We start from the raw sequence: 120,274 nt of genomic DNA, 5'->3' as shown, positions 1-120,274 counted from the left end.
GATTGTGATTCACTTGGCATTAAAAGGAGAATTGTCTTCTATGCTCTTTTTATTAATTTTCATGGTTTGAGTCCCCGAGTCAAAAGTTAATGGTTGTCTGTAATTTATTAATCATATCTCTCCTCAATGCAGCGGCCACAATGATTCTGTTGTAGTTCCACTCTCTGATTTTCTCTTAATTGCTCTTTTTGGCCTCTTAAACCTACATTTCCTCCTTGTCCCTGAAAACCACCTCCAAATCCTCCTCCCCCATGTCTTTTACAAAAACCCCTATCACCTGCACTATTTTGACGTAAGATTTGAGCAAGAACCCAACTCTTTTCTCTCCTTCTGTTTGGTCCTTTCCAAAATTTTATTTTTATTAGGTAAAGGTAAAGGTTCCCTTCCCACATACGTGCTAGTCATTCCCGACTCTATGGGGCAGTACTCATCTCAGTTTCATAGCTGAAGAGCCAGCAGAGTCTGAAGAAGTCTCCATGGTCATATGGCCAGCATGACTAAACACCAAAGGCGCACGGAACGCTGTTACCTTCCCACCAAAGGTGGTCCCTATTTTTCTACTTGCATTTTTTACATGCTTTCGAACTGCTAGGTTGGCAGAAGCTGGGACAAGTAACGGGAGCTCACCCTGTTATGCAGCACTAGGGGTTCAAACCGCTGAACTGCCGACCTTTCGATTGACAAGCTCAGCATCTTAGCCACTGAGCCACTGCATCCCTTTATTGCCTGACATCAGTGAACCTTTATAAAGATTGACTCCAGACTGACCTTAGTAAACCTTTATAAAAAAATGAATTCTTATTCATTTTTGGGCAGTTGAGTTTTTGATCGATCTGCATACATGCAATGAAACTGATCCTTTTGAGAGGCTTCTTCTGAAATTGCATGCATGAATCAAAGAACATAACTTAAGTCTTAAATGGAATTTCTTAATAAATTGCAACCTTCAAGAATTGAATACAAAGTTGTTTAATGGACTCACAAAGTGGACGACTTTGATAAAACCATTGGGGGGTGGGGGGTGGGGAAAGGCCATCCAAAAATCTTGTGCCAGGGAATTGTAAGAAAGTAACCAATCTGCTATTACTAAGGCCAGCTGCCAAAAATCAAAATGAACGTGAAATGTAGACCAGTTGGATTCATACAACATATTAACTCATGCACTTTAGTTACTGAATTATAATAGATAGCTTCACCTATGTTATTTAAGCCTGAATCAACCAAGCTATATTAAGGCTTGGCATGATCTGAGAAGTTATCAATTCCTGTCGTGTAACAATGGCCTCAAATGGTTTGGGACCTGATCAAATGCTAGAACCCGCTACTTCAAACTGCCACTTATGACATGCTACATTGCCACCACATCACAGCTGTTTAATTGCAATTTTATTTGTGTAAACAAAATGTAAAAAATGCCTCTCACTTATTAAAACCTTAGATTTCTATAGCAATTAAAATTCTTAAATTATACAATTGAGTATTTGACTAGTAGTCAACATAAAATACATTAAAAGAATCATGCACATTATGAAAGTGGTTAATAATTACTTTAAACAGGTCAATCCATTTATTAATTTCTCTCCTTCTCTAAGACCCTTGCCACCTAAATCTTGTCCAAGGAATGCCTTTGTTGAAGACACCAGTTCTCAATATTATTAATAGTAAAGAATTAATGTTATTCTGTTTCATGGATCATTAATAGTAAAGAACTAATATATGTTATTGTGTTTTATGGCTTCCTCTGCTGAATATTCAACAGGACAATAGGGTCCTTCTACCCATGGCAGACAGGTGTATTTAGCTATATATTCCATGACTTCAAACAGAGCCTTCCTGGCCTTGTTAATTTTTTCTGGGGTCTCTTTCAGGAAGCCACTGGGAAGATCCTGGAAAGTTGTGGCAGTAGAGAGGACCGTTTGCAGCTCTTTTAAATCACACTGAGCCTGTTGGATTTTTTGTTGAAGATGTTGAGGAAGGCTCTGCATGTTAGTTAAGACATTCTGGCATACCTCCTGCATCTTCTGTGCAACATTGTAAGATGTGGCTAGAGCACGAGATTCCATCTGTTATGAAACAAACAAACAAAAAGATCTCTTAATTGAACATCATAGATGTTCATCTATGAGATTATCTGAAGGGAGGGAGTGGGTGGAGAGAGAGAGAGACAGACAGACAGACAGACAGAGGGCAACTGAATATTCTGGTTTATGCATGGAGACACAGTTGTTTATTGCTGTTCTCCTGATTTCAGCCATACAGTACATGCCAGGTGGCAGAATTCAAATGTCCCCCCTCTTTTCTTCCTCACACAATTTTGTGTATATTCTGTAAAGATCTCTGAACCAGCTCTTCATTTGAGCTTTTTCATATATCCTGAGAAACACACCAAAACTTTTAGTCTGTTGCTGGGTATAATTTTTGCATAAATACATTCCGTGTTTCCCCGAAAATAAGACCCTGTCTTATATTTTTTTGAACCCTGAAATAAGCACATGGCTTTATTGCCATGCGCTCAAAAACTCAGTTGGGCTTATTATCAAGGGATGTCTTATTTTGGGGAAAACAGAATAGTTTGTTTAATAATGTTGCAGGATCCAATCTGGATCAGTCACTGGGAGTAGAGATTTAGTCCATTTAATAATGAATAATAATTACTAAATAAATCATAACTGGCTAGGCTTACCCAGGATGGCTAGCCACAAACTATTGTCAAGGCATAATCTTCACTGAGGAACTGCCATTCCCTATTTTTTTGTATCTTCAAAAGATGAAACATTCTTATGTTGAGATACCCACCTCTGCCTGATTTGCTTCACTGCTCTGATCCTGCTTAGGTTGACCTTTGTACCATTCCTTCCACATTTGGTACATTTTTTCTTGACCTCTATGAACTTTGTAGTCCAATTCCTCCTTGGTATATTTTAGCTACAATAAAGCAAAAGAAGGAAAAGAAGAAAAAAGTCAGGCACTGCAAGCCTAGTGTTTTGTGTTTGGCACCATAAGTACAGCTTTGGCTCAAAGGCCAGAGCTATTCATTCCCTACTCATATTGTAAGAGCCGCGGTGGCGCAGTGGTTAGAATGCAGAACTGCAGGCTATTTCTGACGGCCGCTTGCAATTGCCACTTTGAATCTCACCGGCTCAAGGTTGACTCAGCCTTCCATCCTTCTGAGGTTGGTAAAATGAGGACCCAGTTTTTTGGGGCGGCAATATGCTGATTCTGAAAACTGCTTAGAGGGTTGTAAAGCACTGTGAAGTCTAAGTGCTATTGCTATTGCTATCTTCAGTTGTCCAGAAAAATATCTTAAGGAACTTCCATCAAGTTTATTCAGGAAGTATATGTAGTCCTCAATCTACTACCATTCATTGAGTGACTGTTCAAAGTTAGCGATCTACACTCAGTTGTCACACTTGCGATCACTGCAACATCCCCACAATCATGTGATTAAAATTCAGGCACCTGGCAATTGATATGTACCTATGATGGTTGCAGAACCCAGGTCATGTGTTTGCCATTTGCAACCTTTGCAGCCAGCTTCTGAGAAGCAAAGATAGTGGGGGAAGCCAGAGTTGCTTAATGATCATGAGATTCATTTAACAATTGCAGTGATTCAGTTAACAACCATGGCAAAAAAAAAAAAGATTGTAAAATCAAGTGTGATTCACTTAACAATCACCTTACTTAGCCACAGAAATTCTGGTCCCAATGGTGTTTGTAAGTTGAGGATAACACAGAGATGGAAGTACTAACAAATTCATAGAGTGGATGGTGAAACTGATTATTTTAACCAAAGAAAAGACTTTGTCTAGCTTTGTTTCTACTTGGAGACCACTTTGGACTTTTTGCTTGAAATGGAAAGGCATGAAACTTTAACTTTGCAACTTGATGATCGTTTATACTATTGGGAACTATTTATAATTATAGAAATTTTGTGTGTTTCTAATCAGAGTATGAGGCCACAGTGACATATTGTGTATATTAATCTTATAGAAAAAGAGTAAGAGGCTAATTTTGTACCTGTATCTGAAAGTGAGAAGTTACTCTGTTTTTTCTTGGTTTTTTGCACTCATAATTTTGGCTTTTTTCTGAACCATTCTTTCACTATGATTCTATGATTCTCTAATTCCTTTTGTTTACATATTATTTCTTATTGAAATTTAATAAAAATTTTTTAAAGAAAATATTTTCCTCCAACAGGCAAAAGAAAAAAGAACCAAAGTGAACAATCAGCTGGGCATTTTTTTCTTCATTATAGAACTGCCATAGCCTTTGACATTAGCATTCATAAACAACGCTCATTTTGGCCTGGGAACCTCAGAGGGCATTGCTAGTGGTCCTCTAACATGAACAAAGTAGATGTAGTGAATATTGTGTGTGTGTGTGTGGGTTATAATTGGTCAGAGGATTAAAGGAACAGATTGGAACTTCAAGTCTTGCAGATGTTTAAAGCATCCCTCTCACCCTTTAAAATCCCTCCAGTGAGATAAAATATTTAAATCTCTTCCAGGTTTGGATGTTCATTCCTCAAGCCCCATAAATGACCCCTCAAAATGGTATGATATGTCCATCCTCATTCCAGGGCCACATGGATTGCAAATTAATTTGGGGCTTGTCATCTGTCCTGGGGTCAGAGATTTACTTAGGTCTCTTAGAATTGAATTGTGCCTATTTTTCTTTACAGTAGTGAAATGCACTAAAAGAGTCTCAAGTTGGTATCTTGCAACCACATCTCTCATCATCTCCCAGACATGGCCAGATTAGAAAAGCTGGAAAACTATTTTTGGAAGAGTCCTTCAAAAGTTTCTACCAATATTCCTGCCTATTCCTAGATAGAACATTAAACTGTACTAAGGTTGTGCGAAGAGTTCCAAGCAACCAATTAAGCTGGAGTTATATTAACAAGCAATATTGAACTCATTTTCAACACTGCTTTCTAATCAAAAAGTCCCTGCCTGGATTTGCCATTGATCCTTCCAGGTGAGTATTCTGTTCCACTCACTTAAGAACAGAGCATACTTTAAGGCACTGCACTACATTGTTGCATGACTTCTTATTCAAAAGGAAGACTCTTTCTGCAATCAAAGTGCAATTCTGTAATCATAAAGATGTATTTTCTTGCTTCATAACCAAAATGGCCATGCCAAATGGAGATGATACTGTATAATTACAATCTAGCACATCTGGAAAGCATCAAATTGGGGAAGGTAGCAGAATTTTATTTATGAATGAAAAGTTTGAATTAACATGAAGTCAAAAAGGAAGAACTCATGTACAAAAAATTAGGAGATTTGCTAGAATACAAGAAAATGTGGATGTTTTTTCCTCTTAATAAAATATAGACACAACCTAATGCATTCTGAATCTGGTTAATGGATAATGTAGGTCAGTGTTTCCCAACCTTGGAAACTTTGATTTGTCTGGATTTCAACTTCTAGAATTCTTAGCAAAGGCCATACTATCTGGGAGTTAAAGTCCACACATCTTCAATGTTAAGAAAGGTTGCTGTAGGTAGATTGTTGAGCAAGAGTGGAAATGAAAGACAATGCAAAAATCCCTAAAAACAGCACAGCTGACAGACTACCTGGTTAACATATATATTGTGCAAAGCCCTTATTTTTAGTCCAAATCCAAATCCATTTAACTCAATCCACTGCTCATTAGCCTTCTATTGGACACTAATAGTAGAACAATGGTAGGACACAGAAATATTTATATCCTGCCTTTATCATTTTCGTAAATAAGTCAAGGCAGTGAACATACCCAATACTTCCTTCTATTTTCCCCACAACCATCACCCTATGAGATGGATTGGACTGAGAGTGTGTGTGGCCCAAAGTGATTCAGCCAAATGAATAGTTATTACAGTTAGGTTATTGTAACTATCATTCATCATTAGCCCAATGATGATTTTAATGAATTTTAAATCAAATATCTTTTAAGAGTTTTGCTATATATATATTACACTAGCTGGATACCCATGCTTCGTTATGAAACTATGTGATCGGGCTTGATAAATCAATACTTACAGCTTGAAAATTAATGAGTAGTTACAATCGGCCTCTCCTCTCCCCTTCTCTCCCTCAGCCTTGCCCCACAGAACCCTATCCTATCCTATCCCCCTTTTGTCCCTTGCCCCACAGAGGCCTTGCCTATCTCTTCCCTCAGGTTTTCTCCACAGAAGGCTCCCCTATCCTATCCCCTTCTCTCTCTCAGGCTTGCCGCACAGAAGCCTCTCCAATCCTAACTCCTTCTCTCCCTCAGGCTTGCCGCACAGAGGTCTCTCCTATCGTAACCCCTTCTCTCCCTCAGGTTTGCTCCACAGAAGCCTCTCCTATACTATCCCCTTCTCTCCCTCAGGCTTGCCCCACAGAAACCTCCCCTATCCTATCCCCTGGTTGCTGTTGTGAAAGTAGAACTGAAAGTGAAAGTCCTCTCTGCTTCTGTTTTGCATTTGGAACAGATTTCTTTTCAGGTGGGGGGAGGGGGAATAGAACTCCTTAGCATCAGAGGGCTGTTTGGAAAGTGAAATAGTAGTTGTTGTGTGAGCAAGGAGGAGACAGGAAGGAGCCTGGCTGTGGCTTAGCTCAAGTGTTTTGTATTAAAGCTGCTTCCTGTTGTGAAAGTAAAACTGAAAGTGAAGCTCCTCTATTCTGCTTATGTTAAGCAGAATAGAGGAGCACCTAGAAGCTAAGAGGAACATACATGGCAAATTTCAAGTTTGTAGGCTTTATGGTTCTGGAGATTTTGTGATTACGGCATGAGTGGTTTTCGCTTTTATATATATAGATGTCAGCTTCTTCAAAAACAACTCTGTGAACCTGCAAATTACTCTATAGAAAACATTCTGCCTCCAGTCCATGGCTGAATCAATATCCCTGGATCCAGCTGCTTGGGCTGTTTGCTAAAGAGACCATTCAGCATGTTATATGTTCCAACAAGGATGCTGCCTCTCACCCAAGGTCCGACTATTCACCCTTCCTTTTATTTCCCAAACATAACATGGAATGACTGAGTTTCTTACCAAGTAAAAGAGCTGTTCAAGCTGGAACAATGCTTGCTGTGCACCCAGTTTGATCTTTATCAGAGAATGTTGGTAGGCTCGACTACAGAGCTTGATTGACAAGGAACCCAGGCGCCTGTAGTAACTTGGCTCTTCTTTCTGGTTTTCAAGAGAGGCTGCTCCAGAGCGGTCCGAAAATGCAATGGCAACTAAACAAACAACAACTAGATCAAGAGAGATCCCCATTCACAATACCTGATCTAATATTATCAGTCAGTTTATTTCATAAATAACATTCCTCACAACTAAGTTTCTGAGAAATTTTAACTAGTAGCCACTAGTTAAATCCGCCTTGATTAAGCTTTGGGAAAATCTGGGCTATACTTATGTATAACTAAAAAAGACTTCAACCCCTCTCCCTCATTTTTAATACTATTTAATTGGGGAAGTGAAGGGACTATTTTAGCATATGTACTACAATTTGGTGAGGACGCACAAAAAGGGATCAGCATTGACCCAGACTCCTTTTCACTGCCCCACCCCCCAGCACTAAGCTATATTAAATTTTTAGAGTAGCATGTTGTGTGAACCCAACCTTCATGGCATGTAAAAACAAGATCCATGGCTTATAGGTTGTGTGAAACTCTTCAGTCAGATTTTGTGAAAGAGTGCAAGATGTTAAAATACAACCCCTTTGGTGGACATGCATAGGTATATATAGTACATTTGATCAATAAATAAATTGATCTGCACCAGGCTCCATATCAATCATCTGCCACATTTTAGGGCAGTGTTTCTCAACCTCAGCAACTGTTAAAATGTGTGGTCTCTAACTCCCAGAATTCTGTGGGATGCTGGCTAGGGAATTCTGGGAACTGGAGTTCACAATTGTAAAAGTTGCTGAGGTTAAGAAACACTGCTTTAGAATAGTCTTCCTAAAGTCAGAATAAAGCATTTCATTTTTGGTGACCTTACACCAGCCTGTTATGGCCTTGAACTTTTTAGAGTAGTTGAATCTACAATTCCCAACAGACCACCAATTTCTCCTGCACAAAAATACCAGCAGAAGGAAATCAGCTGGGCCTGATCTACATGGAGACTACGATTTTATTTTGGCTTTGAGGAATTGTTCTCTCTCTCCCTTTACCCCACTCTCCTTCCATAGCCATTAGTTTTTATTTATTGCTTAAAGGGGCAGAAAGATCCATGCCTTTCATTTAGGTTAGGAGAAAATGAGTCTTCAATAGTGTCCACAGCAGAGACTATTAAAAAAATAAAAATATATATAAAAAAATAGTCTCCACAGCAGAGTAGAAATAACAGATACACTTTTCATTTAATCTTCAACCTAATCTTTGCATATGTCTTAAAATCAGATGTAGCAAGGAGGGTCAGTTGGAAAGAGGAGCAATCGGAGGATAGAGGGATTTGGAAGAAATTTTATAAGACTGATAAGCCTGTACTTTTGTTTGCTAAAATGTGACCTAATTTTTAAAAAAGTAAAATTGGTTTTATTTAGGAGCATATGGATTGGATACCTTGATTTGATTCTTAGAATACTTTATCCTGCAATAAAGTACATTTATCCATGCCTCTAGCTTTCTTAGTTCGTTTTTATACAACTGACTGAGAGCACCCGGCTTCCCTTACAAATTTGGTCTTCTCCTCTGTCTATTCTATTTCCTGTCAATGCTGCAGACTGCATATCCTTTGGCACAAAGAACAATCTTTTGCTGGAGATGCAGTACAGGTAGTCCTCGACTTACAACGCTTCATTTAGTGACAGTTCAAAGTTACAATGGCACTGAAAAAAGGGACTTATGACCATTTTTACATTTACGACCATTGCAGCATCGCCATGGTCATGGTGATCAAAATTCAGATGCTTGGCAATTGATTCATATTTATGACCGTCCAGTGTCCTGGGGACATGTCATCACCTTTTGTGACCTTCTGACAAGCCAAGTCAATGGAGAAGCCAGATTCACATAACAATGTGGTGGCTAACCTAACAACTGCAATGATTCACTTAACAACGATGGCAAGAGAAAATCATAAAATAGGACAAAACTCACTTAACAACTTTCTCACTTAGCAACAGAAAGTTTGGGCTCAATTGTGGTCATAACTCGAGGACTACCTGCATAAGCAGCTTTATCCAAAATAAGATCATTCAGTTCCTCTATATTGGCTAGAATCACGCGCAATGGTCTTGGGTTAAGTCATGGATGATCAATTATGGTTTCTTGAATAAGCCACAATTGCCAGCTGATGTGGAGCTGGATATAAAAGCATATATCCTTCTGATTTAGCATACTTACTGACCAGCAGGAACTCTCTACGCAAGAGATTTTCCCTATCAGAATTAACAGCTCTCAATTTTAAGAAAAATGAGCTAGAAAATATTAGATTCTATTATTTTTAAAACTAGTCTGTTTAGCATACCTCCCAATTTTTACTTATGACATATTTTCAATATTTTATACCTTTATTAGGCCAGTATAGTGTATTCTTGGTCTACTTTTCCTAGCCAATGTCTTTTAGATGTTTTAAACTTTACTCAAAGGAAGAAGTATTAAAACAGAATGAATAAATAAATAAATAAATCCTATTAGTTAGTTGATTAACTATCTCAGCTATTGTATACATTTATTTTTGGATTTTTTTAAAAAATACCATATTTTTCGCACTATAAGATGCACTCCCCCCCACCCAAAAGTGGGTGGAAATGTCTGTGCATCTTATAGAGCGAATATTGTGGTGGGGGCAGGGGCGAGGGCTCTGTCGCTGCCTGTCACCGCTGCTGCTGCCTGTAACCAGTGCCACCGTTCGCCGCCGCTGGGGAACGCTGGCGCCTGCACCGCTGATTGGCGGTTGGATTGGCCTCTCAGAACACCGCCAATCAGCTGTTCTAGGCAGCGAGGATTGCCAATACCAGCGGAACACCACCGATCCAGCGGCAGCGCAATCTCCACCACCTATAACAACTGATCAGCAGTATTCCAGGAGGCCGATCCAACTGCCAATCTGCTGCTCAGCAGCGAAGGCTCCAGCGTTCCCCAGCAGTAGCAGCAGCTGAGCTCAGTTGACCGGTGGTGGGCGCCAACAGGGCAGAGCCCTGATGAGCCATGTGCTAGGGCTGCAATAATGTACTGGCTGACCAGGCTGTTTGCTGCAAGGACGCTAGCCAGATGAATACCAGATGGATGCTGGGAGGCAGAGATAGATTTTGTTTTCTTGTTTTCCTCATCTAAAGCTAATGAGTGTCTTATGGTCCAGTGTGTCTTATAGTGTGAAAAATACAGTAACTGTTTTAGTTTTAGAATTATATGCCATCCAGAATCACTTGGCAGAGAAAGATGGCTGTAGAAATAAAATAAGTAAATAAATTTAGGGGTCAAACGTATTAGAATGTGGATAATCAAGAGAGAGAACCACATAGTCTTACAAAATTCCTCATCCGTGATTGGCAGAAAGCGCTCTAGTAAGTCATCCGATTTGAAGATCATCTTGTCAACACTACTGGCCATCATCTGTGCCATGTTGATTTCCATCATAGTGTTTACAGCATTCCTCACTGAACACAATGTCACTTCCACGCTCTCCGCGGCAGCTTCAATGCCTATATCTAGCATGGTATCCATAATATCCTTTGCTTCAGTTAATTTGGTATAAATAGATTCAATGGCATTTGTCATGATCTGGCAGTGAAAAATCAAAAACAGAACATTTCACAGTGAAAAATGATTAAAATCAACAGAATTAAGCACTAACGCATATACCCTCCTCTAAATTTGGGTTGCAGGTCGTTCTTGCATCCAATTTGAATTTGATTTGCTACATTTGTTTTCAGTGCAGCAATTAATTTTTAAAAAACAACAACAAATATACAGGTAGTCCTCAACCTACAACCACAATTGAGCCCAAATTTCCATTAGCTAAGCAAGGCAGTTAAGTGACTTTTGCCCCATTTTACATCTTTTTCTGCCACAATTGTTAAGCAAATCTTGCAGTTGTTAAGTGAATCTGGCTTCCCCCCTGACAATGACATTGTCAGATGTCAGCTGGGAAGATTACAAATGGTGGTCACATGAGACAGACAGACAGACAGACACACACACGGATAGTGCAGCTGTCATATATACATGCCAGTTGCCAAGCTCCCAAATCATGCGACCATGGGGATGCTGCAACTGTCATTAAGTATGAAAACCACTTAAGCTATTTTTTTCGGTGCCATTGTAACTTTGAATGGTCACTAAATGAATGGTTGTTAAGCCAAGGAATATCTGTGCACAAAACCAAATTGATTAGCATGTTCTAAGAATATTGAGAAATGGGTCAGGGTAACAAATGAAACAAAGATTCCAAATAATTTATATATATATATACAAATACCCCCAAATCCTGTCAAATAGTTTATAAATCTGGAACTCAATTACTCTGTTAATAAGAGTAGTATGGTGGTACTGAACCTATGGCGTGCATGTCAAACATGACACGTTTTGTGTAACACACCAGCGTTCACCAACATCCAACAACTATTGTCAGAAACACACGCTGTTCTCATGCAATTTTCTGAGGCCTTGGAATCTGCATGAGAATGGGTGAGTGTCGTCATGCAGCCTCCAGAGGTTGCATGAGTGGGCCATGCTCTTGCACAGCCTCTTGAGGCTGTAAAAATCATGCAAGAATCAGGCAGTTTTCAGAAGTCACAGCATTTTACAAAACCTACAAAAAAAGGGGGGGAAAAAAGAACGAAGGCCTCGTGTGATCCAGAGCTGCCTCAGATAGGCCACAGGAGACTGTCAACAGAAAAATACCACCTGAAGGTAAATGGCATATGGCAGATTCTGGGGAATCACACATGATTGGACTGTATTTTTTCAAAATTAATATGTAAAAACTTGTTTCTTGTGTGTGTGTGAAACACATGGGAGTCCCTCTCTGAGGGAGATGGGCAATTCAGAAATGTGAATAAATAAAATAAAAAAGTTAACCATTTTCCAAAATTTCAACATGCCAAGCCTAAAAATTTCACCATCACTGGACTAGTACTACAATAGATCCTACTAAACATAAGAGGCTGTTTTTACATTTTTAAAAAGCACCAAGAGCATTATAAAATGCTTGCTGGAAGAGTCCTACTAGTCCAAAAATTTGGAAAGCGAAGTATTTAAAGGAGAAAACAAAATGTCCTTTTTTCTCCTACAGGAAGAAAAAGTTGGTTGGCATTTCAGCATGACCTGGCTGGTACAGCACCAGTGGTGGGTTGCCCCCGGTTCAGACCAGTTCTATAGAACCGGTAGTAAAACCAGTGGGAGGCTCCACCCACCGACTCCAACGTCATCAGGAAGCTTCTGCGCATGCGCAGCCCCATTGCAAACCGGTAGTAAAGGTAAGTAGAACCCACCCCTGTACAACACCTCCTGATAACGGCTGTGTCCAAAATCCATGCTTATGAAGCTGATCACTTACCTCTTGTACTGATTACAGGAGAGAGAGAGAATTGTGGTCTTCCAAATCTTACTGAATTACAATGCCCTGCATCCTTCACATTACCTGTCCTAAGGACGTTGGGAGTTGTAATTCCATGAAATCTAAAATGTCACATGTTGCTTACATGACTCTACACAGATTGATAATATGATATTATGGAAGGTCAAGTGATTACCTGGTCCACTGTCTGTTGCACAATAGGAAATTTGTGTTGTAGCCTGTCAAGATTCCTACACGCAAACATATTTGCAATAGAAACTGTAAATGGTAAAGATGAAAGAAAGGTTTGATTACTTAAAAGATTCCTGGTTATGTTGAACAACTGGATGTTACTTGTATTTGGGTCTATGCATACCATCTGAATGTACTTTGAAGCCAGTGATCTTTTATATTTTAAAAGCAGCTTTGTGTTTATAGCTTACTGACCACTAACTGCATTAGAAAAGTTGCATCTCTCCCTTGATTGGAAAATAGATAATTTTAAGCATTCAGCCTCCTTTTTTTGGGATTTCTCTTTCTTCATTCTTTCTCCACAACAAGCATAGGATTTCTTTTTTTTAAAATTATTATTATTATTATTATTATTATTTATTTATTTATTTATTTAAAAAATACATCAAGAAAAAGAAATAGTCAAACAAATGATCGCGACAGGAACTTTACATGATATTTACACTTTCTACGGTATGTAGACTTCAGTCAGATTTAACAAATATTAAACATAATCCTGGTTATATTTGACTTTTTGGGCATTTGTTGTTCAACCAAACATACCATTTGTCCCAACATTGGAAATATACAGAGCAAGCGTAGGATTTCTATTAAACCATGTAATTTACAGAATAAAATTCATTTGTCCTTTTAGATTTTAAAGATCTCTCCCTAAATTCTCCTAGAGTGAAGGAAATAACCTAGATCAGGCCACACCCAGTCCATGGACTGGCACTGGTCTGCAACCTGCCAGAAACTGGGCTGCACAAACAAGTGAAGCCCCATCTGTGGGGTGCAAGCAGCACACAAACCATGCCCCCTCCGGTCTGGAGAAAAATGTCTCTCCACAAAACTGGTCCCTGGTGCCCAAAAGATTGGGGGGTGCTGACCTAGATTATCTTAATATCATAGCTTATATTTAGAAAGATCATTCTTAGAAGAATAATGTCTAAAATGATGTCCTACACAGAATTGTGTTGCCTCCCTTGCTGCACTTTGCAAGACTTGATGGTTCCTCAAAAAATTTACAAAATGGAAAAACCTATTTAAATTTTTATTATTTAGAGAGTTCTCGCTTTTCATTCCATTCAGGATAAAGTAGAAGAAATGAAACACAACATGAGAAAATTTCTAGCACCCTCATTTAGAGAGCAGCCTATACACTTCATATACGTCAATTCTTCCCTAAAGAAGATATAATCTCACACCAGAACTTCAGTGAAATATCTTAAACCTAGTTCATATGCTAAGCAGTTCAAGAGAACTTTAATTCCAGAAAGTAGGGAACTCAATCTAGGAAAGGTTCTGGTTTCTCTTGGATTTTGAGTTAAATTGCAAGATATACATGAGAGGGGAGAATTTTGCTAATCAGTAATAATAGAAGATTCTCTCCCCCTCCCCCTCATTCTCAAATAATTGACCAAAATCAGAAATTACGTTGCAAACAAATATTTATTTTAACAAAGATCTGCTGCTAAGATTGCTCAATAATGATAAACAGTAAAACCAATTACTTGGCAAGCACAATTAATCAAAGAACCCATTCTTTCACACTTCCCCAAACCTGCTGCCCAAACATTTGTACAAAGAAAGGCAAAGCTGATAGGAAGGACAGTATTACCTTTGCCAGACTCACACACTAGTACCAATACATAAGCACACCTATGCCCTTCGTGGATCACTGACTAGAACCAGCACAAACACACACCCGAGACTCCTCAAGCCCATGCCAAGGACCATAGTGCCCCCTCTGAAACAACCTCTCTAAAACCTCATTTTCTCTGTAGCTACCCTCTTTGCTTTTGGGAATAAATACATCTCCTTTCCTCACAGCTTGTCTGGATTTCATTCTTTGCTTTTGTGCAACCCCAACTCGAACTGAAACCCCAAATTATTCTTTGGACAATATGCTGAGCAGTTCAAGAAAACTTTAATCCCAGATAGTAGAAAGTGGAGAACTCAATATAAGAAAAGCTCTTGTTTCTCTTGGATTTCTAGATAAATTGCAAGACATAATGCTAATTCAACCCAGTTATTTTGCTGTTCAGATATTTGTTGAAGTAGGAGTGGAAGATTCTTGAAGAAAACATGGAGGAGCAGATCAGTGGCTAGTTCCACACACATCATGGCATGGTTTACCTAATCATGGGTTACTCAATTACAGGTAGTCCTCAATTTACAACAGGTCACTTAGTGACCGTTCAAAGTTATAACATCTCTGAAAGTGACTTATGACCATTTTTCACACTTATGACCATTGCAGCATCCCCATGGTCACATGATTTACATTTGCCTACTTGACAACTGACTCACATTTATGATGGTTGCAGTGTCCTGGGGTCATGTGATTACTTTTTGCAACCTTCTGACAAGCTAACTCAATGGGGAAACCAGATTCACTTAACAATCGTGTTACTAATTTAACAACTGCAGTGAGTCACTTAACAAATGTGGCAAGAAAAATAGTAAAATGGGGCCAAAACATACTTTAAAATTTTTTCCTTAACAACATAAATTTTGGGCTCAGTTGTGATAGTAAGTTGAGGACTACCTGTACTATCGGTAGTTGATTCATACGTAGATCATATTAAAGTGTGAACAAGCAAACTATATCTTAAATTAGTGTGATGTGCCAAGCAGTCAGTACATTTGTAGTTAGTGTTGCAAGCCTGCTGGTCACAGTCTCCACATTTCAATGAATTGATTTCTAAAATATTTTGGCTGTAGAGAAGGCAAAACTAGATTAATTCCATTAGTTTAGATAAGATGGTGTGTCTTAGGTTTGAAAAATAAAATTAAGAGCTCAGGTTTGCTTCCTAGGCTTGCCCTAAGGAACCTTTGGAATCAAAACTTTTTAAGGATCCCCAGTTACTTTTGGACTAGAAATCCTCTATTCTCTACTTAATGGCTTACAGCATCTCAAAACTCATACATTGCAAAAACCAAGCCAAAAAGACAAAGAATGGCATGGCAAAGAATAATTTGGAGTGGGCCTACCAGCTATGACCAATTACTTACGTTGTGGTTCAAATATGTCGAGAAGAGGCTCTGTGCTGCTTGCAATATTCTTCACACCCGTCTCTGCCATCTCAAAGACTGCTTGGATAGTTGGATGAGACTGCTTGGCAAAATTATAGGTAGACGAAACCCACTCATAAGTAGAACTGATTAATGGCAGATCAACAAACTTTTGGATGGCACACTAAGAAATAAGATACCAGAGAGTCACCATCTTGCTGGATCCCAGAAGAGCTCTAGATTGCAGAATTGCAGTTAGATCAGTGGTGAAATCCAAATTTTTTACTACCGGTTCTGTGGGTGTGGCTTGGTGGGCATGGTGTGACTTGGTGGGCGTGGCAGAGGAAGGATACTGCAAAATCTTCATTTCCACCCCACTCCAGGGGAAGGATATTGCAAAGTCCCCATTCCCTCCCCACTCTGGGGCCAGCCAGAGGTAGTATTTGCCGGTTCTCCAAACTACTCAAAATTTCCACTACCGAACTGCTCAAAATGTCCGCTACCGGTTCTCCAGAACCTGTCAGAACCAGTTGGATTTCACCCCTAAGTTAGATCACATATTCGGGAAAGGCGCACTTATCAATGAAGCTATGATTCATACTGGTATGTAAAACTGAATAAACAGTAAACTGATACTGCTGAGATCTAGTTTGTTACTGTTTCTTTCTCACAATATTATTGCACATTATTGTGAGCTTAAAAACAGCACAATGCAAGAATGTTTTTAAGAAGCACAAAAGCTTTTCTCAGCATTTTCTTAAGTTTTTTGATAGTTTTACTGCAACTAAAATAGGAGCCTGTGGGCCTGCAGCTCTTTGAAAATAAATCCATGAAATAGATTAGAAAATCCATGCTGGATTCTATTCCTGTCACGTAGAGTTTGACCCTTAAATGCTTCTTCCAGTATTGTCCACTTACCTGATGTTCATTTACAATCCTTACAGGCATTAACTCTGCTCCAGGAGAATACATGATGACAATAATGAGAAAGAGCGGCCAGCACTACACAGAGACAAGATCCGATTCAGTCATCACACTATTATATCCAATTACATTACACACAATTTTAGCAGCTTTTACAGAAGGAAGGAAGGCCAGCTAAATAAACAAACAAACCAGTGGTGGGTTGCTCCCGGTTTGGACCGATTCTAAAGAACTGGTAGTAAAACCGGCGGGAGGCTCCACCCACTGACCCTGACGTCATCAGAAGTGATCTGCGCATGCGCAGAAGCTTCTGCACATGTGCAGAAGCAAGGCATGTGCGCGAGCGATCCCGTTGCGAAACGGTAGTAAAGGTAAGTAGAACCCACCCCTGAAACAAACCCTACCCTATACCTGCATTTAAGTAGTGTTTATTCAAAGCTTGATCTATTTACATCATAAGGACATCTGGAGATCTCAGAGCAGGCTTTAACGGTGAGGTCAAAAAGATTCCTTCTATTATAGAGAATATCTGATTTCAATAAATTTAGCTGTACTATAATGTGATTTGTTTGCTTTGGCCTGATATTTATTCTTGCACTTTTTGGCAACTAGCTAACTGTGGTTTGTAGAAATTATTCAAGATTTGATTGTTAATTTATGATTTACAAGTTAACAGTTCAGGTGTTTTTGACAAAAGCTCTCTATCATTTATGGCAGGGGTGTCCAACCTGGAAACTTTAAGACTTGTGGGCTTCAACTTCCAGAATTCCTCAGCCAGCCATGTTGACTGGGGGATTCTGGGAATTGAAGTCCACAAGTCTTAAAAGTTGCCAGGTTTGGAGACCCCTGATCTATAGAAAAGAAGAAAAAGCAGTGACACTTTTGGGACAACCTGTTTCCAAGACTACCTCCCCCTCAACAAAACAAATATTTCAACCCTGATGCTATAGTTATCAGCTTAATGTAGCATAACTTTCTTTCAAAGTAATCAGAAATAGTTGGCATTTCTGAGCATTACAGGTAGTCCTCAACTTACCACAATTGAACCCAAAATTTACGTTAAGTGAGAAATTTGTTACATGAGTTTTGCCTCATTTTACTTTTCTCGCCAATTTTGTTAAGTGAATCACTGCATTTCCCCACTGACTTTGCTTTTCAGAAGATTGCAAATGGCTCTGGGACAGTGCAACCATGATAAACGTGAGTCAGCTACACAGAACCAACTGTAAATCACGTGACCATGGGATGCTGCATCGGTCATATGTGTGTGTAGGAAGTTAGCACCCACCTCTTTCCTAGAAGAATGAAATATTTGGGGAAATATTAAAAAGGCAGAATATTATGTTTCCCTGGATGAGAAATGGAGAAGCATGTTTTAAAGACAAAGCAGCTCCCACCTTCCTGCCCCCACCCTTTTGTTAATGGGCCAGAGGCAGAAACTCAATCTTTGTCAATGGACCTCATCTGCAAGACAATGGGGCCCATCTATAGGACAGAAACTCACCACATGGCACCTGGGAAGATTTTATCAGCCAGCAGGGCTAGCTAAGACCCCCACCCCCTGGAAGTCTGACAACCAATCAGGATACTCTTTCTGGGCCCCAGGAAGTTCAAAGCCAGAGAGAGCATAAAAACCCCGGGGACTCGCTGTATCTGCCCTTTTCTGTTCAGGAACTCAAACCATGTGATCCTGTCCACCATTAAACCATCTTTCCAAGCAGTCTCCATGTTTCCAGTGTCTTTTTCCCCACTTGGAGCAGAACCCAGAAGGATATTTCTTCCAACATGTGGAAAACAGTCACTTTTTTCAGTGCCATTGTTAATTTTGAACAGTCTTTAAATAAACTGTTTTAAGTAGAAGACTAGCTGTATTCACAAATGTATGCATTTTTCATTGCAGTCCCAATCCAATTCCAATTCAAATTGGAAAGGCCTTTATGGAGGTCAGTTAATTCTCTAGCAGGGCCCTTCCTTTGCCACTGCAAACCGAGCAAAGAATTGCAGAATAGGATGATAACCAATTCGATTTAAACTGGTATTTCTGCTTTCCCTTAGGGGTGTTCTAAACAGCTCCACCCTTTCAAGTTTGTAGACCAATTATTTCTTCCATAGATGGAAACTGAAGCCTTTCTATTCCAAGGAATTTGTCATGCTGGGAATCTTTGAGGTTTGTGGACTTGCAACCCCCACCCCAGCCCAATAATCTAATCAGGAAAGGCCGGTGAAACTGGGTGTGGCTGTGCTAATTTCTTAGAACAAAAGCAATTTAGCCACAGTATTTTGGACACAGTATTTTAAGGAGAAACCAAATATTTCTGCAGAACAAGCCAAAGGGAAAAAAAAAAACCCCACCAGGACACAACCAAATATGGTCCCTTTTAAGAAACTCAATTAAACTAAGTTTTTGGGAAATACTTCTTGCCTTAAAATATAGCAAAGTTATGTTGGTTCAGGAGCTTTTTCTTGTGTGTGGCATTGTTGCAAAGTGTAACAGCCACGCTGCACCAGGCCAAGATTCTATATCTGACAAAAGTCAAATTTTAGCAAAACCTAAAACCAAGTTATAAGAACAATTAACTTTTTCCACCGATGCCCAGCATTTGGTATTCAAAAGCACCCAGAGCAATTGACTACCTCTGAATGAGGAATTTCCATTCAACTATCAAGCCTGGGAGACCAACTCTTTGCAAAAAATATATTAGTTTTGCTTTGCAGAGTCACTTAAAAAGAAAACCGAAAGACAAACTACAAACCACATTTCAGGGGGGAAAAAGCAACTCAGGTTAGCCATTTCTCCAATCATACATACCTCAAAGCCAAAGATAAAGCCACTTCCGGCCTCAGTGGTCTTATATACCATAAAACATGAAAAGGCAGAGGCGGGCTATCATTGACAGACAGTTCCGAAAAGCAATCAAAAGCTTCTTCCACTGCTGAATGGGAGATAGGGTAATTGTGTTAGGAAAGACAATGGCTGCAATCCTATACTGTATTCCTTTAACAACCCACAGTCAGGCTGACTAAGAATTATGTTAACTAGAATGCAAAACATCAAGAGGACCCGATGTTAGAAAGGGTAGCTATAGATTTTCAGTGACCATATGTCCTTTATTAGAAAGGGCAATCTTTTATTTCAAAAAACCCTGTCCTTCAGATTTTTAAAATTTAATCATTTTCTATGCCGTGCTCTTTAATTTTTCTTTGTAATGCAAAGTTATAAACTAGAAACAATGGAATGTTTGTGTCCTTATGAACCTCTTTCAGATTTGCTCCTTTTGAAGCTTATCCTTTATTTTTTTCCAAGAAAATAAGGTTAATGTATGTAAAGTACATCTGAGGACCCAGATTGTGGGGGCAATAAGCTGATTTAGTATAAATATACAAAAGTATGAAGGCTATTGCTTAACGCATTGTAAGTCGCCCTGAGTCTCCAGAGGAGGGCGGCATATAAATAAATAAAAAAAAAGTAGAAAAAATATAGCTACTACTGGTAATTTTCTTTTTTTTACTCTAGATCGTTTTGGATCACCTCTTGAAACAAATCTGGAACAATTTACCATCTGTGCAAAGGGCATCTTGTGTGTAACAATGAACATATATGCGCTTTTCACTAGAAGCCATGAGATTTATTTCCTGATTTATCTGCAGCTCTCCAGTTGTAATTCAATGGAATTGCTTTTGTACAAATAAAATAGCTCACAGACTGGTGGGTGCCTCTAGTGGGGAAAAAACTGGCAAGGAACAGAGAGAAAGTTCATATGAGGTCATTCTCTTCTGCAGTTCAATATTTTGCAGTGTGGTGTCCTGTAGTGCTATGAATTGTTTAGGTGTATAGTCTAAGACTTGAATCCATTATTGAAAAAGATGATGTGACAAATGAGTTGCGTGAAGTGGCTAATTGACTTAGCAAGAGGATGGGCCAGGCTTGCTTTTAGCCAATTCTTTAATGAGGCTTCTGAGCAAAAACAAAACAAAAACATTTTGCTGATGATAGGTTTAATTATCACAGAGTTTTCTTTTCCTTCCTTTCTTCTTGAATAAGGAGCATTCAACAGGGAAACCTTGTCTGTAGGTTGTATATTTGCCTGCCACTTCAGCATTTCTGATTGAAAAAAAAAAGTGACATTTCTGAATGTGTGCGAATTTAGAAAGGTCACCTCTTTTCAACTAGAAAACCTTTTTTTAATTATGGAAGGAGTACGTAATGCTGGGCTCTACGCTGCTCCTGAATTCTTTCTGATGGGGCCACCTGATTAGGGTGGCCAAATAATTCAAAAAAGTTCCTGCATTCTTAATACTTGTGTAGAAGCCAGAGCTGAGAAATTCTGACTTCTGAACACAGAACACAGAATCACAGGGCTAGAAGCAGGGGTGCTATTCAGCAGGTTCTGACAGGTTCTGGAGAACCGGTAGCAGAAATTTTGAGTAGTTCGGAGAACTGGCAGATACCACCTCTGGCTGGCCCCAGAGTGGGGTGGGAATACAGATTTTGCAATATCCTTCCCCTGGAGTGGGGAGGGAATGGAGATTTTGCAGTATCCTTCCCCTGCCACGCCCACCAAGCCACACCCACGGAATGGTAGTAAAAAAAAGATTGAATTCTACCACTGGCTAGAAGGGACCTTGGAGGTCTTCTATTCTAACTCTTTCTGCTCAAGGCAGGAGACCTTATATCACGGGTGTCAAACATGCGGCATCACGTTGCCATCACTTGATGTTTTGTGATGTTTTTCCCCTTCATGGAGCTGGGGTGAGCATGGTCTGTGCGTGACTCATCCAGCCCACAGGCTGCCAGTTTGACACCCCTGCCTTATACTATTCTTGTCAAATGGTTGTCCAATCTGTTTCTGAAAACCTTCAGTGATGGAGTGAGCACCCACAACTCTGGGAGCCAAGCTATTCCATTGATCAATTGTTCCCACAGTCAGAAAATGTTTCCTTTCTTCTAGACTGAATCTCAGATTTAACAAGCTTCCGCCCATTATTTCCTGTTCTGCTGAGATTCATTCAGTCATTCATTCTTCTGAAAAATTATTCACATTGCTCAAGCTCCTTTCCTGATATACGTAGTATTTGATTTATAACCAGTTGTTTAATAGCTATTCAAAGTTATAATGTACTCAAAGTTATTTACGACCCATTCACAAAGTTATAACCACTGCACTACCTCATGGTCAGGTGATTGCATTTTGGGTGCTTGGCAGCCAACTTGCATTTATGACTGGTTGCAATGGCCAATGGTCATGTGATCACATTTTGCAACACTTTTTGCCAATGGCACATTTTGCCATTTTCCAGCAAAACACCCATTGGATAAAATGGATTTGCACTTACGACCACATGTTTTGCTTAATGAGCACATGGTTTGCTTAATAATCACAGTGACTTGTTTAATGATTGTCATAAAAACAGTTGTAAAATTAAATCTGGTCAAATGGTGCCTCAATTTATGACTGCAATGACTTAACAACTAATGGTTCATATTTTAGCTGTAAACTGAGGACTACCTATAGTATTTCATTATCCTAGTAGATTTTTTGTGCCTTTGTTTGTTTCTTTAGTGTTATGCAGCTTAGCTATTTATCATTGCTGTATCTTCTATTTCTTTTCAAATTTGTTCTCTGTCTATTCTCATGGATTATATTTTACAGGAATAGTTTCTTTTGAGTGACTTCTTGATTGTCTGAAAGAAAACTCAGTTTATCTAGAGAGGAGTAAATTGGGGGAGCCTGTTTTAAGCCTTATTAAAGGTCTTGACACAGGATGCTGCTGTCAGCAAACTTCAAAGAAAATTAAATAGCCTTCTCAATGCATTTCAGCCATTTTAATTTATATCCGGTTATAATTCACAACTCCTTTGTCTAAGCAAATCCAGAATATCTACAGAACTGCCTTCTTCAATTCTAACTTGCAAATTTAAGATCATCCACTGAATTTTTTGTTCAACCCAACCAGAAAATACTTAACCATGGTCAGCCATACTTACCTGGGGTCATTTTATTATCTTTCAGATATTAAATAAAATATGTTCATTTCCCCTAATACATAATGTGATTTCATAAACAATGTTCAATGAATACTTAAGGTGTTTTCTCACTGCTGAGTTGAAGTATCCTTAGCCCATCCTTGACCTGAACTGTGTCTTGAAATTTCTTGCGTACATTGTTGTTCCCTACCAAGTCTGTGTTTTGGCTTGCTACTGTCCTGATTCTAAGTGCACAACAAAGACTAAATAAAATGGATTATTGATTTCTACATCTTTGCTGTTTACTCTTTTGTGTGCTAATGAGAAAAGTACAGTCAATCATAGCAATAATGGGAAAGATCCGACTGCAAGATTATTTTATGTAGTTTTTGATATTCTCTGAGCTTTGTTGTTTGCTTGCAGACGTTAATTACCTGACTAGGTAACATCATCAGTGCCATGAGGTTTTCTCCTAGACAGTTCCTTGATTAGGGTATTGTTTTCTACTTGAGTGTTTGGTCCATGTTAATCCTTGCTTATTTGGGTATTGGCTACTGTTGAGAATGTGTTCTCTTTTTGTTTCTTCCTTAGGTTTTTTTTTTTTTTTGTCTCTTTGGAATCATGGTTTAATTCTATTTGTCTCTTTGAAAACATGGTTTAATTCTATTGATTCTGATTTGTCTAAATGACAAGTTAGTGGGAACTACCTAGCATTTTTGGATTTAGTTTGGTCTAAGATACTCAGTTTTACGGTTGAAAGTATGGTTGGGTCTATCCATCTGCTTAAAGAAATTTCATTGTATTTTCTGCTGGTATTCATACATGCATTCTGTTAGCCTTCTGCCTGTATGTTTACATAGTGGCTATGAATAATTCTTACACTATATATTGTAGATGCTTCCTGTTTTTTTCTTCTTGGACTCCTGGGTCTTTTCATTTACTTAAGATGTTTATGGGGGGGGGGGTTAGTTTGTATGCTATGCTGATGCCATGTGGTTGTAATAGTCTGTTGGTTGTTTCTTTTTCTTTTTTTTCTTTTTTTGCAATCTTTTTTTTATTTTAAAACAAAAATAAAACATAAAAACATCATCATTCCCAACAGTTACAGACAGTATATCGATCGGTTTGCATCCTTTTGTGCTCCCTCCTCTCTTCAAAATATCACTATACATCCCAAGGATATTTTCATATATAAAAAACAATTTTCACTTGATTTATCTCAGCATCCACATATTTCATATTTATCTCCATTTTTTATTGTCCATCCATTGATAAAATAAATCCCATATCAAATAATATTGTTTATCTTCCTGCTCTCTTATTTCAGATGTTAAATTTGCTCATTTCAGCACAGTCCATCATTTTCTTAATAATTTCTTCATCAGTAGGTGTCCTTTCTCCTTTCCAATTTTTTGCAAATACAATTCTAGCTGCTGTTAAAAGATTCACAATTAAATATTGTAATTCTTTATTGTATGTCTCTGGTAAAATCCCTAATAAAAATATCTCTGGTTTAAAATCAATATGTCTCTTAGTCATTTTTTCCAACCACATGTGTATCTTGGTCCAATATCTCTTTGCATCTCCGCATGTCCACCACATGTGGTAATAGGATCCTGGAGTCTGATGACACTTCCAACACTTCTCCGATTTATTCTGGAACATTCTGGCTATCCTCATCGGGGGTAAATGCCACCTGTAAAAATCTTATACAAATTCTCCTTATATGCTGTAGACATTGTCATTTTATAATTATGAGACCACAATTTTTGCCATTTCTCTAAATCAATACCATAACCAAAATTTTTCCCCAATGCTATCATTGATTCTTTAACTTGTTCTTCTTCCAGTTTTACTTCTAACAGATATCCATACAACTTTTTAATTATATGATCATCAGAGCCCATTAAAATCTTGTCTAAATTAGTCAGAACATTTTAAAAACCTTCTTGTTTGAGATCTTCTCGATATCTAGAAAATATTTGCATATATTGGTTGTTTCTGAGATGTTCTTCATAAATAGAAGTGTTATCCTTTTCATGATTTCTGTTGTTTGTGCTCTAGTTATTATGCTCTAGAATTAATGAATCATTATGAAGTAGAAGTCAATGATAACTCTCAGATAATATTTATATTTTCCCTTTCTAAAGGATTCCTCTTCATTTTAGCAGAATGAGAATGAATATCTGGCTATATATAAATACTGAGATATTATTTTTGTTGTTTTTCTTGATCATTACCAGAAGCCATTCTCTGGAGACTGCAGGTAGTCCTCAATTTACAACAGTTCATTTAGTGACCATTCAAAGTTACAATGGGTTTGAAAAAAGTGACATATGACCATTTTTCACACTTATGACCGTTGCAGCATCCTCTTGATCACGTAATTTACATTTGGATACTTGACAACTGACTCATATTTATATGGTTGCAATGTCCTGAGGTCACGTGATCACCTTCTGTGACCTTTTGATAAGGAAGGTCAAGCTAGATTCAGTTAACAACTGTGTTATTAACTTAACAACTTCAGTGATTTACTTAACAACTTTGGCAAGAAAAGTCATAAAATGGGGCAAAACTCATTTAACAAACACTTCAGTTAACAACAGAAATTTTGGGCTCGATTGTGATTGTAATGGATTTAGCAGTTGTAACAATTTGGTTAAGAGCAGGAATTTTTGTGGTTTGGTCAATTAACACATATGGCTTTTATCTATGTTCCATTATATTCTCTCCTTAGATCTTAGAACTGTTATCTATGTCTTCTTTTCTTTTCTTTTTTAAAGCATGAACATATTAGGTAGATGAAAATAAAAACATCCCCATAGCTTTTTATTCCATCTGTACAGAAACACATGAGAATAGTACAGCATATTACACTCAAATTACATTCATTATACAAAAGATGGTGTATTTGGCCTGGTCTGATCATTCCAGTAGAAGACGGAGCTCACCTTTAAAACAATTGCAATAGGGTTCCCCCTCCCCCCCATTATTGCTTACCCAGCATTTAGTTGGGTGGGTTCTAATGAGTATATGTCTGCTTATTTTAAGATTGTTTTAGGACTTAAGATAACTTTCATTCTCTTTTGCTTTTCGATTGTATTAAGCCATTATGGCAAAAAACCCCATGTTTTTAATAGGAAATCTGGTAATTGTACTCCTACATAGCAAAACAAAAAACAAAACAAATAAAAGGAATTTAGAGCTGAAAATACAATATTTACTAAGAACAATTGAAAAAAGCTTGTGGCACTGTTGTTTCAGTTCTTACTCTCCAACCCTTTGAACAAATAACCTCTGTTGATTCAGTTCCACACTTAAGAAATGTTTTTGGACACATTTTTTGCTGTCCATCCTTTTCTATTTTTGGGGGGAGGTGAGCAAAGTAATCTATTCTGCTGCTTCCAGAATATACAGTAACAAGAATTGGGTAGAGTCTAATTCATGATGGCATTTGCCAGAATTCATAACCTTTCTGGCCTTAACATTGTTTTTCTCATCTCATCCTGCTGTGGGTGTACAGAAATAAGGTATTTAGGAAAACAATACAAATAATGAATATTTTGCAAATATTTTGCCCTATGAATGCCCCCTTGTTATTAGGTTGTTATTGCGCATTAGTGTAAACCAGGGGTGAAATCTATTTACCTGAAATCTACTGGTTCAGAAGTGCACGCCCTGCACACACATCACATGCAATTTTTGGACCCTCTGCACATGCGCAAAGCCGCCTGCGCATGTGCAGAGGGTAAAAAACAGGTTACTTCCTGGTTAAAACCAGGAAGTAACAACATCTGGGTGGGTGGGCAGAGCCTTGCGCTGCTGCCGCTACCGGTTCTCTGAACCACGCGCCACCGCCGCTACCGGTTTAGTTGAACCGGTCTGAACCGGTAGCATTTCACCTCTGCTGTCAACTCCTGGCAATTGCTTGGACTAGTCGCTGCAGTTTTTCTGGCAAGTTTTTTTTCCTAGTAGTGGTTTGCCCTGACTTGCTTTCTAAGGCAGAGGGAGAAGGACTGGCCCAAGGTCATCCAGTTGACTTCATGGCTAAAGTGGAACTGGAATTCGTGGTCCCTCAGAAGTTTTCCTCATGGGACCAATGGATAAACAGTGGGAAAAAGACGGGGAACTTTGTTTTTGTACATGAAAATAACATCAAATTGCTCAGAGTTATTAATTTAACATGGGTGGTCACATTAACCTGATTCAATAAAGTAGCTTTCAAACATTGCTTCTTTCCTTGTTTTGGATGTTTCCGTCCAAAACATCTACTGCACCTTTGCTAATAGCCTTTATACTGTTATATCTTGTGCACGTATCTTCTTTGTTTTTTTCCTTTCTATGTCCAAAATATATACTGCACCTTTACTAATCATACTTAGAAGCCTTTAGACTGTTGTATCTTGTGCACTAGTTATGGTTTTTCTTGGCTCAAGGTGCCCTGCTTATAATCACTTATTCCTTGACCAAGACTTGTTTTGATTATTGCAGTTCTACATGGGGCTGCCTTTGAGAGGCTACAATTGATCCAACATGCAGTAACTTGAGTAGTTGTGGGCAGTAGTTCATTTACTCATATAGCACATCTATTTTGAGAAGTGCACTGATTACCTGTTGTTCCTAATGCAATTCATGGTGATGATTATAACCTTTAAAGCTCTTTATGGCTCAGGATCTTAGTATCTTCAGTGCCCCATCCAATAACATCGAAGAATGGGTGATTTTAGAGTTTGTTTATTCACACATTCATAAAATTTATTTGCCTTCCAATGACTCTGGGCTGCTTACAACATAGAAACATTGAAAAAACACTAAAAGCATACATTGTAAAAACACAACAGATAAAAAAAACATTAAATAGATCAAATCAGGGACACAAGAGGGCAAAGAGGGGAGCCAGACACATGGCTGTGTATAGATGACATTATGGAATATCATCTATAGGGACCTCAGGGCATGCCTTCTAGAATGCTGCCCCCTTTCTTTGAAATAATATTCCAGAGAGATCAGTGCCCTTTGTTTCTGTTGTTTGGTAAAAAGATATAGCAATTAGCCAGTGGGTAGGGTAGAAAGCTTCCTGCTTTTCCAATCCTAGCTTTTTTTCTTTTTTTTTTTAGTTGATTATTATTACAGTTGTTATTTCAGTTTGTGTCATTTTGGCTTGACTACTGAAAGAGCTGTATGAGCTGCTCAGAATTATTTGCTAATTGGAATGGTATATAAGTTTAATAAACCTACTAAATAAAAAAGATACATTAATGGTTGGAAAAATGCAATACACGTACCTTTCAACAACACATGGTTAATGAGAACAACTGTGGGTGCATGCACATCTTTCAGTATTAGTTTTGGTTTTATGTTTGTCTAGGGAACCCAGCCCAATCAAGATTCCCTAGATATACTGGTGGTGTACTGGTGGTTAAAGATGAGTCTATTCTACGTAGACTATGTCATTTGTACAGATTAGCTGTGGGGAATATTAGGATCATAGTGAGGCTCTCTTGAGCAAAGGGAGCTCAAAACTTATTTGGCTACCTTATTCTAATCTAGAGAGTATGCTATTCATTTGGGAAGGAATAACAAAAAAACTGTGGCATCTTAATATCATGACTTATATAACAAAAAAATATCGAACTTATAGAACTTATAGCAGGTGACCCGCTCCCTGCTCCACCAGGAAGCGCGGGAGGACCCCTTGGAGGGAAGAGCCGAGGATTTTGTTCAGTATCTGCATGACAAAATCACTCAGATTCGGGTAGGTCTGGACTCTGACTGGGTAGATCCAGCAAGGGTGACGGAGGCAGGTCTTGAGACCGTTATCTGGGATGAGTTTGATCCTGTGACCCCAGATGACGTGGACAGGATTCTGGGCAGATTGAACGCGACCACATGCTTGTTGGACCCGTGTCCCTCCTGGTTAGTGCTGGCTTCCCGGGAGGTGATGCGAGGCTGGCTCCAGGGGATTATAAATGCTTCACTGGGTGAGGGTGTCTTCCCCGCTGCCCTGAAGGAGGCGGTGGTAAGGCCCCTCCTCAAGAAGCCTTCCCTGGACCCGGCAGTATTGGCTAATTATCATCCAGTCTCCAACCTTTGCTTCGTGGCGAAGGTTGTTGAGAGTGTGGTTGCGCGACAGCTTCCCCAGTACCTGGATGAAGTGTCGTATCTGGATCCGTTCCAGTCAGGTTTCAGGTCTGGGTACAGCACGGAAACGGCATTGGTCGTGTTGGTGGATGATCTCTGGAGGGCTCGGGACAGGGGTTGCTCCTCTGTCCTGGTCCTGTTAGATCTCTCAGCGGCTTTTGATACCATCGACCATGGTACCATGCTGCACCGGTTGGAAGGGTTGGGGGTGGGAGGCACCGTTTTACGGTGGTTCTCCTCCTTTCTCTCTGACCGGTCGCAGTCTGTGTTGACAGGGGGGCAGAGATTGACCCCAAGGCCCCTTATATGTGGGGTGCCGCAGGGATCGGTCCTCTTGCCCCTTTTGTTCAACATTTATGTAAAGCCGCTGGGCGAGATCATCCGTGGTTTCGGGGTGAAGTACCATCAGTACGCTGACGACACCCAGCTGTACATCTCCACCCCGGACCACCCCAACGATGCCCTTGAAGTGATGTCCCAGTGCCTGGAAGCCGTACGGATCTGGATGGGGAGAAACGGGCTCAGGCTCAACCCATCCAAGACTGAGTGGCTGTGGTTTCCGACGTCCCGATATAGTCACCTGGTGCCATCGCTGGCTATTGGGGGCGAATCATTGGCCCCCACGGAAAGGGCTTGTAACTTGGGCGTCCTCCTGGATTCACAGCTGTCTTTAGAAGAGCACTTGACGGCCATGACCGGGAGGATTTTTCATCAGGTTCGTCTGATTCGCCAGTTGCGTCCCTTTCTAGATCGGGACTCCCTACGCAGAGTCACTCATGCCCTCGTCCCCTCTTGTAACGCTCTCTACATGGGGCTCCCCTTGAGGTGCACTTGGAGGCTCCAACTGGCGCAGAGTGCGGCCGCGCAGGTGGTTATGGGAGCGGCGTGGAGTTCCCATGTAACACCTCTCCTGTGCGAGCTGCACTGGCTCCCGGTGGTCTTCCGGGTGCGCTTCAAGGTTCTGGTCACCACCTTTAAAGCACTCCATGGCTTAGGACCTGGTTATTTACGGGACCGCCTGCTACCACCAATAGCCTTCCACCGACCAGTACGCTCCCACAGAGAGGGGCTCCTCCAGGTGTCGTCAGCCAAACAATGTAGGCTGTCGGCCCCTAGGGGGAGAGCCTTCTCTGTGGGGGCCCCTACGATCTGGAACGAGCTCCCCCCAGAGATACGGAGGATCCCGGATCTGCGCACCTTCCGCCGCGAGCTTAAGACTCTTTTATTTCATCAAGCTGGCCTGGCCTAAATCTTCTCCCTTTTAAGTGCAAATTTTAAATTTTAGTGTGTTTTAAAATATGGGTATTTTAAATTCAGCCAAATTTATTTAATTCATTTTATTCGATTTTAAATTTTTTGTATGTATGTGTTTTATTTCGTGGCTGTTCACCGCCCTGAGTCCTTCGGGAGTAGGGCGGTATAGAAATTTAATAAATAATAAATAAATAAATAAATAAATAAATAAATAAATAAATAAATAATAGGAAAAGGTCTGTCTAAGAAAGCATAAGAAAGGGAGAAGAGCGGTATATAAATTTGAAATAAAATAAAAAATAAAAATAAAATAAATTTTATTGGAGATGTAAAAAGGATAATGCTTTTTTAAAACACATGTTTTTACAATGTCCTATTTTGGGAAAATAGTAGATTATAAAAATGTGAGTATGGAACAAACGTTAAAATTTCAGAAGATAATATTCTCTTGAATTACATTACCTATTACATAGAATTTGACATCTGAATAATGTAAATGGATACTCCTTGCCCTTGCTATGGCCAAGAGACTGATACTGTAGAATTGGAAAGATAAATATATGGTCCATTCACTGAAGGAATACCTGATTACACTTGCCACCCATCAACAGATTGCCTCTAAATGTAGACTTTGTATGGACAAATATGAAATATGGAACTCATTTATACTGTAAGTTAAAGATGAATGATAAATATACAAATATGTTAGAAATAAATATATATGTACTTTAATGTTTAGATATTATTTTTGACTTTTAAAAGATCTTTTAAAAAAATGTATTTGTGTTATATTCCTTTTTCTGTTATTTTTAAAATCAATTAAAAAAAGATGGTTGAAATTCTTGCTTAGACCCCATCCCTCTTCCTTTCAGCTGAAACACATTTTCAAAATTTGGTTTTGTTGTCATCGTTCTGCAATCTTTATTTTGGCGAACTGGAAATGAGACTGTGCGCGTATGTTTTGATTTTTAGTGAAAGCCGCTAAGTAAATTTTTTTAAAAAATTGTCCGTCCTACCGAGACCGTCCACGACGATTTGTACGTGGCTGGGGATGATGGATATTGCAGCCGGACACATCTGGAGGCCCCATGCTGGGGAAGGCATATCTGCAGAAGGCATTCCCCCCCCCCTCAAGGCGGTGCGGGAGCGTTTCTGTGCCCGTGGAGAAGCAGCCAGACCCTTCCCCCGATTCCCCCGAGGTATTAACTCGCGTTGAAATCGCAGCGGGCGGAGGGAAGAGGAAATAGTTTTCATCGAAGATACCTGACTACGCCTCGCTAGCTTCTTTCGGCTGACTGGCACTCCGCCCGAAGCGACGGGCGATTTCAACGAAAGGAACGCAGCAGGAGCTTGAAGTTGCTAGGCGGAGTGCGCACCAATTTCGGATTTACCTGTCCGAGTCTCCCTTTGCAATCCTGCATCTCCTCGTCCAGTTTTCTTCTGCAAAACCATGGCCGACGACGAGGAAACCCCGTAAGTGGACGTTGCGACCAAGGCAGATTTGGAGGGGGGTAAACTCAGAAACTTGGATCAGCTTTCCGTTAGTGGAAAAAGCTGGGAGGGCAGCCGGCCCTTTTCAATCTGCTTCTTTGTATCTCTTGGGTTCAGTTCGCGCTGCCCGGACATTGAAGGCTGGGGGGAGGCTTCACTCTGCTGTCGGGTTCGGGGCTGAGGGGGGTGGGCAGCGCTTTAAGGCCACTTGTGCAGCTGAAGCAAGAAACACCTCGTCCTCCCACGTCCTCCCCTCCCGGTCAAAGAATGAAGTTGGGGGTGGGGGGGAGAGAAAAGCGAGGGGAAAAATATAGTCGCCTCCCAAATCTCCAAAGGATGTGGAGTTGAGATCTGGCTAGCGCGCCATTACCAAATAAAAGCGGAAGGGAGGATATTCACTCCTGTTGCTTCTCTCCCTGTCCGTCTGTCTCTCTGTCTGCCTCTCTGCCTCCCTCTTTCCCCACCCCTTGCGTGTAATTGAAACAATTTAGGGGAGGGGGAGAGGCTTTTAACTCTTTCCTAGGTTTCTCCCTAATGGAGGGAACAGGTTTTTTTTCAGGAAAAATGGAGAAGGGCTGTCAGAAAGAGACTTGGAGTTTTCCCCCACTATCAAAATGCAGCACTCTCTAGTGTGATATTCAATGCGTTGCTGTTCTCTCTATTTGAAGTCAGGCCAGGTCTTTTGACTATCTTCCAGGAAAACCCTAGGGTTGGGCCTTGGCCCATGAATACGCTCTGGCATTCTTTTTCTGCTGGGCCTCTTGACTGCCTTAATTCCATTCTTAGCCCATCATGAGGCAGGCTTACATTTAGCTGTACCAGGGTAAAAACAGTGTTTTCCCCCTTAATCTGGCTCCAGATACAATCCAAGAGATCCTCAAGCTGTTTAAAAGTCTAAAACAGAAGATTTGCAAAAGACTAATTTTTAGAAGAAAGAGTTTGAAAAACAAGTTAATTTAAAGATAATAGGGTATGCATCTCGCCAAACTCATTGAAGACCAGGAAATTATGCTATGAAAGAACGTACAGGTAGTTCTGGAGTTACGACCACAATTCAGCTCAACATTTATATTCCTAAGTGAAACATTTGTTAAGTGAGTTTTACAACTTTTCTTGCAACAGCTGTTAAGTGAATCATTTCAGATGTTAAGTTAGCAACATGGTTTTTAAGTGAATCTGGCTTCCCCATTGACTTTGCTTGTCAGAAGGGTGCAAAAGCTGATCACATGACCCCAGGACACTGCAACACCGGTCATAAGTATGAACCAGTTGCCAGTCATCTAAATTTTGATCATGTGGCCATGGGGATGCTGCAATCATCAGAAGTGTGAAATTCTAAAATGATGGCCTCAAATAGGGAAGGACCGACTAGTTCAAGCTGCAATGGAAATGGAGCCGATCACTTAGTTGATTTGATTGTGCAGTTGCTGCCATGGGCTGTGGAGTAAGGGTTTTATTATGGGTTTTATTATGCAGTAGATTTTTAAAAAAATGTTGTAAACCTCCCAAGGTTACCTATTGTGAGTTGGGCAGCTACGTACATTTTCTTAATAAAATAAAATACATATATTTCTCACACACACAGCTGTACACACATACATGGACAACCTCTCACATGTAACTGAATATATAGAAAACATCTTTGATGGAAGAAATGGCTCTTTTCTCCCTGAGAATCAGATTAAAAAGCCTTCAAGTATTATTAGCATGGCCAGTGAAAATGAACACTGTTATGTTGAAGAATAAATTTGTTTAGTTGATGTTCAGGTAGGACTGAGGAAGTTTGAGAGGCCAGGAAGCAAGTCATGAGCCATTCAGCTATATTGCCAAATTCTAAAGTATGTGTTTGAGTTTAATGCGTGAACCAAGCCCTGTTCGTTCCGCACTGAGAAGTAGCTTTGTGCCGCTTTTAGTCATAGTTCCCCTCCAATGCAAATTATTTCCTTTTGATTGCTCTGCCATTGAATCTTGCTGAAAGCTTCATTGTGCCACTTACATAATAAATGCCATTTCTGCACTTTGAAATAAGTATGTGAATACTCCAAATACTATACTGGAGTCCATAAAGTTGGTTAGGTAGATCAATCAGTCAACCAACCAACCAACAAACCAATCATTGATCTAACTATACATCTGACAGCAGTGACTCTGGGTGGTTTTCATTGTTAAAACAATCCAAGTCACAACTGTCAAGGTCAGAACAGTAATCCCAGTTTATAAAAACTAGCATTAAGCAGCAGAGTTCATTTCAGTTTCTGGCCCAAGTGCCTGGGGGAACAGCCTGGTTTTAAGGGTCTTACCAAAGTCTAACAGGAAAGTGCTGATTCACATATTTCCAGAGGGATGTTATTCCACAGGGCAGGCAGTGTTAAAGGAAATCATGATTCCACATAATGTTGAATCTGTTGCTTCTGGCCAAATTGCTTTGAAATACAATTATTTGCCAAATAATTACTTCTTAAGATCTTGGAAATAAAATATAAAATTTAATAATATAGTTACAGACATACAATATTTAGGTATTTTGCTTTATTTTTAGTTTATAGAGTTTTTTTCACTCCCTTCCTCTCCCCATAATCTGTTTTTTCCATTCTCTTTTTTCTTTTTCATGTTGCTTTCTACCTATTAAATATATGAGTTTCCTCCCATCTCTTTACCATATAGCTTTGTTTTTCTATAATGGGTCCTGTGATCACCATTTGTGACTTTTTCCACTGGCTTCTGACAAGCAAATTCTATGGGGAAAGCTGCATTCATTTAATAACCACGTGATTCACTTAACAACTGCAGTAATTCAACCACCTTAGTTAGCAACAGAAATTCCCAATTATGGTAATAAGTCAAGGACTACCTGTAGTTTCTCATCATCTCTAAATATAAGGGAATCCAGATATAACCATTTTCCTCTTTTAACCCTGAAACTGATCAAAGAAACCAACTTGGTAAATCTTCCCTGAATGCTTAAGAGTGTCACTTTTTAATCCCTTCAGAAAGAGCCCCAAGTTAGTCTTTTGTTCATTTTTGTAGCCATAGGTCTTTCAAAACTTTAACAGATTTAAAGTTTAAAACAACAGATTTAGTATATCCAATAAATATACTTTTGTCCTTTTGTTTATCCCTTCTGGAAAATCATTCAAGACCTTAGCAAAAATCTTTTGTATAGCTATTCATCCATTTCCTGAGAGTTGTGCACCACCTTTTGTCAGGGTTCCAAGGAACACCCCCAACGAAATAAAGCTGTGAGGCCTGAGGTTCCTCAAAGTTCCAATTTATTAGATATGTCATGTTGGCACATCTGGGAAAATCCGAGTCTGAAAGCTTGCAGGTTTTCCACACCCAGCTGACAGTTCACAGCCCTGCCCCATACCCACAAGTTCATCCCATTGTCCAATCAACTCTTCACACTCAACTGGATACAATCTTCAGGCAGTCTCCATCAGACGCAGGCAAAAGTCCTTGAATACGTAATGTTGTTATGACTAACTTTATACCATTCCAACAACAACCCCCTCCCAACTTCCCCAGCTAAAATATGTGGCAGTTAAGAAGCAAAAAAGAAAATTGTCTTCCAAATCTGACACTTTTAGGGAATAAATCAATTCCATTTGTATGTCTATATTTTTCTCCATATACCACAGTTAAATCCCCAAATCCACAGTTAAATTCAAAGTAATTTCAAAATTATCAGCTGCAGCTTCTTTTTGATCTGTAACTTCATTACAACATACTTGGTCCATTTTATTGAGATTATCTGGTGGTTGTTTTTTTTACAACAGATTGGCCAAAAATATACAATTATGTATAGAAATCTGCTCCATTCTTTATCCTGTGGCTCCCTCTAGTGTACAGCCTTCAAGGTCCCTGTATCATAAAAATCCCAAAAAATATCTCATTTGTGAGATAATTATTTCTAATTACCGTAAATCAAAGCTATAAAGGAAGTCATCAACTTACAACAGTTCATTTAGTGACCGTTCAAAGTTACAATGGCACTGAAAAAAGTGATTTATGACCATTTTTCAAAGTTAAGACCGTTGCAACATTCCCATGGCCACATGATCACAATTCAGACTCTTGGCAACTGTCTCATATTTACGATGGTTGCAGTTGATGGTTGCAGTGTCTCAGGATCATGTGATCCCCTTTTGCAACCTTCTGACAAGCAAAGTCAATGAGGAAGCCAGATTCATTTAACAACCGTGTTAGTATCTTAACAAATGCAGTGATTCACTTAATGTGTGTGACAGTCATAACTTGGAGGACAGGTCACAAGTCACTTTTTTGGAGCCCATCAAAATTTTGAGCTGTCATTAGGTGACCAGTTTATTTAGGCTGCCCATTTTGCTATATATCTACTTCATGTAAATAAAATAAAAAGTAAAGTAAAGTAAAATGTAAATTAAAAACTGGGATCGCTTGTGTATGAATGGCAGTTTGTGTTTTAAAAATGAAACATACAGATAAAAATCTTGTATTTTTTTCATCATGTTTCTTTAACAGGAACACTTTCCAAGTAAATGATACTTGTAAAAGTTCAATTGAAGCGAGTGTTTTTCTACATTATTCACTGATTCCATCGGTAAGTAGACCAATAATCTGACAACCATTGACTACTACTTGGACTCTCCTGATTGATGAGTGCACCCTAAGACTCATTGGAGAAAGCCCATTTAGATGCATTTCCAAAGCTGGCAGCCTCTGGATGCATAATCCAGATGCAATTCCCAATATTCTTATCAAAAAAGATCTAGCTGCAGATGAGGAGACACAGACATTTTTTAATGAATGACTGTGTCTATTTATTTATTTGTATCCCACCTTTATTATTTTTACAAATAACTCAAGATGGCAAACATATCCAATCCTTCCCCCTCCTATTTTCCCCCGAATGACAACCCTGTAAGGTGGGTAGGACTGAGAAAAGGAGACTTGCCCTTTGTCACCCAGCTGGCTTTCATGGCTAAGGTAGGATTTAAACTCTTGGTCTTCTACTTTTTAGCCAGATGCCTTAACCACTAGACCAAACTGGCTCATATGTAAGTACTGGATTGAAGATGGCTGCCTTTGGGACAAGGCAAAGCTTGCATTTATCTGCGTGCTTCAGTGGCCCAAGAACAAGCTTACAAAGGAGCATATGGATGCTTGTGTTTACAAATGTGAAAAGCAGAGCTCTCCCATCCTACAGCAGATGCAGGGGAGAAATGATATTTGACTTATCAAAGCCCTTAATTTTCTATCTATCCAAGGCACTAGGCAACATAATACTTATTCTACTGGGTGGATCTGGGAGGAGATTTGCAGGATGAATGCTTGCTCAGAATTCTGACCTAGTTTTGATTTACATTGGCTGGTGAAACATGTATCGATCTCTGAATTGTTGGGTACCTTAATACCGTCTATACTGAAGATTTATTGATGCCTTCATTGTGGTTCATGATAGTTCTTCATAACATTAATCATGTTTTTTTTCTGCTTCTGCAGGTTGTCATCATTTTGATCCTGGCCTGTCTTGAAAAGAGAACAAAAAGATTCTGGTTTGATGACAAATATCCCATATGTCCAAGACGTTGTGGGTTACTGCTGTGAGTTGGACAATACTTGCTGGCCATTCCTGAGTAGCAGTCTGTGACGTACAAGTTTGGGGACTCGTAGCCTTTTGGAAGCAGAAACTGCAGTTGCCTAAGCTGTCCTTTAGGCCCTTGGCATAAAAAATAAAATGATTCAGTCAAATATCTCCTGCATATTTATATTTTGTGATGAAAAACAGTTTTAATCATTCCAAAGCAGGTAATTTATTTATTTAGCATATGGCATCCAAAGCAGGTAAAAGAAAAACACTTTCTAAGGCAATTGTGGCCTCTAGTTTTAGTCTGACTCATATCAACCCTAGCCAGATAAGAAACCATCACTGTAACTGTAATCTAGCACATCTGAAAGACCATAGTACACATTGTTCCACTCATCTACAGCACAAACAAGTGACAGAGATACTTTTTTCTGCAGTGTCCCTGGGTTGTTGCCTTTACTTACCACTTATTTTCTTGCAGGCGTTTCATTACCAAACTAAGTAACATCTTCAGTACCACTAGCACTGATGATGTTACATAGTTTGGATAATGAAACGTTTGCAAGAAAACAACCAATCTCAGAGAGCACCAAGGACCCCTCATATCAACTCTGAGCTACAAATATTCTCCTTTATTGGGACTACTAGTATCATGCCAGTGTAATTCTTTGCTAGTTCAAGGTTGACTGGAAATTATTATACTTCTATAGTTTCGAAAGGGTCTCAATGTCTTTTTTTCATTATTTTACAGCCCAATGGACTCTGACGACTCAATTAGCAACCGATGGTCATTGGGATTTGCATTTGGTGCTACTGCTAATAAAATCATGTTTCTATTTGAGAAAGAGTTCTTTCCAGAGGGACTTCCTGAATGGGCTAAAGGTAAAACTCATGATTAATAAGTGATAAGAGAGCAGTAGAGGAGCTCTGTGTCTTTGTATTCTCCCATTTTTCTGTTTAGCTATTTTTTGATCTAAGGTTATCTTGATTCCAGACAATTAGTTTACTCAGGAGTGCAGTGAGGGCTAGACTTTAGAGCCAAACATGATCTTCAAGAGAACAGGTTATGAAGGCAGTGGCAAATAGCTTCAGTGCCAGCATTAGAGATAATAAGAATAGGCAAGGCCTCCCCAGTATAAATACATAGCCATTTAAAACCCTCCTCCTTGTAACACCATGACATTAAATATGTTTCTAGGAGCATGCATTCTTATTTGGGATTGAAGATAAGACCCTAACATCTGCAACATGTCAAGCCATAGCTGTAAGCAAATAACTTATAATTGGAGTGGGTTAGAGGGTTCTTGATAGGGAAATGCCAACAAATAGTGGGAAGAGTACTTTACTTCTCCTTCTTAACTTTCCTTCTTTAAATTCTTCCTCCTATAACACAATATTTCCTCTCTGCTGACTTTCAGTTTTAAAGCATAATAGGCGATAATGATAGTAAAAGTAGAAAAAGACTCTTGTCAATTAAATATGTTTCATGGTGACTATGATTATGTCCATAGATAGATTGATTATGTCCCCTCAAGTCATTTTTGACTCTCAAGTGGCTCTATACAGTAGATAGAGCTTCTTTATGATGATCTGTCCCTAACCTGGTCTTTCAGGTCTCCCAACTGTGCGCTCATCACCATTATGATGGAAGAGTCCACCCTCTTTGCTACTGGTTGTCCTCTTATTCTCCTACCTTTCCCAGCATTAGGGCCTTCTCTAAGAAGCTAGATCTTTGCATAATGTGTCTGAAGTAGGATAATTTGAGCCTGGTCATTTGCACCTTGAATGTGAACTCTACATTGATTTGTTTGCTGATCATTTTTTTTTTTTATTGAAAAAGTTTTTCAAATACAAGTTTTTCCCCCTTTTCCTCCCTTCTTCCCTAACCCCCCCTCACCACCCATCCCCCCCTGTGACTTCTTCTTCACAACAATAAGCTAATTCATAATTAATTACATAATATTTTACCATGCCCTTACTCACTCCTCAAAGTACTGACCCTTAGCAAAGTATTCTTATAACTCCGCTTTTCTCCGCTTTTCACAATCTACCCTTTTTCTCCTCCCCCAAACTTATAAAATATTATTATTATTACAACAACATAACCTTTACTTTTATATATATTATATATATTAATTTAACATTTCAAAGCAGCCTTCTCCAAATTTAACATTTGTTCAGTTCTATCCGATTCTTCCACTCCCCAAAATATATGTCTTAAAAATCCTTTTTCTTAAACTAATCAATCACTAAACTAGCCTATTTCAACCCAGTTTCCTGCAAGATTACCATACACTACAATTCTAAATATAATCCACTGCCCACTCTACTAAAATATACATATGTCTATATATACATTCCATTTTATAAAAAAAAGACAATAACTTTAAATTTATAATTCATTTAGTATCTTCTTTGATGTCTTTCCACTAGATTGTTAAATCCATCATCCATAATAGGGTAACATAGCATCCTGGTGCAACAGTTTATTCAAAATCTTCAGTCATCTTCTGCCCCCATCAATAATAAATATCCTCATGTATATATAAAAATAAAAACAACCACCCGAGTGACATTATAATTATATTCCATATAGTTGTAATTGTGGTTTTCATCAGGATTATAAATCCCCATCATCTTTGTGGGTAACAGCCAGATCTTCTGCATGCCCCAGCATGACTCTCTTGCCTTGTAACTCAAAATAGATATAATATATTTATCGGTAAAAGAAATCCAAAATAGATAGTTCAAATCCAACAATGTAAGGCTCTTTCCACATCCCAAAATCACGGCATTGCAGAGATCTGCCACTTTCCTCAAGATAGTATTAAACGATAATTCGCCTCCAATATCTTTTCACATGTTCATTTATTTTTTTAAAATCCCTGGCTTCACTGTTGCTTGATTTAGAAACTACTATTTCTACGAAATCTGTTTCTTTTCTTTTTCTTTTGCGGGTTGCATTTCCATCCAGATTTCCTTCCTACAAGTTGTGTATCAGCTGATCGGTTGTCATTCTGCTTTGTAAATTGATCTTGTTGGTTTTGTTTTATTATCCCATATGTCTTTTCCTTCACTTGTATATCAACTGGTTGATTTACGCACTTGTTTGTAAGTTGATAGTTAATCACATTAGAATCAGATGACACTGCTCTCAAATTTATAGACAGTCCAGCTGGGGTATCCAAGGAGTCCAAAGACAGTTTATCTACCACAGCCTCTGTAATTTGATGTTTTCCCTTTATTTCCAACTCCTTTTGCTTGTCCTGTGTTATGCCTAAAGATGTTAAATTTATTTTTAAAAATTTTTGATAAAATTCTTCCGCTTTTTCGACAGTATCCAGTTGGTATCTTACTCCTTGGTGTCTCAATATTAAACCAACTGGGACGTCCCACCTAAATAGAATATTCCTTTTTTTTAACTCATTCACTAGAAAACCAAATTTCTTCCTCTCCATTAACATCTTGGGCGGGAGTTCCTTAAAAATCCAAATCTTTCTTCCACGAAATTGCAAAGCAGAATCATAAGAATTCTGGACAATATTATTTCTAATTTCTTTGTCTGTAAAATAAATCACCACATCTCTAGGCAATTGCCTTTGTTTTGCCAACCAGGAGTTTATTCTATAAATTCTGTCAATCCTGCAAAACACTTCATCAGGTTGAACCTTTAAAATCCCAGCCAGAATTTCAGAAGATATCTTCCTTAAATCATCTCTGTCATCTTCCTGCAAACCTCTCAGTCTAATTGCATATTCTGTAAAATTGTATTGGATCATTAAAACTTCTCTTTCAATCCTCTGTTGTACATTTTCTTCAATAACAGTCTTTTGATCAGCCTCCATTTTAAGTTTGTCTTCTGAACTATTATCCTGAATGTTTGCCAAATCCTTTTTAATTTTTTGGAACTTGTCATCCAAATTCTCCTCAGTTTCTTTCATTTTAGAGTTAGTATTTGCTTCCAACTGAGTCATAAAGTCTGCTAAGCCATTAGCTACTTTTAAAATCTTTCGATCCAGAAAGCCAAACTTAGATTTCACCAATTCACCAATTTCTTTGATTTCCAACTTAAATTTTTCAAGTTGCTGATTCACAATCTCATCCCTTCTTACAATCTCCTCAAGAAGAAATTCTATTATATTAAAGTCAGGTTTCTGTGACTGGAGAGTTAAAACTTGTTGATGTAATTTATTAATGGGGGAATCCCCCCCCCACTGCCTGTTTGTCTAGTTTTATAAGTCTCAGTGCCATTTTTCCACGCAGACAAAATTTACTGGAAAAGAGAGAAAAAAAAACTTTTTTCCAACAAGATCAATATCAGATCCTCAAAGAGAAAGAAAAAAAAAAAAAAAGAAAAAAAAACCGAAATGAGAGTGAGATTTTGCCTTCAGTTACAGCCAAAAGTATTCATTCCGCTACTTTGTAATTAAAAACGGAAGGAGTTTCCCTTTCAGCCTCTCTTCAAGCCGCAGCAGCAATCGCCATTTAAAAAAAAAACTTTTTTCCCTTCACTTCACTTCTTAGGCAAAATAGAATAAAAAGAATACTTGCGCTTCAGGATCAAAGGTCCAGCTCATATCTTCTTTAATTAATTTATTTGACAGATTTACAGGCTTGCTTTTGCCCCCTAGCTCTGCGTGTAGCAGAGATTTCCCAGAGCCCGGAGCATCGGCTGGGGATACGGGGAGTCTCTTCCACTCCCTCCCAAAAGTAAATAAAAAACTTTTGGGATTAGGCAGAGGACTCTACCCACCCCAGCCGGCTCTATCTCCGTTTCCTAATGGAAACGGAGTTTTTTCGAGCCGCCATTCCGCTGAAAAAGGCGGCTCTTACAGGCAGTGGGTTCGACGATCCCGGAGGAGTGTCCAGCGGGGACAAGCAGCAAACCGGAAGTCGTTTGCTGATCATTTTGTTGGCTTTCTTGTTTGTCTATGGTGTTCTCAGGAGTTCTCAAATAGTCCACATATATTAGAACACTATAAAAATTATCAAGAACATTTGCAGAAGGCATAGGAAGTAAGATATAATGTTAGTCTTCTCTGCCTATGCACTGGCACTTTCAGGTACATTTGGAGCTGAGAATTGCCCTCACACATAATGCTAATGTTTTTAACCATGATTTCCTGAAGAAGCCTATTGAGCTAGTTCACATATAATGTTAAGCTATGATTAATAAGTATCCTAGCTGGATTTATGCATCACATCAAGCCATAGCTAAACCATATTATGGTTTGGTGTATTATATGAATCTAAATGCTACTTGTCCATTGCATATGTCTGTGAGTCCCAACTCCTTGTGCAATAGGAGTTGTTCTAGGTAACTCTCATGTTACCAGATCACTATCAATAAAGTCTAGATCGGGTGTCTGCAACCCATGGCTCTGGAGCTGCATGTGGCTCTTTTGTCCCCCTGCTGTGGCTCCCTATCGGCTGAACCCATCACTGACTGGCCCCACCCCTCACCCTCCCCTTCCAGTCACTCCTCGCCTGGCTTGAGAGAGATAAGAGATGAGAGAGAGAGAGAGAGAGAGAAAGTCAGAGACAGAGACAGAGAATGAGACACATAGAGAGAGATACTGGTTTCCCACAGAAAACACTGGGAGCCACAAAACCTGGGTAGGTGTGGCTGGGGGGTGTCATGTGACTGGGCAGGAGTGAGTGACATCGAGTTGGCCACGCCCACCCAGGTTTTGTGGCTCCCGGTGTTTTCTTTTCTGTGGGAAAGGCGTCCAAATGGCTCTTTGAATGTTTAAGGTTGCAGACCCCTGGTCTAGATGATCACTCTATAGGAAGCTGGTAATTAGGACACCCCACCCCCCCGGTCACAAAATAGTGTGCAAGTTTTCAAGTGTTACAGAGCTCTAATAGGGCAAGAAATTATTAGAGAGAAAGCAGAAATGAAAATTTGAGAAATATCCAAATATTCAAGAAATTGTTGAATGAACTCCATCAGAAATGGAATGGTGATGATTGCTCTAGAGATGTGCTCTTGTGGCTGGGATTGGTGAATGCCAAGTGAAGGTGATGGATATTAGCTACAGAAAGCCAAATGCAACAGGTCTCCTCCCCCAGAGAAGTTTACACAAGTCATCAACCTGTATAGCTAAGACCAGCCCAATTTATATCTCCAAAATTCATAAGAACCTTATCCTTAACTTAACACTCACCTCATACTGCTCATGATGAGATTTAGGAATATTCCTTAAGCAGCTAGACATTATCCTTCAGGTGCTGGAGGCTTGAAACTACAGTGTATGATTTTTATGTTATCAGTGTTACAAAAATATCCAGTTTTACCTCATAAGCCCATTAATAAAATTCTCAAAGTGCACTGAATATTTCTTTTATTTGAAATATTTATTTTCTGACAAAACATACATAAGTTTCTCTAAATGATGCAAAAATGATTTTGTAGTCTATAAAATTCAGCAAAGTTTAAAGAACTAATATATTGTCTTATTACTGTTGTTAACGCCATGTGCTTTGTTGTTCCATATTGGATGGTCAGTGACTGTTATAAAAAAGTTTCTCAATCATTCACTGCTGAACGATAAAATAAAGATATATTTATGTCTTTTCTTCTGCAGTATTTTGGATCCTCCTCATGGCTTTTGAAGTGGGCATCTCCTCATACCCTTTCTTTGTCTGTCTTTTAACAAAAAATGAAGTTGTAGGAACAATTTTGGGGTTTCTTTACACAGCAGCTTGGTAAGCAGAATTTTAACAAGTCTCATGAATGAGAGTGAGTCTCAGACTGGGGATCAATTCTTGATATAACAGGGAAAATTACAATAAAGTGATTTCATACTAAAAATATTATCTAGAATTAGAGGTTCTAGGTTTTCTAATAGCCCAACCTACCATTTGCTCTTGAAGATAAGGAATCACTACTTATTATATCAATTTAAATTTGAGAAGCAAAGTTATCAGCACTTAATTTATTGCAATATGTACTTAACAAGAAAACATGAAAAGGGGAGCCAGTTTGGGGTGGGGAATAAAAGCACTGAGCTAGAAAAAGGGAACCCGTAAATTCTAGTCTTCCTGGACTAGACCATGGAGCCAGTTGGGTAATTTTGGGCAAGTGACTCTAGTTCAGTGCTACAGCATTATAGTAAATCACTTACGAAAATATTGCCAAGAAAACTGCATGGAATTGTCCACATAGTTGCCAGGAGGGAGGGAGAGAGATGGTGTATGTGTGTGTTTTAGTATGGATGGATGGATGGATGGATGGATGGAAGGAAGGAAGGAAGGAAGGAAGGAAGGAAGGAAGGAAGGAAGGAATAGATCCTCTAGATGTAATCAAGTGAACAGCTTGCTGCTACGGTACTTAGAAATCCTTCTATTAAACAGAATGAAGGCAATGGGGCATTGTGGGTGGTAAAACCAATAGTTGAGTGACTGCTTAAATACTTATAATTCATAAAATATATGGGCTAGTCCTATATAGTTAGGTCCTCCTTGGACATTCAAACTCATTTTCTTCCGGCTTGGCTTTGATATAGATCATATGGCAAAACTGGGGTGGGCTTTTTTCCTATTTATGCAACTCTTTATCTTACCCCGTGTCCTGCAGTCTGAATTTAGAACTCTGTAGTCAATTTCTCAATTTTTGAGTCTTTTGTTTGAATTTTCTTGCATATATATTATAAGCACTTTCCAATCTCTGGGTTCAAGCAAGTCTTTATTATTACTCTGTTTTTGATACACAAGCATATAGTCACACTTTCTACATCTACAACCATGGTTGCAGCTATTAGAAGACTTTACTGTAAAATTATGCTGCCATATCACCATCACTATATTCAAGTATGAACTTATATTCAGGAAGAATGACATCTTGGTAATCAAGACATTTAGTAGCTACCTGCCTAGTATCTCATTTGTCTTGCAAAATGGTCAGAGAAGTGCATGTAGCACAAACTGAAGCGTGTGTGTGTGTGAGAGAGAGAGACAGAGAGGGAGGGAAGGAGGGAGGGAGAGAGAGAAAGAAAGAGAAAGAGAAAATTTTGCATACTGCCAAAAGTTGTTAAGGCATGGAGTCATACACTCCTGACTTGAAAATGGTGTTGTGTGGAAGTGCCCCAAATCTATATTTATAGGTGCAAATCTGCATGGCATGAATTTATATGTTCTCCTATGTGTGAAATTTAGGTGGAGAAGTAAAGAAATACAGCAAATAGATACTGACAATAAGAAAATCAAGATAGTTGCAATGATCATATGCAAAGCATATGAATTATAACACAAATATTCAGATATTAGTAAATAATTTAGCAAATTAATGGAATGTATTAAGAAAAAAGTTTTCTGAGAACATGGGAAAATCAAAGCACTAAACTATTGTAGCTCTTTCAGCATCTCCCTATTTTCTACATTGCTGTAAAGTTAGCAAGATCTAATGGTGGTGGGGATTAGGAGATGAAAGTTACATTGGAAACATCAGCTAAGGAAGCCTTTAATGCAGGGTGAAATCCAGCAGGTTCTGACAGGTTCTGGAAAACCGTTAGCGGAAATTTTGAGTAGTTCAGAGAACCGACAAATGTCACCTCTGGCTGGCCCCAGAGTGGGGTGGGAATGGAGATTTTGCAATATCCTTCCCCCAGGAATGGAGAGGGAATTGGGATTTTGCAGTATCCTTCCCCTGGAGTGGGGTGGGAATGGAGATTTTGCAGTATCCTTCCCCTGCCATGCCCACCAAGCCACACCACACCTACCAAGCCATGCCCACAGAACCGGTAGTAAAAAAGTTTGAATTTCACCACTGCTTTACCATTGCCAATGAAGATCTGCATTCATGAAAGAATATCCTTTTCCAAACAGAACTTTCCAATTGTATTAGCTGTTAATTCCTGAAATTTTCCAGTCAGATTTCACCAGTAATATAGAAATCAAAGAAATAGTGTGAAAGTGATGAGTGATTCTGATGTTGGATCCGATTTGAATATAGTGCGTCAGAAATTTGGCTTAACAAGTCGTATAAATATGTATGTATGTATTCTATAGCTTCTACTGCCAATTTAGGAAACTAATTACTCCATGTATTTTACAGGGCAGTTATCACGATCTTAGACATTGTAGAGTGTCCTGCGGAAGATGTAAGTATATATTTTTGACAATTATTACTGTTTTAATATGGTGATTGCAGGTTCACTTAAGGTGTTCAGTGCATCAATCTAATGAAAGTTTAGCAGGTTACTGGTTTGCTGCTGGAAGAAAATCCCCTGAGCACCATGCACAAAAAAATGTGGTGTAAGCTAAGGTTAGGCCTATAGAAAATCTATTGTGCTTTCTGTGCATGAGGAGCAAGTGCTCAAGCAAAAAGTAAATGGATTCAGTATACTGAGGGAGGCAATAACACTGAAGAAGTCATAGAAAGTCATGAAATCTATCCCTACAGGTGAGTTTTTGACAGGACTCATCAAATGAATGGGATCATAAATTCTGACTGAATTCCTGATACCAAACAACCATTAGTCAAGTCCTCAGTGGCTAATATTGAAGAACTTCGGATCTACATGAGTTGGCTTACAACTTCCAACATCTACCAGTGGCATGTCTTCTCTTATGTTGGCTGAAAGAAATGGGAGTTTTTAATCTAACTATGGATCCCAGATTTGACAAAGCTGCTCCATACTCTTCCAGCATGTAAACCTGTTCTCCATAGCTGAGTTTACATAAAGACAGATCATTGGCCCACTTTGCTATTATCTATGCTGACTGGCAGGATATTTTTCATTAGATTATAAGATTAGAATAAAGTAGGCCTTTGTCACTGAATTGCATCCTAAAGACCCAAGATTTCTGGTATGAACCTCATGATAAGTTTCAGCATTTACAATTAATGTACTACATGAATTAAGTTGAATTTATATAGGGAAGGAAGAAGAGTGGATCATCTGCAACTTAGTTGGTAATTCTGCTTTCCATGCATAGGCTGTGGGAAAGTACAGTGGCATAATTCTGATGTGGCCATCCGTGCTGTTCCTGTTCCTTCTGCTAGGACGCTTTCTTTTTAATTTTGTGAAAGCAGTGAGAAATTCATCTGTATACAACCAAAATGTGAGTATTTATAGCAGCACTGAAATCCTCTCTTTTAATAACTTCATTTAGATTATTTGATTGTACTCCAATGAGATGAAAGTTCTTTAAATGCAATTGAATAGCAAAGACAAACCTAGAAAAAGAATTGCAAAATCAACTGAATATTAAATCAGACTTACTGATTTAAGAAATAAGAACATGTCTGGCAATCATATCCCTTTCTTACTCACTATTTTGGCCATTTAAAAGCAGTTAAAAATTGTTGCTTCTACAAGACTTTGAAAATTGAGATCATACTACACTAGCCACGTGTTTGGCTATCTGTTAGTTTCATTGTTTTTAATTAATATTATTATGGTTTTCTGGCTTTATTTCGGTTTATTAACTGTCTAGAGAAGTAGCGTTGTGGTTAATTACCAGTTATGATTAAACTAATTAAAGGTAAAATAACTAAAATTTCTCCTGCCTAAAATCAGTATTTTAAGGATAAAAATGGTCAAATTTGGTCAAAAACGTCCACATTTTTGGAAGATTTAATAGCTGACTTCCATAATCAGATATATATAACTTTGCAGTGACACCCAATAAAATTCTGATAGAAACCATCATCTGCGAAGTTGAAACCAGCTTAAAGAAACTCAGTGCTGATGATGCTGATAAAGTCAGACATGATGTCACCAACATTCTATGCACTAGTAAACCATCTAAAAGCAACTTATCAAAAGAAGAACAAAAAGCACTGCAAGTTTTAAAAAACGATAATAGCATAATGATATTACCAGCAGATAAAGGCAACGCAACAGTAGTAATGAACACAGTGGACTATGAAAAGAAACTGTCTGATTTACTTCAAGACGCCACATATAAACCCATAAACACAGACCCAACAACATATCTAGAAAAAACCACGAGGATAAAGATAAAATCAAGTACTATAAGTAAAGAAATCCAACAAACAATTATTCCCAGAGAAAAATAATCAAAATGTCCAAAACTGTATGGCCTCCCAAAAATACACAAAGCTGGAATACCTCTTAGACCCATAGTAAGTTCCATAGGCTCACCGTTACAAAATCTAGCCAAATATCTAGCAAAACATCTACAACCTTATGCAGAATCTGCTGCTTCATATGTACAGAACTCATACCATTTCATACAAATAATAAAAAAGCAACACATAAAAGAAAATGACCTTTTTGTAAGCTTTGATGTTGTATGACTATTCACACAAATACCTGTCAAAGAAGCCCTGTCATCAATTAAAAACAAATATCAACTATCGAAACATATCGCAGATTTAACAGAACATTGTTTATCCAACACATATTTCATACACAGAGGATAGAGATATAAACAAATAGAAGGCGCACCAATGGGATCACCATTATCACCGGTCATTGCTAATTTTTTCATGGAAGAATTCGAATCCAATGCTTTAGAAAAAACTGTTAACAAATCAAAATTATAGCTCAGATATGTTGATGACACTTTTGTGATCTGGCCGCATGGAAGAGATAAACTGGAAAACTTCTTAGTATATTTGAACAGCCTCCATCCGAAAATAAAGTTCACCATGGAGATAGAATCAGAAAACTAGTTGTATTAACTCGATGTATTAATTTATAAAAAATCTGATGGCACCTTAGGACATACCATCTATCAAAAGAAGACACATACGAATCTCTATCTCAATGCCAAATCACACCACCATCCAGCACAAATAAACTCTGTTGCCAAAACATTAACCACAAGAACTAAACGTCTGGCTGATGAAGCACATTTACAAACAGAATTATATACACTAACTAATGTACTGACATCAAATGGGTTCTGTAGAAATAAAATCATCAGTATGATCCAGCATGCAACACCTAGACAGAAAAAACAATAACAAGAGGAACAAAACAATGGGAAAGCCATCTTGCCCTATATAAAAGGAACAACAGTTAAAATTAGCAAAGTACTGCATAGACACAACATCAAAACCATATTTTGCACAGATAGAAAAATATTGTCCATTCTGAGAAACCCTAAAGACAAAATAGAATTAGAAGATCAAGGTATATACGAAATCCCGTGTGCTTCCTGCCCATCAGCGTATATTGGACAGACCAACAGAAGAATGAGTGTGTGCATCGAGGAATACAAAAACTCAATACAAAAGCAAGAACACACATCATCATTAGTTCATCACATAAATACAACAGGACATAATATTAATTTTAATAACACAAAAACAATTGCAAAAATAGAACATCTCAATGGCAGAATAATCAGAGAGGCCATTGAAACAGAGAAAAGACAATATTGCATGAATAAACGTGATGACACTTCCCATCTGCCTACTATTTGGAAACCTGCTCTCATAGATAGACGACTCTTAACACAAAATATAAAACATAGATCAAGGGTTAATCAAAAGGCCTGTATTGCCACAAGTTCCAGCCAAATCACATTCCAGCCAGCCACAAAGATGAAGCCCTGCCACCTGGTGGAGAAAAACCGACCATACACCCGAAGCCAAGCCAATAAACACAGACTGGGACTCCCAACCAATCAGAATGAAAAGGTGGAGCCATCCCAGACTACCAGCACCAGATTTGAACTATAATGGCAGTTACTACAAAAGACCCCTCACATAAGCCTGATGATGGCAGATGAGATTCTGTCGAAACGTCGCTTCTACCCTTTTAGGGATATGTTAACAATTACATGGGAAGAAACCCGAAATATTAACTGTATACACACAGACACACACAGACACACACAGACACACACACACACACACACACACACACACACACACACACACATGTATAATTTGATTTATATGCCGCCCTTCTCCGGAGATTCAGGGCGGCTTACAATGCGTTAAGCAATAGCCTTCATACTTTTGTATATTTATACAAAGTCAGTTTATTGCCCCCACAAACTGGGTCCTCAGTTTACCTACCTTAGAAAGGATGAAAGGCTGAGTCAACCTTGAGCCTGGGGAGATTTGAATTTACAGTAATTGCGGACAGCTGGTGTTAATCACAATGCTATTAGTCTGCTGAGCCACCAGACCCGTTCTATCATCATGTCTTCTAAGATTAACCATATTCCCCAATTCTTGACAGTTTTCCCAGCCTTCTAGATCAGTGTTTCTCATGCTGACTGGGAAATTCTGGGAGTTGAAGTTCACATATTTTAATGTTGCCAAGCTTGGGAAACACTGCTGCAGATAATATAACCTACCCTAAGGAAAATTGGTGAGTCTATCTTGATTATATCTCTTAGATGGTTTTAAGATTTGCAAAACCAATAAACCATTGTTTATTAAAGAAGGTGAATCATAAAAATGACCCTGAAATTAATAAGCCCTTTTATATATCAAACAGCCAATTTGGTCTAGTGATTAAAGCCCCGGCTAGAAACTAAGAGATTGTGAGTTCATGATCTGATTTAGGCATTAAAGCTGGCTAAGTGTCTCTGAGCCAGTCACTTTCTCTCAGCCCAACCCTGCTCACAATGTTGTTGTAGGGTAAATAGGATGAGGAAGGAGTATTAGGCATGCTCACCATCTTGAGTTTTTATAAAAATAACAAAGGCAGGATATAAATAAATAAATAATCTTTTTCAATATTATAAGCTATTAATAAGTAATCATTTAGCAGGTAAGGATCAACATTAATTTCAGTGGAATAGTTGGAGCTCAAATGTTTGGGACACTGGGCAGGTTAGCAAGCCCACATTCAAGGCTCAAGTGCTGCTGTGGGCAGGATTGAACTGTTGTCCTTCACTCCAGCTCCTGCTGGGGTCATGAAAAGAGTCCTGAACTGGGCGTTCCCAGGGCAATGGTGATGTTACTGGCTAATCCTTTCAATCTGGAAGTGCCTTTTGCATATGAGTGCAAAAGTTGAATAGTTTTGAAGAAAATATTGAAGTGTTTGTGGTTAAGTTTCAAAAGAATGTGTTTCAGTAGCAAGTAGGTGCAAAGTTTTGCCACTGTGTGGTTGAAATATAAAACAATCTCAATCTTATAATCAATCATTACATTAATTTCTCTAAACAATAATAGCTCTATGCTTTTCTATCTTATGCTTACATCACAAACATCATTGGAGGTATGCAAATGGTAGGAATAAGGAAATTTCTAGAATAATCAAGGGAATAATGGTTGTGTTAACCTATTTATATAGTTATATTTTGAGGGATGTGGTGGCTCAGTGGCTAAGATGCTGAGCTTGTCAATTGGAAGGTTGGCAGTTCTCGGTTCGAATCCCTAGTGCCGCATAACGGGGTGAGCTCCTGTTATTTGTCCCAGCTTCTGCCAACCTAGAAGTTTGAAAACACACAAAAAATGCAAGTAGAAAAATAGGGATCACCTTTGGTGGAAAGGTAAGAGTGTTCCATGCACCTTTGGCATTTAGTCATGCTGGCCACATGACCACGGAGATGTCTTCGGACAGCGCTGGCTCTTCGGCTTTGAAACGGAGATAAGCACTGCCCCCTAGAGTTGGGAATGACTAGCACATATGTGAGAGGGAAACCTTTACCTTTACCTATAGTTATATTTTATAACAAGCATGTGCCAGGAAATTCTATAATAGGCTTGTTGTTAACTTGTTCTATATCAAACATGGAAAATAAGAAGTCCGGGCAGTTAAGTGAATATATAAGCTTATTGCAAGCTTAAGCTCTCTACAAGAATCTGAACTACTAACAAACCGAATTGGTGGTAGATAAGTGTGCTGTCCCGCTCTCTCACATGCACACATGTAACTGTGGTTTAGAGGGTTTATTAATATTCCCTCACAACTCCTTTTACCAAAAACCCAGAACTGTTCAAATTAAGTCCAGCCACAAGGAGACCAATGCTAGTCCACAGAACAATGCCAATTAGTCCATAAGGCACTTGAAAGTTTCCCAGTCAAAATAAACCCAACACGCAAAATTAAATCCACAATACAAGAGGGTTCATGAGGCAAGAAAAGTCCAGAGTTCACAAGGCACGATCCAAGTCAAGGCACGGTATCAATTCAAAGCAAGGCAAGAATCACAACGACCAGAAAACACACAACTAGGAAATGAACATGTTGTTCTCAGCATGACTTTCCTCTCTCTGCTGTGCTGAATAGCCATCTTCTGGTGCAGCCTATCAAGAAGGGCGAGGCTTTCTCCGGTTGGCACCGCGGGGATACAGACGGGGAATTAGTGGGCTTATCGGAGCCCCGCGAAAACCCCATCTGTTAAGCCCTCGCCGGTAGGTCTTTGGACCTACCCTGTCCTGTAGGGACAGGGTGATAGAGAGGGACCCTCGGATGGCCGAGAGGAACAGGCAGGTTCCTCAGGGCCGGAGGCTTGCCCTCTGCGCCAGCGGCGGTTTAACGGCAGCCATGGCAGCTGCCCTGAGACAGCGGCAACCGGGATACAAGAATGCGCAGGAGGAGAGGTGGAGAAGTGGAGAGCAGAACTGGGAGTTTGTATGCCGGGTGAGTGGACATCAACCCAGGAAGGAACTGCCCACAAATGCTGAATTACAATTAGTTTGCCCCAGCCTTAACAGCGGCTGAGAACTATTGGGGCACAAAGACAAAAGACCTGTTGGTGGAAAACATAAATTACTGACTTTTTGGAAATGTTTGACTACAGATCTGGATATATTTTTTCTTTACTTTTTGGTGGATAAAGGAGATTGGACTATGTTTGGGAGAGAGGAAGGAGAAGAGGAAATAATTATGCCTTCAAAAGCAAAGGGAAAAGACAAACGGAGACGGATAAAATGGTTGCCAGCTGAAAAGGGAAAGTCTAAATTCCAGGCTGCTTGCTACTTGAAAAGAGAAACTTGTTATTTAAACTTGACTATTTTGAGAAAAAGACTCAGAGAACTTGATTTAGGATACATAATCTGTTCACTGGAGGATCTATTGAAGATTAGAAAGAAGAAATTGAATGGAACAATGAAAACTGAACTAATAAACGTGGCAATAAAAGAAGGGTGTGGCAATAGAAGGACATGATAATACCATATATGGAATAGCTTGAGAATCAACTTTGTAGAACTTATAACTTTGATGACATTGAAATGGAAAAGATACATACTTGGAAGACTGGAGAAAGGAATAATGGAATATATTAAGTAACAAGACAACAAAATAGTATATTTTGATTTAAATGAATGTAACGGTTTCTGGGTGGTTGAATAATCCTAGGAGATACTTTTTTTCTCTCTCTTTCTTTTTCTTCTCTATGTTCTCTCTCAATTTCTTTCTTGTAGTATCCTTCTCTTCGTTTCTTTTCCCCTCTTTATTTTCTTTTTAATTCTTTTTACTTCTTTTGTTATATTTCTATTCTCTTCCTTTTTCCTTTTTTCTCTTTTTTAGTGTTGCCTTATTTTTTTTGTATTTCTTTTATTGTAATTATTATTATTATTGCTATTACTCTCTCCTTTTCTTTCTATTATTATTTTCATATAAATATATAAACAATTTGATTAAGAAATAAGAGCATAAATGATTGAAGAAAAACATGATTTTTGGATGTTCTAATGCCTTTTTAAATTTGGAATTTTTAACTAGCACTACTTACAGATTTAATAATCTGGAAGAAAATATTTACTTTTAAAGGTGTTGGATGTTAAAAAGAATTATTTATAGAATTAAGAACCATAAAAAATTGATTTTAAAGTGTTTCAAAATGTTTTCTATTGAAAATAAGAAATAAGCATAGAATGGGAGAAAATTTAAGAGAGAATAGGAGATAAGATATTGAAATATACTTTTATCTTAAATTGGTAAGAGATATGGAGGAGAATAGATTGGAAAACAATATTGGTAACATATTCCGAAACAATTTGGAGTTAAACAACTGAATAAGAGATAAATGTTATGAATTAGTTAAATAAATGAATTTAGGAGTGGAGGAAAGCATGACTCTGGAGATCAGTGAAAGCAAAGCTGTGACCCAGTTTTACAAATAAGGTAGGAGTAGAGGAAAGCATCATACTGGAGAACAGTTAAAGTAAACTTGGAACCAGTTAATAATAATAAAAAAAAGAGTTAGGAGTGGAGGAAAGCATGGGCTGGTCAATAGTTAAAGCAAAACTGTGAGCTAGCCAAAAATAAAAAGGTAGGAGTGGAGGAGACTATACTTGGGGATCAAGTGAAATAAAGTTGTGAACCAGTTAAAATAGGGGTAGGAGTGGAGGAAAGCATTGCTGGAAGGCAACTACTTGAGTTGTGAACCAGTTTTATAATAGATTTAGGAGGAGTTAAGGAGAAGGTTGGTGTGCAGTTAAAATTATACTGTGAACCAGCTAAAATAATTAAGATAAGGAGTGGAGGAAAGCATTGCTGGAAAGCAGCTGATTAAGATGTGAACCAGCTAAAAAATAAATTTAGGAGGAAGTGGAAGAGATTTTACCGGAGAATAGTAGTTAAACTGTGAACCAGTTTACATAAATACAGATAAGAGTATTGGAAAATACAGCTGGGAAATAGATATTTAAGCTATGAACCAGTTAAAAATTAGATTTAATAAAATATGAGAATAAACTTGAAATAAATAAAATAAAGTATTGTGGAAGTAACAAACTATAGAAGGAAATGTTGATTATTTATGAAATGACTTTAAGAGAGGAGGAAAATACTTTTTGTCAAGATTATGGATATTAGATGTCATTTAAGAGAAGTAAAATATAGATTTGAGGTAATGAGTCTTAGGATTGAGGAATATATATGAAATATTGATTGTTAAAATGATAAAGATTTAGAACAGTGTTTATTGTTTAGAATTTTGGGTGTAATATTAGAATGATAAATGTTTAGAATAAGATTTTTTTTCTTTTTTCTTTCTTTTTTTTTTTTAAAGATGTAAATGGATAAAATTTGGAACAAAATTGATTGAGGGAATGTGAATAATTGTACTCATTTTATGCCGGACCAAACCCTTGCTCTAAAACGATGTATTTTATGTTTTATGTTTAAAAAAATAAAAAAAAATTGGGGAAAAAAAAAAGGGCGAGGCTTTCTCATCACAAGTAATCTGGCTGACCTTCTCCGCTCCTGCCTTTTCTCTGCCCTATGTGTTCTTGGATGAGGTGCAGTAGGCAGTTCCTCTTCCTCATCACTGACTGGTTCCATCTGCATGCTTTCTCCACTGGAAGCCTCTGGGCTGTCCTGCTGAAGCTGTGTCTGTGCCAAATCCTTCTCAGATGGCTGCTTGGAGCCATTAACCAACTCCCTTCTGGACATGCCTGGAACTGCTGACATCTGGAGAGCTAATTGGGGAAGCGTCCGGGGAAGTCATACAATAAGAATCAATGGAGTTCAGGGTGTGATAGACTTAGATCTCTCGTGGGCACGAAGGGACTTGAGACCAATTATGCATTTGACCCTTCTTCCCTTGGGTGCATTCTGGTCATCTCCTACAATCAGTGCACATTTTGCACTCAACAGTGTTGCCTGCTCAGCTAATGTTAATAATCTCTTCCTGTGAAATTAATCCTTTTCTTTTGGGAGACTTTCATCTAATTCCTCAGGCAGCAAAGATTGATTAATTCCAGCTACTCTGAAATTGTTCCAGGTTATAACACTGATCTTAATGTTGAGGCTCTATGATGAGAAAAACTATCTGGAGGCACATCAGACTGAATTTTTGAGGATTCGTCTTGCTGCACCCTGAAGTACTGCCAATGCCCTTCTTAGGTTAGAAATTGGGATGCCCAAAATTGAAGTTAGGTTAATGTTAGATTACTGGTTAAAACTCCAGTTCTTCTCCTTGAGCTTACTCCCATTAATAATGGCTGATGACTGCCACCTAAGCTGGAACAATCTCATCAAATAAACACTGAGAACAATAAGGTTACTGTCAGAGAACATTAGATTGTTGAGATACCAACATGCCAAACATACACTCCCATAGAAACTACAAGTAGTCCTCACTTACTGACAGTAATTGGGACTGTATATTTGCCATTTGTGACCTGCTAGCATCCCCATGGGCTTTGCTTTTGAAAGCCAACAGCGAAGGTCACAAATGCAATTACGTGACCACAGGATGTTGCAGTGCATCTTGAGAGCAAGTTGCCAAGCACCTGAATCATGATCACATGACTGTGAGGATGCTGTGATGGCCACAAGTTTGACGGCCAATTGTCTCATTTGTTCAGTGCTGTCATAATTCTGAACAGTTGCTAAATAAGTAGTTGCAAAGCAAAGACTACTCGTAAATGATATCGAAATTCAGATTGAAGTAAATAGTTTAGAGAAATAGGGCAAATGGTTCCTGGGGAATGACCAATTAGCTGCTGACATTTCCCAAACTAAGGAAAGCTTTCTTCTGGACTACAGTATGTATAATAACCTCTCTTTGGCATTACTGCAACGAAGGTACTTTAAGACTCCCCTGGAAAAACATGTCTCCTCTTGTACAATTGGAGACATTGTAGTAAGGCCAGCATGTGTATTTTATTATACTATAGTATTTGCGAGGATATCCAAAATGTTCACCTTCTGTTTTCTTTCAACAATGCCCTAAACAGATGGGCATAACGCAGATGGTAGCAAATACTGTGAAGCAGCAGAAAAGATGAGACACCAGTTATTGCAAGGCCTCACACAGTTATAATCCAGTATTATCCATTCCAATGTTTTTATTAGATGATATTATCACATCCAGAAGCCTGTGGGTTCTTAAAAAATCTCCATTCATTCAGTCCTTGATTTCCATTGCTGCCATCTTGGCTTTTGTTTTAAGGTCTACTTCCATGACACTTTCCTAAGGTCTCAGTTAAAAGCATAAGAAGTGTGTTAAGTCACTTGATGTGCTCTGAATATATCAATTCAATCAGGCACATTGCATTATTTGCAGTGGTGTAACCATGCTCTTTGTCTATTATATGCAGAAGCAGAAATAAACTTAGGTTAATATTATGTGTCCAATTTGGTTTTTTTAGTCCCTAAAAATAAACACAGACATATATGCACATATACTAGATTTGTAATTCCTGGTTTGTAAAAACATTTTATTTACAATACAGGAGAAAAATTCTTTTACGGAAGAACACCAGTTGCAGTATGTTCAGCAGTTGCTGAGAAAGCCTGTGCTTGGGTGAGGAGGCATTTTTTCTTTGATGTATTCTGATAATTCTTTTTTCTTTTTTTTCAGTGTCAGGTACTAGGCTAATACTAATATGAGCAAAATCCTAATATGAGCTCACATTCCATAAAATGATAAGATTAGCTGAAAAGCATCTGGAATCTCATGAATCCCTAGTGGTTAACCATGACTTAAGGTTTGACTGAGTATAGCCATCAGATGCATATATGACTGTGAGATTATGGACTATACTACTGAAAAGTTTACCCTAGAATAAACATGTTAACCTTTGAGCCCTTGGGATCCTCAGTAAAACACATAGTATCTTGCTGACAAAGTGACATGTCTTGATGCTTTGATTCTTGGTGACATTCTGATGAAGAGAGAAATATTTTGACAACGCTTTTTATAGGTAGTCCTCAATTAATGACAGTAATTGGGACTGAAATCATCATCACTGAGTCATATGGTTGTAAAGCATGAAATCATGTGATTACATTGCTTAGCAACAACAATCCAGCATTCCCCATTGCCAGCATTAAATGAGGTTATTAAGTGAGTCCAAAATGGACCAAAATTAGACCAGCAACAAGTAAGTGGGGTGGCTTTTGTTGGTGAATATGTAGGAGTGGCCTGTGAAGGGGAGGATGTGAGTTACTTACCAGATCAACCTGCAATCTTCCCTACCAGCTTCCTCATTGACTTTGCTTGTGGGAAGCTGGGAGGGAAGTTCACAAATGGAGATAACTGTGCAAAAGTAGTTTGGAGGTGGGGGGAGAAAGAGCATTGATCTCCCATATCCTGTCATCGTTTTTGTTATCATTCATATATTCTTATAATCTACAATTCAGCCACATAGAGGGATAAAGGCCCTCACAATAAGGATTCTGTTCATAGAAGTAAACAAAGTAATAATGAGAGTTTCAAATTCAGAGAAAGAAAGGAAATGGGCTTTCTTCTATCACATGTAAAGCAGCTTTGGAGAATGACCTGATTATTTTTTGTTACCTAACACCCCTATATTTTTATCTACCAACAGGAATCCCCAGAAAAACTGGTTTCAGAGAAAGTTATATCAATGGGACCCCTACTTTAAATTCCCCAGCAGAATTATCAGCACAATTATCGTTATGTTCCTATGTCTTTACATGGTAAGGCAAGGCAGTGCATGATGCTTTCAGCAAGGAAGTCACTGCTGCTTTTGGTCCAATCAAATCATCTTTGAACTGAAAGGATTCTGGGGATCAGTGGTTATCTGTAATCCAAAGAACAGGCATTGATCATTGAAGCTAAGTGTAGTGCATGCTATATTTTGCATGGTGAGCAAAATTCTAATATTTAAATTATTCCAAGTAGTCGATAATATAGGCATATGAGAATACTATACTATTGTTCTGTCCCCATCGCACGCACACACACAAACAGATAGCCAGGAGTTAATGACTCAAACAGTCAGGAATTCCTTTAAGATAACAGTCTTGGCAGCGAACCATGAACTGCCTGCCAAGAGATTTTACTCACTAAGGGAGGTTTTTTCTCCTCAGTCCGATATACCAAATTAATTCCACAAAGCAAAGAATTGTGAATATCCAGTCTGAAGAAGTCCAAAAAGAGATTCTAACAGGGTTCTAGAAACACAATATGACTTCCGAGCTTTTCAATTTGTCCGTCACAAGGCCTGAATAGCCGACACACCCCCTTTTATCCCTTGTGGGGTGTGGTCCAGTGACTCAGCTCAATCTCTGGCCTGCCCATGCCTCTTTCTCTGCTGCGTGCGCTTATCCTTCCGACACTGTCTGGGATCCAGCCCCCCCTCTCTCTATCTGCGGCTGCTCCAAAGTGCCTTGCTCCTGGCATATCTCTTGGCCTTCGGAGGAAACCTGAGGCATTGCCAGAGAGGAGGGTCCTGGAGAGGGAGGCCTTGCCAAATCCTCTCCCTCACCTTCTGAATCCTCTTCCTCTGTTAGGACAGGCTCGGGGGTCGGAGTCACAACAACTATAGTCTCTCCTCTTGTTCTTTCCAAGTGAAGCTACTGTATATGTTATTCATATGAATTGTATCTATTTTGACTCAAGGGCTTAACTGATTCTGGGAGAATACAATGAGACCTGCACCAACAGCTGATGGGGCCAGAGTCTTAGGGGACAGGGCCCTCAACACCTTCATGTGCTCTTCGAAACATGTATTTGAGACACACTCACATGCAATTTAATTCCCTCTCGCCAATTAGGCTTTAAAATAGCTTGTATATATGTGAATATTTTTAAAGGCAAGAGAATGAATTCCTGGAAATAGAAGAATGTTATTTATTAAAGGAAAATCAATTATAAATTAGTTTCTAGATAAATTCTCACATAGCTTTAATCTAGGATTGTAGTAGTCATGTGCAATGCTATTTGTCACAGATTTAAGTTCATCCATCAAGCCAGACATCATTTGTTTTAAATGTGCTTTGCTGAATAACCATAGTTCTTGTATTGATAATCACAGTTGGTTGGCTTTATGTAACCGTTAAGACAAAAAATATATTGTATCTTAATGTTATATCTTGTATTAATATAAGCTATGTGAACACAACAAAGCCAAATTATTTACTGTACTTGAAGTAGCACAGAAACAATTCCTATATAAAGATTCTGCCTGCCTACAGCCAGGATATTCTGAGGAGATGCAGTAATTATGATCCTCAATTAGCTCGTATTGCCACATCTTTTCCTGTCCTTGGTCAGGTTATATGGTAGAAATAAGGCAAAGGGAAAAATCCCTCTGCTAATTGTGGACCAGAAGGGCAGAATGACAGTACCTAGAGAGACATAGGTCTCATGACATGTACAAGAAAAATTAGCACCAAAAATATCTTTGTAAACTAGTGTTTACAAATCCTTATTTATAAAAATAAGCATTAGAGTTGAAGAAAGGATTAGGCTTCAAGAAGGGAAGTATGAACAAAGGAACATTTTCTCTTAATCAGCAAAAGAAATTCCATCTAAAATGATGATTGGTGAACCCAGAGAAGAAGCTAACTTTGCATGAATTGCCCTGAGCAAATACAAAATAAAATCAAGACTGATGACACTATATCAACTCATTACTTTTAGAAGTCTGCAAGGTTGGATCCCTTCCTGTGATCGCGGAAATACGGGGTGGAGGATCTATATTACAATATATTAGATTTTATATAATATTAGATCTATTTCTTTCTTTGCCCATAATGAATCTGTGCTTCTGGGAGGAATATATATCTATATCTATACCTATACCTATATCTATATCTCTACAGTATATCTATATTTAATCTATATATCAAATCTCCAGCAAATTCCTACCTTGCTATTTAACCTTAAACTGTTGAGGGATTTAGCAAACAGATCTCCCCCAATTTAAATTACTGTAGATGTGAAGGTCTACAGGTCATTTGTGAATGCATTCTGACCTAATGGGAGTCCCTACAGGTATCTATTATTATCTTATATTGTCCTATAATTTTCACTTCAGACTTTTTAATCCATCAATATCTTTTCATTTCTCTTCCAGTTTGTTATGACAGAATATATTGTTGTCAATTTAATTTTGAAGTTGCTCAAAGCATTTCTTCAGGACTTAAGAACAAATATTCCGGCTTCGGAAAATGAATCATGGATCCAGAGCATTGAAGAGTTTATTCATATCTTTGAAGGTAAAGGCATAATATTTTGTGACTATAGCATTACTTTTTCATGAGTGGTATAGGGTACCAGTTGCATTGAAAAAGAGAATGACTAGTGCTTGAAGAAAAAACAACAGCCCATAGCACTTCTACACCCATTCTTTCTTTCCTTAATGAGAGGAGGAGCAGCTAGATTGGAAAATGCCCTTTCTGAAGGGCTAGAACCTCAAATCTCTAAAATTGAACTTGAAGAAAAGAAACTTCTCCTTTGTGCAGAATCATCTTCCTTATTGGAACCCAGCATGGGTTACTAAGCCGAATAAGGTAAAAGGAGAAGGCCACCATTTCTTTAGTAGGGTAGAAAAATTGCTGTCATCCAATGACTTCTCAGGAGGAGATGTTATATTCTCCATTGGCCCTCCTTCCCAGAGGCTTCAGTTGATGATCAGGTAGACTATGTTACACAATCATTATTTCTAAGTATGCATGTGTTTGTGTATAAAATGTGAATGTCATACAAATAAATAAATTCATAATCCTACGCTCTGGTTAGAGATAGACAGCCCCCCAAATATAAGATAAATTTCTCTCCTAAACTTTTCCCATCCAGATTTCCTACTGTAAGAGTATTTTCCAGCTGGAAGATAGAGGATAAATTCTTTTTTTTCGATATTCATGGTAGCAGGGAAGGATTAAAATGTATATACAGTATTTTAAGATGAATGGCAATTATATTAAAAAGGTTGTGGGATGAAAGCAGGAAGATAGAGTATAATATGAGATAATTACTTACTGGTACCAGAAATTTTTGCTGTTTAGGTGCAGCGATTAGGCTGGTTTCTTTTTGTCCTTGCAAGATGACTAGCAAAAATCTCTCAATGTTCAACAGAACTATTTTCATCAGATTTCCTTGGTCTTTGAGGTAATAGATCCTTTTTATTTTCTCTGTTAGCAGTATGTGGATGCAGTTTTGGGAGCAAACTATAATTGCCTTTTAAACATTATGGCCGTAGTATTGATCTGAAAATGAACTGTAACCTCTAGCTGATCAGGAGTCTTTTTTCCCTTAGCATATTTCATTCCTTGCATTGCATCCCCTAAAGTGTTTGTTTGGCCTTTCTAGCATGAGTAAGATATTTAGAAATGATTGCATCAGCAGAAGAGCAAATAAAAGTAACAGAAATGATAAGTGAGTAAGAATAATTCCCTGTTTTTAGCTTCACATGAAAACAGGTAAGAGAAGGTATGGTTTTGAATGGCTTTGATTACAGGTAGTCCTTGAACACTGTTCATTCATAGTTACAATGGGCTTGGAAAAAGTGACTTGCAACTGTACTCACGCTTATGACTGTCACATCACCCTGTACTTACATAACCATTATTTGGGTGCTTGGCACCTGGCTCGCATTGATGACTGGGTGCAAAATCCTGTGGTCATGGGATTGGAATTTGCAATTGCAATTTTTTTTTTGCCAATTTCTGCATCAACTCCTGGGGAATAAAGTGGGTGAAGAACGTCTTGTTCGATGCTTGCTTCTGGAATGTGTTGATTGACCTCTCTGGGATACAGAATATGGACTGATAACCATGGAACTGACCCAAGACATCTTTTCTTATTGTTCAGGCCTTTCCTTATTTTAGAGATTGATTAGGGAGTTTCAGGTTTAGAAAGTCACATTTATGTTGTAGTGTAGACCAGGAGTCACCAAACTTGGCAACATTAAGACTTGAGGACTTCAACTCCCAGAATGTTGTTAAAATTAAAGTTGGCAAGTTTGGAGGCTCCTGGTTTAGACAAACAAGAAGACATATAAAAACATTTACAACAGCATTTACATTTAATATATTTGTTAGATTAATATTCTGTCATTCTTTAAGGAGTAGTTAGTGTTCTCTCCTTTTGACTTATTCCCCACACTGCAATCACATGAGATAGATTGGACTGAGAGATGACAGTTGGTCCACAGACACCAGTGAGTTTCTGCAGCTGAGTATGGACTTGGATTTGAATGTGCCCAGATTTACTCCAATAGCTGACAAATTATATCCGACTAGCTAGAATTGTTCAGAATGTTAGATATTTAGATCTACTCTAAACATTAGCATCCATGAATAAAGCCCATATCTATAACTAGATAATGAAAAACAAAATATCATAACATTTCAAAATTACAAAAAGATGCAGGCATTAAGAAATTAATGAGTTTAATTATGTCCCAATGTAGAAAGAAGAAACAAAGAGAAAAGAGATTAAAGAATTTTTATAGGCTTTTGGTAATTTTGTATTTTACCATGACTACTACTGATTATGGTGAGGAGTATTTTGAGGGAATCATCTCTGAATTAAGATTATGTTGTTTGTTTTATAGGAATTTGGATTGCTACTACTGTTATTGCTTTTGCCACATGCATCGGATATGCATTTAACATCTTAGTCTGCTACAGGTACAGATATAGATTATGTAACTCTTATGTAGATGTATAATTGATGCTGTGATTAGGTGACTGAAAATATCTATGGTCTTATTGGTCTGGACACTGTTGCCAGGTTTTGTGGAAAGCCATAAATAGTACCATTTTTCACACTGTTTTCCCTCTATTTACAAGAAGCTAATATATCAGCATAGCTAATAATGGTTATTGATGGGTGTGGAGAAGAGCATTATGAAAACAGGAGAATTGTTCTATTTTCATTCAACAACCGACTTTCACCTCCATGTCCTATACAAAGTGTTTCATAATTGAAGCTTATTTGCTCAATTATACATTTTCTCTTAATCAAGAAATTTAGGATACATTTTATTTCTCATATTAATACATTTCTCAATGATCAGCTAAGAGTTAAAAAAAGAAACATGCATCTTCTGCTTGGCACAAAATCTATATAGGGTTCCCAAATGTTGCTCATTGTTCCCTTTTGATTAGAATTCTGCCAATACTACCAAATAATGGACTATTTTACATTCAGAACTTCTAGTTACCCTTATGGACTTCATTAAGTCCATCAATCTTTCAACACAAACCATTCATATTTTTAATGAATTGCTTTTTTATAGATATAAATATATTTTATGGAAGTGTTTGTATTTGTGCATGTATATGTACATCCATACATATGCATTTATATTTATATTTATGTTTCTTTCCTTCCTAGAAAACAAATTAAACTGTTGAGGGCAGGCAAAAAGCACCTACTTGTGTCAGAATCTATGAAAGTGTCATCTTCTCAATGTGTGGTGAGTTTTCAGCATTCAAAAAAGAACTTCTGATTGGGATTGTGGGATATAAGGCAGAATAAAGCATATATAATTATAATGATCTATTTAGGTTAAGCAATGGAAAATATGCATGATAGAAAATGAAAGTAGTTTTTGACATTAGCCAAAAACGTGGTAGGGTCTGCAAAACACAACATGCCCAAATCATATTAATCTTTACACGTTTAATGAGCAGGGTGCAGTGAGTTCAAAGACTAGCTCATTAAGTGCAAAGTATAGCTCATAACCAGTGCAACAATTTTGACATGGAGATGATGTGGTATTGCTGGAAAGCACTATTTATCACCTGCTGTGCCAGAGTTTTGATCAGCTGCAATTTCTAGACCAAGTAATGATATAATTCTGAAATAACCAGTCACTCATGCCAGATAGTTTTTCTCCAAAAGAGGGCACATCAGGCATGACTTTGATTTTTCTTCAGATTGTATTAGTACTGCATGCAAGCTGAGCTCCAGATATGGGAGGAACTCTAAGCTATAAATTTAATCTTTAAGGGGAAACATGACTTTCTGGCTTATTTCTGAAATCCTGAGGTCTAGTCCCCAAATTTAGCTTCAGTTTCTTTTCTCATCTGTATTCTTTTTTATTCCTGTGAAATTAGGAGCTGCCAAGATACCTAATCTTGAAGTCTGACAGAAGCAAAAGTACAGTCACGTATCATCAGCATATTACTATAAAATAACTCTAAATCCATTCATGATCTTTTTATGAGAGTCTTTTTTATCAGACGTTAAATAATATAGGACATAAAATAAATATTTTGCATATGAAGGCCAACACCAACTAAAGGACTGGCAACTGTAAATTTCACAGTGTTGCAAACAGATAATATGGGTAATCCTCGAGGTACAACCATAATAGAGCCTGCCCATTTTGGGTTGCATGTTGCATTAGTCGTTAAGTGAAATATGTCAAATGATTCCCCCATCCCTGCTCTCCCCAGTGAAATGTTCAAAGAATGTGCAGGTTGTTAAATAGAGTGTGGGATGCCTTCTGGGTTGGGGAGGCTGTTGAAAGCCTATTACAGGCCCAGGCCCAGGCCCAGGCCCAAGCCCTCCCCTACCCCCAAGGTTCCCCATGCTCCACGTCCTGAACCTTGGGTCTCAACATGCCTTTTCTCCCTCCCTCCCAGTCTTCCCAGGCCTTAGGCCTGATTCCCACCCCCTCAGGCCAAACCCCCTTTTCCCCTCTTACATTTTGAACAGCTTCAAGGCCTTTGAGAGCACTGAGACGAGTTTCTTCTTTGTTTGGGTGCGTGGCACAGTTCCGAAAGCGGCCGCTGTTTTGTCCTGCCCACAAAATAGTGACCACAATTGGGTCACTGCCACATAGCCCACGGACATGCTGCTTTGCTTTGCCTTAATGATAATTTACTGCCATATTCAGAAGCTTCTGCAGCACTATACACCTCTCTCTAAGGCAGAAAAATGAAGCACTTTGTTGGCAACCGCTATTTTGCTTCCACTGGTTTGTGGGCAGGGACAAAATGGTGGTTGCATATCTTGGATCTGGGGACACATGGCCTGCCCTCCTTCCATAACAGGAGGTCCAGAGAGCTTCAGAAGGTATGTGTGGGACATGAGGCGGGTGTAAGGAGGAAGCCCAAGGACTGCAGGGTTCTGGTGGGGTAGGATTTGGGAAGAGAGGTGGGAGAGCTCTGCAGCTACCCGGTGGTGGGTCGTAAGGGTGAATGACCGCAGGCCTGCTGCCCTGGTTGTAATTTTGAAATGGGATCATAAGTAGCTTTTGGGTGGGGGGGGAACATTCATTAAGTGGCCTGTAGTACCTCAAGGATTACCTGTAATTTAAAAAAAAAATTATTCCCATTACTACTATTATTACTGATTATCGCACAGTCAGCCAAATGTTCAGACTGGGTCTGGCATTTTTGTGTACATCTCGAGTCCTTACCAAGGACCTGGGATAGGCAAATCCAGTGGTGAAATCCTACTAGTTCTGTCCGGTTTGTGTGAGCCGGTTGTGGCGGCGGCATGTGGTTCGGCGAACCAGTAGTGGTGGCAGCGCGAGACTCCGCCATCTGCCTGATGTCCTTTTTGAAACTCTGCGCATGCGCAGAGGGTCAAAAATCGGGCGTGATGATGGCGCGCCCCCTCGAGCACTTCTGAACTAGTAGGGAAGGTAAATAGATTTCACCCCTGGGCAAACCTGAATGTTTGACAGTGTTACAGATATTGTCACAGGATGGAAGCAGTTCGAAGTAAAGCCACCTTCTGCAATTGACTGATGGCAAATTTGTCAATGCCTATGGTGTTCAAATGGCACTCTAGTTGTTTTGGGATCCAAGGCTCCTATTTACTATTGGAACTAACCTTGCTTGCCTTTGCCATAGTTGTTCGATTTCTATTTGTAGGTCTTTGTATTTTGTTATCTTCTCTAGTTCTTTCTCTTCTCTTCTGCTGATTCCAGGCACTGCCACATCCACTATCCAGATTTTTTTGTCTTTCTTATCGACAGTTGCTAAGTCCATGGTGTTATGTGGCAGATCCTGTCTGTCTGATTTCTGAAGTCTCAGAACAATTTAACATCTTCATTTTCTATGACTTTTTCTATTTTATGGTCCCACCAATTCCTGCTTACAGGCAAATTATATTTCTTACAAATCTTCCAATGCGCCATTGTTGCTACTTTGTCATGCTGCTGCTTGTAGTCAGTCTGTGTGATCTTCTTGCAGCAACTTACCAGGTGGTCCACTGTTTCTTCAGCTTTTTTGCATAGGCGGCACTTACTGTCTGTTGCTGTCTTCTCAATTCTGGTTTTGTATGCATTTGTCCTTAAGGCTTGGTCTTGTGCCACCAGAATTTATCTCACAGTTTCTTTCTTTAACTTTCCTGCCATTGCCATTATTATTATTATCTTCTTTATTCATTAAACATGAAACTCAGTCAACTGAACATTTAAAAACGTATCACAAATATCATTGACCGGTGCTAATGGTTGATACGGGTTGCTGCCAGAATCCTAGTATCAATCAAATATCTTCTTAAAATGTACGATGTTCTGATATATTATTATTATTATTATTATTATTATTATTATTATTATTATTATTATTATTATTATTAATCTACAGTTCAATTCACACTGTATGACTGGTGGAAACTTAATAATTGAAGTCCATCCAAGGACTTAAGAATTATTAAGGTAGCATCTAACATACAGTTTCAAACAGGATGGTATATTATTTTTATAATATTATAAGAGGAATACCATGCATTGGCTGAATATGTGAAACATACCCAGAACAAGCATTGATGCAAGTTAAAAAATGGAATTTACTGAATGAACAACAAAAACAAAAAAAGAGGTTAAGAGAAGGTAGCCTAGACCATTTGCCCTGCACACGCAGAGGGTCTATGATGACTCAATGCTGCTATCTCAGGGCAACAGCAGGGGGCGGCCTTCTTGCCACTGCCAACTTGGTGCCGCCATTTTTTTTTCAGGACATATCAACACTGGAAAGTCACTGTGTGGATAACTTGCTGCGGACCACTGGATGGAGAGCTGGATGAGTAAGTAGGTTGTCAGAGAGGGTGGGGGCAGTAGGTTGGCTCCACCCCGAATGCTGAACAGGCAATTCAGCTGCAGCAGGTGATGGGGCAGAGGGCAGGGAGGTATGCAGGAGCTTCCTATTTTGACTCCCCCGCTATTGCCTCCAAGCCTTAGGCTGCACCACTCTACTAGGTTTTTTTTAAAAGCCCCATGGCTCTGCCAGTTTTTTTTCTAAAGTACTGCAAGTTTTTTTTTCCTAAAATGCCAAGGCTCTGCAAGGTTTTTTTAAAGCCACAGGGCTTTGCAAGGTTTTCTGAGCCAACCTACCACCGCTGCCCTCTGACAGCCTGCTCGCTTGTCCGGCTCTCCATCCAGTGCCTGCAGCAAGTTATCCCCGCAGCGACTTTCTGATGTTGAAATGTTCTGCGAAGAAATGGCAGCACTGAGTTGGCAGAGAGTTGGTGGTGGCGAGAAGGCCGCCCCCTGCTGGCTGCTCCGACATAGCACCGTCGAGTCGTCATAGACCAGGGGTGTCAAACTCAATTTCATTGAGGGCCGCATCAGGGTTGTGTTTGACCTCGGGGGGGGGGGTTGTGCATGTCCGGGGTGCATGTGGCTGGGGTGCGTGTGGCATGGTGGGTGTGGACCACAGGTGAAATCCAGCCGGTTCTCACTGGTTCACCCGAACCATTAGTAAATTACTTAGGCAGTTCGGAGAACCGGTTAAAAATAAAGTGCAAGAGAGGGGTTCTCTATCCCTCCCTCCCTCCCTCCCTCCCTCTCTCTCTCTCCCTCTCTCTCTCTCTCTCTCTCTCTCTCTCCCTCCCTCTCTCTCTCTCTCTCTCTCTCTCTCTCTCTCTCTCTTCAGTTAATAGCTCCACTTAACAGTTGCAGCTGGAATGCAGCCAATACATGCTGAATCAAGTCAATAAACAACAGAAACTGACACGATTAGGGCAGGGAAACCCATCAATCACCCATCTAGGGATGGGATTAACCTCTTCCCTTCAGGAAGAAGGACAAGATTATAAACATTTTCATTACAAAGAGTATTAAGTGACATTTCTGTGATCAGCTGATACTCCCTGGAGTTTCCCAAGACTTTTTATAGCTGCTGCAGTGTTGGCTACTTCTTGTTTCTTCCTGGGGGAAAAATACAGGAGGGGACAATGATGCAGCTTGATGAAACAGGTCGTGAATTTAATGCATGTGTAGTCCAGCCAGTTGTATTGCTTCTGCTGTGAAGCACCCAATTTAGAACATAGAATAATAGAGTTGGGAGTGTTAATGGCTTTTGGCAGCACACCCCGGCTTTTAATTATCCTGAGCAGCTGCTCTCAGCTGCTGCGTTTGCTTTGGGGTTGACTTTTTTTTAAAAAGGGGAATGACTATTTTAAGTTTTCTGCATTGTTTTAGTGGTTCCTGGCACTGTCTTTTTGGGGTGTACTTCCCTCACCCTTTTTGAAAGCCTCTAGTGATGGCAAACTATTCCATTGGTTGACTGGTCTCACCCTTAGGAAATGTCTCCTTAGTCCTAGGTTGCTTCTCTCTTTGGTTAATTTCCATCCATTATTTCTTGTGCCTTTTGGTGCTTTGGAAATTAGATTGACTTCCTCATTTTTGTAGGAGCCCCTCAAATTTTCTGACAGATCAATTAATCTTGAAAAAAAGATTAATTAGTCTTGAAAAAAGATCTTAGGAAAGTTTTGATTGAGTAAAGTTAGTTTGACAAAAATCATGTTATAAGAGATTAACACATACTGATATGCAACTCAAAGATACTACAAGATGTACATATACTATAATCAGACAGAACTGAAGGCCCCTCCTAAATGGAATGATGGAGAGAAAATAATAATAATCTGGCTCCATTATTGTTTCTTCAGAAAATGTAAGTTACTTGTCCATTTTTAAGGGATATGGGAAAACAACATCTTTCTTTTGATAAGCTCTTGGAAGTGGGAATATTTCAGAGATAGGCTGTTTTCCAGTTTTCTGCTAGATTGTACCAGTTCTCTCAGTGTAAAATTGTCCAAAGTTTGTTTGGAGATTAAGTCACTGGATAAGCTATTCATCAATTAAACATTTTAAATTTGTTTGCCCTCCTTTGACACCAAGTCCCTTTCTCCTAATCAATTTAATAACCCATAAAAAGACTGCTGCCACTCTGTGTTTAATTGGTTTTCAAAACAAAACATTCTTGAGCCAAGATATCAGGATAATGTCAAGAACAAATACACGACAGGGCTATAGAAGAAGAGGAAACTAGATTTCCTGCAGAGTGTCATTCCATATTTCTCTTTGGAATTTCTTCTAATTTGAAATTTTATTTGGGTAAAAATAAAAGGGTAGAAATAAATTGGATCTGAGGGTTCAGCACCTTATTTTCCTGCCCTCAGTCTGATCTAAGGCATTATGCTGACAGAATTGCTTTCTGTACCTTTATATATATAGTTCTATAGTTATACAAATATATCATTTAGATTTCCTCAAAATATTGTATATTTTGTATGTATGTTTGTGAATTCCTAACTGAGCTCTCCTATTCTTTTTACACCAACAGGTAGCACTATCAAAGTTCATCTCTTTCCAAGTTGCATACATAATGTGGGGTATGTGAACAGCTGTTTTAAAAGGGTTAGAGTTAGAATAAGTTATTGGGGACTTCTAATTCTCCCCTTTTGTTGACCAGTTATGATTTTTTTTTTCTAGGATACCTAATCATGCATTTGGTGCAGTGGTCATTTGGAATGATATTTACATATATTTTGATTTTACCCATGATACGTGGCGAGTGGATGGAGCTTTTAAACAAATGGGGAACTGTGATGTAAGTGCCTGCAATCACAATAACAGTTTGGTCTCCCTGCCTTTCAGAATTTACCAGGCTGAAAATGTAAACATTATCCACAATCAGCCCATGTTGAACATTATCAAAGCCTAGAAGACAATCTGGCTGGGTGGGATTGGGGAATTTTGAGAAGTTACTCCATCATCCCCCTCATTGGCTGGATTACAAAGAAGAAATTTGTACATCCTCAAAAAATATTTACAGAGCAGGTGATTTTCCTTGTTCTGCTGCTCTGATCGCAGAAACATTGTAAGTCAGAAATGAGATGTTATATCATTTGAAATACCATTTGTCTGTCTGATAGGAAGAAATGCATAGTATGAACGACCTCAAAATCTATGCCTTCATATGCAGTTTTGTACTATGTTCATAGGATTCTACCTTTAATCTTTTTTTATACTTTTGAAATTGGAAATTGGATAGAATTGATTACCAAGAAATCTCCCCTCTGGTCTTCAGCCAACTTAATAATTTTGGACTGAGGATGGCCTCATATTTCTATACTCTAACCATCCCTAAGTATAGAAGAGTCTTCTCCCTTGCTCGTTTTAACGTCTTGCCTTCAGCATTGCTGGACGGTCGATTCAAGAGGCTTCCGAGGGGCGAGCGGCTATGTCCCTGTGGTAGAGCGGAGGTTGAGACTGTGGAGCATGTCCTTTTACACTGCCCCATGTACAACGTAGCCAGGACTAATTTGATGTCTCTCTTAGAGACAGATTTCTGTGGGCCCAATGATAGTGATTTGGCCTTGTATTGTCTAGGGGATGGCTCCTCATACACTACCTCTCAGGTCTCAAATTTTTTTCTAAGAGCCGTAACCATTAGAGGAGAGCGCTGTGGTCCCTCTCAGCCGGGGCTTCCGGTGGCCGGCTGTTCGTGATGTTCTTTTCCCTATGTTTTTCTGTAGCTATGCTTGCATTTTGGTTTGTGACCGTAAATAAATTTATTATTTATAACAGGGATTACCAAGAAATTCATAATGATGAACATAAAATTTTGGATCCCAGAGTAAGAGGATGATAGCAAAATACAATCCTTTCAATATTATTTATATATATTTTTATTGGTTTAGCTTGGTTATAAAATGCAATGTTGTTTTCTTTGTTTTGTATCTCTCAGCCTGACATTTGTCATTGTCCTAGTGATCAAGAAGATACAGGTCCTTTTAGGTGCCAGGTTTTTTCTCCAGCCAAAAATGTCACCGAGTGACAGTCAAAAACCTTTGGCACTTGATAACAGGTCAGTGCTAGAGAGCGATATGCCTACTGCTATTCTGTAAATTTAATTTTCTCCGTTGCACAGTACCTTGATTTGATAGGCTTCCAGATAAACATCTTTTAGCAGTGTCTTTTGGAAAGTATATAGTTCTGCTATATAGTTCTACAGAAATACTGCTATATAGCTCTGCAGGTGTTCTTTCCTTATTTTTAAAATGACTGTTCAGAAAAAGATATGAAATAAAGAAGGGATATGAAAAGGATTCATATTTGCACAAATAAAAACTTTATTTGGAAGTAATTACTCAGGGAAGCTAATCTAAATCAGTCTCTAATTTTGCCATTTGTTAGTCACTATGAGATCACCTTGGTGGGAAGAAGTTAAAAGATCAATGGGAATAAGTTAAGTACAAAAATACAGTTTCAGAACAACTATGTGGCATTTATATTATGCTATTTTAATCTATAGATAAAACATTCAAATGCTTTTTCATGTTGAATATTGCATGAAGAAAACTAGGGAAGATTTAACAATATAATTTTCCTTATTTCCTTTCTTTTTATCCTAGTCTTATCTGATGATTGGTTTATCTTATTCTACTGAAAAATCTTTTAATATTGTGCCAATGTTGCAATTTATAGAATAATTGCAATTCAATGAAATTTGTTTACGCATCTGCATTAGCTACAAGAGTCTGTAACTCATTCGTAGGGCTTGTAAATAAATCTTATTCATCTTCTCATAGGCTCAGAAAAGTATTGTAACTTTCTGCAACTTATTGTACTTCCTCAACTGAGCGCTAGGAAGAATGACTAAATTTTCCTTTTTGGTAAAACCCCATTGGGGATGTATCTGTCTCGAAATCCTAACACAGCACATGATTGAATTCAAAAGCAAATTTATCTGTTTCTGACTCCATAGCTGGAGAGTAAGCATGAGACTTCTCAGTGATAGCCTTTTGTTTTGCAGGAGAGTCTTCATAAACTTCAGTTATTTTTTATTCTTCCATTCGGTGGTTGTGGGCTTAACTTCCTGTCTGATGAGACTGTTCCGCAGCATCATTCTTGGGGCCTGGCTGGTTGGACGGATAGATAGGCCAGTAATGCCAAAAGGTTTTGAACAATGTGATGCAGGTGAGCATTTGAAGGACCTTATAGAGAAGACCTCTTCTACTTTTACATAACAAACTGGATTTTCCACTCATTAGCATCTTTGTTTCAAGCCTTGGATGGAATGGGTGGGATGGGAGAACAAGAAGTTGCATTTAACGTGCAAAAAAGAAATACCCATGATTTTTCTGCAGGATACACAGTTTGGATTGGAATGCTTTTTCTGGACCACTATCACACAAATCCCATCCTTGTGTGCTTCTGCCAAATCCTTTGCGACAAACTCAAAGAGAAAACCCTGTTTGCCGATTCATACTCCGCTGTGTGTAAGCCATTGGATCCAGGTAAGCTTGAATCACAGGTCACATAGCTTGTTGGGATGTTAAGCAATATATAAGATATAGGGCAAGTTAAAATAGAATCTTCACTTCTGGGGAAGAAGTTCTGCAAACCTCATCAACAGTTTGACCTTTTGCACAGGCTTCTATTACGAAGATAAACCTATGTCCATATACTTTATTAGAAGTTTCCGTTCCAGGTATCTATGCTATCATGCACACTGGATTTCAGGAATAGCTTTCTGAAGGTTATCTGTTCAGACATTTGTGACAACATCACCCCTCAAATTTTGCTCATCTGAGGGTGTAGCATTTCTTTGCAGGGTGCAGTTGTTAAGATAGTGAGATATAACACTTGTGCAAGACTCTAGAGATGTTGTATTGATCTATTTCCTTTCTCCTCAAAGCTTTATACTTTGTATTAAAAAAACTTGAACTGCAATCCCCCCCCCTAAAAAAAAGAAATTCTGCTGTACCTGGTGGCTCAGCAGACTAAAAGCATTGTGATTAACGCCAGCTGTCTGCAATTACTGTAAGTTCGAATCTCACCAGGCTCAAGGTTGACTCCTTTCTAAGGTAGGTAAAATGAGGACCCAGTTTGTGGGGGCAATAAGCTGACTTTGTATAAATATACAAAAGTATGAAGGCTATTGCTTAACGCATTGTAAGCCGCCCTGAGTCTCCGGAGAAGGGCGGCATATAAATCAAATTAAAAAAAAAAAATCCAAAATGCATTAAGATCAATTCTTTGGCAGCAAGGGATGAACTGAAATACAATGCATATGATATAGTCTCAGAACCTCACATATAGTATTCCCTTGAGTATGTTGGTCAGTAATAAACAAGAAATGATCTGGGGAATGTTTATTTTATTTATGACATCCCACCCTTTTATTTATACAAATAATTCAAGATGGCAAACACATCCAATCCACATTCCTCCTCCGATTTTCCCCACAACAACAACAACCCTGTGAGGTGGGTTGGGCTGAGAGAGAATGACTGGTCTGCTAAACATGGCAAAAATTAATACTTGTTTCTTATTTTAGTTCCCAGAGTGTCTAGCAAAGCCAGGACAAGATGGTTCCTGCTCTATACACTTCTGAATAATCCCAGTGTCCAAAAAATCCGGAAGCTAAAACCTCTCTCTTATTCAGCGGACTGATCAAATCTTTTTTTTTTTTTGACAATGTGTGCTAAATATGCTAAGAGCATATAGTTGCCTCTTTGGTTTGCAACAGTTTAGTATTTGACCCAAGTTGTGATCAGGAGGGGCTTGCTGACATATTCATTTGTTTCCTAAATGAACACTTGTACCATTGCTAATATTTATTATGTTACTGTACTGTATTCAATCCCAGCACCACTAGATGATAACTGCCATGTGATTATTATATGTGCAAAAATGAAAAGATTCAGCACAACCCACAATGGAGGAATGGTTGGCGAAGATGACAGACTTTGCAACGATGGTGAAATTAGCTTCCTTAATTAGAGAAAAAACAATATCAACCCTTATTATTGACTGGAAACTCCTTATAGTTTTTTTGTTGTTGTTGCTTGAAACAGAAAAAAACAAACAAAACAGAAACAGATTAAAAAAATAGATAGTGGTAAAAAGAGAATTTTTTTTCCTTGTAACCATAGACTTTTGTAATTTTGTATTGGTGCTTGTAGTTACTATAAAGAAAATTGGAAGCCACTTCTATTTCTTTTCATTTTTTGCACCTTTGTCTTCTTCCTTCCTTCCTTCCTTCCTTCCTTCCTTCCTTCCTTCCTTCCTTCCTTCCTTCCTTCCTTCCCCTCTCTCTTTTATAATTTATATTAATTCTTGTTAATTTTTTATCTTTGTCTTTAAATACATAATAAAAATTATTTGCTTTAATAACTTGTGTGTATCCCCAAGTTGGAAATCAGATGGGGATTTTGTTCAGCAGACTTTCCAGAGAATAGCAGTAGGAATTCTGGTTCTCCAAACCTGCTTTTAATGAATGTCACTGGGGGCTGCTTTCTGTTTGGTGTAGAATAAACATTTTGAACATCAGTTGACAGAATGTTTTGGGGTGACAGGAAACCAAATGTGTGTCACCATCTGTGTCCCTTCTCCAATTTTGCACCATTAAATCCAAATTTCTAAGATCAACTGTTCAAGTCCCCAACTATGTCTCTAATACCAGTGTGAAACTGGAGGCAGGCCTCATGAAAGTGCAATATAGATGACAGTACTCAACGATTGAATCAGAATATACCTTTTTCTCCTTGGCCTTCTCGGTTAATTATGAGGAATTATTTTCAGTCCACCAGTGCACTTTGCCTCCCTCATGGCACACTTAACTAACCACAAGTATCTAAACACCAAAGGGCCTTTTATTTTGGCAGTATGGCATACCTTCCCCTCAGGTGTCCTTGAAGGCCAATACAGGAAGATCCCCTACCTAGAGCGACAGGCCCCTGTGATTCTGACCCTGTAGAAGCAAGAGAACATCTCCAATTGCCAGTACTATAGAGATATTCATACTAGGCTCATCTCGCCATTATTACATAAATACCCAAATTACATCTCCCTGCTACTTTCAGACACTAACCCTTCTAACAATGAAACATTGCCGGGCTTTGCCCAGCAGTGCCTAAAAATCTGTCAGCTGACCTGTGCCATACACTAGTCTTAATGAGCATTTAGTTATTCAAAAGGTGCTTTGTACTGTGATAGATTCAGTTTGGCGTATACTAAATTGTATACTCCCTCATATTGATCTAATATTTCTACCTCTCCCTTTAGGTTTTTTAAAAAATCTTTATATATTTTAGCACTGTTTTTCTTTTCAATTAGATTTTGTTGTATCCTTTATACTTTTTAATCTTGTGTACCCCATCCTCCTTTAGTATAAGGTCCATAAGGTCTATGACTGTATTAAAGATTTGAACTTCGAAGGTGTATGTGTGTATGCCATAATATGATTCTTATATACAGTAACTCTTTGATGAAGCCATGCAGCAGGATCAGGGAAATTCAATATGCCATTCAGATGCTGTTGAATATCAACCCCAATCCTCTCAATAGACATGTCTAGTAGTCATGGATAATGGAAGATGTCCTTCAGGAACTTCCTGAATAGAGCTTATTTTCCGTGGCGACACAGTGGTTAGAATGAAATACTACAGGCCACTTCTACTGACTGTCTGCTGCCTACAGTTTGATTCTCACCGGCTTAAGGTTGACTCAGCTTTCCATCCTTCCGAAGTGGGTAAAATGAGGACCCAGATTGTTGGGGGCAATATGCTGACTTTGTAAACAGCTTAGAGAGGACTATAAAGCACTGTGAAGCGGTATATAAGTCTAAGTGCTACTGCTATTGCTAAAGGTCATGGATGACAAAGCCCAACTTACTGTACTCAGGTTGATGTTATCTTTGGATGGTATAAGAATAAGAGAGAAAATGCTGTTTAATACCAATATACAAAAAAATTGACTTATTCCTGTCTCATTCATGTGCTAGGGATGAAATAAAAATAAAATAGAGAAAGAAAGAAAAGAAAAGAAAGAAAGAAAGAGGAAGGAAGGAAGGAAGGAAGGAAATAGGAGAAAAAAGAAAGAAAGACATAGCTGTGCCAAAGTTAGGTGCAAGTGAAGAAAACCTTAAAACAGTTCTGTTGGCATCTTGTCCTCAGAGATCTTTGCTTGTCACAAGTAGAAAGAAAAATGTTAAAGAGGTTTATTTTTAATAAAGCATGTTCTAAAATCTGCTCTGCATAGGGAAACTTTCCACCAAACAGTACCTCAGAAGCATGAGAACTGTACAGGTAGTCGTTGACTTACAACAGTTCATTTAGTGACCATTCAAAGTTACAACAGCACTGAAAAAATGACTTATGACCATTTTTCACACTTACGACTGCTGCAGCATCCCCATTGTCATGTGATCAAAATTCAGATGCTTGGCCACTGGTTCATATTTATGATGGTTGCAGTATCCCAGGGTCATGTGATCAGTTTTTGTGACCTTCTGGCAAGGAAAGCTAATGGGAAATCCAGATTCATTTAACAACTGAATTAACAAATGCAACAATTTACTTATCAACCGTGGCAAGAAAAGTCATAAAATGGGGCAAACTCACTTAACACATGTTTCACTTAACAACATAAATTTTGGTCTCAATTGTGGTCATAATTCGAGGACTACCTATATTTCTGTTGACCAATGTTTACAATAGGTAAATGGACATTTTGGGTTGATTTTGCAAATTTAAAAGATAGTGTTCTTGAGAGGGATGTGATGAAGAGCAGGAGGACATCTAATTTTGTATTCCAAATCTAATATTTTGCAGTTATTTTGTATTTATATTATATTGATATTCAATAAAAATTATTTTAAAAATCAAGATTTGTTTCTATTTCCTTTTGAAGGCTTGCATTTAAGCAGTCCTCCAACTTTGCTTCCCCTAAATATGGAACAGTTGGTGTAATCTCTTTCCGCCTATATGGTGCCAGCTCTGTCTCTGTAAATGCTAATGACCCACATCTAAGAGAGACTGAGATGTATATTCTTGAAAGGGTCAGCTGTCATTGAGTGCTGAGTGGCATCACAGCAATATTTATCTTTTGGGAGGATGGATATTATGTTTGAAAACCATCTAAGGTGTGTGAAGCCTCTTAGAAGGCTTATGCATCATTGTTCTTTCACTTTTTTTCTACAATTAGATGATTTGCTTCTGAATGTCTATGGTTCAATCAGTGGAGTTTCTGAGACTGGAAAAAAACGGAGTTGGGAATTACACATCACTCAGGATATTTCTTGCCCATGATGCAAAGTACCTGAATTTTATATTAGAAATGTGGAAAACATGAAAGATGTTTTTTATCATGTCTAGTGGACTTGCAAAAAATTTAAAACATGTTGGGTTCAAATACATAGAATGAGAAAGAGTTGTAAGAGAAATGAAAAGTAAACACAAATGATATTGTTTTTATTCTCTTGAAAATTTCTTTAATAAAAATTATATACAAAAAACCTGATTGCACTAAGTGTTGTTCTGGAAAATCATTCTTATCAATTCACCTTGTGCTGTTCAAGTCTTACTGTTTTGCATTTGGCATGTTCTGTTTTCAGAACTTTTCTTCTGAACTTTGTACTTCTGTATTTTTCTGTGTAATGCCACTGAGTGGAAGCCTTTTTTTTTTTACACTTATAGTTGTTAAATGTCTGCAGATAACTGGGAGTCTCTTCCAGTTGGTTAAATTCTACACAATTTCCTCATTGTGCTCTTATGACAGGCAAATATTTAACCAAATGTTTGCTTTATGAGTAGCTAGTTCTGTTGGAATTAGAAACAGCCTTGGAGTTACCTCTGCGATCTCAGATCAACAGAAGGATTAAGAAAAGAACATGACACAAATAAGACGTAGATACCATATTGTTTCCTGGGGTTGCCTGTAGATTTGCAGACATAACACCTACAGCTCTTCTCAGCATGGCCATTATACCCACTCTGGAAACATGGTAAGTTTTGAGTACGAGAGATACAACCATGAAATTTGCTGAACTCACAATGTTATGTGTCGGGGGGGGGTTGAGGAGGTGGTGGAGAGGAGGGCATTTTTCTGGGATTATCATATGAGAAAATTAAAGAGGATGCTTAATTCTTAACCCGTTATTTTTCCCTGTGTGTGACTTTCCTCCCCTTGAAATAAACCCAGGGGAGCATTGGCAGCTGCATCTGGCCAATTGCAGAGAAACTATTTGACTTGAACCCCAGGCTTGAAGCAGACTCGATAACTAAGGGGAGTTTTAAGCACCAATTGCTCTCCCCTTCTTCTGTAGAAATCTTGCTCCATCACTTCCATGACTTAGAAGGCACTAGTTTGCTGGTGACATCTAGTGTAGGGTGCTTGCTAGAGATGTAAGAGACTGTCTATATTCTAAATTGCTTGACATATTATTTGAAGGTATTGTAGCTTTTGCACAATATTCCCATAATACTACTTTATTTTCAATAAAAAGCACATTTGTTTTCAATTTCAAAAAGTTTAGCACATTTGAACAATACAGTAATTGAAAAGACCTTCCTAATCTTCTTCTGTAATTTATGACTACTGCAAATTCCATCCATCTTTGCCCTACACACCATCCCTGCTTGATCCCTTCCTCACCAAACATACTTTGCTCATGTTTGATTGTAATTTAACTCTCTTGTTCAATTTTGACACGATACCCCAAGTAGAGTGCAAGTGCAATCCTACAGAAGAAATTTGTTCCCATTCTGTCCATCTGTTGTGCTTTGTTAGTGAAGACATAATGTTAGGAATAATGAATGGGAGGATAAACTAATTTGAGCATACAGGTTATTCTTCTCAGAATGAGATGGTTGCCTCAGGGCAAAGCTTCAAATGGGGACATGGGAGATAGCGGTGGGTACCTCTCTAGAGACCATCTTGGGGTTTCCTTACTTTCTTGGTGGACAGGGTCTGAGTTGTATCCACTAAGTAGTGTATTGTCCTTAAATGTAATGATGGATGATGTCTTATCATTAAGGCTAAAGGAAGATTTAGTTTTAGATATGGTTGACTTCCTTATGGGAAATGGGAGGGACACATCATCTTGCTTGTAGCTTCAGACTGAATGAAAAAGGCACGGCTATTTCCTCTGAGTATGGATACTAAGATTATTTCATGGACATAGTTCATGGAAGCACTGGTGCTGATGAGAAAATGTTGGACCAAGTCTGTGTTCAACCCGCTGAAGGTGAAAAGCTCAGAGGGTGTCCTGGGTGAACTTCTTGAGTTTCAGGGTAACCCATTTGTAGGTAAATACACAGAACTGTTAACCATTGGGGTTCTCTGTTTTTCATGTTCAGAAACTTGGAATACTACATAGATTAGGATACAGGTAGTCCTGACATTCACAGTTGAGCCCAAAATTGCTTAACAATGGTGGTAAATAGTGGTAGGTGGTAAATGAGTTTTGCCCCATTTTACACCTACCTTGCCACAGTTGTTAAGTGAATCATTGCAGTTAAGTTAGTAACATGGGTGTTAAGTGAATCCGATTTCCCCCTTAACTTTGCTTTGTCAGAAGGTTGCAAAAGATGATCACATGACCCCAGGACACTGCAACCATCATACATACATGCCAATTGCCAAGCAGCTGAATTTTGATCACATGACCATAGGGATGCTGCATGTGAAAAAACAGACATAAGACACTTTTTTTTTAATTGAAAAAGTTTTACAAATACAGATTTCCCCCCCTTTCCCGCCCCTCCTCCCTAACCCCCCCTCCCCTCCCCCTGTGGCTTCTCCAAAATAAAACCCAGATTAATAACAGATTATATAATACTTTACCATCCTTTTACTCCACCCTCCATATGCTGACCCTTTCTTTCTAACAATATTATTATATCCCCCTTATACTATACATTTCAAAGTAACATTCAGCTGTAAAATTATATAATAAATCCTAATTTAGCAATTTCAACTCATAATCTACCCTTTTCCTCCTCCCCCATACATATATCTCTTAATTCAAATCTTTTACGTATATTAATATAACATAACATCCCTTTTCTTAAACTAAACAATCAGTAAACTAACCTATCTCCACCCACTTTCCTACAGGTCTACCATACATAATATTTTTAATATCTTTGTTCTTCTGCCCACACCACTAAAAAAATATTTTCATATGTAAATAAAATCCTCAAATGACTTTAAGCTTGTAATCCATATAATATCTTCTGTAATGTCTTTCAACTGGATTGTTAATTCCATCACCCATGTTAAGGTAACATCAAATTCAAGTTCCAACAGTATGTTCAGTATCTTCAATTACCATCTGCCCCATCAATAGTAAATGTTTTCGTATATAAAAAACCACCCGAGTGACTTTATATTTATATTCCATATAGTGTCTTTTGCAATGTCTTTTCATCTAGATTATTAATTCCAACCACCGTGTTAGGGTAACAACCAGATCTTCTGCAAGCCCCAATTCCATAGTTCTCTTGCCTTGTAGCTCAGCATAAACGTAATCCATTTGTCAAAGAGTCCAAAATAGAAAGTTCCAATCCACTCAATTTAAGGCCATCTTCCACATCCCAAAAGTACAGCACTGCAGAGATCTGTCACTCTCCTCAAAATAGTATAAACCAATACTTTGCCTCAACTACATTTTCATGTATTCAATCGTCTCTTAAGTAACTGGCATTACACTGTTGTTTAGTCTAAAAAATTTTATTTTTGTAGGACCTGCTTCTTCTTTTCTTAACTTTTTGTGGCTTAAATCTCCATCCCGGTTGCCTTTCTATGAGTTGTATATCAACTGATTGATTTCCATGCTGGTCTGTAATTTGATAAGTCATCACATTAGAATCCAAAACCGCCTCTCTTGTATTTATAGGTAGTCCAACTGTGACCTCTGAAGGAGAATCCAAAAGTGGCTCATCCACAAAGGCCTCTGTAACTTGTTGTTTTTCCATTACCTCCACCTCCATCTGCTTAGCCTGAATTTCAATCTCTTGTTGATTTTGCTTTTCTTCATTCCCCTCGTGTGTTATACATGGAGATGTTGAACCCATTTTAAGAACCTTGTAGTAAAATTCTTCCGCTTTTTCAACAGTATTTAGTTGATATCTTTCTCCTTGATATCTCAGTATTATACCAACTGGAACATCCCACCTAAATGGGATGTTTTGTTTCTTTAGCTCAGTCACCAAAAATCCAAAATCCTTTCTATCTTTTAACATCTTGGGCGGCAGCTCTTTAAATATCCAAATCTTCCTTCCATGCATTTCAAGAGTGGAGTTAAAAGACTTTTGCACGATATCATTTCTTATTTCTTTATCAGTAAAGTAGATCACCACATCTCTAGACAACTGCCTTTGCTTTGCCACCCAAGAATTAACTCTGTAGGCCTTATCAATCTTGCAGGATACCTCTTCAGGACTAACCTTTAAAATCTCAGCCAGAACTTCAGCAGACACCTTTCTCAAATCTTGTCTTTTATTTTCCTGTATTCCCCTAATTCTAACCGCAAATTCCATGAATCTGAATTGCATCATTGTGGCTTCATTTTCAATCCTTTGTTTTATATTATCTACATTGTAAGTCTTGTAGTCAGCTTCCTTTATTTTTTTAAACTTTTTAAACTCTACTTCTGAGCTTTTTTCTTGAATCATTATTAAATCATTTTCAATTCTTCGTATTTTATTGTCCAAATTATAAATCTTATGATCAACTTCCTTCATTTTAGACTCTATTTCTAAATTGATCTCTTTATCCATCCTCATAATTACATCTAAGAAACTTTTCATATGTTGCTTCAGGATATCATACTTTTGTTGAACCAACTCTTTAATTTCCTGTCTAAAATTTTCAAGGTTCTGGTTCACAATCTTATCATGTCTTGCCATCTCCTCCTTTAGGTCTGTAAAGCCATTCTTCTGCATCTGCAAACTCACAACTTGTTCATGTGGTTTATAAATGGGGGAGCTCCCCCCCACAGCTTGGTTATCTGGCTTTGTCAGTTTTAACGCCATCCTGCCACACAAACAGATTTTTTTTCCCCTTTTGAAAGAAAAAGACTTCTCTCCAGACAATATCAATATCAAGTCTCTAAGAAGGAAGAAGCATGAAATAAGAATTTTTCTCTTCACTCCTAGCCAGCGCTATTGTTTTAGATACTTTGTAACGTATTAAACTATTCAAACAGAAGGACTTTCGCTTTCAGCTTTCTTCTCAAGCCTCAGCCAGTCGCCATTTTAAACTCTCTTTTTTTCCTCCTTTCACTCTCCTTTACTTTTAAAATCAGTCTTAGGGTTAGAAATACTTGCAATTTAGGATCCCAGATCCGGATTTCCTCCTACTTGTTCAGATGATCTGTTAGTTTCGTTAATTGGTCTGGTCCCATTGCCTGGCTCTGCAAAAAGCAGAGTTCTCCCGAAGCCCGGAGCAGCGGCGAGCGAAAATAGGGAGCCACATCCTGCTTCGTCCCCAAGAGTAAAACAAAAACTCTGGGGACTTCGCAGAAGGCTCTACCTGCCCTCGCCGGCTCTGTCTCACATTTCCTTTAGGAAATGGAGTTTTTCGAGCCGCCTTAGCTGTAAAGGCGGCTCTTTACGGGCGACGGGGCTGGCGGTCTCAAAAGACCGTCTGACGGCGACGGAAGCCAAACCGGAAGCCCATAAGACACTTTTTTCAATGCTGTGATAATTTGGGACAGTCACTAAATGAATGGTTGAAAGCTGAGGACTAACTCTAGATGGTGTATTTTTGTAGATTGCAATCCTACTCTTCAAGTACAGAGTTTTGCAACGAGGGGTTTTCTAGCCCTACCAGGTGATGCCACATATAAAAGCTGAGCTCTTTTGCCTACAAGTTACCCACTATATTATTGTGCTTTGGCAGTTTCCCCTAACTTGATACAGAAGTTGAACCAAGAAAACTTAGACTGCACAGATACTTAGAATTGCATTTCTTTATTTGTCCCACAAAGGCATTCTCTCTTTTTTCCATTAGAAACTAGGGTATTATTTAATCTGCAGTATATAGCTTTCAATTAAATATGTTGTTTGCATTTGTGTATTCTATGCAGTCAGTCCCCAAATGAAACCTATAATGAAAGTTGTACAAATTTCATAGAACTGGAGCCTGTTTTGCATTATTCACTTCTTCCATCAGTAAGTAAAACTATAGATAACTTACCATAATTGTGAACAACATTCCTTGACTTCATGGAACCCATGGATTTTCTTTCCTTCTTTTGTAGATTGCCATAATTGTGGTGCTGTCTTGTCTTGAAAAGAGAGCCAGAAGAAATGTAATTGATGAAAAATGCCATCTCCTCAACAGGAGGTGTGGGGTTGTTGTGTAAGTCTGCAGAATTATTTTGCTTCAGTCTTCTTCTTTGCTTCCTCCTTTACTGCTTTCAGGTGTTGAAGGAGATACAAAATTCTGGCTCTTGCTCTTTTGGCAGCCTCAATCGTTGTTAATTTATGTTGTTGTAGTGTTTCTTTGATATTGTGTCTCTCCATCTTCTTCTGGGTCTTCCTTGTGTTATTTGACCTTATCCTCTTTTTATGTATGCTTTGTTGTACAATATAGAATCCCACAACATCCTCTCCGGGTGAGCAAACTTCTTTATCTGCTGTTTTTGTATGCAATTTAAGATTGGTTCTATGCCAATTCTTCCACTTATGGTCTCATTTCTCATTTACTTCAGTACCTGCATAATTATAGCATATTTTGGGCTAGAGCAGGGGTGTCAAACTCTGTTTCATTGAAGGCCACATCACGGTGGTGTTTGACCTCAGGGGTGGGGTGTGGCGTGCATCTCACTTGTGTTGGAGGGTGCCTGTGGTGGCCAGAGCATTCTGCCAGCAAAAACAGGCTCATGAGCTCTGTTTTCACTGGCAGAGGCACCGCCAGCCGGATCTGGGCACCCCTGGGCTAGAGAACAGAAGCTCAGGCAGCAGTGGTGGGTTGCCCTCGGTTCGGACAGTAAAACTGGCGGGAGGCTCCACCCACTGCCCTGGATGTTGTCATCAGTGATCTGCGCATGCTATTGTGAACCAGTAGTAAAGGTAAGTAGAACCCACCCCTATCAGGCAGCCTTTAGGATTATAGACAGTTTCTAATTCTAATTCTGAGTTAGAAGAATATAAGAAGAGCTGCCTTGCTGGACTGGAACATAAAGCTACCTAGAATCACAAGGAATAGAAAATATACAGATATAGGTCAGTCAATCAATCAATCAATCAATCAATCCCTACTGAGATCAACAAGTCTAGTCAAGTAGATGCTACAGATATCTAAAATTGGTAGCCATCTGGAAAAAGAGAGTCCCCTTGCCTGCTACTGCAGTTTTTTTTTTTACTGTGAAATATTTCATTCCATGTAGACATTCTTCCTACGCCTAATTGAAAATTTAAACATGCAATTTTAATCTCTTTTTTTTTCTTCACAGACCCTTAGATTTAATGGGCATATGTAGCAGTCGGTGGACAATGGGTTTTGCCTTTGGAGCTACAGCTAACAAAGTCATGATATTGTTTGCAGATGGTTATTACCCTCTGCGAGTGCTGCCGCAATGGATTAAAGGTGAAAGATCCTATTAAAACATTTTAGCCTAAAGCCTAAATTACTTCCCTTCAGATTCTGATCTGTCCTCATCTCTGTGAGGTAATTTACAAAAAGGCATTGGGAATAAGGTAAGGAAGCAGCCAAAATGTGGAAATTCTTTCTCCAACATAAAAGATACAGCACAGTGGCTAGCTAGGTTAACCTGAGGCTACATTTAAATGTGTCATAAGGTACAGTTAACTTACTTCTAACTTTTCTGTGTCACATTCATTTTTTCTCCTGATTCATCATCAATTTATTTTGCATTACCTTTGGGGATCCATTTAAGCAATATTCTCGTTTAAATGCATTTGCTGAATATTTGCAATTCAGTAAGAGGACAGCTGGCAAACTTCTTCCAGATCAACACTCTTGAACTATTAATTATTAAATTTATATACTATGCATCTCACTCTGAAAACTGACTCTGGGCAGCTAGAAAATTCTAGCTAGAACTAGAAAATTTACACCCAATTTAAGCAATCAGTTGTGCCAGTGTATTTTTAATTCTGGAACTAGAAATGTCCTGAATAATGAAGAGAAACAAATACTTCAAACTCTGGGCTTCAAGCTAAGTACATAGCAGTCCTCAACTTAACATGATTCATTTAACAAATGCAGTGATTTGTTTAACAACTGTGGAAAAAAGGTCATAAATGGGACACAACTCACTTACCAACTGTCTTGTTTAGCAACAGAAATGTTGGGCTCAACATTGCTTCTAATTGGGTCTAGGACTAGGACCAGGTTAAACCAACCTGGTCCCTGCAGATTTGTTGAGAATGCAGCCATTTTGACTATGAATTCTGGAATTTGCCATCCAGTTTAGCTGTGACAACCATCAGTGCCAGCACCAGGAAATGAGTTTAGCAAAAGCCCACATTTTATTATAGAGCTATGAGTCTTCCTAAGACTGGACCCTAGTGCATTTATACCTGCCCAATATCTTCCCATTATGGGGATTTCATTATCCATTTTCTATCTTTTTACAGCCATTGCTATTCTCATCGGTGCCACAGAGGTGGGCCTTTCCTCCTATCCGTTCTTTGCTTGCCTTTCAACACCCATGCAGATCACGGGGCCCACACTTGGATTTCTTTACACAGCAGCTTGGTGAGCATCCTGAGAAATTGGTTTGATTTGTGCATCAAATGATGAGCACCAGAAGGGAGAACCTGATAAAATGTCTGCCCACAGCTCAAATATACAATATTTCTAGGAAGGGAATATGTTCAAGTAGTTAAGAGTTTTCATTACTGTTCAGATCTACTAGCCCAGCTTTATCATAGAAGGCTATCACAGTTTCTTTTCAAATTCAGTTGTTTATCATGAACAATGTCAGTAAGTTTCCACCATTTCTTCCTAAAATGACTCATTTGTTTTTGAACACATACCACAGCTAACACTGGAATGCCATAGTTTGCTCTGTCCCACTAGGCATATATCCATCTGTTGCAGCTAAAAAAATCAATTCTTTTAAATGCTTTATGAATACTAGAAGACATGACCTGACAAGGGAACAAGAGGAAGACTGAGCACTGAGAATGAGGCAGTGTAACACTTGAAAAGTATGGAAAAGAATTCTGAATGAAAGAATGTTTAGAGAAATGGATTGTCTCAGCCCTGTGAGAACCTAGGAGAAAAATCCCTGAAAAAATAGACGGAGAGATCCCCATATGAGGAAATAACTCCATGGCACATATCATACAATAAGCTAGACTGAAATGCAACTGGCAAGCTTGTGCTTCAGTGTTTTTTTACAAGACGAGCCCATGTGGTTTGCTTATAATTCAGTGTCTTGGGTGGCTGCAGAAAATTGACTAAAATAGAGGATCACAGGTCAGTTAAGTATGTGTGGGAGTGTGACAGCTCATTACTGAGGCAGGTCTGTGCATAGCCTTGGCTTCACACATTTTCCTGCCAGAGGTCAAGCAACTGCAAGCTCCTTCTCTCTTTTTCTTTGTCCACAAGTCAAGGCAGAAAAGACCTGTTATGTTCTCTTGTTATCTCTGAGGAACTTTAGATCCAGCAGCAATCTCATATTTCCTCATAAACTAATAAACACCTAGCAAACAATGAGTGTCACATACACTAGATGTTTTGTCACTCATTTGCCAATTTATCTAGTTCGGTCCTATGTTTTTATGATACATCATGCTTTGTCTTACCCTTAGCTCACAGAGGAAAACAGTTTAAAGTTGTCTGCAGCTGTTCCAATTTTAAAATCAGTTTTATTCTGGAAAATTGAAATCTGTACAAAAATTCAAGAAGGTTTCCAGACTGAGGCCAACTGGCAAAGAAAAGAAAAGCCTGGAAAAAACCAGGAGGAATGCCAGTTTGACAACTTGATGGACAGATATCAGTCTGTTTGAAAGCAGGAGGAATCTGGTGGTGTATCCTGGCCATGGAGTGGCAGGGATTTAGTGGGACGGAGTGGGGAAGGGGATAGATGGATGAATGGATGGACAGTTAGGCAGAGAGAAAGACAGAAAAAGATCACCACAATAAAATGCTGCATAACAATTAGCAGTTATAATGAATGGTCACACAGTTACTGTATTGTGAGTTTGTATACCCATTATAGCAAAAGTTGGTGACACACTGAAAGCCCAAATATTGTCTTGGTTATCAAAGAGGTAATGGGATACTGTGAGCTGTAATCCCATTTTAGGCATGAAAGCCAGCTGGATACCTTGAGCCAGTCACTCTCTCTCAGCCAACCTACCTCACAGGGTTGTTGTTGTGGGGAAAGTAGTAGGAGAAACGTGGGCTGGATATGTTTACTGTCTTAAGTTATTTGTAAAAATAATAAAGGCGGGTGCAAATAAAATAATAAAATAAAAGTAAACAAAACGAAATAAAAATAAATAATAAAATAAAATAAATCTACCTGTACTTTTTATATGGCTTACGTAGCTACCTCTCATTTCAGTCATATGAACCTTATGCATGTTTATCACCCAGTATATACTGTATATCAGACCTCACTCAGCCCAACTATGTAGAAAGGCAACAGCTAACTGGCAACTACAGAAGACTACACCAGCCTGAAATGTGTGTGACTCTCTGTTTATGTTGGATGGTGAAGAATAAGACATTTTCCCATCCCTTGAGGCTTCCATGAGCGGTGATGAAATAAGGAGAATTACCTCAGGATACCTTAACCTTACTCATTCATGAGCCATAAGATGAAGGCAAGGAAGTGTCATGAGAACACAACAACAACAACAAGAAAAAGATGTTGGCAGGGCATATTTGTAGGAATTCTCCCTCTGGTTATGTTTTAGTAGCAGGACTTGCTTATCTGACTTGTATCAGTTCCTTGGGCTTCTGTAGGCCCAACCACTGATTCATTACCCTGCAGGCTTCCTTCCTTGAAGGGAAATACCCAACTCTTTTACATTGCAGCATGTGAGTAACATAATGTTTTATTTCCCTTTCATTGGGAGATGTAACTTTTAACTAGTTGCTGAGCAACATCCTTGGAGAGATGCTCTGAGGAGCAGAGAGTTTCCATAGCATCGTTTTTCTTTTTTATGTCCAATGAGACATCTTTTCCCATGTCATTCTTGCAGCCTGTCTCTGCAGTTTTGTCTTTTTCTTTGCATTGTTTACTCTTTCTTTCTATTTTTCATCCCTTTTCTTAGTTTGAATTAGTTTTTACTATTGCAATTGCAAGCTTTAATAAAATTACTTTAAAAAAAAAAAAACCACATAGGAGATTTTATTTATTTATTTATTTATTTTAAAATTTGTATACTGCCCTTCTCCCTGAGGACTCAGGGCGGTGAACAGCCAAATAAAAACATAAACTACAAACATTAAAATACAATTAAAAAGGTATATATAAATTTGGCCCCATGATTAAAAACAATAACAAACAATTAAAAACATTTTAAAAAGTGTTAGGCCAGCCCGGCTTGCTGGAAAAAGAAGGTTTTAAGGGCACGGTGGAAGGCACCGAGGTCTTGGATTCTCCTTATCTCTGGGGGCAGCTGATTCCAGAGGGTAGGTGCCCCCACAGAGAAGGCCCTCCCCCTGGGGGTCACCAGCCTACATTGTTTGGCTGATGGCACCCTGAGGAGGCCCTCTCTGTGGGAGCCACAAGTCGATGGGAGGCTGTTGGTAGCAGCAGGCGGTCTCGAAGATAACTAGGTCCTATGCCATGGAACGCTTTAAAGGGGATAACCAACACCTTGAAGCGCACCCAGAAGACCACTGGGAGCCAGTGCAGCTCACGCAGGAGAGGTGTTGTATGGGAGCACCATGCAGCTCCCGTGACTACCCGCGCGGCCGCATTCTGGACCAGTTGGAGCCTCTGGGTGCTCTGGGTGCCCCATTTAGAGAGCGTTGCAGTAGTCCAGGCGAGAGGTGATGAGGGCATGAGTGACTGTGCACAGGGAATCCCAATCAAGAAAGGGCCACAACTGGCGGATCAGGCGAACCTGACCAAAAGTTCCCCTGGCAACAGCCGTCAGATGTTCCTCCAAGGACAGATGCGTATCCAGGAGGACTCCCAGATTGCGAGCCCTCTCCGAGGGGGCCAAAGACTCACCCCCAATAGTCAATGTTGGAGTCAACTGACTATATCGGGATGCCGGGAACCACAGCCACTCAGTCTTGGAAGGGTTGAGCTTGAGCCTGTGTCTCCCCATCCAGATCCGCACAGCCTCCAGGCACCGGGACATCACTTCAAGAGCATCGTTCGGGTGGCCTGGGGTGGAGATGTACAGCTGGGTGTCATCAGCGTACTGATGGTACTTCACCCCAAACCCATGGATGATCTCGCCCAGCGGCTTCACATAAATGTTGAACAGAAGGGGCAAGAGGACCGACCCCTGAGGCACACCACATATAAGAGGCCTTGAGGTCGACCTCTGCCCCCCTGCCAACACGACCTGCGACCGGTCTGAGGGAAAGGAGGAGAACCACCGTAACACGGTGCCCCCCATCCCCAACTCCTCCAACCGGTGCAGCATGATACCATGGTCGATGGTATCAAAAGCCGCTGAGAGGTCTAACAGGGCCAGAACAGAGGAGCAACCCCTGTCCCGAGCCCTCCAGAGATCATCTACCAACGTGACCAGTGCCATTTCCGTGCTGTGCCCGGGCCTGAAACCCGATTGGAACGGATCTAGATAAGACGTTTCCTCCAGGTACTGTGGAAACTGTCGTGCGACCACACTCTCCACAACCTTCGCCACAAAGCGAAGATTGGAGACAGGACGATAGTTGGCTAATACTGCCGGATAGTTGGCTAATATTGCTTCTTGATTGTTGGTCTAATGTTAATCTTGATGCTAATCTATGCTCATCTGGGTGTTGATTGCTGATAAGGAGACATTTTGGTCTTTTTGATCTGCTTTTTTAACAAATTTAAAAATCAATATTAAGTTATATTCGTATTAAGAATTCTCATACTTTGCAGTGCCTTGGAATAGACTGGTGTGAGGATTGACTCTTAAGAAATCTCCCTCCCCCCAATCAATGCTAGAGGAAATTGGAAGCTGAGTCTAATTTCTGAGTAACGGTAGTTCAAATAAATACAATCCTAAATCAGCCCAGCAATGAGTCTGTAGCTTTAGACCTTCGGTATAAGATTCAGAGAAATTAAATTTATTTTTAGTAAGAGAACTGTGGGATATCTTTCGAGTATATGTTTCTCCCCGAATGTTTTCTCCATGCAAGGCAGAAATAAAGCAATTTCTTTCTTTTCCTGTTAAAAAACACGGAGCAACAAATTAAAAGAAAGTAAACATAGTTTTAAATTAATTCAGATCTAGTAGAAACCAGGTAATTAGACATTGTTCACTTTAATAATATAGTAGACTAGAAGGAGCATCTCTTTGCAATGAAACTACATTAGAAATAAGGGAAAATGAATTTTGGAGCAGGGAAATTGTTATACCATTGTTTGGCTGATTATTGCTACATAGACTCTGATATGGCATTGAAATAATAATAATAGGAAAAAATCAAACTGCTTAAACATGTTTGGATTATAAATATATTCAAAATATTGTGACATTTATAAAATAAGGTTATCAGGTCCCAAGCATTTGGATGTTGTTAGAAGGCAGCAGAGATGGAGTAAATTCTTAATACTTTGCTTCCATCTAGTGGCAGTCTAGATTTTTGCAGCCCAGATCTGCTAGTTTGCTTACTTCACCATGCCACAGTAGGCTTAAGCACAGCAGATATGGTATAATGCAGTGGTCACCAACTGGTGGTCTGCAGACCACTGCACGGTGGTCCATGAGAAAATGTTGATGGTTCCTAGAAAAATTATTTGCATTTTTTATATTGCACTAAATATTATTTATCTTTTAAAAATATCGTATTAATGGTCCATGGGATTTAAAATTATGAATTTAGTGGTCCCTGAGGTCTGAAAGGTTGGTGATCCCTGGTATAATATGTATAATTTAAGGTAAAATTACAGGAAATATTAAGAATGATGGGAATTACATCAAAATATAGAAGGTGGAGACCGCTTTGTTGCAGGTGTCTGTGGATGGTTTGTGGGACTATTGGATTTCCGCCTGCACAATTACTTCAGTGAATAAAATCTCTGGAAGCATTATGTCTTGTACAGATGCATTATAGATCATTTCTGAGGAGTGGCATCTCTATTAAGTGATGAAGGGAGGTTGGTATCAAGTAATTGGGGATTATCTGCTTGGATAATTCTCTCCCCATCTCACATTTCATCTGACAGATTAGTGCTAATGGTGGATGTAAATTGCTGTACCTTCTTAACATGTAATAGCAAATGAGGCTCAGCAAATTCTTTACACTTTATGATGCTTGGATATTAAGCATTTAGTTTCCAATCCCTTTGTCTTTTGAAGAACAGGTCAGAACTGGAATAGACTTTACTCTCACTTTAACACAAAGGCTATTTTGGTGAAATAGACACCTAAACATCCGTGTCCGACAATTGGAAAAATCCTGTCATTAATTCCTTCTATAAAGAGAATGCTAGAAAATGTGAAAACAAAAATTACAGAGGAATTAATTAAATTTTGGCAGAATTCTGATAGAAAAGATTCAAAAGATGAAATTAAGCAATGTTTGGAAGCCATAGAATTACTTTAAGTTGGTCAAGGTTGCACAGTTCAGGTTTTGGTGTTCAACATGTCCTTGAGAATAAATAAGTAAGAAAATTTATGGTATATTAGTTGATATAAAGAAGGCATATGATAAAGCGAATAGGCTTGAATCATGAAACATTTTGTGAAAAAATGGAAAGATACAATGGAAGTAAATCATGTATGAGAATAAATGGGATACTTAGTGAATAGTTTAATGCTGAGCAGAAAACCTCTCTGGGGAAGTTAGATACGTGTTGATTATGGATGTGACTGTGCATGCATTTTTGTATTTGAACAATGTCACGTTGATGACTCAGAACCCAGATGATTTGCAGTAAACATTAGACACATTGTAAAATGAAACAATGAGTGTGGATCAAACATTTTTTCTGCTTATTGCATCTGACAGGCAAAATACAGAATACTGTTATATGTGAATTCAAAAAGAAATTTTTCTCTGTATATCTTAATAGTCTGTTTATAAAAATGGGGAAACAGAAAAAATTGTAAGACGTGCAAGCAATAGTAGAAAAGTAGTGCAGTTTATAGTGTGTTGCTTGGGTGAAAGAAATGAAAAGTTATTGATTTATTTTTACAGCATTTTTTTTACAAACTCTCACAAGATTCAGCTAAACAATGACCCTGTTTAAGGACATGCTTCTGCGAATTTTATCAAGTAGAAGTGAGAGTTGGATATATTAAGAAAAACCTAAAATTGGGAATATGAACTCAAGACAGTGGGAATACATAAGAGAGAGGTGTATAAAGGAAAGATAGAATCATGAATGAAGAATGCTGAATAAATGTGGAGTGAATACAAAAGTAAGTGATCAATGCAACAAATGCATTGAGGTGGTTTGGTCACATAGAGGGAATTGAGGAGGATCATTCAAATGTACGAGAAAAGAATGAATGAGTTGAAAAGAAAAAAAGTCATGGCTGGATGAAGCTGATGGAGGGGGAAGTTTAAAGAACAAAAAGCAGTATATGAATCTCGGCATGGATACAATGAAAACAAGGTTTCAAGGAGAGAAGGATATGGAGAGGTATACTAAGCATTTTCTCATATATCTTGTCCATGCATTATTTTTACCCTCTATTGCTTATTTTTTCCTGCACTTGCTATTGAAGAATATTGAAGAATAGCAAGTAGTGTGATGACTATGTATACAGGTATAAAAATACAAAATATATGTTCAGCTTGGGAGCAGCATCTAGCTAATACTTGGCTAACTCTCAAAAAGTAAGTAAATTCAGGCCTGGTTAATATGTGGGTAGGAGATTTCCAGGAAATATCAGGATTAGAGGCTTCAGATAACATTCCATAATAACGTTTTGGGCACTGGTTCCATGGGGAGAGGTTTTCCGTAGACCGGAAGGGGCATGGTTTTGTGTCTTGTCTGCATCCTGCGGATGGGCCTTCGTTTGTTTGCATGGTCCAGTTTCTGGCATGCTGCGGACTGGTGCCGGGCCATGGACTGGGGGTTGGGGACCCCTGTCCTAGAAAAAAGCAGTGGTCAACCACTTCCAATTAAATATTGCCAAGAAAACTATAGGATTATATACACGAAGTTACCAAAACTGAAGCTCAATTTGAATATGATACTTTTTATACATAGTTATTATCACAGTGTATTTTCAAATACCATATACTACTTTTTTTCTACATCTGTGTAGAAAAAACATCTACATCTGTGTATGGGTGTATGTGTGTGTGTTTGTTTTATATATTAAGATATAATAGGACTCTCGATTTTGTTTCTCCCATATTAACTCATCAATTGCTTTTCGGTACTGCCACATCAGAGAGGTGGGGCCACATGGATCCCTCTGATTTTTAGGTGAAATGCCACAAAAATCAAAGCCAATCAAAGATTACGGATTGCACCACTGAAATTAGGAATCCTGCATTTTTCTATATTCCTATGATATAAGTACGTGGATCTGAGGAGTATGAATTTTCTTCAATCTTACTGATAGATCACAGGTTGCAACATAGATATGGCTAAACCTATAATTTGTTTTTTACTTCTGCTACCCCCTCAGTAACTAAAAGGTTAGGAAAAAAGTCTGAATGTTCTGAGAAGCTGATTACTTCTTAATCTTATCCCATGATTGGTGCTGGTCAGTTTCTATGGCTACATAAGTTTCTGATGAAACACATGTGATTAGATCTAATTTCAGGACTTTGATTTCCTAAACTATGCTTCATAATTGAATTACTTCCTTTAATTAATTTATTTGTTTGTCTTGGCAGGTTTGTAATTATGGCTATGTACATTGGACAGTGCCCACATGGAGAAGTTAGTATGTACCTATTTAATAAAAGTGCAAAATGTGGATCTCTCTCTCTCTCTCTCTCTCTCTCTCTCTCTCTCTCTCTCTCTCTCTCTCTCTCTCTCTCTCTCTCTCTCTCTCTCTCTCTCTCATCTGTCATCTATCATATCTATCTATCTGTCTGTCTGTCTACCTATCCTTATCATCATCATCTATCATTGTGGTAATGTATTTTGTGAAACACTTATAAATACTCATCTTAGACATCTTACGAGTCAGCTTGTAAGATACCTCCATCTTCCAAGTACATTAGTTTACATTTCAAGTCTACTTACCCAAAAGAAAGATGACCAACCCAAGAGGAAAGATTAAAAAGGACCAGGAAATAAAATGTCTACTTCTATTATTGTATTCTTGGGAAAACCCAAGATGAATTTTCCTCAATTCAATTCAATTCAAATCAAATATTATTTATATGTTTGGAAATAGAAGCATTCTTTATGTCACTTTGAGATTCAGGAGCAAAGGTGACATATAAAATAAATAGGGAACAAAGGTGACTTGAAGCAAGAGAAAGTTCAACGCTCAGATGTGCCTGAGTCTCCATGGTGAGTTTGTAAGCAAAATGAGATTCATATTTGGGATTTTTTTGTTGCATGGTTCACTGTATTAACCGAAAGGCCTCTAATCTTTCTGGTATAATGTATATAATTTGAAGAGCAAACTTATAAAATGGTGACCATGGTGGCACTGTGGTTAGAATGCACTACTGCAGGCTACTTCTGCTGATTGCTGGCTGCCTGCAATTTGGCAGTTCGAATCTCATTAGGCTCAAGGATGACTCAGCTTTCCATCCTTCTGAGGTCGGTAAAGTGAGGACCCAGATTGTTGGGGGCAATATGCTGACTTTGTAAACCGCTTAGAGAGGGCTGTAAAGCACTGTGAAGTGGTATATAAGTCTAAGTGCTATTGCTATCTGTACCAATCATAAAACACCCATGTATCAGAAGGCAAACAAGGCCATTTCTATCATTGTCATGTCTAAGAATGCCATTGGGGTGTAAAAAAGGCACAGAAGGTGAAACAAAACTTATGGGTCACCAACTCCTATACATCCTGAGTCTGATATTGAGGGCCAAAATATTACTCATTGTTGCTATAACAGCTAGTTGTAAAGCTGGTTGACATCCAGAAGAGAGTGTAAAATTTGACACCATTTGTGCAGAATCAGTTTACAATATGGATACATAACTAGCATATACTATTAAAAAAAAACAAGTAAAGGAGTCCCTGTGGATTTTACTCCGCTATTCATTGCCAACTAAAGGAGGAGGTGCTCTTCTCTGTTTCAAGACCATTGAGCCAGAGCTGTTCAAAAACATTTTCACAGTCATGTGGCCAGCATGATGTCACGAACCTTCCCACATGAGTGATACCTATTTATCTACTTGCATTTACATGCTTTCAAATTGCTAGGTTGGCAAGAGCTGGGGTGAAGGCAGGAACTCAACCTGTTGCCTGGGCTGTCCGTTTTCCAGCCGACAAGCACAGTGTCTTAATTGCTGAGCCACCGTGCCACTGATAAACACTATAGCGGCTACAAATATTATTACAGTAGTTAGTAAGCTTTTCCTTTAAACCAGTTATTTTTCCTTTTAACCAACTATTTTTCTTGCTTCTCAACAATGGTGGGTTTCAAAATTTTTTACTACTGGTTCTGTGGGTGTGGCTTGGTGGGCGTGGCAGGGAAATGATACTGTAAAATCTCCATTCCCATCCCACTCCAGGGGAAGGTTGCTACAAAATCCCCATTTCCTCCCAATCAGCTGGGATTGGGAGGCAGAGAATAGATGGGAGCCGGGCCAGTCAGAATTTTTACTACTAAAATTTCCACTTCCGGTTCTCCAGAACTGGTCAGAACCTGCTGAACCCACCTCTGCTTCTCAAGCACAAGGAGAGGAAAGCTATGTAAAATATTTTATGTCCCATTAAAGCAAACACTTTTGACTTCCATAGTCAGTTTTTTTTTTTTTAGGACAACTGGAGAATAGTTAGAAATGGCTGCTTCCTGAGTCTTTTTTGTTTACACTTTTGGCAATGTAATGGCTCCTTCCCACTTGCTCTTCTTCACTTGTTTCTCATGTACACCATCATGCTGGGTCCTTCCTTCTTTTATGGGGGGAAAAAAGGAAGATGTGAGCAAGTACTGTCATGCCATTTTTAAGATGCTGCTGTGCAGCTCCAGATGCGGCCTGGACAAAGATGTAAAAAAGAATCTCAGGGGTGCTTTGTAGCGTTTCCACCTAACACCAACAACAGGGAAAGCCTTTTTCGTCAAGCCAGCATGGTTTAGACATGTTTCAAGTTGGCAGCTGCAAAGCCACTTATGGATTTGCTGGCAGACGAAGTGAGGGCAGAAAGCCAGCCATTCAGCTGAGCTCCGGATTGATTCAGAGCCCACTGTCCAACTGAACGTTCGAAGTGTTAATGCTGTGGCTCAGAAGGGAGATGTGGGCAGCTTTTGCGGATGGCAACATATGGCCGAAGGGCTAATCATTAGGAGTCTGCCTGGCATAGAAATGATTCATTGTAACACCAGCAGATAACAGCTTGATCCTACTTTTCTCTGTACAGATTCTGGGGTATTATGAGAAGATCATTTTCTATTGGCCTTCTTTGGTTTGCCAGCTTTTCTTGTTAGGGAAATTCACCCATATGTTGATAAAAGCGTCATGGGCCCAGTTTCAGACAGGTCTTCCAACAGTGAGTATTCTTGGAGTATTTCTTCCCCTTTGTACCCCATGGGTCCCTTTGCAGGAGTATTCTGTGTCCTCCAGAGGTTGCCCAATATCCTCTCAATGCCCAATCTAATGTTCAACACCTCCAAAAGCTGGAGCTGTTGGACATTAGAATTCAGGATCTGGAGGGCTGTAGAGATCCATCCCCATTTTAGGGGATCTTTTTGACTTATTTCCAATTCATTCATCTAATTCTGAGAAAAGAAGATGGACAAATTTATCAACAGCCACATTTATTTAATCCAATATTTTTAAAATTTGGGTCTCCTTTATACATATGTGAAAACTGAATACTATACAAGTAGACCTCAGCAACCACTCGTTGTTATGCTCAAATATGTACTGGCGCTGAACAAGAAGGGTTTTTTTTTCCCTGGTCCATCAGCCACTTCTAGCGTGATGCTTTCCTTTTCCTTATTTCTGACCTTTGAAAGGTGTTAACTGTCAGCACATTAAGCCCTGACATTAAGCCCTAAAACAATAAATAACTATTTTTCCTCCCCTGCAGGACAACACTACTTTACTTGAAACCCATCATGCTCAATACGTCCAACAATTGTTGAGGAAACCTCCACTGCAGTGAGGACACTCATTTTGTTTGAGAAATGTTTCTTAGAATGTCATATGCACCATATATTCTTAATTTCTTGCCGTCAATAATCCATATTTTGTTTTCCGGTGAACCCCTTCTTAGCTCACATGAAGATAGAGGGAGGGAGGGAGGAAGAACATTCAGTCTTTCAAGATTGTGTTACAGATAGTCCTTGATTTACGACTACAATTCGGACCAGAATTTCCATGGCCAAGCAAAGTGAGTTGCACCTAATTTTATGACCATTCCTCCCATGGTTTAGTGAATCACTACAGTTATGTGAATCGTGTGATTGTTAAACGAATCCGGTTTCCTCCCATTGATTTGGCTTGTTGGAAGTTGGCCAGGAACATTGCAAATGGAGGTCACATGACTCTGGGATGCTGCAACCATTGTAAATACACACCAGTGCCCGAGTTTTGATCACATGACTGTGGGGATGCTGGGATGATCGCCAGGGTGAGGACCGGTTGTAAGTAATTATTTTTCCAGATCTGATGTAATTTTGAACAATCATTAAATGAATGGTTGTAAATTGAGGACTACCTGTATTATAGCTTTATAGTAAAATAATATTGCCCTGCATGTTTTTGGTTTCTGGTCTACCTTGAAGGGCTGACAGCAATCTCAAGCAATGACTTATCTATTGATGTGGGGAAAGACTCTTATAAAAATAATTGCCCTTTTTTATTTGGGACATAGTGACATAATTGTATGACGATATAAGTCCCAAATAATTAGCTCAATGGTGCTCTTAATATCTAGTTCTGGAAGGGATTGGCAGGGTGAGATTAAGCCAGGTGATGCCCTAGCCTTAGTTCAATAATGCTGCCGTTTGGACCATTCATTGGTCAACTAACAAATTATGAAGACCCAACATTTTAAAGTTTAGTTGCTCACCATGCCAAAGAAAACCTTTTTTTAAAAAAAAACTATCTTGAATAAAGTTGAATAGAATGATGAAAAAAAGAGTAAAATCGTGTGGCAGTAAAAGAATTGAGGACATGATTGCAAGGGGGGAAAAACTCAGTGGTGCCCATTCCCTTGGTGCCCTAAACATGTGTTTCTCTTGTTCAAGAGTTAATCCAGGCTTGGGAATTGGTAATTTATTTATTTTATTTATTTATTTGTTTAAATTTCTATACCGCCCTTCTCCAAATAGGACTCAGGGCGGTGCACAGCCTAAGTAAAAACAAAGCATACAAAAATTAAAAAACAGTATTAAAATAATTAGATATTCTGGCCGTAAATTAAAACAACCCAATTTAAAACCAATTTAAAATTTAGCTCAAGCCAGCCCAGCTAGTTGAAATAAATAAGTTTTCAGGGCCCGACGAAAAATCCGGAGGTCTGTTATTATACGGTAATCCATTGGGGTACCTTAATTAGTCTCATTTAAGTCCCCTTGTGTTCTGACCTAGGCTTCCTTAGAAAGTATACAGCACAATCTTAGTCCCGGCAAACCTCTTTAATTCATACAGCTGTGAATTATTAGCATTCCCAATCTGAAGGGCTTCTCAAACAGTCTTTCAGGGGAGTGTTTACAAACACTCACCTTATCTCCCTTGGAATGCTGCCAGAGAACTAATTGCCACACGCAAGGCAAGGCCAAATTTAGCACAGAGTCAAACAGAACTTTTCCAGAGCTTTTACCGACCGAATGAACTAATTGATTCCTGCAAAAGCTCACGTCCCATTCGCTCCTCTTTTATATTTTATGGGAGGGACCAATCATCTCCAAGCTTTACTCCCAAGTCGACCCTGTTTTCTTAGTTGTTCCTGTCTTCTGGCAGCTCTGCGCATGGATACACTGGGAACAGGCTCCCGCTGTTCTTCTGCCTCGCTGATGTCAGGCTCCGGAAATTCCAGAGGCAGCAAAGAACTACAAAATGGCCTTGGCCCCCTCTCTGCTTCCTACTCAGAGCCCTCGTCCGAGCCTTCCTCAGACTCCAGGACTGGCCCATGTTCCTCCCCAACCTCCTCACTGTCTGAATCTGCTGCCAGCTCTGCTGGCTGCTGGCGGGAACACCTTGCCTTGATTGTGTTCCCTGAATGGTGGCATCCTAGCTACCCTTTCTTAGAACAGGGCTTCCCAACCATGGCAACTTTAAGACACATGGACTTCATTTCCCAGAATTCCCCTGCCATGGGAGTTGAAGTCCACATGTCTTAAAGTTGCTATGGTTGGGAAACCTTGTCCTAGAAATAGAAAATAGCTTGACAGTCAGTCTAATATAGAAGCTCAATATTAGAGTTACATAAGAGTGGATAAAGGCATGTGGTATTGAAGAAGGCTGCATTTAGATTAAGGGTGAAAGAAGACAAAAAGTGCATGATGGCAAGGAAGCCTTGTCCTCTTTTTCTTGTTACCCATCTCCTCAAAGCTGTCCATACTGTCTTTAAAAACAGGACGCCTCAGAAATCTTGGATCCAGCAGAACATCTATGAATGGGATCCTTACTTTCAGTTTCCCAGCCGAATGATCAGTACAATGGTGCTTGCCATCATTTGCCTTTACATGGTAAGCCAAAGAGTTGTGGGTCATGCAAAACATGTTGAACTGGGAAACCGTGGGTGTTTCCATTTTATTTCATTAATCTTTAAACTCAAGGCATTTATTTATTTATTTATTTATTTATTTATTTATTTATTTATTTATTTATTTATTTATCAAATTTCTATACCGCCCTACTCCCGAAGGACTCAGGGCGGTGAACAGCCAAGATAAAATACAGATAATACAAATATTAAAAATCCCTTAAAATTATTAAATATTTTGGCCGAAACACAGATTAAAACATCCAATTTATAAAATCACGAATTAAAAATTTAAAAGAGGAGAGTTAGGCCAGGCCAGCCTGCTGAAATAAAAAAGTTTTGAGAGCACGACGAAACGTGCGCAGGTCCGGGATCCTCCGTATCTCTGGGGGGAGCTCGTTCCAGATGGTAGGTGCCCCCACAGAGAAGGCTCTCCCCCTGGGGGCCACCAGTCGACACTGTTTGGCCGACGGCACCCTGAGAAGCCCCTCTCTATGGGAGCGTACTGGTCGGTGAGAGGCTATTGGTAGCAAAAGGTGGTCTCATAAATACCCCGGTCCGATGCCATGGAGCGCTCTAAAGGTGGTAACCAAAACCTTGAAGCGCACCCGGAAGACCACCAGGAGCCAGTGCAGCTCGTGCAGGAGGGGGGTCACATGGGAGCGCCACGTTGCTCCCATAACCACCCACGCGGCCGCATTCTGGACCAGCTGGAGCCTCCGGGTGCTCCTCAAGGGGAGCCCCATGTAGAGAGCATTGCAGTAATCCAGGTGGGAAGTAACGAGAGCATGAGTGACCGTATTTAACGAGTCCCGATCCAGAAAGGGACGCAACTGGCGAATCAGGTGGACCTGATAAAAAGTCCCCCTGGCCACGGCCGTCATGTGCTCTTCTAAAGACAGCCATGAGTCCAGGAGGACACCCAAGTTGCGAACTCTCTCCGTTGGGGCCAATGACTCGCCCCCAATAGTCAGTGATGGCACCAACTGACTATATCAGGATGTCGGAAACCACAGCCACTCGGTCTTGGATGGGTTGAGCCTGAGTCTGTTTCTCCCCATCCAGATCCGCACGGCCTCCAGGCACCGGGACATCACTTCAAGGTCATCATTGGGGTGGTCCGGGGTGGAGATGTACAGCTGAGTGTCGTCAGTGTACTGATGGTACTTCACCCCGAAACCACGGATGATCTCACCCAGCAGCTTCACATAAATGTTGAACAGAAGGGGCAAGAGGACCGACCCTTGTGGCACCCCACATACAAGGGGCCTCGGGGTCGATCTCTGCCCCCCTGTCAACACAGACTGCAACCGGTCAGAGAGAAAGGAGAGAACCACCATAGGACGGTGCCTCCCACCCCTAACTCCTCAAGCCGGTGCAGCATGATACCATGGTCGATGGTATCAAAAGCCGCTGAGAGGTCTAATAGGACTAGGACAGAGGAACAACCCCTAAACAGGGCGGCCGGGTGATTATCTGATGACGCAATAAGAGTGGCAAAATAGTTATACTTCGCCGCTTTTGTCGCCACCAGGTAGGTCTTTATATGAGACCTTACCAGTGTTCGGTCAGATTCAGAATGGCTGGCCCTCCAACCACTCTCCAGGCGTCTTTTCCAGTGCTTCATCTCCCTCAGCTCCTCGGTGAACCAAGGAGCCAGGCGAGATCGACGCCGGGTCAGAGGCCGCAAAGGCACGACCCGATCAAAAGCTCCAGCGGCTGCCCTATCCCAGGCGGCCACCAGCTCCTCAGTCGAGCCGTGTGCCAGAGCCTCAGGAAATGGCCCAAGCTCTGTCTGGAATCTATCAGGATCCATCAGGCGCCTGGGGCAGTACCACCTCAATGGTTCCGCCTCCCTGCAGCGGGGTGCGGCGGTTTGAAGGTCAAAGCGAAGGAGGGAGTGATCTGACCATGACAAGGGCTCGATCACTATATCCCCTATCTCAAGATCACTCAACCACTGACCAGAGACAAAAACCAGGTCTAGCATGTTTCCCCCCGTGTGAGTAGGGCCATGAATTAACTGGGTCAGGTCCATGGCCGTCATGGAAGCCATGAACTCCCGAGCCACCTCAGACGCCTTACCGACGGATGGCAGGTTAAAATCCCCCATGACCATAAGCCTGGGGGTGTCAACCGCCACCGCGGCTATAATGTTGAGCAGCTCGGGGAGGGCTGCCGTCACGTGGCAGGGAGCCAGGTATGTAACCAGCACGCCCATCTGCACCCCATGACCCCACTTCACAAGGAGGGATTCACATCCAGCCGTCTGAGGAACAGTGGCCTCCCTCAGACCAAGACCTTCTCTAATGACAACCGCCACCCCCCCGCCCCTCCCCTGTGTCCTCGGCTGATGGAATGCGTGGAAACTGGGTGGGCACATCTCAACGAGGGGGTATTAACTGTTATTTGTAATGCAAAGAATAGACAATGGATTATAGCCGTGATGGCGAACCTATGGCACGTGTGCCTGGCACATGTGGCCTTGCCTGTTTGTCTTCTGGGTTTCTGGTGCATATGCATGCATGACAATCAACTGTCCTTTGAACGCGTGGTGGTGCTGAAAACTGGTATGTGCATGTGCGCCGGCCAGCTGATTGTTGGGTGTACATGCGCGCCAGAACCTGGAAGTTTGGCTTTTCCGGAGCGTGATCCCTTCATGTGCGTGGCAGTGCTGAAAACCGGCCTGCGTTGGCCAGATGATGTTAGGCACGCATGGGCGCTAGAACCTGGAAGTTTGGCTTTTCTGGAGAGTTGCGCCGACAAGCTTGTGTACATGCCCTGTTTCTTCGCGAAAGGTTCATTATCACTGTATTATAGAATGTGTGTAGAGCTCGGTCTATCTTCTGTATGCTGCATGCAAAAAATAATTTATTCCAAATTGCGACTACTTAAAACTTATTGAAATAGCATTGTTGCAGTCATCCTTCTTCTTGTGCCTCACAAACAAAAGTATGGAAGCGTTCATGTAAAGTCCTAATCTCCATTATTCTGTATCACATCTTCCTACCCAAATTGTGAAGAAACTGTCTGCTTTGCAGGAGCAGCCCTACTTAATGAAATTGTTGAGGGTACGTGAATTATGTTTTGTTATATCTGTTTATGAAAAGACATTTCATAAGGTTAAGTTCTCAAGAGTCCTGCTCTATAGCATCGGCCTTAATATTGTTCTCCTACTGTAAGAAAGAGCTCTATAAAAGGTTTATTGTTGTTATTCTCAGAGATATTAGCTACTGATGGCTGCTGAATCTTGATTCACTTTCTTCTACATAAAATATACCCCTTGGAGTTGTGGTTTACTGTAAGTTGAATGTCTGCTTGTGGACCTGAAATTGCCAGCAATATCTCTAAATCACTATAAAGGATATGTGAGAAAAACATTGAGAAACAGGGTGAAGAGATGATGCATAATTCTCAGCAGCATAATGGGTAGAGAAAGAGTCTCAGACGGGACCCTCTAATTTCTCAGATTTAAGAGAAAGACAATAGGAGATCTGCATTTTCAGACTTGCAAGATTGGTGTTAACCTTCCCAGGCAGATTAGACAGGAAACATAACCAGGTGAGATAATTGTCCTTTACTGTAAGGCTACATTAACAGAATCTTGCAAATCTGATAGTATAAATCTCCTGCCATTCCTTTACAGAACTTTACAGAGAAGTTGAGGGGTGGGATCCTTTCTCAGCTTTTTCCTCTGTCCATTTTGCAGCTGTGGCCAGTGCCCTTTCTTAGGTCTGTTCCCTAGGCAGCATTTTTTTGGCCCATTTCTCAAGGTCTTTCTCACACACCTTTACAATTACCGAATAACTGCTTCTCTCTTTCTCTTCCAGTTTGCTGTGATGGAGTATTATGTTTACAAGCTTGTTTCATGTACTCTGGTAATTCTGATATCAAATTATGAGATGCTTTCTGCTGCCAGCAATGTATCAGATATCCAACCTTTAAAAGAATTCATTGAAGTCATGGAAGGTATAGTCATGAGAGCATCAGACTTTTAAATTAAATCTATATGCAAATACTGGCCACAGAATTAATATTAGTGATTGCTTTTTGAATCTTGTTTTATGGAGTTCGTGTCCAAATTTGAAAAAAAAAAATTGCAATGGTTACAGTTTTTAAAGGTGAGGTTTTTAAACAAAATGTTAACTGCGTGGTCTTTAAAGTTTAATCAAAAAAATGATTTGTTAAAAAGGAATAGAAAATTATTTCCCATTCCTTATGCTAAGAAGACATACTACTGTCAAGGACACATAGGTATTGTCCATAATGGTTACCTTTTCACTTGTACATCAGTTTAACTTCTGAGTTGAAAAACAACTGAGATGTAACAAGATAAGGATAAAAGAAATTACTCTAAAGCAGGGGTCTCCAACCTTGGCAACTTTAAGCCTGGCAGACTTCAACTTCCAGAATTCTGGAAGTTGAAGTCCTCCAGGCTTAAAGTTGCCAAGGTTGGAGATCCCTGCTCTAAAGTTTATTATTTTTTCTCCAAGCTTGTGTTGACTGAGTGTGGAAACATAATAGGCACTTGATTATGGGGATTGTGAACAAAATAAATCACCAAAGTTGCTTCTCCATAGGTGTGTGGATCTTCACTGTTGGCTCTGCTTCTCTCACAAGTGTCACCTACGTGTTCCATATCCTCGCCTGCTACAGGTATACCTTGCTCTTCTTCCTGAGTTTGTGATCCTCTACTGCTGTGCATCTTCTGTTCACAGACTAGGGTTCTTCTATTAAAACATATGGTTTAAAGGAGTTCTGAAATTCTACTTAAAAAATGTCCATTAATGCCTCCCCCCTCTTTTTTTAGAAAACATATCAAGAGGCTACGGGCAGGACAGAAGGAATTCCTTCCCGCATTATTTAGTAAAGTTTCATCTTCCCAAAGCGTGGTGAGTTCTTCTCTAATCCTGGTTAATTTCTTCATATCCAACTGATTTTTAAGCAAAATCTTTTTTTGTGGCTTTCAAATCAGAATTCTTTCAAACACTCTTCCACCCAATACTCAATAAACTACTCTCCCTGCAGTTTTTGTATTTGGTGTTGCTAGTTCCATTTTGTGTTGGAGGACAATGGCAGCATTCTTCTAATCATCAGGCTCATATTCAGATTTCACAATAATCAAGAATAGCCTGCATTTTAAGATGAGAGTAAAATCTATTCCCTGTTGACCTTCAAAGGACAAAGAGATTGGAAATAAATGCTTAATATCCAACCATCATAAAGTCTAAAAGAATTGCTGAGTTTTACTTACAATCGTATATTTAAAAGTCATGGTCACTGGCATCCACAGGTTGCATTGGTGTGTTGGATAAAATTTGGACTAGATAGGAATATGTCCAATCCCATTGCTTGATAGCAACCTTCGCCAATCACTTAATGGAAATCCGCCTGAAAAATTATGCATATTGTGTATGCACAAGACAGCTTCCTCTAGATTTTTCCTATTATAGGTAATTGTGTAGACAGAAATTCAACAGCTTTGAAATCCATCCATATACATTTCCAGAAAATGCAGCTGATGGACTTCTGCCTTCTGTATATTGAAAGACTCCCTATTGCTAAATGTCTACTACTGTAGCTTAAACTACCGTATTTTTCAGAGTATAAGATGCACCTTAATTTTTGGGGAGGAAAATAAGAAAAAAAGCTGATTGGCAGGTGGATCAGCCTCCCGGAATACCCCCAATCAGCTGTTCCCAGAGGTGAATTTTAGCAACAGGTTCCTTGGTTGTGAGCTCTGTACCTTGCTTTTTTTTGCTTTTTTTTCTGCCTCTGAAATTTCTGAAACTCTGTTTCAGAAAAAACTTTTTTTCCTGCCTCTGAAAGCCTCCGAAACAGAGCTTCAGAAAAAAAGCCTCTGAAGCTCTGTTTGGGAGCTTTTTTTCTGAAGCTCTATTTGGGGGCTTTTTTTCTGAAGCTCTATTTGGGGGCTTTTTTTCTGAAGCTTCATTTCTGATGTTTTTTTCAGCCTCTGAAACCTCCGTTTGAGAAGCTGGACCAGGCTACATTTGGAATATAAGACGCACCCAGATTTTCACTCTCTTTTTGGGGGGGGGGGAAAGGTGCGTTTTATAATCTGAAAAATACAATATTCTGTATAAATATGTGCTATTCTTAAGGGTAATGGCACAGTGAGGTTTATATTAGAGCTACCCAGAACAGCAAAATCTGGACAACCTCTGAGTGGAAGCATAAACCTTTCCTGTATCTCTGATGACATTTAATAATGGTCTGGATTTTGCAGCCCTAAACAAGCTCCATCTTGAATTAATTTTACTTATTTGCTACAATTGGACGTTTCTTTTACTCCTTGTTAATTCTGAGTAAGCACATGGAATTCCAAGATTGTAAGTAACCAAAATTTATATATCAGTTTTAACTGGTAAATATTTTTGTCAATAGGTCTCTGAAAGAGAGGCATATTTGATCATACGTTGAGGCTGTTCTTTGTGTTTATGCATTTCTATGATAGGAAAGGAAAAACATATAATTTTCACAAAAGGGTAGTAACTTTGTTTCCCCCCTCCCCAATGTATTTAGTACTTAAAAGGCATGCTATGGTTCTTTGAATAAGAAGCATACATTTTTATTTTAGTTAAAATTTCAGTTAAATTTCACTGAAATTCAGTGGAATTTCAACTGGCTAATAAATTAATTAATTGGCAAAATGCTTATATAAATATCTGCTCTTTTTGTTTTCACATTAACAGGGAGCAATTGCAAGATATTCCGGTTGGCAAATTGCCTATCTAGTTTGGGGTATGTATACTATATCATTTTCCCTAGCAGTGTAGAGTGCCCTTATATGGCCTTTTCAATTGGTTACTTATGCTTTCTTTTCTAGGTTACCTGGTCATCCACATCATACAGTGCCTCTTCGGAGTGATGCTCATTTACGGTTTGGTGTTGCCTGTAAAGCATGGTCAGGGGATAGAAATGGCTAAAAGTTTGGGAACGGGCATGTAAGTGCCTTTGATTTTGTTAGGATGGCCAGAAAACATGTCCCATATTGTCTGGTGGAGCACATGGAGAGGCTAGTTCTGCAGTGAGGGGTCCCTGGAGCATAAATATGGGGCACATGGGGTATCGAATGCACAGGTTCAAAGCTTAGACTCCCCAGTTTACATATGAATATTTTTTTCAGTTAGCTGAAATCTAGTGCAAATTCTTAAAATAAATATCTTATATGGGTAGTCCTTGACTTACAACAGATTGTTTAGTGACCAATCGAAGTTACAGCAGCACTGAAAAAAGTGACTTATGACTGTTTTTCACACTTACAACCATTGCAGCAGCCCCTTGGTCACTTTTATCAACATTCAGATGCTTGACAACTGACTCATATTTATGATGGTTGCAGTGTCCCAGAGTCACCTGATCCTCTTTTGCGCCCTTCTGACAAGCAAAATCAATGGGGAAGCCAGATTCACTTAACAACTGTGTTACTAATTTAACGACCACAGTGATTCACTTAATAACTGTGTCAAGAAAAATAGTAAAATGGGGCAAAACTCAACAAATTTCTCACTTAGCAACAGAAATTCTGGGCTGAATCATGGTCGTAAGTCGAGGACTACCTGTGTTCATGAAATTAATATTAGAGGACAACTCCATCCAGCTGTACCCTTGTTTATGACTTACCTGTGAAGTCCTCAATTTTTCAAGGTTTTAAGATATTTATCTGAAAGAAGGCCTAGACTTAACTGTAGATGTGCCTTTGGTCTGAGCAATTAGAATTCAAAAAAGAAAAATATGTGTGTGTTTGCATGTGTGTGTGTGTGTGTGTGTGTGTATTTGTTAGATTTTATTCTGCTTTTGCTTTGGTCAACTCAGCTTTGGCCATCTCTCTCTTTCATGTAAAATATATAAAATAAAGAGCTATAGGTACATAAAAGGATCTTCTTTCATCTGTGATGTAGACTTCTGCATCTATAGCTTATTTAGAAAATAAGATAATTAGAACTTCAGAAAAAACAATTGCTACCAACCTGCCTTCCATTGAGGACCTGTATACTGCACGAGTCAAAAAGAGGGCTGTGAAAATATTTACAGACCTCTCGCATCCTGGACATAAATTGTTTCAACTCTTATCCTCAAAACGACACTACAGAGTACTGCATACCAAACAACTAGACACAAGAACAGTTTTTCCCCGAACGCCATCACTCTGCTAAAGAAATAATTTCCTCAACACTGTCAAACTATTCACTAAGTCTGCATTACCATTAATCTTCTCATCGTTCCTATCACCCATCTCCTCCCACTTATGACTGTATGACTGTAACTTTGTTGCTTGTATCCTTACGATTTATGTTGACTGTTTCCTAGCATGACTTGATTGCTTATTTGTACTCTATGACTATCAATAAGTGTTGTACCTTATGATTCTTGATGAATGTATCTTTTCTTTTTATGTACACTGAGAGCATATGCACCAAAGACAAATTCCTTGTGTGTCTAATCACACTTGGCCAACAAAGAATTCTATTCTATTCTATTCTATTCTATTCTGTTCTGTTCTGTTCTGTTCTGTTCTGTTCTGTTCTGTTCTGTTCTGTTCTGTTCTATTCTATTATCATCTGGGATGAAGACTTCCACACCTATAGCTTATTTGTGCCTTCTCCCCTTCAGCTTGACCATTGCCATTGTGATAGGGTTCATCGTGCTGCAGATTACGACCGCCAGCCAATTTTTTCTCCAGCCAAAGATTTTGCAAGATGACAAGGAAAAACCTTTGGCTCTTGATAACAGGCAAGTTCCCCTTAATTCGGTCTCAATTCTTTATTTTTAGGAACGATACTTACTTCATTTCTAAAACTGAAGTAAACTTCATGAGGTAAATGAGTATCTTATTTCATCAAGCGATCGTTTAAAACAAAATATTTTAGGTATAAACTTCATTCATGTTTTATTTGGAGCTACCCCAAATTATATAGCAGCACATTGAAGAAAGTATCTTTTTCATGTCTAATAAGAGTGAGCCTAGTTAAATTAATAATTAACATATAATTAAAAAATAATCATCAGAAGAGGCAGGGACTGTTTGACAGATTTCCACACTCAGGTCCTCAGCCATGAATCAATATGAATCTCTCCAATGGTCATTTATTTGTAATTTCAGAAAAGTGTTCCATAATTTCAATTACTTCCTGTTCTTCTCTAACGTGATGCTGGGCCTGAGTGCCTGTCTCTTCCGGCTGATGTGCAGCGTTGTTTTGGGAGCCTGGCTGATTGCTCGGATTGATAGGACCATTATGCCTAAAGGCTATGAAGCGGCTGACATGGGTAAGGTCCAGAGTTTCTCAGGGATTTGAAACCAGACATCCCTTTGAATATCCCTGAATGGAACAGCAAGCAAACCAGGAAATCAGTTTACTTCAGGGGTAACCTAAACCAGGGATCTCCAACCTTGGCAACTTTAAGCCTGGTGCAAAGCTGGCTGGGGGAATGCTGGGAGTTGAAGTCCACCAGGCTTAAAGTTGCCAAGGTTGGAAATCCCTGGTTTAGGTTGTGTCCTTTCATCAGTTTTTTTTTTTGCTTTAATTTATATGCTGCCCTTCTCTGGAGACTCAGGGTAGCTTACAATGCGTTAAGCAATAGCCTTCATACTTTTGTATATTATACAAAGTCATCTTATTGCCCCCACAATCTGGGTCCTCATTTTACCTACCTTAGAAAGGATGGAAGGCTAAGTCAATCTTGAGCCTGGTGAGATTTGAACTTGCAGTAATTGCAAGCAGCAGATGTTAATAACAGTGCTTCAGTCCACTGTACTACAGGCTTTATTCCCTGAATAAAGTATTAGTCAGTTAATGAGGCATGGTTAATTTAAGTACTGATAGTCCTCAACTTATAACCTTTCATTTTGCAACCGTTTGAAGCAGAGGTGGGTTTCAGCGGGTTCTGACCAGTTCTGGAGAACTGGTAGTGGAAATTTTGAGTAGTTCGGAGAACAGGTAGTAAAAATTCTGACTGGCCCTGCCCCATCTATTCTCTGCCTCCCAAGTCCCAGCTGATTGGGAGGAAATGGGGATTTTGCAGTTACCTTCCCCTGGATTGGGGACGGAATGGAGATTTTACAGTATCCTTCCCCTGCCAGGCCCACCATGCCACGCCCACCAAGCCACACCCACAGAACCGGTAGTAAAAAAATTTGAAACCCACCATTGGTTTGAAGTCACAACAGAGCTGAAAGAAGTGACCTTCAACCAGGCCTCGCACTTTACGGCCATTGCAGCATCCTCATCGTCACGTTATCAAAATTTGGGTGCTTGGCAACCAGCATGTATTTATGATGGTTGCAGTGTCTTGGAGTTATGGGATCACCATTTGTGATCTTCCCAGCTGGTTTCTGATGAGCAAATTCAATGTGGGGATGCCAGATTCCTTTAACGCTTCAATAATCTCCTTAAAAACTGTGGTGATTTGTTTTAACAACCATGGCAAAAAAAAATCATAAAATTGTTTGTGTCTCACTTAACAACCATCTTGCTGGAAATTCTGATTCCAGTTGAGTTTGAAAGGTGAGGATTACCTGTTAGGCTGGAAGCTGAGAATAGTCTGTAAAATTCAAGTCCCAAGCAGTTCTTATTAATTAGGAAGATGGTTTGAGACCAGGCCATATTTTGGCCCTCCATATTTCCCTGCCATTTTTTTTTCTTACCGCAAATCTATGTATGAAGGAAGAGATGACCACCGCATAATGCCAATTGATGGGTGACTTCACTAAAGCTTGAATAATGCAGGCTATCCCAGCCATAATAGTATATTTGAACTCATATCTCCTTATCCAAATCAGATCTCTAACTCAAAGGTAGAGAACATAATCTGATCCAAAGGCAGGATTTCTTTGCAGAATTTTCCATGGTATCATAATCCCTTAATCAATCATCCACAGTTGTTCCCACAGATATGATTGGCACCTGTGAAGAGCCACTTTCAGTCGAGAGAGGATGGATAATATTTTATAGTGAATAGCCATAAATCCTTTGGAGTGGGCGGCCATAATAAATTTAAATAAACAAGCAAACAAAGTCAGAGTAGAACCATCTCTGTATCTTTCTGCACCTGCATTAATTCATGCAAGGAATTCTTGCAACATCCTTTCTTGTAGTTAGTTACTGCTGTCACTTGAAAGTCCTTCTTATGGGATATGCCTTCAAGTCCTGACTCTATGAGATTCACATTTACCCAGTCTGATGTTCCCTTTTGGGAAGAGGGTAGCTCTAGTGAAGCATCAGGAAACGTATACTGACAACTATAGCCTTTCACTGAGGAAATAGTTGAGTAGCTCTTGAAAGAGATGGGTGAATCTCACGGAAAGCACATAAGCTACCCAATCTCATTGTCTGGAATTATCCCGTATTTTTCCATCTATAAGGTGCCCCCATGTTTCATATAGAGTAAGTAAGCATACTACAAGCCATAACTGTGCAGAAACCATCTTATTAGAGAGTGAGTAATACAAGAACAGGAAATGTATCAGAGGAACAATAGAGACGAAACCTAGAGTGGCAATGTGATACAGGAAACAACTATAATAGAGAGGAATGATAGAGCTGCATATAAGGTAGAGTTTCGTCCAGCATGTGAAGCAGAGCTGGAGGACTGGGATGGGCCATGCTTTCTCCTCTCCGCCTCCTGTGTATAAGATGCCTCTCCATTTTCAAGTAAATATTTTAAAGAAAAAGTAGCGTCTTATACATGGAAAAATATGGTACATCTCAGGGGTGAAATGCTCCCGGTTCAGACCGGATCAAGCGATCTGGTAGCGATTGTGGCAGGTGGTTCGGAGAACCGGTAGCAATGGTGGTGCGAGGCTCCACCCACCCACCTGGGTGTCGTTACGTACTGTAATGACACCCTTTACCTTTTAAAAGGTAAAAAGAAGGCTCTGATGATCGCGCGCCACAGCTGTGATCGTCAGAGCCTTTTTTTAACCTTTTAAAAGCATTTTTTTACACCTATTCGCCCAAATAGGTTGTAAAAAATTGCTTTAAAAAAGTAAAAAAAAAAAGTTGGCCACACCTACCCAGTTACATTACCCCCCCCCACCAAGCCACGCCCACAGAACCGGTAGTAACAAAGTTTACATTTCACCACTGGTACATCTTCACAAAAGAGTGTATTAGATTGTCTACAGCTGATTGCAATTTTCTAGAAGTACAGTCAGATCTCATTTGTAGCTGAATCTTCTTCCCAAGTAAAGGGATTGCTATTTCCTTGCAGGATACAAGACATGGATTGGGATGCTTTTTATGGACCACTATCACACCAATCCTATTCTTCTTTGCTTTGGCCAGCACCTTGCAGCCAAATGTATGGAGAACCAGCAGCAAAGAAACTCATATTCTTGCCACATCGATCAATCAACAGGTAAACCCTGTTGTGGTTTGATCCATGCTTATGTTGCAGTAGATGAAGGAGATAGGAGAATATTGGGTTTTGAAAATAAAGCTTAACAAATGGATTATAGAAAATGACAGAAAGCATTGCATTTATTATATATCCCAAAGATTAGGAAATCCACACTGCATTCAAACAACATAGTAGACGGGGAAGGGGGAAAGACGTTACCATAAGCAACGCTTATCTCATTTCACACCTGAAGCCAGCAGGAGGGTGTCTTAAATGACATGCTCCCTCTGTGGCCTGAGCCATGAAGATAGAGGGTTTGGGGCAACAGAGTGGCCTTTTCTGACTGGTGATCTCCAGAGCTGTGGGACATCAGGTTCCATTCTCTTCAGCCGTCAAGATCAGTGCTTGTAATGAGTATAGGACTATGAGGTTTGAGGTCCTTCCTTGTGCATCTGATAAGGGCCAGGCCAGGGGTGAAATCCAGCAGGTTCTGACAGGTTCTGGAGAACTGGTAGCGGAAATTTTGAGTAGTTTGGAGAACCAGCAAATACCACCTCTGGCTGGCCCCAGAGTGGGGTGGGAATGGGGATTTTGCAGTATCCTTCCCCTGCCACGCCCACCAAGCCACGGCCACAGAACCGGTAGTAAAAAAATTTGGATTTCACCACTGGGCCAGGCTAGAAAAATCTGAACAGTGCTGATAGGACTTCCTAGTTAGGTGGGTGAAGTCAGAGTCCAGTGTGCCTTTGGCCATTGCTAAAGAATTGCTAGGATACTGGAAAGTAAATGCTCATCCTTTCTCCTTTAGATTTTAGGGTGTCCAAGAAGGCCAGGACAAGATGGCTGCTGCTTTATACCCTTTTGAAGAATCCCTGCCTCTCTGCACACAGGAAGCCGAAATGAGGATCTATGAAGTACCCCTGCTTTGTTTTATCCAAATAGGGCAGAATAGTTTCAGATGTGCAGTAGAACTACCAGAGCACAAGACAGAACATTTCATGTCCTTTGCATATGATTACCTAGTAGTCAGCATACGGTGATGAAGAAATCTTCAACGATGTTCGTTACGTATATTTCTATGTATTGAAACCCATTTCCAGTTTATTTGGATTCAGGCAAATGTAGTTGCTTCTGTGGCAGGCCACTTTCCTTTGGAATATTCAGGCTCCATTCATTTCAATTATTAAATGCGAAGGCAGAGGCTAGGAGCATTACAAAGAATAAAGTGCAAAGGAAGAAGTTGTTTTATTATTGTTTTTAAATGTCATTGCAAGCTGTTTTCAAAGATTTTCTGGAATGTGGGTTACAAATGCTTCAGTAAATAAGGAAGGAAGCACATAAATAAACATATTAGCGATGGAATCTCCAGGTGTTTATATAATAACTGATTGAAATAAGGATGCTATTTAATCATAATCTGGGTGAATTCATCAAGATATTGTTTTGTGAAAGCCTGCACTCAAGAATTAATTTGTTTGCATTGTTCCATTGCAGATCCTCGATAGATCATGTTGTCTTTGATGGTTTTCCAAAAACTATACTTGTATTTACATGATGGAGGTTGACTGTCCAAACCGGGTTTTTTTGCCACAAAGAGAGATCATATCATTTGCATTAAGTAAAATCAAACTAATTTGATGCCCTGCATCAGGAGGTAGAAATTATATGGAAGAGACATACATGTTGCATTACAAAATTAGGGCATCATAATACATCCTTATTTCACTCATAATGAGTTGGGATTGGAAAAATCTGAAGGGGTTGAAAAAAAATTAACATAGTGGCCATGACCTCATAATCAAAAGCCTCCCCCCCTTTTTTTTTTGCAATTGTCACACACAAAGTACACAGAACAATGGGAAGGCACTTCAATCTTGAGGTCATGGCCTTCATTATAACCTTTTAAATTCCCATTGCAGGTACTCCTGATTGGGATGTGAGCAGTTAAATCAACCTTATATTCTTATAGCTAGTTCAAGTGAAACCGCTGAATGAGAAATAAGAGAGATACACAGATGTTACCCTGTGTTGAGATAAAGGAAAAACAATTTGTCAAGATGCATCAATCAGTCTGGCAGTTGGGTGGCCCCCTAGAAGGAGAAGCACATGCACACAAGAAGGAGTAGATTTTCTTTTTTTTTCTTCAAGATTCTCTCCCCCCCCTCCCGAAATATATAAAGGATCGACATTTAGGATTTTCCTTTATTCTTGGATTTTTCCTCCCAAGTTTGTCTTTGATTTCTTAACTGCTATGTATATCCAGGCTTAGCTGTCACTTTGTGTTTTCTATTTCAAAATGTCAGGCAAGTCCATCGTTAATCTGACAATTGCTGATTAAGGACAATTATAGAGTTAGACCAGCTGTATTGATTGCAAATAAATGGAACGTTTTGGTCTAGCAAGAATTCTAAGTAATGTTCAGAAAGAGAAAGAGAATTATTGTTCCCTAAGAAATGAAAAAGGCATCTCAGCTCTTGATTTACTTAGTTGGCTGGTTCCCAACAGAGACTTATGGAAGAGTGTGAAATAGTATATTTGGGGGGGGGGGGAACCTCATCAAACTATTTGGGGACAGTGATGAACCATTATGTCTGAGATAGTTAACAGTATATGTCAATCAATCTGATCAATCAGCTTTCTCTGGAATGTTTTTCTTTTAAGAACCTCATAGAAAGACGTTGCTCTCAAAATATACTATAGTAAGAAACGATTCTAAATAGTGACTATGGTTGTCATTATATATTATTTACAGCTGGAAAGCAAATATGGTGATTTTAATATTGTATGCTGACAGCCTTGAGCATTACTTGCCCTTTTATTGTGAATTATTTCAGCCAGAACAATTGTTATTTTAGCCTATACCACTACAAAATAGAGGCATGACTTAATTTACCCACTGTTTAAATCTTTACAACTAGGAATAAAGAATCAAGTGTCCTTCAAATGTGTTATAACTTCCATCATCATAGTCTGTGTGGCCACTGATGAGGTTTTAGGTTAAAAACATCTGGATAGCACAGATAATCTGGAAAATAGTATCACATTTCTTATTCAAAATGTTTTTCTTCTGTGCTTTCAAATTCAACTGATATATCCTTTGACTTAACACTGGAATTCAGATGCTTTAAATTTTGTTATCAGGTTTAACAGTTGGCAACTCCAAATAGCTTGACAGTTAAGATCTATATAATCTGTGGGGTCATCAAATGATCAGACAAACATTCACAAGCTAAATCAATCTTCCAAGCGTGGTTCCCTAGAAATGGTAAATGAATGCCTGAAAACTCTTAGTAAACTCTATTTTGGTAGATTCTCAAAGGGTTATTTTCTTCATTATCCCATATTAGTAACAGAAAAATATTCCCAAGTGATCATCAAGTGAGGCTGATAAGAAGGAGAATTAGAACAGATGGGGAAAAAAATTACTTCATAATAAGCTTGTTTATAATTAAATCAGCGAAATTCATCACCACACGATATGGAGAGGGCTGCTAATTTGGATGACTTTAAAATAGATTGGATTCATTCACTGAGGATATCGGGCCTCCCAAAAGTAGTTGTGGAACAAGAGAGAGCTGAATATCCACTTTCTGCTGCATAGTGGCACGTAGCTGGTCGTTGTGAGAAACACAACACTGGACTAAGATGAGCCTAAACCAGCTCCTGCCCAGCTAGTCTATATTATGAAGTTCAAATTGCAATTATTACAAACAGCCACAGGAGGACAGAATAGCATAAGAAGTCTGTGTGGGTTTCTGTATGTGTTCACTTGACGAATAGTTAAGAAACTATATGGATAGAAGGTATTAAAAGTAATGGAAAAAGGTTCCTGGGGGTCAAATGCAGTTGACTGGCATGGAATAATAATTTTTCAGCACCATTTGTGTGGCAACTGCACTTTGGGTATGAGAAATGAACTTGACTATAGAGCAATGTAGGAGAAAAGAAGGATTGCAATAAAGTGAGATGGCAATTACTTTTCCCATCTGTGCAGATGGATGGAAGGAGGTCTGATTTTTCCCCCCTAGAAACTTCTGTATTGTTGACAAGGAAACAATATGGACAGGAACTCTGCTGGTTTTGAAGCAATTTTTACTTTAATAAATGGTTTGGTTGTATGCTTTTAAACCTTGTTTACACAGCATACTTGACGTTAATGGATGCCTATACCCTTTGCTTTTGATGAATTTCATAGGGGTCTCACAGCTGATTTTTTTTTTGTACTGAACTGAGGGACTATCTCATCATTCCACAATATTTAAGTCACCATTTCCTGTGGGAAGACTTATACATTTAAACACACTGGAACCATTCAGTTTTGTTGATACTGTTTGTAGATTAACACTTTTTATTTGGAAACGGGACATGGTGGCACAGAAGCTTAATGATGCTGGATGTGCTGAGCAATTGCCAGCACTCTGGTGGTTAGAGTTCAGCTCTGCAGGATGGAGTGAGTTCCCGTCTCTTGTTTAGCTCCTGCCCACCTAGCAGTTTAAAAACATTATTTGCGAGTAGATAGATACGTATCACCATTTCAGCTGTGGGAAACTGCTGGTTGCATTCTACACGGTGAGTTGGAATCAGGGCTGGATATACCCAGAAGTGATCAGCAGAGGAGTGGTGGAGGAAAGTCCCGAAGAGCTGATTTCCTCTGAAAACACTGGAGGCCAGCCGGTGTGAATCTAGTTCACCCTCTTGTGGTGCCCTGGGGGTAGGTAACAAATGGACTAGCTGCCAGGGCTTCTACTTCTACTGTGTGCATAACATTGTAGCCTTTCTGGCCTTGTATGCCATACACTAAACAAATAAATATTTGGAGACAACACTGGCCTTCCCTGTACCTGCTTAATCCTGAGTTAAAATTGTATTTGAAGCCACTGATGGAGGAGCTGCATCAGATACTCAGTTAACTGGATTCCAGATTGATCTCATCTTGTGAACCCAACTCATTTTGGGAACCGACTGATAGTTAATGAGTAACTCTAAAGCTTCTCATCTGATTTTCTGTAATTGATAGAACCAGCTGTAGAGCCATGTAACAAGGTTAAATGCCAAGGAATATCACCATGACTTCATTTTGCTTCTCTATTTGGTTCATCTTCATGGCAATATCACACAGCTTTATTGGTTCATTTCCTGTATGATCACGATCCAGGTTGATTGGCACATAAGCAAGATATTACTGTGTGATCAGTTGTGCAAGAATGTTGAGTGCACATTGGAACATGCATCCCATTTTAAGCAACTGGGTAGGAGAAGGAATGTGCAGTTGGATGCATATCTAATTCAATCCACTTCTGTTACTCATGCCTGCAAGCCTGTCTAGGCCTGCAGACCTCCTTAGCTTGAACCAGGCATACATACTTAAAGGTAGTCTCTATGGAGACTCTCAGTCATCCAGGTCATGGTTGTCCCAAAGGTGCTTTTTCAAGAGGCAACTGGACGTTTTTTTTTTGAAGACTTTTTGCTTCTCAGCCAAGAAGCTTCTTCAACTCTTAAAGGTAGTCTCTTTCATTGCATATGATGAAATAAAGATGGGTGGGTTTTTTTGCAGGTTGTATGTCAATTTCTTTCTTGGCTTGTTATCTTGTGCAATTTTGTTTACTTGGCCAAACATGGATAGGCATTAGCAAAAACCATCTTGGCCCTTCAAGGCTCCTTGCATATCTTGTATCTCTCCATACCTAGCTCTTACTGTTATTTATGCTTGATGGCAATCCAGGGCTACTGCCTGTGTAAAAAGGTAGAAATGGCCTTTAAAATAGGTGGGATGTTGGCCTTCTTGGTCTTGACTTGGTGTATATTTCTTTTGAGCTGCTGTTAATTCTATTGTCAGCGAGAAAAAAATTCTGAATCCCTACTAAGGTTGTCTTGGATGCTCCTTGTGTTAGCCTTGTGTTGTTATCTTCAACTCACCAGATATAGTAGGAAATGTTCAAATGGGGCAGTTGACAAACACCATGAAATGAATGATAGATTCTGTCCTTCCCACATGCCGTAAGCCTTAGTGTCCTTCAAGTCAAGATGAGCTAGATGATAGCTCTCATCACGTCCATTAATGGGCAGTGGCCATGTTGGCTAGCAGCATGGGAATTATAAAGCAATGCTCCAGGGTCAGGTTTTCCTATATCAGAATGCATGCTCACAACTGTAAAAAAGACAAGTGCAAAATAACCCTATTTGGTAGCTTAATTCCTAATGCTACCTTTTCTCAAAAGAGAGATGCGTGTTCATCTCTGCTTCCTTTCCTTGTTCACATAACAACATTAAATTATAATTGGAATAGGAGTAATTTAGCAACCCCTTCCCCTTCAACTGCGGAGAAACAAGTGGCAATTAAATATGAAGAAATACAATCTCCCACCATGAATATTAATAAATAGCTGAAGGTACTATCTGTAGTATTCCAAGATTGGGGCTCCCAGCTGTTAATTTGGGAAACAACTCCATGCATATAAAACAGCTTCATGCAAATACTGTGGATGATAAACAGGATTTATTTGAGGGAGGCATTGAAAGCCAAGTGCATTGACTGGCCTTGGGCTAGTGTGACTATAGACAGGGAGAATATAATTCTTAGATTTTTGTGGAGAGAAGAGGCTGATAATGGCATTTACCATTGATCTCATAAGTTCTCTATATTTGATGACCAGCAATTTCATAGGGAAATTCTACCCTATGCTGTCCTGACCCATTAGTAGTTCCTATCACTTGATTGCAAGGAAACAAAGACCAATACATGTATGAAAAAAATGATCACCGGTTAAGAATAGCAATAGCAATAGCAATAGCACTTTAGACTTAAATACTGCTTTACAGCTCTAAGTGGTTTACAGAGTCAGCCTATTGCCCCCAATAATCTGGGTCCTCATTTTACTGACCTTGGAAGGATGGAAGGCTGAGTCAACTTGAGCCGGTGGGACTCGAACTGCCAAACTGCTGGCAGCTGGCAGTCAGCAGAAGTAGCCTGCAGTACTGCACTCTAACTACTGCGCCACCACAGCTTATACAGAAAGAAACCTGGCAGAACAATCATCTATATGCATTTTTGGGTGAATCCCTTTGAATATATTCAAACCCATTTTTCCTGGCGTTTTCACAGATGATACGTGCCAAATACAATATATTTGGGTGTGTGTGTGTGTGTGTGTGTGTGAAGTCCAGATTGCATATTGACCCAAGCAGAAGGATGTACTGGATATGCTTCAATAATAATGATGCCCACAGAATTTTCCATCCCAGATATAAGTCTTCATAAAAAAAACAACCTTTCATAAACTCCTTCCCTTTGCCTTAGCGGAATACTGCCAAAAAATAAGGGTGCAGGTTGTTCATTAGCAAAGAAGCCAATCCA

General features: G+C 39.2%; 3 protein-coding genes across 4 annotated transcripts; 2 read left to right on the top strand and 1 right to left on the bottom strand.

Moving 5' to 3' along the window:
- Positions 1–1,369: 1,369 nt before the first annotated feature.
- Positions 1,370–19,546, bottom strand: LOC117662033 (perilipin-3-like). The gene is made up of 8 exons (XM_034411287.3): positions 19,461–19,546; positions 16,646–16,729; positions 15,728–15,911; positions 12,675–12,757; positions 10,449–10,701; positions 7,022–7,209; positions 2,797–2,925; positions 1,370–2,063 (listed from the first exon to the last, which is right to left on the bottom strand). The coding sequence occupies exons 1-8, from the start codon at positions 19,509–19,511 to the stop codon at positions 1,710–1,712; spliced, it is 1,326 nt and encodes a 441-aa protein (XP_034267178.2). The 5' UTR covers positions 19,512–19,546; the 3' UTR covers positions 1,370–1,709.
- Positions 19,547–31,046: 11,500 nt separating this feature from the next.
- LOC117661703 (stimulated by retinoic acid gene 6 protein-like) lies at positions 31,047–76,575 on the top strand. Of its 2 annotated transcripts, none has more exons than XM_034410788.3 (18): positions 31,047–31,487; positions 36,006–36,084; positions 36,987–37,087; positions 37,823–37,953; positions 43,659–43,779; positions 46,127–46,172; positions 47,011–47,136; positions 57,140–57,210; positions 58,238–58,349; positions 60,734–60,875; positions 63,215–63,290; positions 64,000–64,081; positions 70,197–70,245; positions 70,346–70,463; positions 71,604–71,723; positions 72,672–72,835; positions 73,006–73,155; positions 74,199–76,575. In XM_034410788.3, the coding sequence occupies exons 1-18, from the start codon at positions 31,465–31,467 to the stop codon at positions 74,312–74,314; spliced, it is 1,827 nt and encodes a 608-aa protein (XP_034266679.2). In that variant the 5' UTR covers positions 31,047–31,464; the 3' UTR covers positions 74,315–76,575. The 2 variants fall into 2 exon arrangements, with proteins under 2 accessions (XP_034266679.2, XP_087742563.1); XM_087886437.1 differs by having other exon boundaries at positions 31,147–31,487; positions 36,987–37,292.
- A 1,892-nt stretch (positions 76,576–78,467) lies between these two features.
- Positions 78,468–115,864, top strand: LOC117661701 (stimulated by retinoic acid gene 6 protein-like). The gene is made up of 18 exons (XM_034410786.3): positions 78,468–78,647; positions 83,736–83,820; positions 83,910–84,010; positions 85,107–85,240; positions 86,254–86,374; positions 94,613–94,658; positions 97,267–97,395; positions 97,939–98,009; positions 100,432–100,543; positions 104,391–104,529; positions 105,141–105,216; positions 105,371–105,452; positions 107,274–107,322; positions 107,408–107,525; positions 109,195–109,314; positions 109,685–109,848; positions 112,792–112,938; positions 113,729–115,864. Exons 1-18 carry the CDS (start codon positions 78,619–78,621, stop codon positions 113,821–113,823), a joined length of 1,818 nt encoding a protein of 605 aa, XP_034266677.2. The 5' UTR covers positions 78,468–78,618; the 3' UTR covers positions 113,824–115,864.
- The last annotated feature ends 4,410 nt before the right edge of the window (positions 115,865–120,274 follow it).

This window comes from Pantherophis guttatus, chromosome 2, assembly GCF_059756535.1.
Source record: "Pantherophis guttatus breed Tessera chromosome 2, ASM5975653v1, whole genome shotgun sequence".
Lineage (NCBI taxonomy): Eukaryota > Metazoa > Chordata > Lepidosauria > Squamata > Colubridae > Pantherophis > Pantherophis guttatus.
Note: the sequence above shows the minus strand (reverse complement) of the source record. Positions and strands in the feature narration are given on the sequence as shown.

Coding starts and splice junctions, on each gene's coding strand:
- LOC117662033 (XM_034411287.3), bottom strand. CDS start 19,511: ATGGTATATAAGACCACTGAGGCCGGAAGTGGCTTTATCTTTGGCTTT. Junction 7,210..10,448: donor AATCACGGATGAGGAATTTT/GTAAGACTATGT, acceptor TTGTTTGTTTAG/TTGCCATTGCATTTTCGGAC. Junction 2,926..7,021: donor TTGAACAGCTCTTTTACTTG/GTAAGAAACTCA, acceptor GCTTTATTGTAG/CTAAAATATACCAAGGAGGA.
- LOC117661703 (XM_034410788.3), top strand. CDS start 31,465: ATGGCCGACGACGAGGAAACCCC. Junction 37,954..43,658: donor ACTTCCTGAATGGGCTAAAG/GTAAAACTCATG, acceptor TTTCTTCTGCAG/TATTTTGGATCCTCCTCATG. Junction 72,836..73,005: donor TTTTGAACAATGTGATGCAG/GTGAGCATTTGA, acceptor ATTTTTCTGCAG/GATACACAGTTTGGATTGGA.
- LOC117661701 (XM_034410786.3), top strand. CDS start 78,619: ATGGCCATTATACCCACTCTGGAAACATG. Junction 100,544..104,390: donor CCATCATTTGCCTTTACATG/GTAAGCCAAAGA, acceptor TTTCTCTTCCAG/TTTGCTGTGATGGAGTATTA. Junction 109,849..112,791: donor CTATGAAGCGGCTGACATGG/GTAAGGTCCAGA, acceptor ATTTCCTTGCAG/GATACAAGACATGGATTGGG.